This window comes from Pongo abelii, chromosome 2, assembly GCF_028885655.2.
Source record: "Pongo abelii isolate AG06213 chromosome 2, NHGRI_mPonAbe1-v2.0_pri, whole genome shotgun sequence".
Taxonomy (NCBI): domain Eukaryota; kingdom Metazoa; phylum Chordata; class Mammalia; order Primates; family Hominidae; genus Pongo; species Pongo abelii.
In genome coordinates this window covers 7,129,432-7,271,041 of record NC_085928.1, presented here as the reverse complement: position 1 = coordinate 7,271,041, position 141,610 = coordinate 7,129,432, and the positions used below count along the sequence as shown (strand labels likewise).

General features: G+C 51.1%; 1 protein-coding gene, 1 long non-coding RNA gene, 1 other non-coding gene and 1 pseudogene across 7 annotated transcripts; 3 read left to right on the top strand and 1 right to left on the bottom strand.

Annotated features, from left to right (window-relative positions):
* The first annotated feature begins 26,680 nt into the window (after nt 1-26,680).
* On the top strand, nt 26,681-140,574 carry GRIP2 (glutamate receptor interacting protein 2). Of its 5 annotated transcripts, XM_054551262.2 has the most exons (24): nt 26,681-26,805; nt 105,848-105,928; nt 106,206-106,341; nt 107,247-107,392; nt 108,075-108,161; nt 108,698-108,773; nt 109,983-110,128; nt 111,232-111,379; nt 111,490-111,659; nt 113,869-113,994; nt 114,541-114,690; nt 117,276-117,462; nt 117,940-118,085; nt 118,894-118,974; nt 120,278-120,344; nt 120,447-120,592; nt 121,814-121,958; nt 124,078-124,217; nt 124,797-124,976; nt 125,984-126,161; nt 128,108-128,213; nt 135,191-135,334; nt 136,754-136,900; nt 137,916-140,574. In XM_054551262.2, the coding sequence occupies exons 1-24, from the start codon at nt 26,751-26,753 to the stop codon at nt 138,075-138,077; spliced, it is 3,150 nt and encodes a 1,049-aa protein (XP_054407237.2). In that variant the 5' UTR covers nt 26,681-26,750; the 3' UTR covers nt 138,078-140,574. The 5 variants fall into 5 exon arrangements, with proteins under 5 accessions (XP_054407237.2, XP_054407239.2, XP_054407240.2 ...); XM_054551264.2 differs by lacking the exon at nt 108,075-108,161; XM_054551265.2 differs by lacking the exon at nt 113,869-113,994.
* On the bottom strand, nt 32,518-34,844 carry LOC129058432 (uncharacterized). The gene is made up of 3 exons (XR_008523504.1): nt 34,727-34,844; nt 33,551-33,702; nt 32,518-32,811 (listed from the first exon to the last, which is right to left on the bottom strand). It is a non-coding gene; the product is annotated as an uncharacterized LOC129058432 (long non-coding RNA).
* LOC100446046 (inactive rhomboid protein 1-like) lies at nt 44,791-59,238 on the top strand (annotated as a pseudogene).
* On the top strand, nt 100,581-100,687 carry LOC112132793 (U6 spliceosomal RNA). Its single transcript, XR_002914515.1, has one exon. It is a non-coding gene; the product is annotated as a U6 spliceosomal RNA (small nuclear RNA).
* Nucleotides 140,575-141,610: the final 1,036 nt, after the last annotated feature.

The following is a 141,610-nucleotide window of genomic DNA, read 5'->3' as shown; positions in this document are numbered from 1 at the left end:
CTCAAAGCAGTGAACTGTGCAAGGTCCACAGCTTCGAGGGGCAGAGCAGAGTCCTTAGGCTCTAGCCTCTGTGTCTCATGCTCTCTCGGGGGTTGGGGGTTCCTGAAGTGATGGAATCAGCTTGCAATGGCCTAGTTCTTTGGCTTAGGGGTTGGTGCATGGGTGTTCGTTCATTGCATTACTGTTTCTCCTCTTTGTGTGTCTGGGATATTTTATAATTTTCTTAGAAGAAATGGAAAGTAATTACCTTGTGTTGTTTACTGAACCACAGATGCTGCATTTTGAGCCCCCAGTATATTCTTTATGAGCATCTTTGTGCACTACTCATAAAAATTGAGGAAAACAGCAAGAAGGGCGAAGGGAAAAGCAAAGAGAAGAAACAATCCTGGCAAGAATGGGGCCAACCGGCCACATCTGCCAGGGGCTGCCCCAGGCTTTGCAGACCAGGTGCCTGAGATGCTTTAGCAGTAAGGGTCTGTGATGCCCTGATTTCAGTATTTGGGCCTGTTTTCTATGAAGAGTGGTTCCTAGCTTGGGAGAAAAAGGCTTCTGGCAGCCTCTGTCTGTGCTCTGTGGGAGGCCCCAGCCTCTTCAGGCCACACTGCCCTATCCATCTGGCAGTGCCTGAGGCCTTCTTCTCGCTGCTGGACAGGCCGGCAACTTCCTGCCCCTGGGAGCAGCCCTGACCAATGGCTGAAGATAGTGGGGAATAAACATGCCCGCTCCCTTTCCCCTCAGATACAACACTGTGAGCTCTGGTCCTCCCTGGCTGTCAGCACATCTCCATGGCATTCCACTCCAGTTGCCTGTGGAGGTGGCTGGCGCCTGAACTCTTCCCCTCCCTGTCTCACTAGGCCCTCTCTTAGCAGTGCACCTTGCCTCCCCTCCCAAGGAAAACACCTGCACTTGCATCCCTGCCTTAGGATCTGCCTCTGAGGAAGCCTGAACCAAGACAGAGGAATATTTTCAACAAGCCATAGAGGTGCTTTTGAGATCCTCCCCTCCCTGCCCCCACTGAATTGAGAACTCCTTCAGCAAACCACCAGAAAGTCCAGGTATGCCACCCTCTCTGCACAGGGGCAGTGGAGAGTGCACGGCTTCTGAGGCAGCGGCCTGGGATGAACCTCTAGCAATTCCGCTCACAAGCAGTGTCACCTCAGATAAGCTACTTAAGGTCTGTGGGCTTCAGTTTTGTCACTTGTCAAGGAGGAAGTCCTCCTCCCACTGTGTCATGAAGATTCAAGGAGAGACACATGGACTCACCCTGAACAACATGGACACTGAGCAAAACCTCAATTTATGGTTTTAAAGATGTCAAGAAGTATTACCTTAATATACATGTCACAAAAATCCTTGTCAGACTCTGTTCTGATTTACTTGCTATGTAGGTCACATAGCAAGTAAATGCCTAAAAAGTGCAATTTAATGATCCTTTCGTAAACTCCTCTTCCCCTGGGCTGGAATGATGTTCTGGAGTTATAAATTAGAAGAATGCTGGTACCCTACCTAGCTGGAGGAGAGACATAAATCATGGTACACTGTGAAAAGAGCACTAAGAGATGTCTCTGGTGGGCACTTGGGGCATTTGGTTGTGGGATCCCCACAGGGCCTCTGGTTTTGGAACCCTCATTTCCCTCCAGAATCCACCCCTGCCCACTCCAGACCTTCTGGACCTCCATGGGTGGCCATGTGACTCAGGCTGGGCCAATCAGAGCTGTTGATCCCCTGGCCAGAGTGATTGGTTCAAGAACCAGCCTGTGACCCATGCTGGACCATTGAGAATCAATTCTGAGACCTTGTGTGGCTACTGGGAGAGGGAAGCTGTCTGCTGAACTTAAAGCAGGCAGAGTAAAGGCAGGGGCTCCTGGGGGCTGCTTGAGAGTGAAGGAAGGTGGGATCAATAGACAGCTAGAGGCAGGGGCCCAGCAGCACGGTTTCACCCTTTGCCTCAGCTGCCTCGGAAGCCTGTGTCTAACACCTGAACTTTTCTACTACATGAGCCTGTGAATCCTCCTCTTCCTTTTTTTCCCCCTAAGCCATTTGCTACCAAAAGTTCATGCCTTCTGTAAAGTCTGTACAAGTCACAAAGAAGGCACAGGGAGGAGGTTAGCACTTCATGAAAGGGACTGGGAAGCCTTCTGAGGAAGGGAGCCTCTGATTTTAGGCTTCGAGGGATGAATAGAAGTGTTTTTTTTGGTGACCAAAGCAGGGAAGGGCATTTGAGGCAGAGGAAATTGCATACAAAGGCGTGGAGGTGGAAACTAGGAGTGCTTCTGTGTGGCTGGTATACCGAAGATGAGGCAGAGGTGTGAGCAGGGGCCAGATCATGGAGCTTGAATGCTAGGCTAGGAGGCTTTTCTCCTGTGGGAGGCCTGGGCGGGGGTTGGAGGTTTAGGGGGTGGGTGGGAGGCTGGGAGTAGGGGGAGGGCAGATGCCTGTGTGTGGTAAGCAGAAGAGAGGGTGAGTCAGACCTTGCTGGGGCCGTGGAGACTTAATGAATGTCTCCTGCAGAAAGTATCTCCCCACTGCCTGCAAGCAGACATCTTAAGGACTTAATATCCTAAGATTTCAGCTGGGAACGCGTCTGTGAACACGTGGCAAAGCTGATGTCTGAGGTAACCTGGACAAGCTAATCATCTGGCCCACCTACACAGCCAAATCTAATTAACTATGTGTTTAGCATTCATGTGGAAGAGGAGTGGTGTTGTCTAAGGAAGGGGAGAGGAGATGTGAGTGGCAGCTTCGGCCTCTGCTCCACTGCCTGAGCATTTGCACTCAGCTGCCAATCTCACACCCCACGCCCACCCCCCTAAGGCAGCCCTGCAGTTACCTCACCGCTCTCTTAGAAGTTACTAGGGCCGGCAGGGCGTGGGGGCTCATGCTTGTAATCCCAGCACTTTGGGAGGCCGAGGCAGGCAGATCATGAGGTCAGGAGATCGAGACCATCCTGGCTAACACAGTGAAACCCTGTCTCTACTAAAAACACAAAAAATTAGCTGGGCATGGTGGCACGCACCTGTAATCCCCGCTACTCGGGAGACTGAGGCAGGAGAATCGCTTGAACCCGGGAGGCGGAGGTTGCAGTGAGCCGAGATTGTGCCATTGCGCTCCAGCCTGGGTGATGAGCAAGACTCCGTCTCAATAAATAAATTAATTTAATCGAATTGAATTTAAAAAAAGAAGTTGCTGGGGCTGGCCAAATGCGCTGGCTCACGCTTGTAATCCCAGCACTTTGGGAGGCTGAGGTGGGCGGATTGCAAGGTCAAGAGATCAAGACCGGCCAGGCGCGGTGGCTCATGCCTATAATCCCAGCACTTTGGGAGGCCGAGGTGGGTGGATCACGAGGTCAGGAGATCCAGACCATCCTGGCTAACATGGTGAAACCCCGTCTCCACTAAAAATACAAAAAATTAGCTGGACGTGGTGGTGGGCGCCTGTAGTCCCAGCTACTCAAGAGGCTGAGGCAGAAGAATGGCGTGAACCCAAGAGGCAGAGCTTGCAGTGAGCCGAGATCGCGCCACTGCACTCCAGCCTGGGCGACAGAGCGAGACTCCGTCTCAAAAAAAAAAAAAAGAAAAAGAAAAAGAAAAAGAGATCAAGACCATCCTGGCCAACATGGTGAAACCCCGTCTCTACAAAAATAATAAAATTAGCTGGGTGTGGTGGCGGGCACCTGTAGTCCCAGCTACTCGGGAGGCTGAGGCAGGAGAATTGCTTGAACCCGGGAGGCGGAGGTTGCAGTGAGCCGAGATCACGCCACTGCACTCCAACCTGGCGACAGAGCAAGACTCCGTCCCCCACAAAAAAAAAAGAAAAAAAAAAGAAGGAGTTACTGGGGCCCACCTTTGTGGAGCCCCCTGTGGAACAGCCTCTTCAAGGGTGTCACCCCTACCTCAGTAGCTTCTCAAAGCTATCCTTTCAAACCCACATGTTTCTCCCAGGGACATTTTAGCAGCGCTTAGACATTGGTGCCTTAGACATCTTCTGACTCTCTGTCCCCTTCGTCCAGTTCAGGGGCCAACAGGAGACTCCTAAAAACCAGAACTCAGGGACTGGGACAAAAATGCTGAGCGAGTTACCTGAGGCCACACAGCCTGGAGTTGACCTCAGCTCCCCCTGACACAATATGTGGTCTGGGACTGGCCCTGCCACCACTGGGAAGATTATCAAAAATGCAGAATCCCGGGCCCCGGGACCTACTGAGTCAGAATCTGCATTTTAACAAATCTCCAAGTGACCCATATGCACATTGAAGCTTGAAAAGTAGTGCTGCTCTGTACGTTGCATGGAACTAGCCAAACAAAAAGAAGAAAAGTGGCAAAAACTAACTTTGGCTGGGTTGAAACAAGGAAATTAGAAAGAGTTATTGTTTCTCTTCTACACATTCCAAAATGTGATTATATTACTTTTGTAATGAAAAATAAACGCTTAAAATTTAAGAAAATCTGAGGCACAAAATTACACAATGTCATAAAACTAGTAAATTATGAAATGGTTATTTGCATTTAAAAGTAGGTCCCATTTACAGTCTGTAATTGCTTTTTGCTTTAATTGTTCTTTCTTGCTTTCTTATTTCTCCTCCCTCCCTCCCTCTCTTCCTCCCCCTGCCTTCTTCCTTTCTTTTAAAAGTACCCCAGAGCCAGAAGCAGAGGTGCTTTTGAAGGCAGGCTCAGGCCTCACCCCCTTGGGAATGGCTGGTGCAGGGAAGGGTATCTTCTGTCTGCAAAGGGAGCTCATTATAATATAGATCTTTTCAAAAGGGAATAGGGATGAAAATTTCCATGTTTATTGAAATGAAAAACAACAAATGATTTAAGGGTTAAGTGTGATTTGTGACTTGCCTTTTCTCCCAGGTGATATCCCTTCATTAATTCTTTTTCTGTCTACACAGGATGAAGTCCCCTTCCCTTTCCCAAATTTCTCAAGGTTTTTAAACCCCAAAACTGCTGACTTCAGACTTGGCCTCTTTGCCTAGTTTACTCTTACTTGTCCTTCAGCACTCAGCATGAATGTCACTTCTCAGGGAAGGTTTCCAAAATCCTTTAGTCCTGTATCAGGCAAAGCTCTCGATTGCAAGTGGTGGAAAAACAAACTTAAAGTGACTTAAGTCAAAAAGGGTGACTGCTGGTTCAGATAATGGAAAAGCCCAGCTAGCATCTGGCTTCAGGTATAGCTAGATCTAGGGTCTCAAATGACATTGCCAGAAGCTGCCTAATGAAAAATCTCTCACCTTTCCTCTGTGAGGCTCCAGGCTTAAGCAAGCTCTCCCCTGGGGCTCCTATGCAAGCTCCAGATATTTGAGCTTCCAGCTTAGAAACGCCAATTGACAAAGAGCAACCGTCTTCCAGTTGTCCCTACAAAAGTCCCAGAGTTGAATCTCATTGGCCCGACTTAGGTCACATGCATATCTTTGACCAGTCATTGGAGTGGTCAGAGAATGGAGTGTTCCCATCAGGCAGGGTCATGTGCCCACCCTAAACTCCTTCCCACCTGAGTTACATGGGCTAATGGAAGGAAAAAGTATGTCCCTGAAGGAAAATTAAGAAGATGAGGTCATGAGGCTGGATGGGCAATACAACAGCAGTTTACAACAGACCTCCTGTTACAAGGTTTCATAGCACCCTGTAATTTGCATTTGTAACATTTACTGGCTTTTAAAAACTATATAGTGATTTGAGTGGTTCCTTGATTAGTGTCTGTCTCCATTGAGATTGAAACCCTAAGAGCAGACATTATGTGTGCTCACAGCTAACAGTATCAACGATGCTTGACACAAAGTAGGTGTTCATGAAATATTTATTGAATGAGTGGACTCACTCCAACTGCTTTAACAACAGCTCTGTTTACTCACATTTACTAGGGACGATCTGGAATGCTGGCAATTGGCCTCCCCATTTTAAATCAGATTTGGCCACTGACATAGCCAGAACCTCTGTCTCAGCTGTGCCCTGGGACAATCTGTGCCAAGGAAATGCTGTTCTGCCAAACTGGGGACATCTGCCACATAGCTGATGGCAACTAGAAACTTGTCAGCTAGTACAGCCCCTGGGGTGGGTTGGCAGCAGACAGGGTGGGGGAGAGGGGGAGATTTTGGATTCTGTTGCACTGTAGTGCCTGGCTTCTGAAAGCAGATTATCTCGAGCCTCACAGCCTCCCTGTATGGTAGTGTGATTGTATTCGTTTATTTTAGGGAAGAAGTGAGGTTTGGAGCAGCACACAGGTCTCCCAGCTCATAGCTGGCAGAGCCAGTACTAGAATATAAGTCTTCCAGACCAATTCAGGTTCAAATCCAGGCTCTGCCACCAGCTTGCTGTGTGACCTTCGGCAAGTGTCTACCTCTGGGAGCCTCAGTCTCTTCATCTGTTAAATGGGCCTGGTTATTCTACCTGAAGAGAGTGCTTGGGATGGTGTGGGCTCCGTGCAGCATGCAGAAGCCCTGATCATGCAGTAGGCACTTGCCTTCCTCCCTTTTGTGGAGGTCGTTCCAGCTAATGCCTCCCTGGCAGAGACTGAAACAAAGAAGTAAGCTAATGGGGAATGCCACCAGGGGGTTTCTTTGCATTCAACTAGAAAATGAATGCTCACACCTGACCATAGGACACACTTGTCACTCAGGACACAGTTCAGAAAGCAGCCTCCCTGAGGGTGGCACCAGGCCCTTCCCATCCCAGAGTCTTCCCAGTAGTCAGGGAGCTGATCTTGTTTGGTCACCAGATGACCACTGAGGTCGCAGGAGATGAAAGCCACACTTGCACTGCAATGTGGGCCTAAAGACTCATGCCCATAGGAGCTAATGCTCCTTATAACAACAGCTCCATGTGCAAAGCCCCCAGGTGCCTGCAAGGGATATAACCATTTACAAGAGTCACTACACATGGGAAAGCCAAGCATTATGATGTCTCCATCGGACACTTGTCATTCCTTCATAGTCCTCCCAGTCCAGGTCTAATTCACCAATCAAGGGTCATTTTAATATAAACAGTGTTGCCTGGCAACACAGCTGACATTCAACCTTTATATGGTTTCTAGGATTGACAGAGCTGGTAAGTTAACCCAAGATCCAATTTGTTCTTAAGAGGAGAAAGGGTTTCTTAACTGTTTATCCACAAATATTTGCTGATGGCCTCCCTCCCCCACATGTGTGAGTGCACGTGCATGCACCTGCATGTACACACACACACACACACCTGCCCTTTTCTTGAATCCTTTGCTCTCTCCCCGTCTCCTAATGGCATTCATTGTTTCAGGGAAAGAATGAAAGGCAGAAACATCGGGGGCAGGGGGACAGAAATCTTTGAGTTTCAAAAGCCAAGATTTTTTAGTTTCAAATGCCAGAACTTTGAATTCCAAGACCAAGATTTTCCTGCGCCTGGCCTTTTGGTTTTTGGAATCCAATCCCTGAGCCAGAGCATAGGTTCACATTCTAATTAATAGATTTGGAAAGAACAAATGAACTAGGTGACCTGGACCTCAGAATATTGAACAGTTTCCCACCTGAGGAAGGGTGGGATGAGGGGCCATAATGAGCAGTGGGGTCCCGGCAAGGGGCCTGGGCCTGCGGCGCCCTGGCTGTCCTTGTCAGCCCCCAGTGAGGATCATTGCTCAGGGGCAGCAGGAGGACGCCAGCTGTGCCCTGGGTTGTTCTCAGCTGCATTGGAGTCACCTTGTGTGTTCACCCCTACTCACCTAGTCCAGCTGAGCCCAGAGCCTGGCAAGGCACTGAGGGAAGCACGAGATCCCACGCTTGGGTGCTCCTGAGCATGGCCCACCTGAGGTCTTCCCTCCTCAGTGGGGAGCCCTAGCCCCCCAACTCCTGGGCCCCTACACCTCAAGATGATGCAGGCAGATGAGGCTTGGTGGTGGTGGTATGTGTGAGGGAGGGAGACAGGAGGTCCCTGAGGGAGAACTGCTGATTTTTTCTTTTTATTTATTTTTTTGAGACGGAGTTTTGCTCTTGTTGCCCAGGCTGGAGTGCAATGGCACGATCTTGGCTCACTGCAACCTCTGCCTCCCAGGTTCAACTGATTCTCCTGCCTCAGCCTCTCAAGTAACTGGGATTACAGGTGTGTACCACCATGCCCGGCTAATTTTTGTATTTTTAGTAGAGACGGGGTTTCACCATATTGGCCAGGCTGGTCTCAAACTCCTGACCTCAGGTGATCTGCCTGCCTCTGCCTCCCAAAGTGCTGGGATTACAGGTGTGAGCCACCACACCAGGCCTGCTGATTTGATTTCAAATTGGAATTCAAAGAATATCAGCTTTGGAGTCAGCACTGTCAGGGGCTGAAACCCCATTTCCCTGTGGCATCCAGGGCAAGGTCATTAGTTCATTCAACACATGATCTTTGCGGGGTTATCTCTCTGAGTGCAGGTTCTGGGGTCAAGCTGCCTGGGATTCCCAGTTCTGTTTCTTCCTGGGGCAAGTTATTTCATCCCCTTGTGCCTTGGTTTCCTCATCTATAAAATGGGAACAAAATCAATACCCACTTCTTAGGGTCATTTTGACGTTTAAAGGCATTAATAATATCTAAAGAACTCACAAAGTGCCATGCACCTAGCAAATACTCCATAAATGTTATGTACTACTTGTACATGTCAGACTTTTTTCTATGCAACAGAGGTACAGGAGTGAACAAAACAAAATAATCAATGGCATGGAGCTTGTGTTCAAAGGAGGGAGACAGATAATATCAGACCAAATCTAGTATCTTTATTTGGAAGAAAGAAACAGGATAAGGCTCAGGCAGTTCCTTTACTCTCTGAGCACGGGCCCCTCTGGGGTTAATGAGGGAGCCCATGCACCTGTGTTGAGCACAGGCCTGGCATTTAGTTGGTGCTCACTAACGGTGTGCCCTTCCCCTCCCTGCCTACTCTCCTGCACAGCTGCCCACATGACCAGCCAGGACATACCTCCTCCCCGGCTAGAAAGCCTTGGCCATCAGGAGTGACAGGAGAATCAATAGAATCGCAGATACACAAGAAATTCCCAGAAGCAGGTTCCCGCCAACCAGATGTTCCCACGCCTTTCGCAGGCAGATTAGTGTCCTAGCAACTGGAAAAGGGGAAAATGAAGTCTGTTTTTCTCTGGGAATAGAATGGACAAAAGACATTTGTGTAAGTTCAACCTTCTGGTAAAGCCCCAGGCAGGAGACACATTCGGTGATGAGAGCATTCAGTTCAAGACCCCCTTTCATCACCGTGATGTTGACCAGGTCAATTTCCTGCTTCAAGAGCCCTCAATGGCTCCCTGTTATCCTTCAGATAAAAAAGGACTCTTGATTTTCTCCACCAAACCTGTTCCCTTGCTATCCTCCTGACCCTTCCTCATCTGATATAGGGTGCGCCCATCACCCAGAAACCTGGGAGTCCTCCTTGACTCCTCCTGGGCTCTCCCTCTCATGTGCAGACCATCCATGTGTGTCTGTTTCCTTCTCCATCAGTTATCTGGCATGACAAGTCTGCTGTGTAACAAGCAACTACAACCCTTAGTGTATGCAACAATATGGATTTGTTCATGTGTCTGGGGTCAACTAGGCAGCTCTGCTCATCTCTGTGCGGCTAACACATGTGTCTGGGGTTTGGCTGGCTGTGGGCTGATCTAGGTTGGCCTTGGCCTAGGGCAACTCTACATGTCTCTTCTTCACTAGACTAGCCCCATGGCCAGTGATGGCGGAGGCACAAGGGCCAGCATGCTCCCAAGGGCACAGGCCCATCTCAGTCTCTGCTGATGTCACACCTGCCAGCATTTTATGGATCAAGCAAATCATGAGGCCAAGCCCAGCATGGAGTGGGGATGCTACAGAGTTAAATGGCAAGGAGGAGGCTGCAGGGGGTGAAGAATGAGGACCGCTGAGTGTAATCTCCCCAACCTGCTCTGCATTCCCAAGCCACTGCCTCACTCCATGCCACCCCCAGCTCAACTCTAGACCTCACCCAACCTCTGACTTCCACCCCACTTTCATCCCCCCCTTACAGGCCGTTCCCCTCCCAGAATCCAAGGCAACTTCTAGAAATGTAAATCTGACTATGGCAGATTAAAATCCTGCTTAAAATCCTTCCACGGCTTTCTGTTGCCCTTGGAATGAAATTCAAACTTCTAACTGGGACCTAGAAGGCCCTTGGGATCGGGCCCTGTCATTTTTCCCAACTTCACATCTGACCACTGTCTAATTCCTGCTGAGTCTTCCAGCCACGGGGTCCTCACTTAGTAATGAGCTAAGGTGGCTCCTCTCTTAGGGCCCCTGTACTTGAATATTCACTAGGCCCAGACACTCTCTTCTTACCCATCTCATGATCACCTCCCAACTAATGCCACCTCTTCAGTGAAGCCTTCTCTGATGATCCTTCCTGAAGTCAATTCTACTTCATCTCTGCCACATCCCATTTTTGTTTTCTCCTCACCATCCGTTTGTTCATGTGGTCTGGGATCAGCTATCCCAGATAGTTTTAAGCTTTTCCCCTGTTTTCTTCCCTGCTTCCCACTAGAATGTAAGCCCCATGGGGGTAAGATTTTTGTGCATCTTGTTCACCCTTATGCCCCATCCTGTCACATAGAAGCTGGTCATTGTGGATGAAGAACTAAAGTACATGTTTCTCATTCCAGCACTCAAGGTGCTTAATATCCTGTTCCTGCAAAGAAACCAGGAGGAGTGGGGGAGAGGGGAAAAAACAGCATGGGTCTGGCCTGTCCAGGGAGATGGGGACCCGTGTACAGGATGGCAGCTCAGGAGTCCATAGAGACACAGTCCCCAGCGCCACCTTCCAGAGTGACTAGGAAGTACAGTCATTTCTGAGCCCCAGTCAAACCCCAGGGACATCCATTCCACACATTTTTCATGAGCATCTTACTGTATGCTGGGAACCAGGCTAGGCCTTTGGGGACCTGAAGAGCTTTAGGGAGGACATTCTTCTCCTTCATCCAGCAAACACTTAGCAGCTCTTCTGCACCAGCCCAGTGACAGGTGTTGGGAACATCCTTGGAGCATTTTCCTGCTAGTCCTGTCTCAAGTTGGCCCATCTACCTGCCTCTTCCTGACCATTGCTGGCCTCCCGCACCTTGGAAGCAGGGACTTCATCTAAGACCTTCTGGCACCTGCAGCCTGGCACACAGCATGGAGCTGGATAATAGGGCACCGTTGAAGACCGAAGTGGACCCAGGATCATTTGTTAATGATCAGGTGACTGACAGTCTGCTCATTAGCATACAGTGTGACCAGGCTGCCCCAGGGAGCAAACCACCTCAGGTCTGAGGAAAGTGCTTGGCACATAGTAGGTGCCAAATCAACTTTTAATGTCCCCATCTTGGAAGCCCCTCCCCCTACCTCTCACAAACCCAGTCATGCCCTCTCCTCTATGGAACCTGCCCTTTCTCTCCTGTTGTAGTGGATACAGTTGGTGCCCCACCCAGATCCCCATGCCAGATCCTGCACCCATCTCTCCACTGCTGGGAGTGTTGGCTGTGAACATCTCACAGCAGCACCTTTCTCCTTCAAGTGGCCCTTGGCTGACAGGAGCCTCCCAGGAGGATGTCTGGGAAGTTGCGCTTTTCCCGTGGGATGGTGGAAAAACCTCTCTGGTATGATTCTTGTTCCAGAGCTCCCAAGGGGTCAGGTGAGGCTGGACTTTTCCTTTTCTCTTCGCTTACCAGTTTCTCCCAAGAGCTTTCCCTCAATAAATACTTGAGTACAAGTCTCTGTCTAAGGCTTTGCCTCCAGGGAACCTAATCTAAGACAATGCATTTTAAATATATGTCTTTTATGTGATGTAAGGCACTTCCAGGCTTGGATCCTGAAATCCTCCCAAACCCCATCCCTGTCTCGTTTCCCCTTCCACCAGCTTCATGTGTGTGATCGTGTTGAAACAGTGGGTCACAAGATTGGGGGAGCTGGAGCCCTGAATCCCTGCATGGCGGGGGTGGGGGGGTGACTTTGGACTTGAGAAATAAACATCTATTGTATTTGAGCTATTATACATGTGGGAATCTGTTTGACCCAGCAGCTAACATTACTATGACTCATACACTTGAGGTTAAATCATTTTTGACCCTCAAGTCCTGACTGATGCTGTGAAAGAATGCGAGGCATTCCACCTTTGCCATACACACTGTGTGACCTTGTGAAAGTCATCCCACCCGAGACTCAATTTCCCCACCTCTAAAGGAAAAAGGCATAAGTCCTTCCTCTGAGGGTCGTTGTGAGCATTAAATGAGATAATACTTAGCCATGGTGCTGAGCCTGGCAAAAAACAGGGGTTTGATAAATGCTAGCTCCTTTCCCCTAAAAGTTCGTGACGCCGTCTCCTGAGTTTTGAGTCACACTTCCTGGGCCTCAGCCTCTTCGTGACCGTGCTGGGTGGAAGGGTCTATGGCTGTGGGAAGTGAAAATAAAATCCTAAGCTCCCAACCAACTGAATGGACCCCCCTCTTGGTTAAGGGGACTCCAAAAAAAATGAGTTCCTGACTGCAATGTGATGGGAGGTCAGACCCACCTCGTTCTACTCGCTCCCTGGCTAACCACTGTGAGGCTTTCTTCCCTAAGGGCTGCACAGAAACCAGCCCTTTCAAAAGACTTGCCACACCACTGATTGCAGCCAGCTGCCTAAAGCTGCCCTTCACTTTTGCAGTTTCGACACATAACCAGCCAGCATCCTTTCCTGATAAGAGACCACTAACCACAGAGTGGTTCTGGCCAAAATATGCACGCGGCTCAGGGAGGGTTTTTGTGTCCTCTGCTTCACCTTTTGACATCAGAAGGCTGAAAACCCCACCCTGGGATCGTGCTAATACCACCCTTTTTTGTACCTACGACCCACGAAGGGGCTCAACTGTGCATGTGTGTTTCTTCTTTGTAACTATTCATGGCTCTTCCTATGGCTTATTGAGTATGCATATTCAGCCACCCTATTCAGCATAAATCCCTGTCTTATTCTTCTGATCTCAAAGTGCCTGTTTCCGGCTTCTGGCCAGAAGCTATGCTTCCCAGCCTGTCAGAATGGCCACCTGCAGGCTGCAACTCTTCATGAGAAATAAAGCTCTCCTTTCCAAATTTTTGAAGTTTTTCCTTCTTCGATTGCTAGCTACCACAGGTTTTCAGCCAGTTTTTTTCACTTGAACATGGACACATCACACAATGTCACCCACATGTGCCTCCTCTTCAGCTGTCTCCATGGTCACTGCTCCAGTACAGGCCTCCTTGTCATCACAGGGATCATCACACCAGCCCCCGCCCTGGTCTTCCTGCCACTAGCCTTGCTCCCTCCCATCCATCTTCCCAAAGGCCATAGGGTGAGGTCTCTAAAGCCCAGATCAGTCTATATTATGCTAATATTAAACAATTTTCTTTTTGCTTACAAATTTCAGTTTACTCATGTGTAAAATGGGAGGGTTGAGTAGATGAACTCCACTGCTCCTTCTGTTTTCATGATTTGGAGATATGGTCCCTAATCCTTTGGCTGGCAGATAAGGTATACTCCTTATCAGGCTCAATAGGTCTTCATTACTCTCTCTCCCATGATCTGTGTGTGCAAATATCCTGCTCTATCCAAACTGTTCTCCCTCTGGTTCCCCGGGGCTCCTTCCTGTCCCTGCCCTCTGGCCCGTGTTTCACATGTCCTCCTAGCAGGCTGACTCTACCTCCTGTGAAAATCTTGCCCATCACTAAAGGCTCAGCTTAAATACCACCTTCAACATGAAGCCTTACTTGAATTTCAACAGGATGCTACCAGATTTTTCTCTCTCCTTTAAGTCTTTACTAAATCATACAGTGGAAAGGGCTGTGCCTTAATTATCGGTGTATCTCACATGGAACACAGTCCCTTGTGCTTAATAAGTGCTCTAAAAATGTTTATCTAATTGATTCTATTGTATATTCACCATCTTACTATTTGTTTTCTATCTGTCCCACCTGTTGTGTTTCTCTTTTTTCTTTCCTTATCTTGGATTAATCAAGAAGCAATTTTTATTACAGTTGACTTTTTATATCCGTGGGTTCTGCATTGTGGATTCAACCAACTGTGGATCAAAAGTATTTTTAAAAATTGCCTCTACACTGAACATGCACAGACTTTTTTCTTGTCATTATTCCCTAAACAATACAGTATAGTAACTATTTGCATAGCAGTCACATTCTGTTAGGTATTATATGTAATCTGAAATATGTAATCTGAAAGTGATTTAACATATATGGGAGGATGCGCACAGGTTATATGCAAATACTGTGGCTATTTCATATCAGGGACTTGAGCATCTGCAGATTTTGGTTATCTTTGGGGAGAACTTGGCACTAATCCCCGCCCTGCCAGATTTCTGGGTGGCTGTATTTCATTTCCCCCCATGTTGGTTTGTTAGTTATACATTATTTGACAATTTACTTAGTGGTTAACCCTCAATATTATAACATGCATCTTTGACTCGTTAAAGTCCAATGTAAATTTGTACTTTTGTCGCATTGGAGACAATGCTAAGATCTCAGACTATTTTAACTCCGTTTACACTTCTCCCATTGTTCTCACGCATTTTAATTCTACATATATTTTAAACCACAGAAGACATTATTATAGCTGTTTTTGTACAGTCAAGTTTATTTCCATTTATTCCAAATTTACCCTTCATTCCTTTCTGCATGTTCATATTTCCATCTGGGACTATTTTACCTTCCACTTGGAGAACTCCCTATAGTATTTCTTTCAGTGTGAGTCAGTTGGTAAAAATTCTTTTAATTGTCTGTGTCTTTATTTTGTCTTCATTTATAAAGAATATTTTCTCTGAGTACAGAATTTGAGGTTGGTAGTTGTTTCCTTTCAGTATTTGAGGTTGTTCTACTGTCTCCTACTTCTAGCGTTTCTATTAAGAAGTTAGCTGTCAGTGTTATTATTGATCCTTCAAAGATGATGTGTCTTTTTTCCTCTGATTGCTCTATTTTTTTGCCTTTGAATTTTAGCACCTTTACTTGTATTAGGTGTGGTTTGTCTTGTATTTATCCTGCTTAGGGCTTGTAGTGCTTATTGGAACTGTGATTTGATGTCTTTTTATCAACTTTGGAAAATTATTGATTATTTGTCAGAAATATTGATAGTGCACTTTATTTGTTCTCCCCATTGAGCCTCCAGTTATGTGTATGTTAGACCTTTTCACTGTGTATCATGTATCTCTTTCCTTTATTTTCCATTATTTTTGCTTTTTTTTTTTTTTTTTTTAAGAGACAGGATCTTGCTCTGTCACCCAGGCTGGAGTGCAGTAGCATGATCATAGCTCACTGCAGCCTTGAATTCCTGGGCTCAAGCCATCCTCTTGCCTCAGGCTCCTAAAGTGGTAAGATTACCAGGTGTGAGCCACTGTGCCCAGCTTTATTTTTGCTTTTCATTCTGGAGATATTTTTCTGCATACTGAACCATCTTTCAATCCACTAGTCCTCTTTAGGTGTGTCCAATTGTCTGTAAACCCATCTAGTGAGTTATTGGTTTCAATTATTGTATCTTTCAGTTCTTTAATATCCAACAGATTATTTCTTAAAGATCCTAGTTCTCTGAAGAAATCCCCTATTTTGACTCATTTTCTTGAGCATACCATTCACAGTTATTTAAAGTCCATGCCTGATAATACTAATATCTGGGTCACCTTTGAGCCTATTTCTACTGCCTATTTTTTTTTCATTTTGTTTCTGTTTATTGGTGTGTCTGGAAAAAAAGATTTTTAAAAAATTTAATGCCAGATATCGTGCATGAAAAATTGAAGAGGATCTTCATGATATGACCTTCCCCTAGAGAAGATTGCTCTTTCTTGTGACAGTAGATAAAGTAAGAACGTATCACCTAAATCTATCACAGACTGAGCTGATTCAAGTCTGGGTTGCAACTTTTGTAAGTCTTGTTCTACCTCTGGTTCACCCATCCAGTTATAACCATCCAGTGGTCTCAACTGAAAGCCTGGGCTATTTACTAGGGCCTCTCCTTCCTGCTGGGCTCTGAACTCCAATTTTTTCTCATAAGTGCTGTGAGACTGAAGAATACCCCACTCTGCTTTTCCATTACTTTCTCCTTAACTTCTCAGTCTCCTCTTGTACAGAGCTTAAGAAATGGTAAATGCCTAGAAGGAAAAACTGGTACTGAGGATCAGGCTTACTTCTCTGTGTCTCCCTTCTCCCCAGGATCCTTGTCCTGATGGCTTGGTGATCCCAAACTTCATATTTGATCTCTTCAGCCCCATGAAACTACCTAGAGCTTGTTTGGCTTCTCAGTCTTTCACCCTGTGCCAAGAATTGGCAAATGCCCCAAGAGAAATTCATCTCAATGAACTTCTCTCTATCTGGAATCTTGATCCCTCAAGTCCTGAATGCCTTTGCAGGCCCCTGATACACACACACACACACACACACACACACACACACTCATACAATGGTGTGTATATACGTACACTACATCTGGCTATAATAAAGTAGTCAGTAGCAGGCTGGTGGGTACCAACTACTTTATCACAGCCAGGGGCATATCCCTTTGGCTGTATCTAAAATGAGGAGCTCTCAAAGCCAATATGAACCACAAATCCTAAAACTACACTAGGGACTCATGGGGACATTACCAAAGTTGAATAAATAATACTTTATTTTATTTTATTTATGTATTTATTATTTTGAGACAGAGTCTCGCTCTCTCACCCAGGCTGGAATGCAGTGGCGCAATCTCAGCTCACTGCAACCTCTGTCTCCCAGATTCAAGTGATTCTCCTGCCTCAGCCTCCTGAGTAGCTGAGAATAGGTGCGTGCCACCACTCCCAGCTAATTTTTGTATTTTTAGTAGAGATGGGGTTTCACCATGTTGGCCAGGGTGGTCTCGGACTCCTGACCTCAACTGATCCACCTGCCTCGGCCTCCAAATAATACTTTATAATAATGATTATAGATTTGAGAGCTTATGAAGTGCCAGCCAAACTGTGTAGTCTCGAATCCTCCCAACAGTCATCTAAGGTAGGTATTATTATTTTACTCATTTTACAGATAAGCCAGCTGAGACTTTGAGAGGTGAAGTCAGTTGTACAAGGAACTGAATATTTGTTCTGTTAATCACAATATACTGCCACCATTGTGGGTTTTAATTTTGTCTTCTTGGGCTCCGTAGAACAAATATGCCACTTTTCTCCCTGGGTTACACGGTCAAGATGTTTTAGACTACAAATAACAAAAAAACTGACTGAAACTGGTTTAAACAATAATGTTAAACAGTAAAGAAAGTCTGAGATGGGTAGTTTTGATTCAGTTGTTCTGTGATACCCTTGAGAACCCAATTCTTTCCTTCTCTCTACCTTGCAATCTCCAGAAATGTCTACTTCACTCTCACAGTCTCTTACTCATTTTGACAAGGTGAATGCCACAGTTCCAGGCATCACATCTCAACATGTGGTCATGCAGGATAAGGAAACCTTTCCCTGAAGTCCCCAAATTGACATCCCCTCAAGTCTTGTTGGACAGACTTGAGCCATAAGCCCACTCCAACCAATCATGAACCATTATGGGGTTCCCATAAATGATATGGATCAATCTAATTTGATCCTTGGAGACTGAGAAAAGATCACCTATTCCTGCATCACTCAGATATGGGGTAAGCACCTGAATAAGCCATACCCTACCAGTAAGGAAAAAGGAGGAATAGAGAAAGCACTACTGAGATGTGAAGGAAATAAACAAAAAACAAGCTTGGAGAAATGCAAATTTAAACTACAATGAGATACTACTACACACCTATTCAAGTAGCTTTTTTTTTTTTTTTAGATAGAGTCTCACTCTGTCACCAGGCTGTACTGGAGTGTAGTGGCACAATCTCGGCTCACCGCAACCTCCGCCTCCCGAGTTCAAGCAATTCTCCTGCCTCAGCCTCCCGAGTAGCTGGGAGTACAGGTGCATGCCACCATGCCCGGCTAATTTTTGTATTTTTAGTAGAGACAGGGTTTTACCATGTTGGCCAGGATGGTCTCGATCTCCCGATCTCATGATCCATCCGCCTTGGCCTCCCAAAGTGCTGGGATTACAGGTGTGAGGACCGCACCTGGCCTCAAGTAGCTTTTTTAAAAAAGAAAAAGCCCCTAAAAATACCAAGTATTGGTGAAGATGTGGAACAACTAGAACTCTCATACAGTTTTGTTTGTTCGTTTGTCATAGAGACGGGGTCTCACTATGTTGCCCAGGCTGGTCTCAAACTCCTGGGCTCAAGTGATCCTCCTGCCTCAGCCTCTCAAAGTGCTGAGATTCCAGGTGCCAACCACTGGAACTCTCATACATTGCTCCTGGGAATGCAAAGTGGTACAGCTACTTTGGAAGATAGCTTGACAGTTTCTTATAAAGCTAAACTTCATTTATCATATGATCTATCCATTCCACTCTGAGTTATCTCTACAAGAGAAATGAAATCTTATGGTCATGAGGCAGCAGGCAGGACTTTACTCCAGACCAGATTGAAGATTGGCTAAAACAGGGAAAAGGTGAAAAATCACCTCTCCATAAGACACACCCAGTGCCATGTCAGTTTACCATTAACACGGCAATACCCAGAAGTTACTGCCCCTTTCCATGACAGCAACCCAGAAGTTACCACCCCTTTTCTAAGAAAATTCTGAATAATCTGCTTGCTAATTTGCATGTAATTAAAAGTGGGTAGAATTGCCCCTGAGCTGCTACTCTCACGAGCTTTAAAAATGCTGCCTCAATAAAGCTGTTTTCTTCTACCACCAGCTTGCTCTTGAATTATTTCCTGAATGAAGCCAAGAAGTTTCCTGGACTAAGCCCCAATTTGAGGCTTACCTGCCCTGCCACAGCCACACAAAAACACTGTACATGAATGTTTATAGCAGCTGAGATGGGGAGTTTTCTGGGTTTTAATTCAATTGTTCAGTGATATCCTTGAGGACCCAATTCTTTCTTTCTCTCTGCTTCCTAATCACTAAAAACGAAATAACCGAAACTGTCATTCAGTTGGTGAATGGACAAACTGTGGTACATCCATATAATGGAATATAACTTAGCAATTAGAAGGTATATTAGTCCATTTTCTGTTGCTTATAACCAAATACCTGAAACTAGGTAATTTATAAACAAAAGAAATTTATTTCTTCCAGTGCTGGAGGCTGTGAAGTCCAAGGTTGAGGGGCTGCATCTGGTGAGGGCCTTCTTGCTGGTAGGGACCCTTTGCAGAGTCCCAAGGTGGTGCAAGGCATCACATGGCAAGGGGGACGAACATGCTGGCTCAGGTCTCTCTTCCTCTTCCTATAAAGCTCCCAGTCACACCCCTGTGATAACCCACTAAGCCACTAACTCATTAATCCATGGATGGATTAATCCACTCGTGAGGACAGAGCCCTCATGACCCAATCACCTTTTAAGGACCCCATCTCTCAATACTGTCACGTTGGGGATTAATTTCAACATGAGTTTTGGAAGGGACAAATATTCAAACCACAGCAGAAGGAATAAACTACTTTCATCTACAACAACATGGATGAATCACAAATGCATTATGCTAAGTAAAATAAGCCAGACTCAAAAGGCTCTATACTGTATGATTCCATTCTGGGGAAGAGATGACTATGGAACCAGTAAACAGGTTAGTAGTTGCCAGGAGCTGGGGGTGAGAGGAGATGTTGACTACGAAGGGGCTTGGGGGAATTTTAGGAGCTGTCAAACAGTTTTATATCTAGATCGTGTGGTGACTACACCAATGTACACATTTGTCAGAACTCACAGAACTGCGCACTAAAGAGGGTGAATTTTACTTTATGTAAATTATACCTTAATTAAAAAATTACTAAGCTGAAAACTTAGATTTTAAAACATCAAACTCTTTCTAGATAAAGTCTATAAAAATCCATGTAAGACAATAGAGGTAAAACAAAGGAAGAAACAAAACAAGCTTGGTTATATGATGTAAGTCATAAAAATAATTTTTAAAAGTGGACATTTAGGCAACACTTACTGTGTGTCAGGCTTTGTGCCAAGCAGTTTGCTCACATTGGCTCATTTCATCTTCATGGCAGTCCCAGAGCTAGGGAGGTAGGTTCCTATCTTACACATGAGACCACCAAGGCATAAGGAAGTCAGGAAACTCGCTCAAAGCCGGACAACTAGAAAGTATCAGAGCCAAGCCTGGCAGCCACTCTCTCTGGCTCCTGGTGGATCACCTGAGGTCAGGAGTTTGAGACCAGCCTGGCCAATATGGCGAAACCCTGTCTCTACTAAAAATACAAAAAATCAGCCAAGCATGGTGTTGCATGCCTGTAATCCCAGCTGCTTGGGAGGCTGAGGGAGGAGAATCGCTTGAACCTGCGAGGCGGAGGTTGCAGTGAGCTGAGATCACACCACTGCACTCCAGCCTGGGTGACAAGAGTGAAACTCTGTCTAAGAAAAAAAAAACCTAAAGTATAATAATAATTAATAAATAAATAAATAAATAAATAAATAAATAAAAAGGAGAGAGAGAGATACACATCTTTCTTAACCACAGAGCCCCCAACAAGTCACTTTCCCATGTTCAGCCTCAGTTTTGCCATCTGTGAAATGGAGCTATTAGCATCCTTTCTTCTTTTATGGTTTTCGAAGAAAAGACCATGGTTGGCTTTAAAACAAACAAACAAACAAACCAACCAACAAACAAACAAACCTCACAAATGTGAGAGAGTAAACAGAGATGGTTTTAGACATTTCTGGTCTCCTCTCAAGTATGAAATCTGTTTATTTAAAAACATTTCTCTGGAGATGTTTAGCGTACCCCCATGGGCACTGAGATGGGTTAAGGTCAGGAAAGCAAGGCAGTTTTTGATGCCCCCATCTAGAGGGGCAAAAAACAGTCCCACAAATGTCCCAAGATGGAGAAAAGGAGATATTCCAGGACTCCTCGGCATAAAGTCTTCTGTAGGTTAAAAGGAATCGTGGTTGGGTGAGGCCCTGCAGCCTGAGGAAGGGTGAGATCTCTGAGAGTAGGTCCACTGCATGGACTGCCAACAAGAGGGCGAGACAGGGATCGGCCCTTGGTTTTGCTGAGTAAAATGTGCAGGTTTGCTGTCGGAGCTAAACTGCAGGGGCTGACAACAGAGAAGCTAATTCTGGCCCCCGCATCCTCCTCCTCACCCTCCCCAATCTGTGCTGGGCCTCTTCCCTGAATAACTGTGGCTGAACTGGTATTTACAGAATAATAATTTCCATCCGACTCAAAAGCTGGGCTGCCTGGGGCTCCTCCTGAGCCCTTGTTCTGGCCCAGACACTAGAGGCTGCTGTTTCCAAAAGGGAGTCAGGCTATGCTTTCCCCATGATTGCCTGGTGGTGATGTGAGAGGAGAGGAGGCAGCTCCCAGCTTCAGGAGCTGGAGGGGAGGTGAAGGGCAGCCTCTATTTCCTTTCACTTCTCAGCCCTGACTGGACCACACAGAGAGCATCAGACTCGAGGGAAGCAGGACAGGAGAGGGCACCTGGGCCCCCATTCTTGCTCTGCCCCACCTCACTGAGTGGCCTTGGATGAACCATGTTGTAGCCCCTGTCTCGTCTGCATTTGGCAACAGCTGCAGAATCATCTTGGAACGAGGTTCCTTCCAGCTCTAGGTGCCTGGGATGCCTTTCATCGAACGTCCCAGGCCCCTTACCTGCTTGTATCTCAGCAACACTGCAAGGTTGGGGGTTACAAGCCCCACTTTAAAGATGGATAAACTGAGGCTTGGAGAGGTGCAATGACTTGCCTGAGGTCAAGTAGCAAATAAAGTGTTCCCTTAGGATGTGAGCTCTGTGACAGCAAGGATTTTCATCCAAATCAATGATGTACTCAACACAAAGTACAGTGCCTCCCATGTAGCAGATGTTCAACAAATACCCAGTGAGCGAATGAATGGAACAGTGGAGCTGGGAGCTGGGATTTGGATCTGCAGCTGGGTGACTCCGAAGCTTTTGCTCTTTCTAATGCTCAACATGGTCTTCGGGTAGACCTGTTGAAAATATGTGGATGATCTTTTTTGGAAGAGGAAGGACATATAAAAATATACAATATGGGTTGCCTGATAGCAATCATCAGGGAAGGAGCAAAGTGAAAGCTCAGGGTAATGGGGAGGCCAGTCCCAGACTTACAGCTTGAAAAGGGAAGCGAGGTGTGAGGCCTTGTACAGGAGCTTAAACCAGAATGTAAAGGCTTTTCTGGAGCTCTGCTGGATCCTGCAGTAATTGCAGAGTGATTGTCAGTGCATAATTGCATGCAAATGTCCCCCAGAGAGCCCGCTGGCACAAGGGCGATTACCCTTGCACAGGGACCTCAGAACTTTTGTGATCTCTCACTCCTATTGATAAAACTATTTGGGAACATATGCCCCCAAAATGTGTATGTACTTGTAAACTGAACATATTTACCATTGTCAATCCGTATACTAAATACCAGTAAAGCTTCCTTTCTTTACAATTTTAGATAATAAAAAGAAAGATAAGTAGTAATAGTTCCTTCCTGCACCCCAGTGGTTTGGCTCAGCATCTCCTCCCTCACCAGACCAAGTTGTGCCCAGCCCCCTCCAAAGGCCGGCAGGTTCCTGGGAAGTGCACCAGCCCTCTCCCTCCTCTCCCCAGGCAGCTCTGGCTGGGGGCCTGGAGGCCAGGCTGGGGCTGAGCTCCTGCCACCTCTTGGTGAATAACCTTGGCTGAGCTTGATTCCTGCCTGTGACAGGTCTTACAGTCCTCACCTAGCCTCCTGCACAAGGTCATGCTGAGATTCACTCAGAGGCCGTGGGGTGCAGTGGGGAACACACCCTGGGCACCACCAAGACAACAGCAACCAAGGAGGCCTTCGGATCAGCTGGCACTGCTTTCCCTGCAGCTGTGGTTCCTCAGGTGCCTCTCCCATTTCCATGATATTAATACAACTAATAACAGTGGCAAACACTTACATAGCACCTCCTGTGAGTCAGGCACCAAGAGCTTTACATGTATTGACTCATTTAATCTGCACAACAACCTTATCAGGGAGGTATTTTTAGTATCACCATCCCTATTTCACAGATAAGAAAACTGAGGAATAGTTCGGGAACTCACCAGAGGCCACACAGTTTGGAGGGGATTTGAGACCAGATAGCCAGTTTCCTGTGATTTCTCCTCCTATTTGTTTTTTTTTTTTTCTTTTTTAAGTTCCAGGGTACATGTGCAGGATGTGCACGTTTGTTACATGGTAAATGTGTGCTATGGTGGTTTGCTGCACTTATCAACCCATCACCAAGGTATTAAGCCCAGCATGGATTAGCTCTTTTTCCTGATGCTCTGCCCCCAGCTTCTCCCCTATTTCTAGTCCTCTGATTACATCTTCCTGTTATGGCCCCATCACCGCTACCTTTTCCCTTTGTCCACTGCTCTTGCTGCCATTCTAGTTACTTCTTATTATATGATCCCCTCAAACACTGGGCTTCTATTTGCACCTTCTCCCTTTGCTTTCCCTACCTGATGGCTTCGTCTCCTCCTTTATTCCTCCCCTTCCTACTGCAGTTCTTCCTATTCACGTCACCATTTTTTTCTTATCACTATTCTGAATAGTACCTTTCCCAGTATCGCTCCTCTTCCTACTACTACTTCTTCTATCCCTCCTCCTGGTAACTAATTTCCTCTCTGACTTCTCCTCAGCCCTGTTGCATTTTCTCTTACTACTTCCTCTATTCATAGGACATCCTCTGTTACTCTTCCTCCTCTTCCTTCCTCTAATGCTTTCTTTCCTTTCATGGGTTTCTAGAATAGCTGCAAATTCTTTGTCACTCCTCCAATGAGAGGTGGGGTTCCCCCCCCTCCCCTGGAATCCAGGCAGCTTATGACTGCTTTGATGGATACTGGATGGTGGGAAGCGCTGGGACGCGATTTCTGAGGCTAGGTCATCCAAGGGGATGCAGCTTTCACCTTGTAGAGCTGGAACACTCGCCCTTAGAGCTCAGCCCCATGTAAGAAGTTTAACTGCCCCGAGGCCACCATGCTGTGAGAAAGCCCAGGCCACATGGAGACACTGTGGTAGGCACTGGGGCAACTGTTCCAGCTGAGTCCAGCCTTTGAGTCATTCCAGCTCAGATGCCAGGCACCAGTGAGTGAAGACCCTCCAGATGATTCCAGCCCCCAGCTACTGGGTCAGCCTCAACTCCACCCCACTCCACCCTTCCTAGCTGAGGCCCTAGCCCATGTGGAGCTCAGACATATTCTTTCTGCCTTCTGTGCCCAAATTCTTACCCCTAGAGCTCACGACCATAATAAAGTGATTGTTCTATGGCACTTATGCTTAGAGGGGCCTGTTATGCAGTGTTAACAGGACCCCCACCTCTTCTCATGAGGAGTTCCTGGGCCAGCACTCTGCCCTCCTAACTGGTCTCCTTTGCTGGGGCCTCCTTTCCTGGCACTGGTATCTTCGCTTCTCCCATCAGCAGTTCCAGCTCCGTCATCCTCAGAGCAGTGGGCATCCTAGCTGTGGAGGCCATCAATCTAAGTGCAGACAGGAGTGATTCACAATGCTGCTGCCGGGGGAGGCTCACTTCCTTGTCAGAGCTCACAGCCATTAAGACAAGCTCTGGAGTCAGCACTCCTCAGACTCAGGCCTGCCTGCTGATCTGCCCCTCCCTTACTCAACCTCCGGGCCCTGCACCCTACTTACTAAAGTGGTTAATAATTCAGGATGAATACATGGCTGCAATGTGACCCATCGAGGGTCTTAGGAACATAAGTAAGAGACAAGCATATCGACAGACTTTGTGAGCAGCACTGTCTGGGGATGCTGTGGAGCTAGGCAGATCTGGGTTCAAATGCCCATTCTGCTACTCCTGGTGGTGTGACCTTGGGCAAGACATTTAAACTGTCTGAGGCCAAGTGTCTTCATTTGTGAAATGGGGCTAATTATACCAACCTTGCAGGATTATTGGGGACCTAAGATCATTCCCTTCCTTACAAAAGTGGAACTTCTGCATGCCAAAGTTTGGATGGCTTCACTGACAGTATGAAGATGCCTGGGATTCCACCGCTGAACTCTCTTTTGGAACACAAGCAGCTGGGTCAGCTCTACTCGGCCCTGTTAGGGCATTATGATGATCCCTAGTTTGCAGATGGGGGTTCTGAGGTTCAAAGAGACAAGGTGATTTGCCCAGAGACAGTCAATTTAAACGTGGCAAACCCAGGGTTCAAGCAGAGGCTGCTTGCTTTCCTCCCAACCCTCACAGGGGTTACCATGTGCTCTGCACTGACCACCAGGGTCATATTTCACTGTGCTGTTGACCAGCAGGACCCTCTTCCTCTCTGAGCCAGAGCAGGGAGAGACAGCATCCTGGCGTATAGGCTGACTTGACTGAGTGGGAGGAGGCAGCCTTTACTAAGGTATAAACACTTTAAATATTGTAAAAATTTGTCTATTTTAAAATTTCAACTTATTTTTTATGTAGATAATGCATTTCTAGGGTTCAAAATTTCAAGAGGCACAAAGGGGGATTCAATGAAAAGTGGGCCTCTCCTACCTGCTCCTGGCCTCGTGAGTCCTCTTTTAGAGAGGGCCAGTGTTTCCACTAGAGATAGTTCCCCACAGATCTGAGCAAATATGAATGCAGCTTTCCTTCCTTTCTGCACGTTATAAATACTGTTCTTCACTTTGCCTTTCTCACTTAACAACGCACCTCAGAAATGGCTCCCCATTGGGACACAAAGAAGGCCCTCCTCCTTTTCAGGGCTGTGTAGTACTCCATTGGCTGGATTTTGTGTGTGTGTGTGTGTGTGTGTGTGCACACACACACACCTGTTCTCTACTCATTCCCTTGGAGAAAGCAAATCTGACTTCTGAAGATAGGCATTTCTGCTCCATCCCCAGGTGGTTCATCCCCACAGCCTCTGAGATCAGATGAGCTCAGCTGCCTCAGCCTAGTGGAGGGAATCATTATTATCTCCACCACTCCGGCCTTTGCTGTGTGTTCAAACACAAGCTGTGCCCTCTCTGGGGCTCTTAGACCTCATCAAAAAGATGCAACCCTGAGGCCTCCTTCCCAGGACAGAGCTGAGGGCTCCTCTGGAGGGTCCTAGATCACTGTTGCCTCTTACAAGCCTGAGGCCAAGGGGCACTCACTCAATTCATTGATTTTTTTCAGTAACTTATTTACATTTTCCTTCACCCATTTACTCACTTATTAATTTACTCATTGATAAAGGCACTAATTCATTCATTCACTCTCCCATTCACTTATTGACACATTTATTCAGGCCTTGATCCACTCACTCGTACATTCCTCCATTCATTCATTCGCCCATTCACTCACTTATGCACTCATCCATATACCTGTGTATTCACTCACTCATGCACTGATTCATTCATTCACTCACTTATTCACATATTCATTCACTAATTCCTGGTGATTAGAGTCATTTGGGTATGAGTTGGAGAGCCCTGGGGTGGGGGAGACCGAGGACGGTATGTGAGGCCGCTGGATGTCAGCGAGGGTGCGAGACGGCTGGGGCGCCTTCGGGCTCCCCTCCAGCCGTCCTCCCCGCGCCCGCCCCCGCCGCCACCCCGCCCCCCGCGCCCCGGAAAGCGCGCGCTCGAAGAGCGTCGCTGCTCAGCTGCGGGCTCGGGAGCCGGAGCGGAGCGCCTGGCGGCCGCCCCGGCACCCCCACCCTCGGCGGCCGCTCATGCCCGCGGCGCCCTGGGCCCGCGGCCCTCCCCAGCGCTGCGCTGCACCGCCCTGCCCGGCGGGGGCGGGGCCGGGGCCGGGCTGGCGAGGCCGGGCCGGGCCGCAGGGCGGGCGCGGGGATGCGGGGCTGGCGGAGGAACCTCGCGCTCTGCCTGCAGCGGCTGCCGGACGAAGGTAGGACGCGGCCGCTGCCCGGCCGGTGAGCGGGGGCGCGGCGCGGGGTACGGAGGGCGGACCCAGAGCTGAGCTGGCCCGGGGCGCACACGCCTGGGGCGCCGGGGAGGGTCCCCGCGGGAGGCGAAGACAGGCGCCGGCACCCGAGGCGCGGGAGGGGGGCGCCCCAAAGTGGGGAGCCTGGAGGATCACCGCAGGACGCGAGCTGCGGAGCGGAGCCTGGTCCCGGAAAGCCAGCAGTGGGGCCCACGGGGCGCGCGAGTGTGGGACCCGGGGCAGGGCGCCCACCGGGGGCTGGAGCGAAGGGTCTGAGCCCTCGAGGGGGCACCCACCGGCCCGCCGCCGGGTCGGGTTCCTGGAGCGAGCCCTGGCTCGGCAAGGCGGCCACGTGCCTCACCTGCTCCCTCCAGCCAGCCCGCCGGGTGTCGGGATGTGGCAGCGCTCACGGTGGGGGTCCTTTGGCCCCCGAGGCTGCGGTCCGTCGCACCCAACTTTCCTTTGAACGCCCGGCGCCATCCCCACGCCGACCCCGGAGTCCACGGTTACTCAAAGTTGCAAGGAGGCCAGGGAGGGGGCTGACTCGCCGCACTGCCCCCTGCCCGGGCCTGCCCCTGCCGCAGCGCTGCGGCTCAACCCCTGCGCGGGGCCGCCCGGGCTGCTCCCCGCGTACCTGTTGTCTGACCGCGAGGGGGCGGGAGGAGGAAGGAGGACCTGCGACTGGGTCCTGCCACTGCTGAGGAAAAGTTTGGATTTGGTGCTAATGAAGAATTTCCAGAACTGGGAGTCGGGGGCAGGATGAGGTCACAGTGGTGGCTGCCCACCCCCTGCTCACTTTGGGGGGCATAATGGCTGACTTCGAGGCCCCGCAGACTGTGCACATCGCCCCTGCCTTTGACCTTCACAATCACCCCCTTAGGAGGGCGCTATTTTTCTTTCACTTTGCAGATAAGAACACTGAGCCTCAAAGAGGTAAAGCCTCTTGCCCAAGGTCACACAGCCAGCAGGTGGTAGAGCTGCCCGGGAACCTAAATCTATGTGACCCGCAAGCTTTTGGTAGTTTCCAGGCCTCCCACCTTCTTCCAGTCTGCCCCCCAGGTTGGGCCTCTCTCAGTCTAGTGGGAAAGTTTCCATTTCCAGCCCAGGCCCAGAGCTCCTGTGTGGGACTTGGGGGAGGGTGGAGGAAGACGGAGAGAGCTGGTCCCTGCCCCTCCTGTCCTGTTCCAGGGCCAAGTAGGGTCTGTCATCTCGGCCCCACTGAGGTCCTGGGTTGTGAGGGGTTGCAGGCAGAGCCCGTGGAGGGTCTTGCTTAGACAGCCATTAAGCGTTAGCCAGTGCCTCAGACCCTGGTGGGCCTATAGGTGTGCCCAGCGAGGGAGCAGACCCTCCACTCCTCGTCTGACCTGAGTTGGTGCGGATGGAGCAGATTTAGGGTAGAGAGGATGCCTAGGTTTCCTTCCCTGAGATTGAGGGAGGAGGCAGGGGAGAAGGGCTGCCAATAAGGAGGGGGGCAGTGTCTTGAAGGAGTGCCCCTACTCAACGGAGCCGCCCCCAAGGAGCAGGGCTAATTAAGAAGGAAATCTCGCAGAGCCAGATGCCCACCACTAACTTTCGTCTGAGCATGACCTGTGATCTTGGACAAGCCTCTCTCAGGCTCACTTTCTGCCTCTTTAAAGGGGTGGGGGGCAACCTGTCCTGTTGGGGCCCTAGGAAGGATGAAATGAGGCGCCCTGGCAAAGCACGCAGTCCAGAACAGGCTTGGAAGTGGGGCCTGTAATGTCCTGAGAGGGATTATGTAGCTCTCTTGCTCCTGACACCCCCTGCCTCGTGTGTGTGTGTGTGTGTGTGTGTGTGTGCGTGTGTGTGTGAGAGAGAGAGAGAGATGGGTGAGGCAGGTGGATGGTGTGTGCAGAGTGCCTGGAGACATCTGGGTGGCGTGTTTGAGATGCATGTGGGTGTGTACAAGGCATGTGTGTGACATGTATGAGGCATGAGAGTCTTGTGACACCAACAGTGGCTTTGCCCACACTGAACACATCTCTTGAGAGAAGGCCAATGCCTTCCTCAATGCCAGGAGGTGCCCCACATTTGAATTTTCCTTGGAAAATCTGAGTTGGGATTGATCCTTGAGCTCCGCACTAAATCAGAGGGTGGCTGGTGTATCCACCAGCGCTGGCAGGAAATTACTATTTTAAAAAGGCAAAATCTCCGGCTTTCTCTGGGCCGCAGGAAAATTAGTCCCCGTGGGCTGGGTCTCAAATGAGAGGTTTGGAGATGTGAGTCCTGCTTGACAAGAGGTTGTGGGGAGAGGTCAGCCAGGCCCAGGAGTGACAGGGATAGATGCAGGGAAAGGGCCATCCACCTGGCATCTCTCAGAGAGGGGCCCCAGCCAGTGGGAAGGATGTTTTGAACAAGACCAGCTCATCTGCCTACCAGGTTGTATAATTTAAGGCCTCAACAAAGAGGAGTGGGCTTGAAGACCAGACTCATGTCCTTCTTAAGTCCCTCTGATTACTAACTATGTGACCTTGGGGAAACTACTTAATTTTTCTGAGCTTCAGTTGCTTTCATCTGTAAAGTTGGAGCGGCAGCCTCGCAGGGTGGTCAGAAAGAGTCAATGCTAATATATCCTAGCACAGGACCCAGCACATAATAGGTGCTTAAGAAATGCCAATTCTGTTCTCCCTTTCTTGATTATTATATCTGATTTAACTTCAGATTTGGAGAAATGATCTGATGATGCATTGTTGGGCTCATTGGTCAGAGGAGAACTCAGGGCTCAGGGTGGATTTCTGGGTCATGAGTGGCCAGCTTGAGATGTTCCACTGCTAGGGTTTGGGGGGATCCAGTAGGTTTGTGTCTACCATGTAGCTACTTGAATTCATGGCCTACTCTTGCCCAGTGAGATTGGACAAGACACACCACAGACTTACATAGCACATGTGTCAGAATCACTCACACAGGGTTTAGAATCTTAAACAGCAGTCATCTTCCTTGAAGAGAGACACATGTAGCTGCTGGGATTGGGATACTCTGTGATTCTTGCTTTATGATGTTTTTGAGTTGTGTGTGTATGTGTGTCTGTGTGTGTGTGACTGTGTTTGTGTGTGACTCCACACTTCCCAAGCACTGGGCACCTTGAACTTTTGTTATTTGAGGGATTAGGGGTAACTTGAAGCTAAGGACTGGCTTTTATTTTTCTGATTGTGCAGAGACCAGCTGGAGCTGACACACACACACACACACACACACAGAGAGAGAGAGAGAGAGAGAGAGAGACTTGTGCTTCAATGAACCTCCTCCTTGACATTTTCTTTCTTTTATTGCAGCAAATGCTTCCAGAGAACCCCTTTCCAACTCCCCTTCCTCAGGCTCTGGCTGGTCTCTGTGCACAGTCAGAAAAATAAAAGCCAGTCCTTAGCCTCAAGTTGCCCCCAATCCCTCAGATAACAAAAGTTCAAGGTGCCCAGTGCTTGGGGAGTGTGGAGTTGAGGGCGGCAGCAAATTCCTATCGGGGAGACTGCTCAGAGGAGGAAGGCACTGCGACCCAGTTGAGAAGGTCAGATTTCCACCGGCAGATTCTTCCTGTGATGTGGCCTGATTAATTTCCCTCCTTATGCTGGTCATTTCTGTCTCTAATAGACCCTTGGAATGTTAGCCAGAAGTGTTATAGAAGTCATCAAATCCAACCCTCTTATTAGAGAGATGGGGGAAACATAGATGCAGCAAGAAGGAAACAACTTTTCATTCATGCAACAAATATTTACTGGGCCTTGTTCTGGGTGTTGGGGGATAAAACTGTGAACAAGAAAAAGACCCTGTGAAACAGAGTTTACATTCTAGAGGGGGAGACAAAGAACAAGTGAACAAATAAATGTGAATGGAGAGTTTCAGCGAGTCATCAATGATATGAAGACAACACAGGAATACAGGGTGATGTAGAAGAGAGTCCCGGGGGAGGGGGCTTCTATAGCAGGATGGCCTAGGACGGTCAGGGAGGCATCCCTGGAAGGTGACTTTGAGCTGGCACTAAAGAGTGAGAAGGCCCAGCCACACCAAGAGCAGAAGGAAATGCAATGCAGGCGGAGGGAACAGCAAATATAAAGAAAAGCCCTGGTCTTCAGGGGGTTGTGCGGGGAGGACAGTTTGATCTGTTGGAGGAAGAGAAAGAAGAATTGAGGAAGGGAAAGAATGATAAGGTTGGAGCAATCAGATCATGAAAAGTCAGATCAGTGTAGGGCCTTGACTGTCAGGGAAAGGAGTGTGGATCTTATTGTGATGGGAGCCCTTGAAGGAGGAGCTCCAAGGGAGCTCTTGGGAGACCAAGAGCTTGGGCTAGCTCTGAAAATGACCAAAGTTTTGGGTGATAGAGATGGTAGTAGGGAGTGGCATCCCAGGCAGAAAAACAGCATGAGTAAGGGGGTGGAGGTGAGAAAGCTGTGGGAGATAAGGCTGTCAACGTAGTTAACCAAAGGCTTTGAAGTTTTTGAGGGGGGTGGGATCTGTCCAGGGTGCTGATAGGCACATCCAGCGTTTCTGCAGTTATGGACTGTTAAGGGAGCATGGTTGTGTGTGCGCGCGTGTGTGTGTGTGTGTGTGTGTGTCCCCCTGTGGTACCCAGCTAGCTGATGTGTCCCTATGCCGGTTACCTAGGAGACAACGGGAAGACGATAGGGCGGCTTTTGATTGGCTCCTCACTCCTGCTGCTCATTTCCCTGTCAGAACCGCAAGCAGAGGTTACAAATGGTCCATGCGGTCATGCCAAATGCTGGAAGGGGAGCCATGAATGTTCATTGCCCCAGGTCCTGTGTGTGTTGTGTGTGCGTGTGTTTGTGTTGTGTGTGGTTGCCAGTGCGTGGGTGCATACACACTTCCTGAACAAAGCGGCATCTGGAGCTAATGCACTTCCTGCTATGAAACATCTGCTCATTGCCTTAAATCAGGTAGTGGGGGCCCAGATAAATTTACAGAGGACCAGTTAGACTTTGGAAGGAATCTTTTGTTTGGGTTTAATAACTGCAGTGTCAACACCGGAGCTGATTTTAAATGTCTCCTTGTACCTCCAAAAAATGCAAATAAAGCTTTGAATGGTGGAAGTCATTTCCCATGCCACGGATCATGATGTCAGCATGCAGAATTGCCCCCCCACCCCCCACCCCCAGCCACGAACGGTGATATAGATTGTAGACTTGTTTTTCTTACCCTCTCCTTTAAAATCATCTCTTTTTCTTTTACTTTGTGGGTAAAAGGACAAGGAATCGACACTCTAATTTGGCTTAGAAAGGTGGTGGGGAAACACAAAACCCATCAAAGTGATTTCTTTGCAGTTGGCTTTCTAAGGCAGCAGCCTGGGTAGGCTTGGAAAATAATTTTTTTAAAAAAGACCAAAACACACAAAAAAAGCCTCAGGGCTGCAGAAGATTTAGCATTCTTGGTCTCTCTTCCACCTGCCCTGCCTCCACTTTGCAGGGGTTGGCAGATGATGCAGTTGGTGAGGAAGGAAACGAGGATTCCCCCTCTCATTCTTGGCTTCTCTGTCCTTGGCTCAGGTTTTAGCATGCCATGCATGAGCCTTCTCTGCCTCTTCCCTGCCATCCTAATGGGGAATTTTTCCCCATTGGAAAAAATTATCATATGCCTTCCACCCAGTTCCCTATTTCTCATGTCTCTTCCACCACTGATCAGAGATGTTTTATCTGAAACACATATTGGAAGGTGGTTTTCACCTGTTTACACATTGCTTATTATGCTGCATTACTTACAGTAAGGTCTCACGCTTTAATGCCTTCACCCAAAAGATGAGTGAAGGGGACCCCAGGGCCTTTGCACTTGCTGTTCCCTTTGCTGGATTGATCTTCCACTGGTTCACTAACTCACTTCATTTAGAGCTATGCAACTGGCTGGGCGCAGTGGCTGCTCCTATAATCCTAGCACTTGGGAGGCCAAGGCAGGTAGAATTGCTTGAGCTCAGGAGTTTGAGACCAGCCTGGGCAACATGTAGCCTTGTTTCTACAAAAAAATTTAAAAAATCAGCTGAGTATGGTGGCATGTGCCTGTAGTCCCAGCTGCTCAGGAGGCTGAGGGAAGAGGACTACTTGGGCCTGGGAGGTTGAGGCTGCAGTGAGTCATGATTGTGCCACTGCGCTCCAGCCTTGGGGATGGAGCAAGATCCTGTCTCAAAAAAAAAAAAAAAAAAAAAAATCTATACAACTGTCCCCTCCTCAGAGAAGCCTTCCCTAACCATCCCACATAATATAGCAGTCCTTTGGTCCTATAAGTTTCCTATTCCTCCCAGCCCTTTGCACTGCTGGGTTTTATGTTAAGTGCTCATGTGTCACCTTTCTCTCCCTCTAGTAAGTGCTGTGAGGACTGTGCTTGTGTCTATTTTGCTCTCCACTGTATTCCCGGTGACTAGTACATTGCATGGTACACAATAGCTGCTCAACAGGTATTTGTGGAGTGAGGGAGTGAGATGGGCCTGGGGACAGTGTTGAACCAGAGAATGTGGGCCTTATGGGTTCCTGGTTCAACCAATAGAGTTTCTGATTTTTCTAGAGAAGCTAAAAATCTAGAGTTTAACATACTGTCTCTGTCAATTTTAAAAATGTTAACCACCAATCTAAACAAAAAACCCTAAGGGTCAAACGCACTCCCTTTTGAGCTGGATTTATCCCAGGAGTCCCTACTTTGATGCCTCTGATACTCAAAGCCCTGTGATTGGCTGCAGTAACCTTTCTTCCCTCCTTACCTGCTAGAGGGCTTTCTACCTCAGAGCCTTTCTCAGGCAGCTGCCCCTGCCTGGAGTTCCTCTCCTATCCTCTTCTTCACCCTGTAAGTGGTGGTTTCCTCCAGTTCTGACCCCAAGGCCAGGCCTGTGGGTGCAGCTTCCTGTTGTCCCTGCTAACATGACAGAATTAGCCCCCTCACTTTGTTGGAACAAAGGCATGTGCTTGTATCTCCATCACTGGATATAGAGCCTCATGGGGGCAGGGACCCCGTCCCATTCCTCCTTGAGTCTGAAGTGCCCAGCTCAGAAGTAAGCATGCAGTAGGTGCTCACTAGGTGAGGGGTGAATGAAATAAAGAAGAGAAGGGGGAGGAAGCAACCTTTGCGAGCCAGGCCCTGGGCTGCCCCTGTTCACATCCGGCCCTCACCATGGCCCTGCCACGAGGATGCCGAAGCTCAGGGAAAATGGCTTGGCCGGAGCTGCTGGTCTGCAAGGGGCAACCTGCGGAGCCAGGCAGCCCCTCCCTGCTTGTGCACATCCCCACCCCACTTGCTCTGTGGCTGTAGCACCCATAGGGCCACACCAAGGCTGGGTGGGTGTCTCAGACAGTGCCTGAGCCGGGAGCATAAGTCTGTGGTCCTTCCCAACTCTGTGAGTGATTCCCATGGTGACTGTCTGACCTTTCGGGGCCTCAGTTTCCTACTCAGAAAAATCAGAAAATAGCTCTGTCCCAAGGGGATGCTGTGTGCATCTAATTTTTAAAAATGGAAGAGAAAGTGGTTTGAAAGTGCAGATGGCTTGTACCTGTGGAAGTCCCTGAAATGGGTGTAGGGGAGGGGCTGAAGAGTGTGCTGGAGCAGGGGCTGCACTGATGAGAGTGTGTGAGGTAAAAAATAATGACAATAATAACAGCCAGGCGCTGGGCACACACCTGTAATCCCAGCGCTTTGGGAGGCTGAGGCAGGAGGACCACCTGAGGCCAGGAGTTCTAGACCAGCCAGGGCAACATAGACATCATCTCTACAAAAGTACAAAAATTAGCTGGGTGTAGTGGCGCACACCTGTAGTCCCAGCTACTCAGGATGCTGAGGTGGGAGGATCACTTAAGCCCAGGAGCTCTAGCCCAGCCTGGACAACATAGTGAGACACCATCTCTACAAAAAAATACAAAAATTAGTCGGGTGTAGTGGCACACACCTGTAGTCCCAGCTACTCGGGAGGCTGAGGTGGGGACATCGCTTGAGCCCAGGAGTTCCAGGCTGCAGTGAACTATGATTGTGCCACTGTGCTTCGGCCTGGGTGACAGGGTGAGACTCTGTTTAATAATAATAATAACAGCTAACCATTATTAATGGTTTACTCCATGCAGGCTAAGCGCTTTATATGTTAACTATTTTAATTTTCATAACAACCCTGTAAGGTAGGTACTATACTTAATCTCACTTTTCAGATGAGGAAACTGAGGCAGAAATGTTGAGTGACTTGCCTGAGGGCACACAGCAGCTAAGGGGCAGAGCTGGGATTTGAACCCAGGCTAGAGGCTGTGCTTTTAACCACTGGGAAGTGAATGAGGGCTAAGGTTTACATGTGGCTCCTGCAGGGTCCTTTGGATGTGCTTGTCCTGGTCCTGGAGTGGCCCTGCCCTGGCCCCAAGTGGAGCTCCTCTCCCTCCCCAGGATTCACCCACGTGTTGAGTATTGATCCCAAGAGACCGAGTCTCAGTCTGGGACTCTCCAGACAGGCCTCAGGCAAGATAAGGGAGCGCCTCTTTCCCCAGGGAAGGAAGGCTGCCACTGGGAGTCACGCCTGCTCCCAGTCTCTGCCCTCAGTGTGGCAGCAGGTCACCACTTCCCTACACACCTGCCCCGAGTCTGCTCTTCCTCCTGGGGCATCTGATCCATATCCCCAGAGCCCGGGGTAGGGCTGAGGGAGGGCCAGGGGCCCCTTAGCTCCCAGCACAGACTGGGCCAGTGTTTAGCAAGACTGTGAAAGAGACACTTGTTTGCTGTACCTGCTACCCTGGGAGAGGGTTAGGGACAGACCAGAGTCAGAGGCAGAGAGACAGAGCACCTGTCCTGGGAGGGCTCAGAGCAGTACTTGAGGGCTGGGGACACCAGGCCTCTTCAGGGCCATCCCAGGCACAGAGAACAGGCAGGTCTAGGCCCCCAAAAGGCAGGGCTGCGCCTTGCCGGGAGAGGAGTCACAGGGAGACAGCAACTGCAGTGAAAGGCTTTCTGCTGGTCACAGTTGGCTAGGGATGGGCTGGGAGCTTTGAGAGGGGTGAGCCCCCCACCATCAGGGTCATGCAAATAGAGCCTGGATGAGCTTTCATTGCGGGTGTGGTTTGAAAGTTTGGACTAGAGTGTGGATCTCAACTATTTGGGCCTGGGTGGGGTGTCTTTGTGTTGTCACAATCACAGCAGGGCTGCTGGCCTTTAGTGGGAGGGTACCAGAGATGCTATGTCTCTGGCATATCCAGGACAGTCCTGCCCAAAGAACTCTCCACCCCAAATGCCAGCAGCATCCCTATCGAGGAACCTCAATGCCTTTAGCCTCCAGAGCATGGGGGATGTTGTCAACATGTAGCGCACCCGAGCTGTGAGAAGGGAGGCTGGCCTGCGCCTTGTGAACCATGGGGTGGCATCGTTGCTGGTTTGTCACACAAAACCCATGTTCAGGGTCATCTTGGGAGAACTATAGGAGCGCTGGACCCACATGGTGACTGTGTCACTGGTTTGTGTGATGCCTTCTGTCCACTGGCCAGGACTGAACGAGGCTTGGTGATGCAGACAGCAAATGGTCGTAAGTTGTCCTCGTTTGATTCTTGAGTTGCCGGAAGCGGGAGCCATGAGGATCAGTCATGTTCATGGCCCAGTGGGGAAGCCCCTAGGCCTGTGTCTGAGAAACCAGACAAGACACTGAGTCAGAGGAAAGTCGGAGTGGCTTTTGGAGCAAGTATTTATCTCAGGAATGTTTTTTTCTCCATAATACAAATAATATTCTCTCAAGATGTAAGCCAAAATACTGTGCTCCACAGGTTAGATCGAGAGGCAGACAAGGGTGTCAGGAACTTGGTACCTGAGCTGTGCTGGGCTGAGACCCCAGTGGCTGGGGAAATCCAGGCCAGGCTGGGCTGGGTTGGGGATGACATTAGTTCCCAGCAGTGTCCACATGTATGTGGTGACACCAGGCTTGTCCTGGCCTGTGAGTGTACCAGGCAGGGGTGCAACCAGTGGAGCAGGTAATACTCAAATTAGATGGCAGCAGCATTGTGGCTCCATGTCCTTGTTGGGGGAGAAGGGCACGAGTCAGATGGTGGTAGCATTGTGACTCCAAGTCCTCAGTCTGGGAAGAGGATGCTAATCAGACAGGAGCAGCATTGTGGCTCCATGTTTTTGCTCTGGGAGGAGGATCCTGGCCAAGAACCAGGATCATGGGGTTTTGGGGCCAGAATTCCAAAGAACAGGGTCAAGCAAGACACTAGACTGCAGATGGGGAAATGGAGGCAGCAGCCTATTCTTTGTGCCAGGCCACTACAAGGAGTAGGGTGAAGTGTGGCTTGTTGGGTGCCTGGAAACCCAGAGCTTCACGTCTGACATCGAACACTCCCGCTGGTGCTGGGAATTGGGGCTCCTAATATCTGGCCAGCTGGATTTAGTGAAAAGAGCCCAAACCATGAGGACAGCTAAACATGGGTTCACGTCCTGGTAGGTGAGCTTGGGCAAGTTCTCTCCTCTCTGAGCCCAGTTCCTTCAGTGGAGTGTGTGGGGTCGACTGTTTGAAGAGGCTTCCCAGGGCCTGATGGCCTCTCACCCTCTTTCTTTCCCCCTCTCCTTTACCAGCTGGAGACACAGAGCCTGTCCATGCAGGTCTGCTGGCAGGAGACTCGGCCTCGGGGCTCTTTAAACTTGGATGGCACCTCCCAGGGTGGAAGCTGTGGAGCCTCTGAGCCCTGGAAGGCCCCATGGATCATCAGCCTCTCAGGCACCTACTTCTGCATGGTCCTATCTGTCATCCTTTCTCTGAAAGTTCCCCCACCCCAACTCTGAGCTGAGCTCAGAGACCCAGCCTGGGAGCAGCTAGGACAGGCCCGAGTGTGGAGGGGGCAGAGATACCCCTCTATGTGGAGCTGCTGGATGCGTTCGCATGGCCATTTACATTTTACTGAGCAGCCTTATTCATATTACTTAAAGTCATCCATTCAATCAGCAGACTTTTGGGTACCTACTGTGTGCCAGACATGAGAATACAGAGCTGAAGTAGATCGACAAGATCCCAGATCTCACAGAGCAGAGCAGACAGATGTAGATACAGAGGCCCAAGAGGCTGCTGCTTCTTCCCTTCCTCTTGATGTGCCTCCTGGGCACCAGGTGCTCATAGCTCCTCTCTACTTTTCTTGACATCTGGTCTGCCCCAGTTTACCTACTGGGACTCACTCCTGTGTAGTCCTTGCCCTTGAATGGCTGTACCCCCAGAGGCTCCTCAGGGTGCATGGCACTGGGAGATAGAGGGCCCACAGCTTTCTCTGAAATCGGGAGGTTGGAAAAGAAGGCAAGAGGCACGGTTTGGCTAAAACCCAGGCTCCCTTACAGAAAGTTAGCTAACTTTTCCATGTGCTGAGTCTATAGAACTCTGAGGAAATACTCATTCTTTATTCCATTTGTTCTTTCATTGCATAAACCATTATTAAGCCCCTATTGCATTCTAGATACTTCTTTTATATCATCTCATTTATCTTCCCAGAAGCCCGACTGAGTATAGGTCTGATTATTTCCATCTCACAATTGAGAACCTGAAGCACAGAGAGGTTAAGTCACTTGCCCAAAGATGCGCTGCTGGGAAGTGGCAGAGCGGGGATTTCAGCCCAGGAATGTCTTTCTGCCAAGCCGAGGCTCTTTCTGTGTCCCCAGGCAGCTTCTCCTGGAAGTATGGTGCTCAAGATCATACAGGGAGTATTAATACCACAGGAGTGATAGGGCACTCAGGGAAGGAGAGTGGAATTCTGTCTGGGGCTGAGAAATTGGAGTTGACATTTGATCTGGGTTTTCAAGAGCAAGTGAGAGTTGGCCAGAAGGAAAGAGGAGGGAAAGGCATTTAAGGCAGAGGGATCAGCATGTGCAAAAGCACAGAGTGGAGAGAAGTGTGCCGTGACCGCATCTGAGTGGTGTGCTGGCCTTTCAGCTGTGTGAGGTGCACATGTGGAGGGACGACTCTGCAGAGGTGGGTTGGGGCCAGATTGTTGAGGGCAGAGATAGCCACATCTGGCTCACAGGTGGGTCTTGTTTGACTCTAATAGTGGCTTAAAAAATCAGTTACCAGTAAGTTTTCAATGGGGGAGGACGTTCACATACAAAAATATAGATTTACTGCTTTCTTTGGAAGATCGGGCAACGTGGGTTTGCATTTTTGCTTTCCCTCCCGGGGGCACATTGTCATACTCTCCACCCAGCCCCTTTATACACTTAATCATCTGCTCAGCTGGTAGAGGCCTTTGTGTTTGAGACTTTGAACTCACTTGCTAGATGAATTTGAGCTTCATCCTCATTAGGCGGTTGAAAGGTTTTCAAGCAAGAGTGACATCTTCAGAAAGCTCCTGCTGGCTATTAGAGGGAGAGAAGCAAGTCGAGGCAGGGCGACCCCTGAAATGACCGTCCTTGGTATGTTAGGAGCATTTGCTCAGCATTTCTGGGAGCCTCATTCATTCTCTCTCTACTCCTTGTAATAACCCTGCAAGGTGGGGTATCAGCCTTATCAGATGAGAGTAAAAGTCCAAATGCAGATGTGATGAAGAAAAGGATTGAAAAATTGGAAAATAAAAAGTAAAACGTTTTGTATAACAAAAGAAATCATTCAGAAGGTTCAAAGACAAGACACAGATGAGGAGGAGTGGTATTTACAACCTACATGCCAGATAAAGAATGATATTCTGAGTACACAAAGATCTGCAAATCAATAAGAAAAGTAAGCGTCCAGGAGCCTGGGAACAGGCCTGAGCAGGCAGCGATTAGAAGAGGAAACACAGGCGGCCAGAAAGGGCTGACAGAAGGCCAGCCTCACCTTCTCAGGGATTATTCTGTTAGCATTAGGAAAACACTCATAAAAGCCACGTGCAATATCAATTTTAATGGGAAATTTTAAAATTCGTGGTGTTTAGCTGGGTGTGGTGGCTCACCCCTGTAATCCCACCACTTTGGGAGGTGAGGCAGGAGGATCACTTGAACCTAGGAGTTTGAGACCAGCCTAGGTAACACAGTGAGACCTCATCTCTACAAAAAAATACAAAAAGTAGCCAGGTGTGGTGGTTCATGCCTGTAGTCCTAGCTACTCAGGAGGCTGAGATGGGAGGATTGCTTGAGCAGGGAGGTTGAGATGGGGGGTCGAGGCTGCAGTGAGCCATGGTCATACCACTACACTCCAGCCTGGGCAACAAAGCAAGACCTTGTCTCAAAAAAAAAAAAAAAAGTGTAGTCTGTAGTGTTGGTGGGATTGTGGGGGAAGTAGAGGCTGACATCTACAATAAGTGGGTAGCGCTAACGTGGAGGTTAGTTTGACAGTTAACCTGTCGATATGGCAAGTGCTGACACTTTTTGACCTGGCCATTCCTTCTCCAAGTATCTATTCTAGAGAAAAAGCTATCACAGATGCACTAGACAACATGAATAAAGACGTTTGTTGCAGTGTTCATAAAATTTTAAAAAGGAATAAACCAACTATCTATAGGCAATTGGCCTGAGAACTCAGTCACATTGTTCAGGTAAAAAACTCAAAAAACATCCTTGAAGAACCTTTCTCCAACCCCTGTCTTCCATCTGCCTAGTCCCCACCTCTCCCATGGTAGGTAACCACCATCATCCATTTCTAGACTGTCCTCCTAGAAATTTCTTCTATGCCTATAGAAGCAACTGTGAATACATATCTTCCCCCTTTTTACACAAATAGTTGTGTACTATCATGCACTTCAACACTTTGCTGTTTTATCACGAGGTATATTGTACACAACGAACAGTGATGGGTACATTTGTATTTTTTAAAGAGCAACATAAAGACGTCCCCAGTGCACCCGTCCTCCAGCTAAAGAAATAGGACATGTCCAGCGCCCAGTGTTGCATGGCTCCCCAAGAAGTCTGTTCCAGTTTATGTTCCCACTTAGGATTTGTGTGAGTTTGCAAAAAAGATAAAGACTTGAGATGATTTTGCTTGTTCCAGGTCCCGAGTGAGTAGGCGCTTTCTGTTCAGCCCCAGGCCTCTGCTCAGTGGGGTGGAGACCACAGCCCGGAGTAGAGGGATGGAGGCAGGTTTTGGGGGGCTGGGTGTGAGGGGCCCACCATGAGGCCCCTGTCTTGGAGGTCCCTGGATGGATAGCCCTGGAAGCTGGGAGCCGGCTAGAAGCTTGCTGGGGAATCCCCTGTGTGGGAGGTGTGGGGGGCCCTTCAAACAACCACTTTTCAACCAAATGAGCAAATGCTTCTCCTTTCTCATCCAGGGATGGTAATTTTTCTAGGGTGAAAAATGAATTCTCCCAGGAAGCTTTCCTGCCAGAGATCCTGGAGCCTTAAATGCTCTGGGCCGGCGGGAGTCCTGGAGGGCAGGCGGATGGGTGCAGCTGTATTTTACAGTGAGGCTGGGCCCCAGAAGGGTGCACATCCGTGGCCACCTGGGTCCCAAGAGAGGCCACCCACCTTGAGTGAGTGGGGAGGGGCTTGAGGCTGATGTCTGAGGACAGCAGAAAGGACCTGTTCTCAGAGACCACTCGGTTTGGCTCTCCTGGGTTATAGGTAGGGAGACAGTGTCCAGAGAAGGAGAGAGGGTGGCCCAGGGTTCCAGGGGAGGCCAGGGTTCCTCACACCCAAGGAGTCAGACTCTGGCTTGACTCTTTGCTGTTCTTTTGTTTCTTCTAATATAAACCAGGCTGAACCACAGAGCTCACTAAATAACTCTTGACTGAGTGCCAACAGTTTGTTGGGAATAGAGCAGTGACTAAGACCTCAGTGAACTCTGCCCTCCAGGAACTCACAGACAGAGTTAGCGGTCTCCCAGGTTGGGTGCAAGAGCCATGCCCAGGACAGTCTCTTGAGGAGGAGGTTGGGAACAAATATGAAGAGCTTCCATTTACATTTATCTTCTATCACAGTTTAATTTGTTTCTCTTTTTGGGTATGTTGTATAATGTGCATGATATGCAAATATAGTAATACATGGTTACTTTATGAATAATATGTATATGTCACTGCAGAGGAATGCACATTTTTTACAGACAGAGTGCAAGATTGAAAAGGTTTGAGGAGGAGCCCTGCCCACCTGTTGGGAGTATAGTAGTTGGAAGGACCCTGAGCTGGGGTCTTGGAGGGCAAAGTGCACCCAGCATTTAACAACCCTTTCTGTACAGGCCACAATCCTACCAAACAAGGGGAGGCAGGGACGGTTAACCTCATTTTGCAGATGAGAAGATTGAGGCCCAGAAAAGAGAAGGTTTTTGTTTGTTTGTTTTGTTTTGTTTTTCTTGGAGATGGCATCTCACTCTGTCGCCCAGGCTGGCGTGCAGTGGCATGATCTCGGCTCACTGCAACCTCTGCCTCCCAGGTTCAAGTGATTCTCCTGCCTCAGCCTCCCTAGTAGCTGGGACTACAGGTGCCCGCCACCATGCCTGGTTAATTTTTGTATTTTTAGTAGAGACAGGGTTTCACTATGTCACTGTGTTGGCCAGGCTGGTCTTGAACTCCTGACCTCAGGTGATCCACCCGCCTCAGCCTAAAAGAGAAGAGTTTTGCCTAACTTAGTACCTGAGCTAGGAGTGGACTCTTGGCCTTCCTCTTGGCCAGTTTCATGATTCCTCCTTTTTCTACATTTCTGATTTTATAAAACCACATAAGATGTTTGTTGGACATTTAAACTAGTTTTAATACTTAAGCACAGCAACATCAGTAAACAAAGACATTGCCATGCAGTGGACCTCCTTCTCCATACAGGACTGATATGGACACATTTCTCTGGCTTCTGGCTATCTTTAAGAAAATAAATCCTCTTAGGTGAAATGACTTTTTCTCAGATTAAGCATGTAATTGTTGTTAAATATAGACTATTTTGAAAATGAAGACCAAGAAGAAAATGAAAATCATCCTCCATCTGCCCCCTCCCCAGGGCCACTCTGGTATATTTCCTTTCAGTCTTTTATCTATCATTTATTTTTGTTGCTGTCATACCACACACATTATTTTATGTTTTGTTTTTTCTTCACCTGGCTTTATAGGATCGGTATTTCCCTGGATTATTAAAAGCCCTTGAGTTGCAGAATGTGTCATGGAGTGGTCATTCCAGGCATGGTTTATTTACCTGCTCCCCCATGGTTGGACATCAAGGTTGTCCCAGCACTGGACTTTTTTCATAAGGTTGCAGTAAGACTCACCCTTCCTGGGGCTGCTATCAGTCTATAATGCAATTCATGTAGGCTTTCCCCCTGCAGATGTTATTTCTTACACTTGTCATTTATTTTTATTTTTATTTTATTTTATTTTATTTTTTATGAAGTATTTATTGATGATTCTTGGGTGTTTCTCGGAGAGGGGGATATGGGAGGGTCATAGGATAATAGTGGAGAGAAGGTCAGGAGATAAACACATGAACAAAGGTCTCTGGTTTTCCTAGGCAGAGGTCCCTGCGGCCTTCTGCAGTGTGTGTGCCCCTGGGTACTTGAGATTAGGGAGTGGTGATGACTCTTAAAGAGCATGCTGCCTTCAAGCATCTGTTTAACAAAGCACATCTTGCACCGCCCTTAATCCATTTAACCCTGCGTTGACACAGCACATGTTTCAGAGAGCACAGGGCTGGGGGCAAGGCCATAGTTCAACAGCATCCCAAGGCAGAAGAATTTCTCCTAGTCAGAACAAAATGGAGTCTCCTATGCCCACCTCTTTCTACACAGACACAGCAACAATCTGATCTCTCCTTCCTTTCCCCACACTTCCCCCCCTTCTTTTCAACAAAACCGCCATCGTCCTCATGGCCCGCTCCCGATGGTCGCTGTCTCTTCGGAGCTGTTGGGTACACCTCCCAGACAGGGCGGCTGGGCAGAGACGCTCCTCACCTCCCAGACGGGGCGGCCGGGCAGAGGCGCTTCTCACTTCCCAGACGTTGGGCGACCGGGTAGAGGCGCTCCTTATCTCTCAGATGGGGCGGCCGGGCAGAGGCGCTCCTCATCTCCCAGACGGGGCGGCCGGGCAGAGGCGCTCCTCACTTCCTAGACGGGGCAGCCGGGCAGAGGCGCTCCTCACTTCCCAGACGGGGTGGCAGCCGGGCAGAGGCGCTCCTCACATCCCAGACGGGGTGGCCGGGCAGAGGCGCTCCTCACTTCCTCCCAGACGGGGTGGCGGCCAGGCAGAGGCGCTCCTCACCTCCCAGACGGGGTGGCGGCCGGGCAGAGGCGCTCCTTACTTCCCAGACGGGGTGGCAGCTGGGCAGAGGCGCTCCTCACATCCCAGATGGGGCGGCCGGGCAGAGGCGCTCCTCACTTCCCAGACGGGGTGGCCGGGCAGAGGCTCTCCTCACTTCCCAGACGGGGTGGCCGGGCAGAGGTGCTCCTCACTTCCCAAACGGGGTGGCAGCCGGGCAGAGGCGCTCCTCTCCTCCCAGACGGGGCGACCGGGCAGAGGCGCTCCTCACTTCCCAGATGGGGCAGCCGGGCAGAGGCGCTCCTCACTTTCTCCCAGACGGGGTGGCGGCCAGGCAGAGGCGATGCTCACCTCCCAGACGGGGCGGCCGGGCAGAGGTGCTCCTCACTTCCTCCCAGACGGGATGGCGGCGGGGCAGAGGCTGTAATCTTAGCACTTTGGGAGGCCAAGGCAGGTGGCTGGTAGGTAGAGGTTGTAGCGAGCCCAGATCACGCCACTGCACTCCAGCCTGAGCAACATTGAGCATTGAGTGAGCGAGACTCCGTCTGCAATCCCAGCACCTCGGGAGGCCGAGGCAGGCAGATCACTCCAGGCCAGGAGCTGGAGACCAGCCTGGTCAACAGGGCGAAACCCCGTCTCCACCAAAAATACAAAAACCATTCAGGCGTGGAGGCGCCGTGTGCAATCCCAGGCACTCAGCAGGCCGAGGCAGGAGAATCGTAGGAGCCCGAGGCAGGGAGGTTGCAGCGAGCCGAGATCACGGCAGCACAGTCCAGCTTTGGCAACAGAGGGAGACCGAAAAAAGAAGGAGAGGGAGACCCAAGAAAGGGGAGAGGTGGAGGGGGAGGGGGAGGGGAGGGGGAGGGGAGGGGGAGGGGGAGGGAGAGGATTCCACTTTAAATTTTAAAAACCTTTGGTATTATTTTCAGTGGGATCTTTTCTTATTCTGTCTTCTAACTCAATATTGTTGGTAGATGGCTGTTTCTGCATTTTCTTTTGTAATCTGTCAGTTTACTGAGTCCTTTAGTATAGGTTTGCAGTAGTTTCTTTTGAGTTTGCTTGGTAGACTTTTTTTTTTTTTTATATGGAGTCTCACTCTGTCACCCAGGCTGGAGCACAGTGGCATGATCTTGGCTCACTGCAACCTCCACCTTCCGGGTTCAAGCAATTCTCGTGCCTCAGCCCCCCGAGTAGCTGGGATTACAGGCGCCCAACACCATGCCTAATTTTTGTATTTTTGGTAGAGACGGGGTTTCATCATGAAGGCCAGGCCGGTCTCGAACTCCTGACCTCAGGCTATTTGCCCGCCTCAGCCTCCCAAAGTGCTGGAATTACAGGCATAAGTCCTACACTTGTCATTTTTAAGGGCCGCATAATCTCCTGGAGTATGGCTATTCCTCATGTTCTAGGCCATTTATCCTTCTCCACATTCCATGGGGCCTCCCCACTTCCTCTGGAAAGTGCCCCTAACCCCAGCACCTTTGATTCAGGGAACTGGCCTCCAGGGGGAGGGCAGGGCTGTTGTCACCATCGCCCGAACCTAGGCATTTGCTGCCTCTCCTGCCTGCCTCCTGGCCCTGGCACCCAGCCCTGCAGGCGGATTCCTTTTTTCTTCTTTCAGTCATTCTACAACTGTTTAACTCGCTCATGCCAGTCACTAAGTGCTGGGGTACAGTAGTGAATGAGACTGAGTCTTTGTCCTTGTGGAGCAGAGAAGATGGACCAGAAACGGGACAAATAAGTAAGAATTCACTGGGGGAAGAAGTGCTGTTTGGAGGACAGGGCAAGGGGATGAATGATAGAAGTTGATGGGGTAGTCAGGGAGGGCCTTCTAGAGGAGGTGACATTTGTGTGGGGCCTAACCAAGGGAAGACCTGGAAGAAAAGTGGTCCAGGTAGAGGGAACCGCAGGAGCAAAGACCCTGGGGCAAGAGTGTGCCTGGTGTGTTTGAAGAACGGAGGCCAGTGTGGTTGCCATGCTGTGAGAAAGCTGGAGAGTGAAATGGGGTAAGGGCAGAGAGCTCAGCCGAGGTGCCAGGCCGATGGAAGGAATTTGGGTTTCTTCTGAGCATTATGGGAAACCTTTGCTGTGCTTTAAGCTGGGGGGCTGACGTGGGACCTGATTTCTCATTCCTGAGACCTTGCACCTGCTGTCCCCTCTGACTCTGTCGTCTTTAGGCTGAAGGGACCCTCCACTTCCTCATCTGTAAAATGGAATAAAAATGGTACCTTTCTGCTGGAGAGGTGGTGAGAGTTAAATGAGCCAGTGTGACAGTCAGTGCCTGGTATGCGGTGGGTGCTTGGTTGAGCTAGCTGTGTATATTCCTCCTGAAGGAAGCTGGGGGGCTGAGGTTTACTCGCTGTGCAGAGTTCACTGGAGCTGCTCTCTGGTCTCCTTTAAGCCTAGCCTGCCTCCTTGCAGCTCACACGTGTTTCCTCTGACAGTCACCCTAGGACAAGGTGGCTCTGCCCAGCTGTAGTCCCTTTCCCCTCCAGCTGCCTCGGTCCCAGAAGTGGGGGCCTAATGGGCCTGTGTCTGCTCTGAACTGCCCTTTACGTGTAAAATGGGCCAATTCTACCTCCCAGAGCTATATGGAGGCTGTGTGGGCCCCATGGGGGCTCACTAACATCAGGTTCAACTATATTAAATCAAACACCTTTAAAAATAATATTTTATGCTGAAATCTCCATAATATGGCCGGGCGTGGTGGCTCACGCCTGTAATCCCAGCACTTTGGGAGGCCGAGGCAGGCGCATCATGAGGTCAGGAGTTCAAGATCTGCCTGGTCAATATGGTGAAACCTCATCTCTACTAAAAATACAAAAATTAGCTGGGCATGGTGGCGGGTGAGTGTAGTCCCGGCTACTCGGGAGACAGACAGGAGAATCGTTTGAACCCGGGAGGCGAAGGTTGCAGTGAGCTGAGATCGTGCCATTGCACTCCAGCCTTGGCAACAGAGCGAGACTCCACTCCAGCCTCAGCAACAGAGCGAGACTCCATCTCAAAAAACCACAACAAAAAACAACTCCATAATATTTGTTTGGGGGTGTGTGAGTGCCTTGCCTCAGTCCTGGCCCTGCAGGCATCCTGGAAAGAGGTGGCAGGTGGCCCCTTGGGGAAAATCAACAGCAGTTGCATTGGATTCTGCACTTAATTTAATGAAAAGACCCTGTAGGGAGGCACAGGCAGCGAGGCAGTGAGGCAGGGTCTATGGGCTGTGGGCAGGAGTGATTCCAGGGGAGATGTATGGGTGCTTCATAAAAGATTCAGATCTAGGCTCAGTGCTCTGGGATCCTTCTCTGCAGTCTGAGAGGCAGGTGTTTTAGGGCTCCCAACAGCTCTATTTGCTGTGTGAGCCTGGGCAAGTCATGGCCCCTCTCTGGGCCCTGCAGCACCACTGGGCATTCTGGAGCCCCTCCTCCGCCCATAGTCCGCGGTCCCAGCCTGCTGCCCACCTCCCACTGGACACGTGTTTTACAAGGATTTCCACACGGCGAAATCCTCTTCCTTGTAGCCAGCACCCCTTCCCCGCAAGTTGTTTTTCCATGTTACAGAGGAGAAAACTGAGGCTCCAAGAGGTCCACTGATATGCGCAGAGTCACGCAGCAAGCCTGGGGCAGCGATGGGGGTCGTGTGGCCCCTTCACAGAGTCAGGAGCCTCCACAGTGGGCTTGAAGGACACCCAGGACTTGGATGAATGGTGACTTGATTCTCCACACAGCCCCACGTGGAGTCTGTTCTGTTGTGTTTTATTTTCCCTTTCAATAGAGAAGGGCCAAGAGAGTTATGGGACCGGCCTGGACCCCACAGCAACTGGTGTCAGAGCAAGAATGCAGTCACCTCCTGGTCCAGCCTTTCTCTTCGGCTTGTCACAGAAGTCCCTGGGCCTCTGTGACTTGAGCTGAACTACTCCCCTCACCTACTGTGTGACCCTGTGCAAGTGACCTGACCTCTCTGAGCCACAGTGTCTTTGTCTATAAAATGCGGATGGCAATATGCCCACCTTTCAGGGTTGCTGGGAAGATCAGATATTGGCAAGTGGCCTAGGATAGCAACTGGCATCCATTTCCTCTTGGAAAAATTCTAATTCTAGGGCTGCTCAAACTATGGAGGAAATCTGACTAGAAAGGAGACCCTCCTTTTCACAAGTTTTGGGCTTTGCTGGTGTGGCCCCTCCCAAGGTGGAGGAGGAGGGAAGGAACCTGGCGTACACTGGTGGTTGCAGATGGCAGACAGCTAATTTATTTACCTCTTCCTAATAAATATGCATGACACATAAATAAAATATCTCACTTGTACCACTCCACCCGGATCCCGGCAGGCAGTGACAGTCAGCAGCATAGCTTAGAAGCAGGCCTCTGTGAGCATGTGGAGTCTGGCAAGGGGGTTAATGAGCTGATTATTCTTCCTTTAACCTAATTTCTTGCCACACATCCAGCAGTGCTCAGAATTCCCAGTTAGGAGGTGCTGGGCTTTCCCTCTCGGCCTCCCGGCCTCCCGGCCTCCCGGCCTCCCAGCCTCCCGGCCTGCCAGCTGAGCTCTGGTCAAGGAAGGCCTCAGTAGCTTTTGCTCCCCTTGGAGCTGGGCAAGACTGGACTGGACTTCCCTGGAAGGTAGTGGGCCCCCATCAAGGTTGCTGTCAAAAGGGTTCCTGTTCTGGCTGGGGGTTGGACTAGGAGGCTTTCAGGACATCTCTCAAGACATCTCGTGTGATGGTTTGACCACTGAGGTGGGCCTAGGTTTGTAAACTTGCCCTGCATCCGGTTCATGCACTGGCCTCATCACAGGGCTCCCAGACCCCAAAATCCCCCCAACTACAGTCATTCTCTCCTGCTGCTCTTAGCCAACTCATCCACGAGCCAGGAAATCCAGTCATAAGATGGGTAAGAATTCATGGAACTGCCACCCCCAGAGCTGAAAGAAAGCTAAAGAGGGTAGGGGAGCAATGACAACCTATGGAGTGAGAAACACCTGGGTTCCACTCCTGCTCAGCCACTTGCTCTGAGTCTCAGTGTCTTTATCTGGGAAATGAATACATAGGTCAGTGTCTACCTAACAGGGTTGTTGTTAAGACTTGTTCACTCATTCACTCAACACATGTTTACTGAGCAGCTACTATGTGCCAGGCACTGCCTTAGGCCCTCAGGACCAGCGGTGAACATGACAGAGACTAAGACCTTGCCCTAATGGATCTTAAATTCTAATGGGCAAGCCAGCCAAGCACATGTCAACAAATAGATGTGCATGCTAATTAGGTCATGGAGTGAAAATAAATGAAGCAGAATCAGGGGATAGAGAGGGAGGGAGACTCCCTCCTAGCTGAGATGCTCGGGGAAGACTTCCTGAATGATGAGAAGGAGCCAGCCCTGCAAGGAACTGCATGCACAAATACAAACGTCCTGAGGCGCAAACAAGCTTGGCATGTTCAGGGAAGACAAGGGTGGCTGCAGCACAATAAGGTGAAGCGGCTCTGGACACGAAGCAGATATCTGTTGGCCCTCCCTTCCTTTCTTCTCCAGACCTCCTGCTTTAATCCTTTCTGTAATCTAGGAATGAGGGTCAAAGATTCCTAAAACATCCAAGCTAGAAAGACATGGTGATTCGTGCAAAGACCCCCTTTAGATCCATCCAGATGTCCCTAAATCTTGTGGGTGGCCTCCGGTCTCACCCTGTGCCTACCTTGCAGCTGTATTTTACACCTATAGAAGAAGACAGACAACTCAATAGAAAACTGGGCTAGTGACTTGAGCAGTGATCCAAGCGGCCAATAAATGCTTGAAAAGGTGCTGAACAGCTTCTCACGTGAGGAAAATGGAAATTAAAACCACAGTGGGATACCTGCCAGGAGGGCTGACATTAGAAACTTTGACAATACCAAGTGTTTGCACATTAGCGTGGAAGTGGAGCTGTGAGACTCTTATACCCTGCAGTGGGAGTATAACTGGCTTTCCTGAGGAGTCCCTGAGATACGAGGAGCAACACGTCACGCTCCCTGACCGGTATCTCTCTCTCGTCTCCCCTACCGTGTCTCTCTGGTAGCCCTGCTGCTGGATTCCTTTTCCCACTACTTCTCCCCTCTCTCAAGTGTTTCCTCTGTTGCCCCACTCCTCAGCTCTGCTTCCAAGCTTGCAAACACCAACATCCAAAACAGAGGCCAGGCCAAACTCTATCAGCTGAGCCACGACCACCTGTTCCTTTTCATGCCTTTCCAAGAAGGCAGTAGCAGGCAGGCAGTGTTAGGTTATAAGTGGTAGAAACCCAACCCCAACTCGCCCAAGTAAGAAAGAGACCTTCAATGCTCATATTGGTGTCAGGAAGGGCTGCATCCAGGGGCTCAAGGGACAACATCAGAGCTTGGTCTTCCCATCCTTCACTTCTCTCTTTCTCTGGGCTGTTGGCTTTGCTTTGGGCAGGCTCTGCAGACTTATATCATTCTACCTTCCAGTGGACAAAGAACATGCAGTTGGCTCCAGCAAAAGTCCTGGGGCTGTCTCCCATTGGACAGTGTGGGGTCACGTGCTTGTCCCTCAGCCAGTCACTGTGGCCTGGAGAAAGGACTGCTCTGATTGGATAAACCTGGCTTATGCCCATCTTGGAAGCAGTGTCAGCCCTGTGAACCACATGGACAAGGGTCAGGGAGGGAGACCCCCTCTGCAGTCAGTCTCTCATGCTGCTCTCACCCAACTCATCCATAAGCCAGGAAATCACATGGACAGGGGGTGGGGGAGAGGGTCTCCCCAGAGCAAAATCAGAGTGCTGTTACCAAAAGGAGGTCTGAATGCTGAATGGGCAGAAACAGCTGATGTCCACTGTGGGAGCCTCAGTTCATTTGGATGAAGAGGGTAGGGCTCCAAGAGTATATTAGTCAGAGTTCTCCACAGAAAGAGAACCAATAGATCCATCCATCCATCTGAACATCTATCTATCCACCCATCCACCCATCCGCCCATCCATCTATCTATCATCTATCTATCCATCCATCTATCATGTCTATCCAGAGAGACAGAGAGAGAGAGGTTGATTTAAAGGAATTGGCTCATGCAATTGTGGAGCTGGTAGTCAGTAATCTGTAGGGCAGCCCAGGCAGGCTCAAGCAGGGTCTCTATGTTGCAGCCTTGAAGACAATTCCTTCCTCTTCAGAGAATCTCAATCTTTGCTCTTAATTTCACTACTGATTGCATCAGGCCCACCCACATTGTGGAGGGTAAAATGCTTTACTCAAAAGTCTGTTGATTTAAATGTAATCACATCTAAAAAATACCTTCACAGCCACATCCAGACTATGTTTGACCAAAGAACTGGGCAGTAAAGCCTGGTCAAGTTGTGGGTTTTTGGGTTTTTTGTTTGTTTTTTTTGTTTTTGAGACAGGGTCTCATTTTGTGGCCCAGGCTGGAGTGCATGAAGTACAGTGGTGCGATCTCAGCTCACTGCAGCCTCAAACTCCTGGGCTCAAGTGATCCTCCTGCCTCAGTCTCTTAAGTTGGAACCTCAGGCATGGGCCACCACACCGGCTAATTTTTTTTTTTTTTTTTTTTTGTAGAGACAAGGTCTCACTATGTTGCCCAGGCTGGTCTGGAACTCCTGAGTTCAAGTTATCCTCCCACCTCGGCTTCCTAAAGTGCTGGGATTACAGGGGTGCACCATCGAGTCCAGCCCAGCCTGGCCAAGTTGATGCATAAACGAACCATTACAGGGAAGCAAAGGTGTTTATCTAACACCATGAGGCAATTTAAAGATGTGTGGTCACCTTCCCACCTGAGCCTGGGAGAAACCACTCAGGGAAGGGCAGGAGAGGCCATGGGGCCTTAGCAGAGGGAGAGGGAGGAGAACCTTCTGGGGCCACCAGGAATTGGCACAATGTGGTCTCCATGGACCACTTGTAAATGAGTGTTGGCTTAGCACCTGCTCTGGGTGCTGGGGTATGGAGGTGACCAGACCCAGCCCCTGCCCCACAGGGACCAACATGAAGTCCTGTGTTGGACACAGTAGTTCTCTGAGTGCCATGGCATGCGGTGACTTAGCCATCAGCCTCTGTGCTGAAAGGAGAGGCTGCCATACACTGCCACGAAAGCCACAGAGGGGACCTGTTACCCGTGTGATGGACAGCCTCACCCCATCACCCCACCCCATATGGCACCGAGTACAGCCCAAAGGCCAGTCCAGGAATGGCATGGAAGGATGTGGGGTTCTGGCTGCTTCCGCTGCTGCAGAGCTGTGAGCCCCGGGGAGGCTGCTCCTCTCGGCCCTGGTCTCATGGTCAATGGGATACTGGAGAAATCAACATTTGATAAGGGTTGATGGCACATCTTGTGTTCAGCCCAGAGCCAAGCTGAGAGGAATATTCTAGAAACAGAGGCTTGGGGAGGAAGGCCACTTTTCCCCAGGCAGGTGGCAGAGCGGGTTGTGAAGGCGGGAGACTGAACGCCAGCCTGGGTGGGCCTGACTCCAGGGCTGTGCCATTCTCACCTTGGTGGGAGACTCTCAGTAGAACTGGCGTTGTTGGGCTGTGGTTGCTGTTTTCAGTACCAACCATAGAAGTTACCACAATGCCTCCCACCTGTGAAGGGCTTTCCTGCCTGACAAACTTCCTACATGCCATCATGTCATGTAGGACATGATGGCATGTCCTCCCATCCGATCACACACGAGCCCTGGAAAATTTGCAGGAAGGTTGTCTCAGGGACATTTTAAAAAAATAACTTTGTTGAAGTCTAATGTATATACAATAAAACACACTCATTTTTAGTGTACGGTTTAGTACGTTTTGACAAGTGTATACATTTTTGTGTAGCCACCAACCCAATCAAGGTACAATTAGAACATTCCCACCAGACCCAGGCCACCACTGATCTTCCTGTTGGTATATATTCAATTTGTCTTTAAGGGTTTCATATAAACTGAATCACAGCGTGGATATCTTTTGTCTCTGGCCTCTTTGGCTCAGCCTGTTTTGAGACCCACCCATGTAGTCGCACGTGTCAGTGCCTTGTTCTTCTAGAGAGTGGATGTACCTCAGAGCATTCATCCATCCACTTGTTGGTGGGCATTTGTGTGGGTTCTAGTTTGGGGTGCTGTGGATAAAACCGCCCTAAACACTGATATGCAAGTGTCATGTGAATATGTGTTTCCTTTCTCTTGGCTAAATACCTAGGAGTGGGATTGCTGGGTTGCATGCTAAGTGTGTGTTTAGCTTTTTATAAGAAACTCTTAGGTCCACTTTATTGGAGAGGAAATTGAGGGCCAGAGAGAGAGAAAACGAACAAACAAAAAAGCTGGCCTGGGTCACCACGTGTGAAAATAATCCAGCTCAGACCACAGCTCTTCTACCTCGCTGCTGACTCACCTGACAAATAAGGGAGACAAAACCCATTCCTTCATAAATTTTTTTTTTTTTTTTTTTTCCTGAGATGGAGCCTTGCTCTGTTGCCCAGGCTGGAATGCAGTGGCACGATCTCAGCTCACTGCAACCTTGGCCTCCCAGGCTCAAGTGATTCTCCTGTTTCAGCTTCCTGAGTAGCTGGGATTACAGGTGCCTGCCACCACGCCTGGCTAATTTTTGTATTTTTAGTAGAGACGGGATTTCACCATGTTGGCCAGGCTGGTCTTGAGCTCCTGACCTCAAGTGATCCTTCCGCCTCGGCCTCCCAACATGCTAGGATTACAGACATGAGCCATGGTGCCCAGCCCCTTCATAAATTCTTATTAGCATCCACATATTCACCACTTCCCTTAGTCCTCATGACAACCCTATGAGATAAATCATGATATTATCCCTATTTCCCAGATGAAGAACTGAGGCTCAGAGAGGTGACAAGACTTGCCCAAAGTCACTAGCTGGTGGTGGTGTAGCTAAGGCTCAGACCCAGGTCTCTGTGCTCTTGGTCTTTGCAGTGCAGCAACTGCAAAGATTCAGGAAACACAAGACAAGCTCCCCTTGCCCTCGTCGATGACAGTGCTCATCGATCACCACAGTTCTTCCCAAAGGCTCAGCCTCAGAGGCTTTTTTAACATGGAGCTCCACACAGAGGAGATGGCAGGAAGAGAAGGGCAACGAGAGTCTGCCTCTGCTCAATCTCAGAGTCTAGGTCTGTCCTGCAAAGGAGGACCCCTCACCAGCCTGAAGGCTGAGCCAGGGAGACCTTAAGCTCCCGTCCTCTTCACCCCACAGGCCCTGGGTGAGGATGAGGCCACTGTTCTGTTGCAAGTAAAGCCAGAGCTGAGAGCATTTGCACCATCCTTAGCCAGCCCATTGAGGTGGGGACCATGATTACATCAGGGCAGAGGGACACTATTTAAGCATCCAACGTGTGTCAGTGCCCTGCTAGATACTTCACAAGTGGGACCCCCAGCCTCACATGCACCTAGGGTGCATATGAGCAACTTGGCTTAGGCCAAGGGATGAGTTGGTTTTACTTGGGCCTGGGGTGTTGTTGTCCGTTGGTCAGTATCTTCCCAGAGGCCATGTCTGCTGGGACACCATCTGGGTGACCTTTTATCTTATTTTGATAAAGCTGTCCTGAGCAATTGAATGAGCAACCTTGAGCTGAGTCCAGAAGGAAAGGATCTTCCAGGTTAAGGCAACTTCCTGGAAGTGGGAGTGTCCAGCTTTTGATTGGAGAGGAAGCAGGGCAATGGGGCACACTAGGATGGACACTGTCATTTGACTCCACTGAGTGGCCAGGAGCCAAACCATCACCGTATGTGTCTCTCTCTGCTTTGTCTCTGTATCTTCCTGTCTGTGCCTCTCTATCAGCCTCTGTCTCTTTCTGGATCTCTTTCTCTTGGTTGTCTGTCTTCTTTTCTTTTTCTAACTCACAAACATTTTTCTATTTCTGATTGGTTTCCTAAGAAAGAAACATGCACCATTTGTCTCTTATCCAATTCATCATGAACATGACTAGTAGAAATAATCAACACAAAATAAAACTGGCATCAACTAAAACTGTGCACAGTAAAAATAGTTATTGATCTAAAAATTGACAGACGAATCCAATCTCCATGCCAACATTAAATTCTGCAAAAATTTGACGGGAGAGAATTGGAGCTGAAGGAAATAATGTGCAAAAAAGGAACTCCACAGTGGTAGAAGTTGTCTACAACTGGTATAGGAGCTACGAGCAAAGAAATGTGTTGATGAATCAAATCCTCATTACAAACTTTAATTAGGAAAGACTTCATGAAACCTATCTCAACAAAGCAAGACTGAAAGTAGAAAAACTTGAAAGTGGCCTAACTGTGCTTTTTAGAGGATGAATCAATGGTTCAAGTGGTTGATGGGGTTCATGCAGGGCAGGGCTTCCTTACAGTCATCAAAGTCGGTAAAATTCATACATTGGTATTTGAGATGTCCTTGCTGTCTAGCAGTGGGGTCAAAATGGAACCTACGGCTTGAAGAGAAGATGGTGCCTGCGAGGTGCTCGGCAAATGTTGCACCAGTGAGGCCATGTTTGTTGACTGGCCGGTGTTGCCCGACAGTCAGGCTGTACGTGGCAGGAGAGCACATGTAAAATGCGTATCTGATATCATTACTTCCTCTCTATGGTCAGTGGCTCCCCACTGCTGTGAGGATCAAGTTCAAAGTCTTCCCATGGCACTCTGGCCCAGCGTGGCCCAGCACCAGGCCTCTCTCACCCTCGCCTCTCCCTGCCCTCCTTGCTCACTGGCCTTTCAATTATTGGGGAAAAACAAGCCAAATGTGAGGCCGCGTAATGAAGTGGGTTCCAATCCAGCCTCAGCTGCTGATGAGCTGCGTGACCTTGTGCAGGTTACTTAACCTCTCTGCGGCCCAGTTCTCCATCTGTAGAATGGGACTCACAGCACCCGCGTCGCAGTGCCGTCCTGAGGATGGACAGAGTGAATGCAGGAAAGCTTTGAGAACCACGCCCGTTGCATGGAAGGCTCAGCCTGTGCTCACTGTCAGCCCACCCCACGTCCTGCCCAGGCTCTTCTATCTGCCTGGGGTCCCACGGATCTCCAGACCTTGCCCCCAGCCTCCTGGAGCTGCTGCCTGCTACACCCTCTGACCACACCCCGGATCCACTCACTGCCTTTTATAACACAACAGTCCTGAGCCCTGCGGGGCGGGGGGACCTCCCATTTCCAGCACTGGCCATGGCTGCCTGCACTTAGCAGGTGATTAATAAATCACCACCTTAGGTGGTGATGGGGTGGGGTCAAGACTCACCTTCCCAAGCCTGTCCTGGCTGATAAGGGGGCACAGCCTCCATGCAGCTGCCATCTTCTATGAATTCTCACACAGAGGATGGGCCTAAAGCTCCCCTTTTCTCCTGCCCGCCTGCCAGCCCGCCCCTCAGCTCTGGGGAGACAGGGCGGGCCTCAGAAGATGCCCCCTAAGATGCCAGCTGCCTCCCTGATGACAGCCCCTCAAGTTGCTTCCTATCCACCCTTTTGTTAAAGGGCCTGACCTTTAGGGTGGGTTCTCTAGGTTGCCAGCTTCGGCTATGGGATTCCAGTGACTGGCGACGAACTCCCACCCTCCCGTCCAGAGTCCCTCTATAAGCCCAGCATGTGCCTATTAAAGTGAATATCCCACAGGACAATTCTGTAGAAGACTGGCATCAACCGAGGGTGGGCTGTGGGCCGGCTGCTATGCTGGGGGCTTGCTGGGCCCCCACCTCAGTTACCACACACCACTCAAAACCAGCAATGGGTAGACAGGTGGGATCCACCCATTTGAGGCTGGCTTCTGGATTCCTCACCCCACGTGTGCTCAGCAGACGTCTTAGACCCCAGTGTGGCCCCAGAACCTTGTGAATTGGAATCACCTGGGGGTGGTGCGGGCATATTCAGAATGCTTATCCCAGGCCTGAGCCCAAACATAAAGAATCAGCATTGTGGGCAGTGGCACAGATGCGTCTTTTTTCTCCTCTTTTACTTAAAATGATAAAATGTACATGTGAGTTTAACATAGAGGTGCAGCGTAGAGAGTAATGAAAAGTAAACACCCTTATAACCACCCTGGTTGAGAAACAGAGCATTGCCATCCCCTTAGAAGATCCCCCCACCCTGCCACATGGGCTCATCTCCAATCACATCCCCCTCCTGCTCCCCCAGAGGTACCCACCCTCCTGACCTTTTTTGAAAATCATTCCCTGGCTGTTCTTTATGGTGTTATCACCTTATGTGTATCGCTGCACAGGGAAGTCTGTTTTCACCTGTTCTTGAATTTCCTATCAAGGGAATAATACAGTGTATATTCTTCACTGTCCAGCCCTTTTCATTCAGCATGATGTTTTTGATATTCATCCGTTTTGTTGTATGTTACGCATTCTTTTTCATTGTTATGTAAACTTCCATTGCGGGAAGCGGGAGTTGGTGGCCAAGATGAGCTTCCATGCAGCCGCAGCACTGATGAAAGGCTGCCCGGTTAGGGATGGCACCTTGCGCCAGGCACAGCGTCGAAGCTTCACTCCAGCCAGCTTTCTGGCAGAGGACACGAATTTCCCTGATGAGCTGGACACATCCTTCTTTGCCCAGGAAGGTATCCTCCATGAAGAGCTGTCCATATACCCGGACGAAGTTTTTGAGTCCCCATCAGAGGCAGCACTCAAGGACTGGGAGAAGGCGCGGGAGCAGGAGTACCTCACTGGAGGGGCCCTGGACCGCAGTGAGCTTGAGCGCAGCCACCCGATGCTGCCTTTGGAGCGAGGCTGGCGGAAGCAGAAGGAAGACACCGTAGCCTCGCAGCCCAAGGTGCGGCTGCGACAGGAGATGGTGAGCACCGCGGGGCCGCCGCGGAACCAGCGCATCGCGATGCCTGTGCGCAAGCTCTTCGCCCGGGAGAAGTGGTTGTATGGGCTGAGCAAGGTAGGACCGCTCACCATCCACACCTACCACAAGCACATCGACAGCTTCGTCAAGCGACAGATTGAGGACATGGACAGCCACAGGCCCTTCTTCACCTACTGGCTCACCTTCGTGCACTCGCTCGTCACCATTCTAGCCTTGTGCATCTATGGCATCATGCCCGTGGGCTTCTCACAGCATGAAACGGTGGACTCGGTGCTGTGGAACCACTGGGTCTACGAGAACGTCAAGTACGTGCAGCAGGAGAACTTCTGGATCGGGCCCAGCTCGGAGGCCCTCATCCACCTGGACGACAAGTTTTCGCCCTGCATATGCCAGGATCCGCAGGTGCACAGCTTCATTTGCGCAGGGCGCGAGCGGGAGAAGCACTCGGCCTGCTGCATGCACAACAACAGGTTGGGCTGCCTGCAGACCTCGGAGGAGGAGTGCTCGTTCATGCTGGCAATGTGGGTGAAGTGGCCCATCCATTCCAGCGCCCCAGAGCTTGCCAGCCACAAGAGTCAGTTTGGCTCTGTCTGCCACTAGGATCCCAGGGTATGTGATGAGCCCTCCTGGGAAGACCCCCATGAGTGGCCAGAAGACATCACCAAGTGGCCGATCTGCACCAAAAAAACAGTCTGGGAACCATACCAACCTTCCCCACAAGGACTGTGACATCACAGGACGGCCCTGCTGCATTGGCACCAAGGGCAAGTGTGAGATCACCTCCCGGGAGCACTGTGACTTCATGAGGGGCTATTTCCATGAGGAGGCCACGCTCTGCTCTCAGGTGCACTGCATGGATGATGTATGTGGGCTCCCGCCTTTCCTCAACCCTGAGGTGCCTGACCAGTTCTACTGCCTGTGGCTGTCCCTCTTCCTGCACACTAGGATCCTGCACTGCCTGGTGTCCATCTGCTTCCAGATGACCGTCCTGCGGGTCCTGGAGAAGCTGGCAGGGTGGCACCGCATAGCCATCATCTACCTGCTGAGTGGTGTCACTGGCAACCGGGCCAGTGTCATCTTCCTGCTGTACCGAGCAGAGGTGGTTCCGTCTGGCTCTTAGTTTGGCATCCTGGCCTGCCTCTTCGTGGAGCTCTTCCAGAGCTGGCAGATCCTGGAGCGGCCCTGGCATGCCTTCTTCAAGCTGCTGGCTGTGGTGCTCTTCCTCTTCACCTTTGGGCTGCTGCCCTGGATCGACAACTTTACACACATTTCGGGGTTCATCAGTGGCCTCTTCCTCTCCTTCACCTTCTAGCCCTACATCAGCTTCGGCAAGTTCAGTCTGTACCAGAAATGCTGCCAGATCATCATCTTTCAGATGGTCTTTCTGGGCCTCCTGGCTGGCCTGGTGGTCCTCTTCTCCTTCTATCCTGTCTGCTGTGAGTGGTGTGAGTTCCTCACCTGCATCCCCTTCACTGACAAGTTCTGCGAGAAGTACAAACTGGACGCTTAGCTCCACCGAGCTGGCTGCTGGCTCCAGGGACCATGCGCTCCAGCAGGCCAGAGCCAGACATGACAACCCTGAGCCTCACAGGCTTACAGGAGTCACCTGCTCCATGTGGGGACTGGCCTGTTTCCTGAAGACAGAACTCTTGTGCCTTGTTCACTTCTGTTGAACCCCTCACACTGCTGGGCATTTATTATACTACTTCCTGTGATAATCTTCTACCTTGTCTCTTGACGACCACCTCATGTGGCCAATAAATGGACTGGGAGTATTTTAGAAAAAAAAAAGTTCCATTGCGTGAATTCTCTTCTACTGTGGTTGGACTTTCAGTTTGTTTCCATTTTTGACTCTTATGGAAAATGCTGCTGTGAATACTCTGGTGCCTAAACATGTCTCTGGTACCTAAATGCATACATTTCTGTTGAGTATATACCATCGGGGGAATCACCAGCCCATAGGATGTGCATATTTTTAACAGCTTTATTGAGATATGTTTTAGAATATACATGTCTTGAAATGTTAATGGATACTGTCAAACACTTTTCCAAAGTAGCTGTACCACTTTACATCACCACCAGCAGTGTCTGAGAGTTCCAGTTGCTCTACATCCTCAGCAATGCTTGGTACTGTCAGACTCCTTACTTTTGTTTTGCCAAGAATTTATATTTCTATCAAACTTCCCAGGGGATTCTCAACTCTTGCTGTGTATCAACACCACCTGGTGAGCTTTAAAAATACAGACCCTGGGACCCTGCCCAGGTAATTCTGAGTCAGAGTCCCCTGAATCAGGGTTGGGGCACAGATGTGTGCAGATTGAACAAGCTGTACTCCCTCATGTTCCCTACAGTGAGCTTCTGTTCCTCCAGCTCCCCTGCCAGGTGACGGTTCAGCTTCTTCTTTATCCCTGGTTCTCGATGACCACTTTACTTAACCTCAAGCTGTCATTCTTCAGGCCTGAGGCCCTTCTCTGGCGGGAGCATTGGTTTCTGTCCAACTGCTGAGATCTTGTCTGTGCCCCAGTGTCTTGGGAGGTGTGGTGTGGGTAGGGATCTGAGGTGGGGGGGGTGGGAGGCATTGGAGGGCAGCTTCATCCAGTGCAGACACTGGCTCTGAGGGTCCCCTGGTTTCCACTGCGACCTTCATAGACTGTGCCTCAGTGACAGCCGTGCCTGGAGGGAGGGGAGATCTGATGGGCACTACTTGAGAGTAATGGGTGACACAAGGGTTGCAAACAGAGATGCCTCTGAGGCCAGGCAATGTGAGTGAGGAAGGTGGGCCTGGAATAAAGCACACACATGCCCAGGCACACACAGACACACACCTGCACGTACAGACACTCTCCTAGACACATTCTTTCACCCACACAGAAAAGCAGAACATCCAAACCAGCCATTCTCAACAGGGGGTGGTTTTTTTTCCCCAGGGGACATTTGGCAATCTCTGGAGACATTTTGGGTCATCACAAGTGGGGAGAGGGTGTGTGCCACTGGTATCCAGTGGTAGGGGACAGGGATGCTGCCAACACCCTACAGTGCACAGGACAGCTTCCCGCCACCAAAAAGAATTTTCTGGTCCAAAATGTCAATACTGCCTGAGGTTGAGAAACCCTGACCTAAAAAAAGTTACATCTGTTTCAGCTCACATAAAAGTTTCCTTCATTTCAAAAGCAGAACTTTTACCTTATAGCTTTATTTTAGGTTGAATTGCACATCAGGTCGAGCGCCAGCTTCTCACCACTGGGTAGCTCCGGTAAAAGCAGTGCCTCTTGGGCTATCTGGGGAAGGCCAGGATTTTCTTTTTACTTTCTATCCACTGGAGACTGATACATTTGAGAAAAATTCACTAACAATGAGTTATTGAAAAATGAAATTAAAAACAAAAACATGAAAAATATAAGCCACTGATCAGGCACTTGGATATTGTGGCTATGTGTGAAATTGCTGTAATAGTTTCTAACCATTGGTTCTCAAATGTTTGTTTCCAAACGAAACAATCACTGTCCAGCAACAAATAGTTCAAAGACAGGACGGGACCTGCAGCTGCACTTTGCATAGCTCTGCTTTTAATCTGACTGAGGCTCTGATGGCCTCAGCACCCCTGGTCCTGGCCCCAGCTGGCCCAGACACCCTCCATTGTGCCCGGGGCAGCTCCCCTCCCGGCCCCCTGGCTCTGACTTCCTGCTGCTACTTCAGTGTAAGGGTCACGACGCCATCCCAGGTGGGCTGTCTCTGTCGGCAAGATGCTGATCTGGGGTCAGGCTGGGACACACATGCTCTGAAGACCAAAGAGGAATAGCTCTGTGATGCTGGCAGGAAGGAGATGACAAAGGGGATTTCATCACACACACAAGTGAACGTTAGACACCCCTGTTCTCAAAAGTCCTTCCTCCTCTGGGGCATGTTTCCCCCATCCTTCCTCTCACCTTCACCCCATTGCTACAAACCCCTCTTCCTTTGCTTGGGCTCTGGGGCCAGACAGCCTGGGTTCAAATCCCAGCTCTGCCACTAGCCAAGTAGGTGACCTTGAGCAAGCCATGTCACCTCTCCGAGCCTCAGTTTCCTCCACTGTAAAATTGGGATAATTATAGTCCTCGTGCAAAGGTTTTTGTGAGTTAAATGAGTTCATATACATAAAGTGCTTAGAACAGGACCTGGCTCGACTTCTGCCTCTGCCACAAACTAGCTGTGGGACCATGGCAGGTCACTTCCCCTTGGCAAGTGGTGGTCCTTGAAGTTAAAAATGCATCCTCACAGGGTGCTTGTGAGGCTCTGGAGGAAAACGCATATAAAGGGTGCAGCACAGAGGCTGAGGCTGGAAGGAGCTGCACCAGTTGCAGCAAGAGGGGGGTGGTGGAGGAAGCGGCGCTGGCATGTGTGTGGCTGGTGTTAAAATACTGCAGCACCCCCACACTGGCTTGGAAACAACTGGTTCCCCAAGGTCTCCTCACCCAATGTCTCCAGGTCTCTCCCCCAGGACCCCTGGATCTCCCACGATCCGGCAACCAGAACTTTAATGCGTGGCCCAGCAGGGCCCTGGCAATCCTGATTGGCCAAGCCCATTGCCCTGCCTGTATCCCCTAGGCCTCCCTGGGGCTCCCCCAAGGCAGCGGACTAGGCACCAGGCCCTAAGGATCCAGTGGCTTAGAAAATGTGCCCTCTCTCCTGGCCTCAGTTTCCCCATCTGTAAAATGGGTGGGGTGCAGTTTGGACCAGAAGCTTTCTCTGACACAGCCCGATTCTAAGAATCCAGCCTTCTGCAACCATGTTAATCATTTTCTTCCCCAGAAGTCGTAATTCCAGGCAAGCAGGCACAACTCAGTCTTGGCTGTCACTCCTGAATCGGGGACAGGAAGGAGGCCCCGAGTCCACTGCAGAAGATGGAAAGTGGGTGGGAGGCAAAGCCCCACAAGGTGGGGGCGTCTGGGCAGAGTGGGGAAGGCTGTCACTGCAGCCCCTCCCCATAATCCTGATGGCTCAGCTGCTGCCTGTCAGCTGGATTGATTACTCTGCTAGCTGCCCGGCCAGCATTTTCCCCAGCATTTTCCCTGCATTACCCCTACAACAGCCACAGTGAGCAGGTGAGGAAGCCAGGACATGGAGAGGGTAAGTGATGCTCTGGAGGCCACACAGCTGGTGAAAGGCAGAGCTGAGGTTGGCGCCTCAGTTGTCTGACTGCACGGCCTGCCCATGGGGGTTGTTTGCTGAGTGCTCATGGTGTGCTGACCTCACGCTCCACATCCAGGTCCAGAAAGCTGGAATACATCCCTAGCTACTTCTTCCCTCGCTCTCACCTGTCCCAACCTATGCAGGGGCCCCATCCCATCTCTCTCTCCCTGCCACACAGGCATACTTCTGGACCCCTTCCCAGTTTTGCTCTGTAGCTGATCCTGGCACTAGTGTTGGGGGTGGGGATGGTCCACTTCCAATCTCAGACCCCAGACCTGTGCCGCATGAGTCAGGTATGAGTCCCAAGGAGACGCTCATGACAGAATGAGAGAGCACAGGCCTCAGAACCAGACGGCCTGGATTTTAATCCCAGCTCTGACACTCCCTTGCTGTGTGACACTGGGCAGGTGACTTAACCTCTCTGAGCCTCAGGTTCCTCCTCTGTAAAGTGAACATACTTCTCCTGGCCTCACAGGGCTGTGTGTGTCTATAATGAGTCACTACTTTTCTTTAAAACATGTCCACGCATGGCTGCCTCTTACGGACCTGGTCTGCGTCCCAGCATCTATTAGTTGCATGGTTGCAGTGGCCTCTTCACTGGTCTTCCCACCTCCACCCTCACTCCCTCCTCAGTCTGTCCCTCCCCTGCAGCCACAGGGATACTGTTAAAACCTAGGTCAGATCACTTCCTCCTCTCTTCAACACCCTCCCGTGGCTCCCGCCTCCCTCTGAGGAAGACCAAAGTCCTCACTGCAGCCAACCTGGCCCTTGGTGGTCTGCCCCTGGGACCCCCCTGACGTCCTTTCTGCTACTCCCTCCATCACTCAGCTCCAGCCCTGGCCTCCTTGCTGGGCCTCAAACCAGGGCCTTTGCATGGGCTGTGTTCTTTGCCTGGCTCAGCAGTCTGCATGGTTGGGCATGGTTGGGTCCCCTATTCCCTTCATTTGTGTGAAGACTTGATCACAGAGACCTCCCCCTACCTCATAACCATCTCACACCACTTCATTTTTCTTCAAAGCACTTATTTCAACCTGTGTTGTGTTACATATTTATCACGTCTTTGTTTGTCTCTCTGTGTAGAATGTAAGTGCTGGAAGCCTTATTCACTGCTGGAGCATGAGAGCTGCCCAGCACATGAGCAAGTGAATGAATGATGGGTACTATGGAATGCTTTGGGCCTGGGAATAAATGCTACTGGATTATACCGCTCTCATCATCATTACTGTTTCTCTCAGTGCTCCCACTGCCAGGGCCTCATGAATGTCCTTGTTTGAGGAATGGAAGAGTACCCAGTATGTGTTGTGACCTTGTTATCACCCCTGGTTTTCCTTGTCCCTGGAGTGGTGGCATCATCCTGAACCTCGTGCTGTCTCTCCTGACTCCTGGGATGCCATATCTCCTGGGATGCCATGTTTCCTGGGATGCCATGTGACACTGCAGCCGAGAGGCATGCAGGGTCCCCAGGGAGGGCATGAGGGGTGGTTGGCCTCACTGAGTGGGAATCCCATGCTGCAGAGGCAGGGGGCTTAGAATGACTTGTAGCCAAGATTCCTCTTAGGGGCCTGCTCTCCTTCCTTGTAGGTATTTTTTCCAGTGCTCAGGAACAGATTGGAAGGGTGTTTGGAACCAAGGGTCCTGGGTTTGAGTCCTAGCCTTGCCCTCACTACTGAGTGAGTTGCATAAGAATCTGCCCCAAACTGAAAGGGAAATCGAGGGGAAGCATTGAATGCTCCAGCTGGCCTCGAGTGGCAGGACTGAGGGCAAAGAGCAAAAAGATACCTCAAGGCTGGGCAGTTGACATTCATTCATTCATTCAAGTGAGTCCTTTGGGAGCCACAGAAGATTGTAGAGAGGGAGAGAAGTGATGTGATCATTTCACAGATTATTGGAGGTGAGGTTGACCCTACCTTTGATTATTGGACCCCACCTCCAATAATCAGAAAGGACCTCAGAGAGGGCCAACTTCCTAATTTTACAGTGGGGAAACTGAGGCCCAGATTAGGCAGAGAATCATCCCAGGTCACTCAGTGGCCATGTGACTACATCTCTCACTGGAAGCCATGGAAACGGGAGTTTTCCAGGGTTAAGGGCAAGATTGGAGCTCTCTGGAGCTAAGGGCAAGATTGGTGGGGTCAGGGGCTGTGAAAAGGAGCTTTTAGGGGGTCATGGCTTGCTTGGTGAGCAACGCGGATGGCTTACACTGTCCCTTTGAACACTGAATGGTCTGAGGTCCAACGATGTTGATTGCCTTGCTCTGTCCCCACCCTGACTCTGATAACCTGTGGTTTGGCTCCACTCACTGCTGTGGCTTCTGTCTGTAGTTCTGGCATTCTCTGCTGCGGTTCTAATGGCCTGTGGCCAGACCACAGTGTGGTGGGTATGGATCCATGAGCGTAATGCCCTGCAGTTCTTCAGCCACCATCTGGGGCTTCCTGAAGCTAACATTCTGTGGCTCCAGGGTTTCAATTTTGTGTGCCCTTGTGGGCTGTCGCCCAGTCCTGTGGTGTGTGGCTCTGCACCCCCATCCCTGGGAGCTCTGTGGCCTTGTGGGCTATCACTCAGTCCCCTGTGGTCATGTGGCTCTGTGATCTTGTCTAAGGGCCCTGTGGCTCTCGTGGTCTGTCACCTAGTTTCCTGCTGGACTCCGATTCCCACATTATGGTGGCTCGTTTGAATGGCCAGTCACGGGACTTTCTCCAGATCATTGACCCTGCTGACCTGGAGAAAGATCACACAGATATTGGCCATCCTGCAGCAAGGCTGGGCTGTCTGAGAGCCTCAGGGCACCTCTGGGATGCGCTCCTCCCTTTCTTCATCTGAGGCTAGAAGACTCTGTGCCGTGACCCACAGGAAGCAGCACCCAGAGATGGCCCTGCCACTAGCAAGCTATGAGTGAGCTGCGTCACCTCGGGCACCCTCCTTTCTCTGTGCTTGAGCTTGGCAGTTTTGGGGGTGAGACGCATGGCAGGATGGGGGCTGTGCTGGTGACGAGGTGGCCAGGACAGGCTCCAGGGCCCCTCTGTGTGGGCTTCCAGTTTTCTATGGGCCAGGTGGGAGGTACAGACCTGCAGACTACCCGCAGGAAGGGCGATGCTGGGACGTAGCTCCCTGCAAGGGTCTGTCACAGCCACTTTCCCTTTCCCAAGGCAGTGCTGTGCTGCTGGCCACTTACACTGAGGATGCCAAGGCCCAGAGTGGGTAAATTATACACAGCCCCTTCTCATCCTGTGGCACAACCCTGCTCTCCCACCTCTCCGGGCCTTCGGGACTTGGGGTGTGGGATCTGTTGGGGAGGTAGGGAGAGAGGAGGCAGAGTCCTGCCCAGCTGTGCGGGTCGGTTCTTGTTGCCATGTGGAGGCTGGAGGCCTTTTCCTGTGTTTGTGAGGGCCTGAGAAGCCCTGTTAGGGCGGGGGTTCACCTCCACTCCAGCCACCGGCCTGACAGGCACATCTACTAAGTGAGAATAGCAGCCCCGACTGGGAGCCCAGCACTTGGGTTCAAGCCCTGACTCTGCTTTCAATGGACTCTGTGACCTTGAGCTAGTTTTTTCCCTTCTCAATTAACCCACCTGCCAGAGGGGACAAGAACCCCTCATGTAACACTGTCTCCCCAAGGGTAGACCCAGCCTTTGCCCCTTTCCCTTAATTCTTGCCTCATTTCCCAGATGAGGGTCTCACTGGCTGGTACCCAGAGAAGAGCAGGAGCCTGATCCCACCTCCCACTTCTGACCTGGAAAAGCCCTCTCAACCCCCAGAAATGCTGGGCAGACCCCCTGGCACAGAGACCCAGGGTCACTGGAGCTCGGGTGCCCGGCTGTGGGCTGTGCTGTGCCCCTTGTGCTCGGTGTGCCGTGTTTGCTGTATTGAATCACACCACCCACATGCTCGCACGGAGCTGAGCAAGAGGCGCGTCTATGTTTAGAATAGCAGGGTGGGTCCCAGGGTGGGCTTGGCCAGCACCTGATTCAGACTCCCACTCGGCTTCAAGCTGCATGACCTTGGCCTCCTGCCTGATCGCCCCATTCATGAGCATAATCAGGCTCCATGTGGTGGGGTGTTGGAGAAGGTTCATGTGCATCCAGGGCTGGGAACAGTGTCTGCCTTTGTCACAGAGTCATCATTAACGTGATTCATCTTTCTCCCCTTTCCCCATTTTTCAGATGAGGAAACTGAAGCTCTGCAAGAGAAATGTCTGGTACATAATTTTAAGTCAGGTCCCACGCACGGAGCCCTTGCAGGCCCCAGACTTGTGTCATTTTCATGAAATGTCACACCACCGGGTGCCTGTGTGATGCTATGCTTACTGACTTTAGGGATGGCTAAGCAGCATGGGATTTGAATCCAGCACTGTTTGACTCTGAACCCCCTCAGTAGGCCGTCCCCTCCCTGAGACATGGCAGGTGTGGGGAGGGAGCCTGGGGTCAGAGTGGAGGAGGTGGCTGGCACTGCTGTGGCCTGGCTTGAGGAGGAGCCCCAGTGGAGCTGCTGCCCCGTGGCACACGAGGACCGTAGCGGCATTTCTGACACCTCCACCCACGTGGCCCACGATTTAATCTGTGTACTTGCGAATGGTGCCTGCCCAGGCTTTTGCTCCTAATTATTGCTCTTTAAAGGCAGTGCCAGGAATATTAACAGGCATGCCACCTGTTTCTTGGCAGGTTGCCCTGTGGGTGCACCTGTCGGCCAGCCGCCCTAGCCCATACTGAAAACGCTTGGTGGCATTTTCTTTCTTGGCCATCAGATGGATGAGCTGCTTCCCCTGGCAGGGTTTTAGCCTCCCTTGGGGCTGCTTCGTCTGCTTCCTGAGCCTCAGAGCGGGTCTGGTGAGGGTGGAGAGCAGGAGATGGGTAAGGGTGGAGGGGTTGATTGGAAATCCTTCCTCTGCCACTCGGTCGCCATGGGAAGCAGAAACAGCCGCTTTCTTTCTCCGAATGACAGTGCTCCCACCTTCATTATAGGGCAGCAAGGTGACAGTGACTCTCCACCCCAGTGTTCCGTAGAATCACTGGGGAAGCTTAAAAAGTGGCCACTGCCTGGATGCCACCCCCCAAGTTTCTGATTCAGCACTAGTTCTTTTAAGCTCCCCTGTAATTCTAGCATCCAGGTGACATAACCTTATGATAATGTGAGGCCTGATGACTGTGGAGCCCCGAGTTCTGTGCCCTTCCCCTACACCCCTCCTCCCTGCCTTCTCCCTCCAGCAGCCAGAGGGATGGTGTTAAAGCCCCAGGCAAAGCTCCCACATCCTCAGAGGAAAAGTCAGATCCTCAGGAGACCCTGCATTGCCTGCCCTTCCTCGGACCCTCCAGGCCCACGCTGCTCCTCCTCCCTCAGGAGCACACTCTTCCCCCAGCCCCTGCCCACCAAGGCACCCTCCCTCTTTTAACCCTTTCTCTAAATGTCACCTTTTTAGTGAGGTCTTTTATGAGTCCCTCTTTTAATTTTTATTTTATATTTTAAATTTTCATTTACTTCCAAATAGCACATATAACACAGGAATACCCTTGAGGCATTTTAAGGGCAAATCACAGACCTTTTTTTTTGTTTCATCTGTATCTCCACAGATAAAGACTTTTTCTCAACTCTAATTACAACAACAGCAGCAACCCAACAGAATTAACCATAATTTCTTCATATCATCTTGTACCCAGTCTTCGTGCAATTTTCCCTGGTTGTCTCCAAAATGTCTTTTCATGATCGGTTTATTCAAATCAGGATTCAAGTAAGGTCCCTTGCCGCATTTGGTTGATCAGTCTCTTGTGTCTCTTTTAATCTCTAACAGTCCCTTTTCCTTCTTTTTTTTCCCCCCCACTCTCATTATTTGTTGGAGAACCCAGGCCATTTTTCCTGTGGAATGTTCTCGTGGTATCATTTAATTCATTCTTCTGACCCATTGTACTTTCTCCCAACTGATATTTGGGGCTAAAGCTGGATTTGATTCAGGTCCAATTTTGCAGGAAAGAATCCATCTCAGGGAATGCTGTGGGCTTCCTTCCATGTCCCATCTGGGGCCCATAATGCCACGTAGTTTCTGGATGATGCGGAGACGTGTCTGGGAGTCCGAGGACCGTCCACCTCGTCCCTCTGTCACAGAGTCAGTGCCGGATCCTTTATTTCACTAGGATTGCAAAAAGGTGGTTTTCCAATTCCATCATTTCTTCAGCACTTATCTGCTGTGGTTCTTCTCTGAAGGATGCCTTTCCCTTATTAGGGCCTCCTAAAACACTGCATGTACAGGAAACACAGGAAATGTGCTTCATTCTTTACCTTCATGTATCTGTTCACAGAAAAATGATGTGGTGTCTTAACCACCCCCTAAGGAACCAGCCAGGTTTTATTTTTTTCTTTTCAGAATCAATAGGAACACATGGATCTCTACAGTTTTGTAGTCATGATTCTTTTCTGATGTTCAAGTTGTCCCAAATTTGGCCAGTGGGAGACCTCTCCAGCTGGCTTCCGTGTCTTCGCAACTTTCCCCACTCAGACCCTGAGCACTTCCTTACTTTCTGAGACTACAAGAAAGGCTCATCTTGTATTTTCCCTGCCTCAGCCCTGCAATCATCCATTGCTTTCAGGAGTCCTGGGGGTCCTTTTTCTGGGCAAAGGAATTTAGAGTCTAGAGTCTGGGTTCTGGGGGGACCAGCCCCTTTGTAATTGGCAACATCAACTTCTGTACTCCAGTACTCCTCACTTGCTCTGTTTATTTCTTGCAGCTTTCACCTCGCAACATGTTGCATCCTTTACTTATCTGTTACATCTGTCATTTACCCTGTCTTCCTCACTAGAATATTAGCACCTTGAAGCCTTGGTGGCTGTACCTCCATGCTTGGCACACAGACGGTGCTGAACAAAGATCTGCTGGATGAGCAAATGGATGGAGAGATGGATGGATGACCTGCATCTGCCCGCATCCTCTCCCTCCCCCAGCCTGGATAAGCGGTCAAGAGGGTCTGCCCCCAGCCTCCTCTCTTCCACCCACAGAGCCAGCCTTGGCGGCCTTGGTCTTATTTAGATCAGTAGAGCTGGGCAGCAGAAATGTCACTGCTTGGCCCGTGGGGAAGAAAAGGCCGAGAAGATTAAAGGCATCTCTGATGAGATGCTAATTTGTTTCGGGAAGCAGGCGGGGGTGGCAGCAACCTGGGGCCTCTGGAGCTTTGTGAAGCTGAGGCAGGAATGGAAAAAGCAGCACTGGTGAAGGCTGGCCTGGATCCCTCTGTGATCTTTTCCCTTCTTTAACCTATCTCCTGGGCTCTGCGCAGCCTCAGTTTTGAGGAGAGCCAGATAGTCCTGTGTTTGAATCTTGGCTTGGCCACCTTAGTGGCTGTGTGACCTTTGATAACAGGGGGAACCTCTCTGGGCCTTGGGACTGAGAAAGTGAGAATGCTATAGGGAGGATGAACTTAGAGAAGACCATGGAGTACAGCCCATGGGGGCCAGACAATAGCGGAGACTTGCTCGAGGCCACACAGTAGTGCACACTGGCTGGGGCCCGAACTCAGACCTCCTGGCTCCCAGCTGGGCTGATCTGCCCTTGCTGTTTTCTTGATGCCTCAGCCTGACACATCCGTGGGTTCATCTCCTTTAAGGGGGCCTCTGTTCCCTCACAATTCCCTGGGGCTGCTGTCTGCAGAAGGATCCTGCAAAAATCTGGGGAGCACAGGGGAGCCTGGCAGGTGTGGCTCAGGTAATGAGCGAGCTTCAGATGGCTGGAACCTAGGACCCCAAGCCTCCGTCTGCTGTGTCTTCCTGATCTTCCAGTGGAACTGCTCAGCTGGGGCCCCTGCACCCAAAGGAATTCATATCCAGCTGTGGCCTCCTTTGACTAAAGTTGAGGGCCCAGGGGTCCTCTGCTGAAGGTAGAGTTTGGGGGGCATATTATTCCGTGTTCCATTTCTCATTCACTGAGCCCTTGCTGCGCCCCTGCTGTGTGCTGGAATCTGGGACTCTGAGATGAGGAAGACACTGGATTAGTCAGGATACTTTTGGGCCCAAGTTACCAAAAACCAAACCCAAACTGGCTTAAGCAAAGAAGGGAATGTATTGGCTTAAGTTCAAAAGGGATACCCAACTTCAGGCATGGTGGGTTCCAGGTGCTGAGATGCCATCATCATCAGGATTGGATTTGTCTTTCTCTTCTCTTTTGGTGCCGCAGTGGCTGCCAGCAGCCTCAGACTGACACAGCTTCTCCACAACCTCCAGAAGATTCCCTTTCCTAGTGGCTTCATCCAAAGCCCCAGAATAGCATCTCACTGGGTTGACTTGGGTCATGTGCCCATCCCTGAGCTGCTTGCCATGGCTGGGGGTTGGGATAGGCTACTTGGTCTGCTTTGGGTCAAGCCCTTCCTGGAGCTGAAAGACAAAGCTCCTCCCCTGGATGCAGGGAAGGAGCAGCTCCCCAAGGGAAATGGGGGTGACATTGCTGGAAGAAAAGAGGATAGCAGTCTGGAGAAGCTGGACTGCACATGGGCAGAGAAGCGTATTGACTGTATACTGTATACATACAGGTGCTTTTTGTTTTTGTTTTGTTGTTGCTGGGTTTTTTTAGACAGGATCTCCCTCTGTCACTCAGGCTGGAATGCAGTGCTACGATCAGAGATCACTGCAGCCTCAAACTCCTGGGCTCAAGTGATCCTCCTGCCTCAGCCTCGTGAGTAGCTGGGACTATAGACATGCACCACCATGCCAGGCTAATTAAAAAAATATATATATACAGACAGAGTCTCACTATGTTGCCCAGGCTGGTCTTGAACTCCTGGCCTGAAGTGATTGTCCCACCTTGGCCTCCCAAAGGGCTGGAATTACAGGTCTGAGCCACCAAGCCCATCCTCAGATGCCTAGCATAAATCATCAAATCATAACTGTCCTCAAGTTCTCCCCAGCCTCTGCTGACACAGGGCTGGGGCTGGAGTTATGTGGACTCATTATTTCTTTTCCTGCAGCACTGTGAAGTGCAGATTCTTGACCCCAGTGTTCAGACGGGGAAACTGAGGCTCAGGGAGAAGCACAGTGTCTGTCTCTGCCAGGAGTTTTTAGAGGACAGGGACCATGTCTTCCTCAGTTCCGCTTCTTGTGTTGCACCTACTGTAGCCAGGCAGCTCCTCAGTGGGACCTGGATCTTCTGGGATCTATGGAGCCACCTCCCAAATTAGCTCTGAACAGGCTGAGCGCTAGTAACTTCTGGTGGATCCTGCACCCCCAAGACAGAGGTGACACATCTTGCCCTCAGCTTGGGACAAGACAGAGGGATATACTGACCACTCCCTCCCACAGTTGTCTTCTCTTGGGCCCAACATAATGCTGGGATGCTACCATTAGAAACTACTGGATCATAGCATCTCTCTTGGCTCCCTTTTTTTTTTTTTTTTTTTTTTTTTGGTAAATTCTTTCTCAGCACACATCTTGGCTCACCTGCACTGCTAATTTACCAGACCCACCAGGGTCTACCTGAATTCTGCTTAAACCAAGGAATTGGCCCTTGGTCCACTTGACTCCCCAAGGTCTACTTGAATTCCAAGTTCACTTGGAACTCTGCAACACCAATCTTAAGATAATGCTCTGTGTTTTTAATGAATGTGTGTGAGGAGCTTCATGTTCATTTGATCCTGTTTCACTCTCACAGCATACAGGAAGGCACATCCTATTATCATCTCCACTTTATAGGTGAGGAAACTGAGGCTCAGTCAGGTAAGTAACACAGTCTTGTTGCACAGCTAGAAGGTGGTGGAGCTGGGATTTGAACCCAGGCAGGCTGGCTCCACAGCCCACACCATTAAACACTCCTGAGATTGTACCTATCAAGTATTTTGTCCCCTCCAAGTCAGTGCCAGGCGTAATGGACAGATCCACCCTGCCCTCGGAGCTCCCCTTCTTCATTTGACCCAGGACAGCCATAGGTGGCGGGTAGGGCGAGGTTATACCTCTTGCAGCTGAAGAGCTAAGGGGCCCCAGGGAAGGGAAGTGGCCTAAGGCCACATAGTCAGGGAGTTTTCAGGCTGGGCTCCGTAGTCAGTTTTGCACATACTGTAGGCTCCTGCAGTGGGCCCTGAGGCCTATGGGGTCTCTGGGGTGGGTGTGTAGGGGACAGAGACCCACAGCTGGGCCTGGAGCTGGCAGACTCACCTCCCTATGCAGGTCTGGATGTGGTCCTGGGAGTGTCCTCACCTGTAAGGCCTGGGACATTTACAGGTCACCCTCCAGGGTTAACTGGTGACAGGAAACCCCACCAGGTCGGAACTCTGCCTCTCCCGCACCCTGGGAGCCTCGGCCTCCTTATTTATTTATTACTTATTTATTGCTGTGCTCTCTACACGTCAATTTCAGCTGGCACTGCAGACCACCTGGGCCATTTCTCTTCCTACCAAAGGCACTGATGGAGGTAGGAAGTGGCCTCATCCACGGCCAGAGCTCCCAGCCGTGCTCTGCCACTGAACAGTCTGCACAACCCCAGGCAACGCAGCCTCCCCTCCCTGGGCTAAGCCAGAGGCGGGGCTCGGCCCACAGCCTGGCCCACAATAGGGGTTTTATAAGGGGTGCTCCCTGGGCCTGGATGTGGCAGCAGCCTAGTCTGGTGGCTGAGACCTGAGACCTGTTTTGCCGCATGCATGCTGTGTGACTCTGGTGGAGTACCGCACCTCTCTGAGCTTCAGTTTCCTTGCTTGTAAAATAGGGATGTTCCTAGGACCACCCTCATGCGCTCTAAGGATTTGATGTGATAGCTCATGGAACGCATCAGATTTCCTGACTTTCCTGCCTTCACCTCACTGGGCCTCCCATCCCCATTCACACACAAGGGGTTGGGCTCCATGCAGAATAACCACAACACTAATAATGGTTACATATTATTTATCTAGCACCTACTGTGCGCCGGGCTCCGCTAAGTGCTCTATGCTTGTGATCTCGTGTAGCCCTGCCATACTGGAGGCAGGAACTGTTAGCCTCATCTGTCAGATGAGGAAACTAAGGCACACTGAGTTGGGATTTGACCTCAGATCTGCCCATCCCTAAAGGCATGTGTTCTCTGCTCCCTTCCCTTCCTCTCTGTTTGCACAGCTAAGCCACAGCTTTGCTGCTTCTCTAGAGGCTCACGCCTCTCATCTGCAGAGAAGAGGCTTACAGTGGGGATGGGACAGGGGCTATGGCAGTGGGGCAGCCCTCACGCTGTCCTCAGGTCTCGAGAAGGAGCTGGGTGATGCTGTTCAAGTGCCCACTTCCTGCTTCCTCGGCTAGCCCTGAGAGGCCTCTGCCACCCACACCTTTAGGATGAAGACAGAATCCCTCAGCAGAGTCTGTGTAAAGGAGCCCAGAACCTCCAGCCTAGCTGAGTTGCCCCAGCAGAGCCTCCCTGAGCCTCACCTTCTGCCAGTAGTGCCTCCTGACGCTTTGGGCTGGAATCCATGTGCTGTGGGGGCTCTGAGCCTGGGGCCTGCTCTCTCTTTGTTTAAAATTATTTGTCTGCAAGTTTCAGGCAGGTAGCGTGGTAGAGCCAAAAGGAGACTCCTGCATGGAATCAGAAGGGCTGGGAGATTACTGAGAAGGGAATCACTTCCTCGCTGTGTAATTCATTTTTATTACTGGTCAGATCTGTGTATCCAGAACCACCCTGTGTTCCATCCGTCCTAGGAATCCTGTGTGCTGGTGAATGCTAGGTCAAAGGATTCCAGAGATAGGATTGCTGTGAAGTGATGGGGATTGGCAGGAGTTCTGTATGTGGGGGAACCCTCCGACTTTCTCAAGGGAGGCTCTCACTGCTGGTTCACAGGCGAAGCCTGATTTCTGTGGCAGCCATGATTCCCAAGCGGGTGTCTTGCCCTTCCTATGAGTGTGGTCTGTAGCCTGATTCATCAGAGGGGTTTTCATGGTTTGGGAAAAGGATGGAGGAAGCATGAACACCTGCCTTGGTAGAGAGAGGGCAGGAACCTGGGGTTCTAGAGCCACCTCTGCAACGTATGTGCTCTGTGACCATGAGCAAGTCACTGCCCACCTGCCTCAGTCTCCCCTAGGGCAACACTGCCCTGCCAAACTCAGGGGTCAGGATGTGGGATGAGAGAGGAAGCTAGCCATGTGTGCAACAAGAAGGGATGCTGGATGTGTTTTCTGAGCATTTACATATAGTCCCCAAAACTCCACCCAGCCAGCAGTTTGAGCAACTTCTCCGGGTATCCCCATGTTACGTGTTATAGTTGTAGGGGTTAGGAGTTAAGAGGTGGGGCCTGGGTCTCCTCGTTCTACTCTGGTGGCCCTATCACATGCCCAGTGCGGCATTGCCTGCTGGGGACACAGGACAAGTGGACTCTTGTCCTTGCCTCAGAGCTCCTTAGTCTTGGGGGCAGGTAGATAATCTCAACCTGTATGAAATGTGTTGAGATCCAGCAGGCGGGGTGCCCTGAAGGGAGCAAACATTCCCAGGCAGAGAGGATGCATGGAGTCCCACTAGAGGGGAAGGACATTCTAGTGGGAGGGCCTTGCAGGTGCAAAGGCCTGGAGGTATCGAACAGCCAGCCCAGGGAAGAGGGGAGGAGGGGATTGGTAGATTTCAGGAAAGGTGGGGTGGGCCAGGTGAGCACTTTGGTGGGAAGAGGACTTGAGGGTGGGGCCCGATGGAGGTTTGCTGCAGAGGCTAGAACATCCGGCACTGCACTCCCCAGGCCCGGCTGCTTTGGAGGAAGGGCCTTGCCGCCACCAATGCCACCGCTGGCTCCGGGGAGGATTATCTATTTTAGCAACTCCGGGAGGGCGGAGGAAGGGAGCGCCCAGCCTGTGCCAGTTAGCGCAAGCAGCTCTGGAGCGGGCACAGGAGCGCCGGCTCCAGGCGTGGGAGGCTGGGGCAGGCTGCACAGGGCTCTGCCGGAGGGCAGGAGGGCACAATGCTGGCGGTGTCACTCAAGTGGCGGCTGGGCGTGGTGAGGCGGCGGCTCAAAGGTGCCGGTGAGTCTGGGTGGAGGGCGAGGGGCCCAGAGGGACTTCCTGGGCTCCCTGCCTATCCTCAGTCACCCCTGCTCTCCCTCCCCCTCTCTCTCGCAGAGCCTTTTGGGTTTCTTTGCTGCATCTCTCTCTCTCCCTCTGTATCTCTGTCCCAGACCGCTCCAGTTCCCTTCCCGGTCTCTCCACCGCTCTGCTTCCTTCTGTCTCTCCTCCATCTCTCTGTCTCTGTCTCTCCGCTCTCTCTGGGTCTCTTCCTCTCTCTTCCACTGTCTGTCTCTCTCTCCTCTCTCTCCTGTTGTCTGTCTGGCCTCTGGGTCTCTCTGTGTCTCTCTCTCCTGCTGTCTGCCCTCCCTCACCCGGTTCTCTGCCCCCGCCTCTGCTCTGCCTTCTCTCTCCCACTCTGTCTGTCTCTGTCTTGCTCTTCTCTGTTCCTCTTCCACTGTCACTGTCTCTTTGTCCGGACTTTCCTGTGTGTCTCCTTCATCGCCCCCACCCCTTCCCAGGGCATGTCCCCAGCAGCCTTTTCTCTCCTTCCTGTTGAGGCCGTGGGGCTGTCCAGATGGGCTGGGGTCGCCTGACAGGGGCGCTGTGTGTGGGGGAGGAGGGGTGGGAGGGAGCGAGGGGCTGTACGTGGGGAGTTGGGACAGGGGGACATAGGTGAAGGCTGCCTGGCTCTGGGCAAGACTCTCTGTGCTGAGCCCCAGCCTGTGCCGGGTGCCATCCCTGGACACATACTCAGCCTCTCAGAGTGCTAGGAGGGGGCTTAGGGTGGGACCAAGATTGGAGTGGGGGTGGGGAGGAGCTGGAGTTAAGCCCCCCAGGCTGTGTGACCCCAGGCTTCACCTGTGCTGCCATGTCTCCATCTACAGCATGGGGAGGAGGGAGGTGGTGGATTCACAATCTCTATGCTTCAGGCTGAGGACCAAGAATCATCTTACTGTCAACAGGAACAGCAGCGACAGACATGCACTCAGTACCACTATGTGCCACGCAGTGCATTCACTCATTCATTCCTCACAGTAGCCCTGCAGGCTGGTCCTATCCTCATTCTGATTGTGCAGAGGAGGAAAGTGAGGCACAGAGCGGTTAAGTAACTTGCCTAAGGCCAAACAGCTGACATATGGAGGCTCTCTCCAGCCAGTGAGCTTGTAACTGAGCATTTTCCAGACTCTGAGGTGCCTACCCAGGGAGTCTTCCTCAGGGAGGTGGCGGGGATGGGGGTGGGTGTCTGTGGGGCAGCAGAGGGCTCTAGGTCCTGCCCTGGCCTCAGGGCAGCTGGTGGCCTGACATCCTAGAGGTCCCTGGAAGCCTGGTCCACAGAGACAGATCAGCTGGTGCCTGGAGAACATCAGGAGCAGGCCTCTCCTTGGGTCTGACCAGAGACTCCTCTGCTGAGACCACCCCCGCAGGAGACACTCCCTCCCCCATTGAGGCTGCTGTCCTCTGTTGAGGTCCACAGACCCTAAGAACCCAGTGGGATCCTCCCAGGCTGGAGGGACAGATGAAATCCTGGGTTGGCTCCAGATTTGAGCTTCCCCAGGATTTGGAGAGCAGCCTACTAAATGCTGTGGATCAGGCTCTGCATCTTGGAGATGCAGGAAATGCTTGTATTGGCCCAGACAGACCAGGGTTCAAATCTTGTTCTGGCTCTTACTCCTTGTGTGGCCTTGGACGGCTACTCAACCTCAGTTTCCTCCCCGTTGAAGTGAGCCCAAGAAAAACTGCCCTTCTGAGATGGCAGTGCCGATTGAGGAAGTTTGGGACACACAGTAGACTCCTGGAATTTTAAATTCCATCTTCCCTTTAGTGACCCAACCACTTACTTCTTCTCCCCATGCACACACCACTGTCCCCAGGGCAGTCACATCTGGGGCCAGCATAGCTCTTAATAGAAAATAAGCAAAAGAAAAAGGAGGGCTCAGCCTGGTTGATTGAGGACACACTGTGCGCAGACTTGAGCCAGGCTCCTGCCCGACCCCTCTCCACTCCTTCACGGAGGGCACTGAGGGAGGCACAAGGAACTTGCTTTGCCCATTAAATGAGCCTGCACATTCACGAAAATGAAACCTCAGGGAGAAGAATCCAAGAGATGTGGGAGAAGGCACGGTGTTTCTTCTGTCTTCTTCTTCCAAATCTTTTTTTCAAAAAATGCCTGGGTAACATTTCTCCATTTCCATCCTATATTATTTTAATGGGCTGTCCTGTTGCTCATCTTTTCTGGGTAAGGCCCCCAGGTTTCTCAGTCTATGAATACTTGGGCGGAGGTCCCTGAGCCACATGGCCATGTGAGACCCCTCCGATGTCCTCCAAACTGAGACTCGAGGGTGTAGTTATTGCCTCTGGAAGGAAGTAATGACTTTGCTTGAGAGAGGTCAAAAGAGACTCCCAGAGCTGGGTATTTAAGGATGAGTAGGAGTTTGCCAGGTAGATAAGGTGGGGAGCAGCTCATGAAAATGCCTGGAGGTGGCCAGGCATGGTGGCTCATGCCTGTAATCCCAGCACTTTGGGAGACCTAGGTGGGCGGATCACTTGAGGTCAGGAGTTCAAGACCAGCCTGGCCAACATATAGGGAAACCCCATCTGTACTAAAAAATACAAAAATTAGCTGAATGTGGTAGCACGTGCCTGTAATCCCAGCTACTTGGGAAGCTGAGGCAGGAGAATAGCTTGGACTCGGGAGGCAGAGGTTGTAGTGAGTCAAGATCGTGCCACTGCACTCCAGCCTGGGTGATAGAGCGAGACTCCGTCTCTAAAAAAAAAAAAAAAAAAAAAAGAAAATGCCTGGAGGCTTGAAAGATCTGCCTCAAGACCCCAGGAGAGCCTTGGTCAGCAAGAAAGGTGTGGGGAGAGGAGGGAGGCAGGGTGGAGGAAGTGAAAGGCTGTAGAGCTTGGACTCTGTCTTGGGGGCAGTGGGAGCCATGGATGGTCCTTGAGCAGGAGAGACTGGAGGACTGCTTCGAGTGTTAGAATAGGATCTGGACCAGGTATAGTAGCTCACGCCTATAATCCCAGAACTTTGGGAGTCTGAGGTGGGCAGATCACTTGAGGCCAGGAGTTCAAGACCAGCCTGCCTAACATGGTGAAACCCCATCACTACTAAAAATACAAAAATTAGCCATGTGTGGTGGAGCATGCCTGTAATTCCAGCTACCTGGGAGGCTGAGGCAAGAGAATCGCTTGAACCTGGGGGGCGGTGGTTGCAGTGAGCCAAGACTGTGCCAAAAAAAAAAAAAAAAAAAAAAGAGAGAGAGAAAGAAAAGAATAAGCTCTGGCTGTGTTCTACAGACCATAGGTGGGGTTGGAGGAAGGAGGCTTGGGTGGGGCCCAGACAGGAGGTGAGGAGCTAGGACTGTAGGGTGGGCAGAATCGACAGACGTCGAGGCAGGAGAATAGCCTGTGTCATTTACTCATTCAACAAATATTTATTGAGCACCTATTATGTCATAGGTATTGTTCTAGGCCCTTGGGGTACAACAGGGAACAAGACAGACACAAACCCCTGTCCTTGCCCTCCTGAGCTTTGTCTGCCTGTGCCCACTCCGTGGTGCGCGTCTGTGATGAATTATTCACTCCCTCCTTCTGCTCCTTAATGAGACTCCCCTTGGCCTCCCACATGCCACCACATCCAGCTCCTGGCATTTCTCCTGGCAGCCACATCAGGGCCTCAAATCTGACTCCCCGCGTGGAAATGAGCCCTCTCTCTCCAGTGGCCCACTCCTGAGCCTCTGCCCTCCTCCATGCCTGGGGGCACCAGAATTTCAGATCAGCTATGGTGGCTCGGAGACCAGGTAATTTTTTTTTTTTTTAATCAAGAAGACAAGGATAAACTCTTGTCCTGGAATTGCAGAATCCCGGCAGCCTGGAGTGAACCTCTAGATCTGTTCTTTGTTTCCCAAGCATTTATTGAGCACTTGCTGTGTGCCAGGCACTTCCCATATACTTTCTCACCCTTGCAACAGGCCTGTGGGTTATGAACTAAATCGCCCCATTTGCAGTTGAGGAAACTGAGGCTTAAAGACAAAGTTACTTTCCAAGGTCACACACCTAGGAAAGAAGTAGTGGAGCATGAGCCTACCCAGGCCGCCTGACTTCCCAGTCCAAACATTTCACCCCGGGGGCGTTCCTTCACGGTCAGCTTATTCAGCCACCCCTGCTGGGTGCAAGGGACCCCTCGGTTGTATTCCCAACATGTGGTCACTGCTCTGCTTTCCCCAGGCTCCCCCAAGTCCTCTGCCAAGTCTCTCTGCTTCTCCTGTCCCGGGACAGCCCTGCAGAAACAGCGATGCCTCTCCACAAGTCTCCCTGCTCCAGGCTGAGTGAGCCCCGCTCCCCACAGGACAGTCTCCTCCCGCTCTCCGCCTGGCTGTCACCTCCATCCACACCCCATCCTCTGTATGTCCCTGTTGCAGAGCAGAGCCCAGAGTGGAGCCCAGGGCCTGGGGAGGTCTGAGCCAGGCAGAGCAGACAGACGTGCCAGGCCCCTCCCTGAATGCCCCAACTGCACATTGGCCTTGCTTGTGCGTGTCTCCCTCTGGAATGCATGCTGATCTCTTCAGCTCAGGTCCCGGCATTGTCTCTGTCTGTCGGCTTGAATGTTCAGTCCAGCAGGACCATCTGCCTGTCTTAATTGTCCAGATCGTTGTGAAGGCTCCCAGCCCTGTCTCCCCACCCACTGGGGAGATGGTCAGATGGAGCGGAAAGCACCTCCATCAGCCAAGGGACTGAGGCTGACTGCGACTCTTCATGGGTCCTTGGCAGGTCCGTGTTCCTCCTGGCCTCAGTGTCCCTTCTGGACCCCTGGCCCTGCCCTCCCGGGCCTGGAAGCCTTGCAGCCTCCCCCCTCCCACCCACTCACTCCCCTTGGGCCAACCTTGGCTCTCTGGTTCCCACATTTTGCTATCTTGGCCGAGGTGATGGTGACTCATAAGCAGATGTGGTGGGCAGGTGGGCGGGCGAAGCGGGGCACATGGCCAGCAGCCACTAACAGCCACATAATTGGGGCTGCTGGGGTCCCTGTAGGATGACCTTGGGCAAGATCCTTGCTCCTCGCTGTGTCTCAGTGCCCACGTGCAGAGTGGGTTTGTTGAGGAAGGTTTGTTTGGGGTTTGTAAGCAGCCGAGGGTCATTTGGAATTCAAGCTGGGGATGGAGGTGAAGGGGTTCCAGGCTGGCTGAGGCCAGAGCTGAAGCAGCCCCCAAAGACTGCAAGCCCTACTCTTCCCACAGCTGCACATATACTCCCATTTTATACATGAGGAGATTGAGGCCGGTTTTGCCCAAGGTCATCCAGCCAGTCAGAGGTGGAGGTAGATCTAGGACTTGAACTCAGGGCCCCTCTGAGGCCCCAGCGGTGCTGCTGCGGGGAGGGTGGCATACTAGAATGTTCTTCATGCTTCATCACCACGCTGGTGTCTTCTTCTAGGGGTAGATGGGCAAGGAAGAGTGTGGGACGGCCAGCAGTGAGTTGACACACAGTGGGACTGAGAGGTGCTGAGGGCTTGGAGCCCTAGATGAGGCCCCAGCCAGCGGGAGGGCTTCCTGGGGGCAGCAGTCTTGGAGGGCTTGTAGGACTTGGCCTGGCAGACAGGGATTAGGAAGAGGGCATTCCTGGAGGATGGTGATAAAAAGGCTCAGAGGTGGGCATTGGCTCTGCTACTTGGTGCTGGGAATGGGAGGCGGGGAGGCTGGAGAGGGCTGGTCAGTTTGGGGCGCAGGGGGCTCAGCTGCCAGGCAGCAGGCACTGGCCTGGAAATCCCAGGGTCAAGCCCTGTCTTCAAACACGTGGTCTCTGCCAGGGCCCACCCCCAAACCCTGTGGGACTCCCACCCCCATACCTCTGCTGATCTCTCTGGCATATTCTCAGCTGGGTGGCCTGGAGTCGTTGGATGGTCCTTCCCATGTTCTCACCCTGCCTGAGGGTCCACCATGGGTCCACAGCTCCAGGGTTCTCTTTCAATATTCAAGTCTACCATGAGGACACAGAATCTGGTGATCACCACATCCACCAAGCTCTTTTGAGAATGTGTGTGAATTGAACTGTGATTTAAGGCTTTGGAGCCAGAGAACTGAGCTGTCTCTGGGCTCCAGTTTCCTTGTCTGTAAAATGAAATGATTGATGATCCCAGCCTCATGAAACTGAAGTAAATGCCCCTAGAGGTGAGAAGTAGTATGAAATCCGTAGAGTGTCAGGTGGGGGCCAGCCGGGATTGTCATTATTAGAGGCTTATGTTCCCATTTTCTCTGAGCCTCAGTTTCCCCACTTGGGCATAGAGGATGTCTGTCCAGCATGGTCAGATGTTGTGGCATCTGGGAAGATGGTTTGTTATTCCTGGTTGGGGGAGCCCCCCAGGAGGTGGCCCCAGAATAACGGGGTGAATGGCCACCACCGTGTTCAGCCACACACTGGGTCCCCACTGAAGCCACATCCAGACTGAACAGTGGCCTCTCCTGCCAGGGCTCAGAGGCCATGGTGTGGGACCGGGGGAGCCATAGGGAGGCAGGCTGCAGCTGGGATAACAGACTGACTGTCACCCCTTACAACTGTTCAGGAATAGGGTGGGCTGCTCAGAGGTGGTGAGCTCCCATTTATGGGGATATACAAGCTGTACTAGACAGCAGAGAGGATTCCTGCACTGAACTACAGTGTTAAAAGGGATGAATTGTTGGTTTCTTTCCAATAAGGCAATTCAGATATTATGCACATTCTTCATATATTTCTCATTCATTCATTCTGCAAACACTTGTGTGGCACTTACTGTGTGCATAATGCTGCCCTGGGCATGGGGTTGAAATCAGTGAGCAAGACAGTTGTGGATCTCCCATTTAGTGGAAAAGAACAGGTGAAGGAAGGGCTGAGAGGAAAGGCATTGGAGGAAAGGCTGAGGGAGGTAAAGGAGACACACCCCACATGGCCAGGGTGGGCCTCTGGGTGGATGGTATTAGACCGGACTCTAAGGATGAAAATGAGGAAGAACATTCCAGGCAAAGGGAAGAGTCTGTGCACAGGGCTCGAGGAGGGAGCACCTGGTTCTCACGGTCTGGCCCTCTGCCCATCCTAGTTGGGCCACCTTACCAAAGCCCCTTCTCCTCTCTCGACCTCAGTTTCGCACTGTAGCATGAGAACAGCAATGTCTATCCCATAGAACTCTTGAAAGAGTCCATGAGACAGTGTACATAAAGTGCTGCGTACCCAGTAGGTGCTCAGCAAATGCTGGCCCTTTCCTTCTCTCTAAGGCATTTGCGTTTGGATGGAGGGTCATGCTTGATCCATGGGTGGGTGGTGGGGCTCCGGGCACAGTGTTAGCCACAGGCTGACCCTGGGACCAAAGCCGGTCACAGGCACAGGATGACAGCTGTGCCCACTCCTCCCAAAGCCTGATCCACTATGCTCATGCCTTGATTACCAGCCACAAGGGGGAGTCGCTGCATCAACTCCAGGGCGCGGAGGTCTGTGCACTGCTCCTGACTGCTTGGCCTGTGTACAGCTACACAAGCTCTCTGTGTCTTCACCGGAGGGGCCTCCGGAGAGCCTGCTCCTTCCTAAATGTCATCCACATGGCCGGTCAACACTGCCAGGAATGGCCCGGTTCAGTGCCCTCTCTTCTCTGCAGAACTGTGTCTGCAGAACCCGGCCCTGCGTGCCTAGCCAGCCCACCTGCTCTTTAGGGCCCCTTTTGGTGTTGCCTTTCCTTCCCACTTCCCACCCTCTGCCCAGGCTGTGCCCTCTCCCTGGAAGTCCTTGCCTACCTCACCTTTGAGTGTTGAGTTTTTTTGTCCCTCAAGGCGTGGCTCAGACACCGCCTCCACCCGGCAGCTTTTCTGGACTCCTCCTCTGACCATCCCTGACTCTGTGGCCACCTTTGTTCTGGGTGGGTTTGTCGCAGATCCTCTTTGGATGTAGTCGCTTTTATAAGAGATGCTGACATTTCAACATGTGTGATGTTCTTGGCCCACAGTAGGCCCTGTGTGAGCAGTGGCTGGACTTTGAACTTGGGTTTCTTGACAACATTCTCTAGGACAGGACAGGGAGGGGCCTCTGCATCCTGAGATTGGATGCTTAATGCTGCTTTTTCCTGGAGCTGAGCCCCAATAGCTCTGTCCATTTATTTCCATGTTTTGCTTTTTTATTAGGAAGGCAGAGAGAGGGCTGGTGGACAGTCAGAGCAGCCCCTGAGGGGAGGAAGATGGGGAGGGTGGACAGACAGCGAGGCCCGACCCCTCACCCAGGAGAGCTCTGAGCACCCATTCAAGTCAGTTTTCTAAGACACTTCACTGACCCTATCCCTCTCTCCCTCCAAACTCTTCCAGCAGCATCCTCAGGAGAGAATTCCAACTTCTAACATGCCATTTGAGGCACCTATTTATTTTTAATTTTTTAACTCCAAGTTCCAAAGGTTGAGCTAAATTTCTCAGTTCAAAGCACACATGGTTCTGGGCCACCCCAGCACCGGATCTGGCTCTGTATTATCTTATTTCTTCTCCTTCATGCCCTATCCCCACCCCAAATTCCTTCCCTCTAAACTTGCACTTGAAATAGGTGAAACAGGTCTTTCCGTCTGTGTGTGCCCTTGGAGCATAGATAGTGCTTTATGTGTCTGCTTTCGATACATAATGACACCACATTTCAATACATAAATGATACCACAGAGTAGATCTCATTCTGTCTCTCTTCTTTCCTTCCTTTCCACCTTTCCTCCCTCCCTTTCTCCCCTCCTTTCTTTCTTTAATGTGACACTAGGTTTTCTAAGATCCGTTCATGTGGCTGCACTTTCTCTAACTGCTGTGTCACACAACACGGTGTGCAGTCAGCACGTTACCTGTCCCCTACCCTAGGATGGAGTCCCAGGTCACCTTTACCAACATTCTCAAGAGTTCATGCCCCTTAGGGACCTGGGTAGGGGGTGGAATTACTCTGCAATAACTTCCAGGAGTGAGGGTGCTGGGACACAGGTGGCCAGACATGGAATTTCTCCTAACACCACCAGGTGCTGCCACTGTGGCTGCCTCAGTTTACCCCCCACCAGCTGTGCTGTGACTTTCCATCTCCATCTCCCCACATCTTCACCAGCTCTTGGTTTTGTCTGCATTTCTAGCATTTGCCATTTTGAGGAGAGTCAAGTGGGAGCTCGCTGTTTCTGTTTTCACTTCTCTGGTGACAGTTAGTTGGGACGCCTCTGCATGAACTTGGGGCCATTTGCCCTCCACGCTCTGTGCCTCACCTGTTTATAGCTGGTGCCCATTTTTCTTTTTCTTCCTGTTTTGCATCAAGATACATCCTGACTCCATGCTTTCTGACCTCTCCCACTGGCAATTCCTCAAACGTGCCCTGTTGGCTGTCATTAGAGGAGCTTTGATGCTCAACTGAAGGGGAAAATGAGGCTCAGAGCAGAAGGGACCTGGATTCCAGATCTCCCGCCTCTGAAGTGCCTGGCCTGTTTCCTCCCTCAGACCCCTCACCCCCGTGCCATCCTGACCCTTGCAGCCCACTCCTGGTAGTTGCCATTGCAAAACAGAAGTTAGGTCACACCATGACCCTGCTAAAAACCCTCCCCTCACACTCAACAGAATCCCAGCTCATCTCCCTGGCCCCAGCCCACCTTGTCTCTGTGCCTCAGCTGCACCTGCCCCTCAGCTGCTCCTGGTACCCCGACCAGCTTGGTCGGCCTACCTGGAACCTCCTCCTCCCTTTGTGCCTTCTCATCCAGCTCCAGGCAGTTATTGCAGAGCAGTCCCCTCCCTCTACCCCACCCACAGGTCCCTACGGGGTGTGAAGATGCTGGTGAAGGAGACCTGGGGCTCAGGTTAAAAGTCGCCTACTCTGAGAGGCTCTCCCTGACCACCTGCCTTGTATTCTCTGTGTCAACATCGTGACTGTGTCTGTCACAGCCCTCAGGACCATCTCAAATGCCTTCTGTCTGTCTGTCTGTTTTTCTTGCTAGATCTCTGGTCCTCCCTAGACCAGAAGCTCTAAGAAAGGAGGGTCTGCCTGCTCTGTTCACTGCTGAAACCTCTGGCCCAGCTGACCTCTGGAAGGTAGTAGGTGCTTAGTAAATATTCTCTGAGTGAATGAGTGACCAGAGAGACAGGGCAGGGCCATGATTAGGCTGGCCATCTCCCTGTGCCCACATGCTATAGTTTTTTAGGTGTTTTGCTCATTCACTGAACTTCTCAACAAAGACCTTGTTAGTACAGACAACTTCATCATCCACATTTTAGAGGAGGAACCTGAGGCTCAGAGAGGCCCACTGTACAGTTGTGCTCCCATGTCCTGTCCTCTGGGAGGGAAGCTATTGTGGATGTCAAGGGAAGCATGGAGCCCAAGAGGGAGCCCCTGGGAGCTGCCCCATCCGTGGCCAGGCCCCTGGTCTGCTGGTGACTTGACCCTGCCCAGTCAGGGGTTCCCAGCCCCTCTGAACATGTGTTTGTCTCTGGCTGGCTGCGTTGGCCCTCCTGACTCTTGTGTTCAGATGCCTGGGCTGTGGAAAGTGGTTCGGTGTGTGCCTTTCTCAGGGCCACTGGGTGGGGATGCTGTCAGGCAGGCCTGGGTTCAAACCCTGGCTCCCCCTGACATTCTGCCTAAGGGCAAGTGACTTCACCTTTCTGGGCCCTGGCTTCCTCATCTCTGAAGTGGAGATGTTCCTGGGATGAAATGAGAAAATGTGTGCAAAATGCTGGTCACAAGGCCTAGTACGTGGAGTCTCTGCCCCGATTATGTTAATGGTGGCTCTTCCCAACATTCTGGAAACCCCCTCTCCTGGGCCTGTCCACAAGGCTGCCATGCTTTGCTCTTGCGGCTGCCGGAGCCTCCTTGGCCTGTGGCCTTGCGTGTTTTCCTGTAGGCTGGCAGGCTCTGTGGGTCCGAGGCCCACAGCTTGGGGCAACCCACTGGGTGGCACTAACCCTGAAGCTCCTCCCAGCCTTCCCTGAAGTCAGGTGAGGGGCCACGAGGGCTGGGGAGATGTGGGATACCTTGGACAGAGTGGGGACAAGATCAAACAGCGCCCCCTAAGAGGGGGCCACCTAGTGCCCCTCCCCTGTGGCTGGTGGAATCCCAGACTGAGCCTCAGTTTCCCCATCTATAAAATGGGTGCGATAATGCCTACCTGGCTGAAATGTTTAACAACAAGATGCAGGTTCTGAGAGGACCAGGCAGGGAGGGAGCAATTGTCCTGGCCCGGCCCCTGGGTTGGAGGGAGGAGGGTTGGAGGAGGAAGCAACTGACAGCCCAGAGCAATAAAGGTTTATCTCTCTTGTCCTTGAATTGCCATCGCTGCCTCCCTCTCACCCAGACTTCATTTCCGGCTGTCACTCAGGGCCCCTGGTGGGCTCAGGACAAAGCTCGCCTGTGTTATGACGGCCTCAGCCCTGGAGTCTGAGATGAAGGACGGAGGCCTGGGTCCAGGCCCTCGCTGTGCTGGTGGGGCACCCCCGACAAGGCCCTCTGTGGGTCTCAGTTTTCCCATCTGCGCAGCATGGGCTTGGTTCTCAACCACAGTGGCCACTAGCCTCTGGGTGGGAGGGGCTAGGGGTGCTAGGAACCCTGCAGTGTGAGAGGCAGCTCTGCACAAGCAGAATGCCCCAACTCTAGTGCCAGTGGTGCCCCACTGAGAGACAATGTGAGGGCCCTGCAGGCCTGGCCCTGCGTTGGGAAGAGCATGTGGTGACTGTGAGTTTGCAAAACCCTTCCAAGGTCTCTGACCCTCACTCCTCACAAGGGGCAAAATGAATCTCAGACAGATGTGACTTGCCCAGAGTCACACAGCTTGTGGGTGGTGGAGCTGGGATTCGAACCTGGGCATGTCTGACCCATGTGCTTAGCTCCCTTGAAATTCTGTTTCTGGCCTGTTTGGCGGCGTTAGTTTGAGACTTTTGGCAGGCAAGTGGGTGGATGAACGCTTTCTCTTTCATTAATACGTGGTCTTCCCAACCCTAGGGGTAGGTGTTTTTATTATTCTCATTCTACAGCCGAGGAAGCTGAGGTCCGGAGAGATTTGGACAAGTGCCCCGATCACACAGGAATCCATCTTCCAATTGTCTCACAAACCTGGGGACATGGAAGTGTCACAGCCCCTCTTGACCAAAGAGGGGCTGCCTGCCAGCTCAGTGGCCCTGCCATCTCCCCTGGGCTGCTCAGCCCCCTCGCGTGTCACCCACAGCATTTGAAACATGGAGCAGTCAGATGCTGTCCTCAGGAGCCCCTGGTGGCCTGGGTGCTTGGCAGGCCTGGCTTCCAGCCACCTTGCCTGCCCAGGCAATCTGTTCCCCTTTTCTTCTGCTTCCCTGAAGTTGGCAGCATTGGACAAGAAGGATCGTCTTTGGAGGGTGATCAAGCAGCAGCTTTGCCTCCTCTCATGTCCTAGAAGGAGCCCTTGCTGCTCATTCCTAGGCCGCCTCCCAGATGGAAATCCTTCTCTGACCTACTGTCAGCCTGCACTCTATGTGTGAGGTGCTTGCAAAGCTGTCTCACCCCGCTGCACTACAGCCATCCTTAGCTCTCCATTTCCTGCAGGATGAAAGACAAACTCTTTAATACAGCGCTCCTCAAACTTCATATGCATCACCTGAGGACCCTCTTAACATGCAGCTTTTGATTTGGCAGGCCTGCATGGGGCCCGAGCATCTGCGTGTCTGACAAGCTCCGGGTGTGGGGCCCGAGCATCTGCGTGTCTGACGAGCTCCGGGTGATGCAGATGCTGCTGGTCCTCAGACTGCACTTGGAGGAGCGAGACCCTAGTAGACCACCCCGGGCCTGACTGTATCTCTGTTTCCTTCTTTGTCTCCTCACTTAGTCATGTGAGATTTCAGCCATGGACTCACACACATGCAATGGCTTTTTCCTTTGTGGACAAACTCCTTCCCATCCTTCAAAGTCAGTCTAAAAAACCGTTCTCAGTGGACTCCCAGACAGAGCTAATTCCTCTTCCTCTGCACACCCAGAAGCTTTACAAATCCCTGAAATCCTGAGACCCATAGCAGTGCCATTAAGAATAGCGGTGCTGGTGCCAGGCCTCCTGAGTGTGAAACTTGGCTCCATCCTTACCAGCTGTGTGACCTTGGGCAAGTTGCTTAACCTCTCTGTGCCAAGTTATTTATTTAAATTCTGTCTTGTTCCAAAATGGACCAATAATTGCTTCTGAACATGCACTTGGATAAAATCAAATGAAAACGTGCTCAGTAGGATGTCGAGGACAGAGGGCAAAGGGGAGATGCTGTTTCCCATCTGCCTCTTTGTGTCTTGGTCCTACATTGCATAGCATGGCAGGCACTCAGAGAAACGCCACACGAAAGCTCTCCCATAATCCACGGCATGACCTTTCCAGGAGCTTGGGGGTCCACAAAAGTAAACTCCAAAGGAGCAGTGAGAGAGACAGAAACGTGGCAAGGCTTCCAATTGCCAATCTTAATCACTCATTTTAATGCATCTGTATGGAGAGCAAATTTTTTTTAAGAGAAGGAGCAGAGAAACGAGGCAAGGCTTCCAGTCGCCAATCTTAATCACTTATTTAAATGCACCTGTATGGAGAGCAAATTTTGTTTCGAGAAGGAGCAGATACAGGAGTTTGAGACCTGCCTGGGCAACATGGCGAAAACCTCATCACTACAAAAAATGTAAAACCTAGCCAGGCATGGTGGCACCTGCCTGTAGTCCCAGATACCAGAGAGGCTGAGGTGGGAGGACCATCTGAGCCCAGACAGTGTGTTGCAGTGAGTGGAGACTGCGCCACTGCACTCCAGCCCAGGTGACAGAGTGAGACGCTGTGTCACACACACACACACACACACACACAAAAAAAAAAAAAAAGAGAGAGAGAAAGAGAAAGAGGGAGAAAGAAGGGGCAGATATAACTCCAGCTGCCTGGGTGCCATGTGCCTGTCCTCCCTGACTGAAGAGGCTGTAGATGGAGGGAATGGAGGCGAGTGGGGTGAGGGTCTGTTAGAGTAGTTCACATGCATTCCTTCCTGCATGGTTGAAGCTAAGACTGCTCCAAAGTGGCCTCTGTGCCCTGGTGAAGGCCAGGTTCTTCATGGCGAGCCTCTCCCTGACCACTGCCAGGGTACCGGTGGCCAAATTGAGTGCGTGTACCCCCGTCCCTGCATGATTTGAGTTGTCCAGGAAATGTCCACTAAATTCAGGTCTTCCCTCTGCAATCTGACCCTCACCACCCACCCTGTGGCTGAGACCTTGGCATCACTGCTGGTCAAGGGAAACTTGCCTGGCACCTGGACCCTTCCCCCAGAAACAGATCTCAAGTCGCCCAAAGAGGAAGGCACCATGGGAAGTGGGCGACAGGGCAGGGTCTTCAGTTTGCAGATACAAAAGCACAAGTAGTCCTGCCCCAGATTTAGAACCTGGATTATTCTAAAGGTGCCACTAGTGTTGGGCTGGCAGGAGCCAGTGTGGGGCGGCCCAGGAATTGTGGCTAAATTCCATGCTGGGGTCACTGTTCTGGAGGGAACCCACAAGAAGCCTCGGGTCCCTAACTACCGGGCAGCCCTTTCCCACTAACTGCAGGACACGTGAAAGAAATATGAGGCTCGTGTGTTCCCACGTGGCCAGGAACTCCATGGGAGCCAGGCCTTGTCTGTCTGGTTCTCTGTTGCCAGATGCACTCTGCAGCTGCACAGGTTGTTGACACCCACCATTTAGTGCCCTGCCACCATCACCCCACCCTTCTTGGTGTCTGACCCTCAGTTGGTGCCAGCACACACTGGTGGGTTGGAGGGCAGGGGAAATTGGGTGTAGCCTGCCACCCCTTCTCACGGACAGGTAGAGGAGGAGTCTCGGGTGTCCATTAAGATCAGCCTGGTCAGTCCTGAGCCAATGTGGAGGAATCCCAGGAGTGTGCAAGGCTAAGGCCCAGCTGGGTCTGGGACGGGGCAGAGCCTGCCAGGTGTGGCTGGAGCCTGTGACCAACTGGCCCTGCCTATCAAGCCCAGAGGCGGGCAGATCCTCCACCCAGCTCACTCGGTCTTCACAAAAAGCTAGGTGGCCACTCCATGTGGCAGGCTGCTGGGTTCATCTTCCCTAAGTCCCATCTTACCGAGAGAAAACTGATACCTAGGAGAGGTAGTTGGAACATTGGTGGGAGGGCCCTGGAGGGTCTCCAAGCTCAAGGGTTTCTAAGCTGAGACCTGCAGAGACGCCCTGGCACTGTTCACGCAGTCAAAGAGTCTGTGCTTTATCTGGCTTATGTCCTGGGGTTCTGTGCAAATTCTCTTGGAATCTGCCATTTAGAAAAAAAAAGTTTGGAAAGCACTGTTCCCTGTCTCCAGATGAAAAAACTGATGCCTAGTGAGGGAAGAGTCGTTTGCCAAAGTCCCAGGGCAAGTTAGGAACAGGCTCTCTCTCTCTGCCTGAGAGCCCTGGAGGAAGCCCCAGGCATGCCACCTTCAAAGAACCCCTGTCCAGACCCAGGCTGCAGGGGTGGGGCATGTTGGACCCTGTCCTGGAGCCAGCCTTGACAATAGCCATGTCCCCTTTAAGCAGAGAGCCGCCCGCTGCAGTGGGTGGACTCGGTGCCCAGCCAGTGGGAGCTGTGAGCTTCCCTCCCACAGCCCCTCCCTGGGGAGGGGAGGGAGGGCCAAGCAGCGTGGCTCCCGAGGGAGTTGGTGGGCAGCAGGGGAGACAATAGCGAACATGCTGTGTGGGCTCAGCCGGGAGACCCCTGGAGAGGCGGGTACGTAATGGGGGGTCTGTGAGCAGAGTGATGGGGCTGAACACATAGATCCCTCTGGAGCTGCTGCCCAGAGAGAGGGGACTGGATGGCTGAGACCTGGGACTGCCACTCCCTGGAGACCCAGGGCTTGGGGAGGGTGGGGCAGGATACTTGCTGGGGCCGTCTGTCTGACCCTGGCCACTGTCCTGCAGCAGGATGGCTGAGCCTCCCCCAGGGCTATCCAGCACAGGGAGGCAGAACAGGCAGGTCTGGAGGTTCCGAGGGCAGTGCTCAGCCTTGTAGGAGGAAGGCTGGTCCCATCTGGGTGTGAGCGAAGCCTTTTGCCCAATCTCAGGATCTGCACAGCTGCCTGGTGGGAGTGAGTGTCCGACCCAGAGGGGTGAGAGCCCATGACCCATGGGCAAGGTGGTGGTGAGGAGTTCCTGTGCCGGCACAGGTGGGCAGGAGACGGGATCTCAGCAGGAGGAGAAACTCTGGTTTGGGGGTCTGACTGGTGAGCCCCTGGGGCTCTGGGAATGTGTGGGATAGGGGATCACAGCTGCCACATTCCTGGGTGTGCTGAGGCTGGGACCCAGGGGAGGGGCAGACAACGATTGTTCCATCTGTCTCTCCAGCCTCAGCCTGGGCTCACCCTATTCCTCCAAAGAGGGAGCTTGGGGCCTGGACCAGAACATACTGCATTCACTGCCCTGGGGTTGCCTCACTGGTTTCTTCCCACGCTCTTGACATATCTTTGCACAACAGCTCCAAGGGCAAGGACTGTGGTCCCAGTGGACAGAGGAGGAAACCAAGGCTCAGGGAGGGCAGTGGCCGAGCTGGGATTGACACCCAGATGACTTTTACAGCAGAGCCCCCAGCCCTGCTTCTGAGGGCCCAGTGGAGTTTGAGTCCCACCTCCCTCCCCATGGCAAGGAGCAGAGCCAGGTCACCTCTGGACCCAGCCTTAGTGACCCAGAAAAAATAACACTAATGATCATAATAGCTGGCTGTTGTCAAGAGCTTCCTCTGGGCCAGGCTCTGTTCTAAGCTTTCTGTGCATTTTCTCATTTAATCCTCATAACTACACTGCCACTTGGGTACTGTTATTCTCTCCATTTTGCAGTTGGGAAAACTGAGGCAGAGAGATGCTAAGCGACTTGTTCAAGGTTATATAACCAGAAGTGACAAAGCTGGGATTTGACCCGATGGGCCCACCCATCCTTGGCAACTGCACTGTAAACGGAGGCTCTGCCTTCTTGGCCTGGGCACATCTGTTCTTTCAACCCAAGGCCCAGGTGAGTGGGGTCACCTTGGTTGGCTGTGGTCAGGGCCACAAAGGCAGCAGTGCCCTGGAGACCTTACCTGGGGCACTGCCCGGGAGGTGTCTCCCCCTCCTCATGGGCCTATGACCTCCACCTCGGCCCAGGCTCAGCATCAACTGCCTGGGCCTTTGCCCAGTCTCCTCCCTGGCCTCCTGGCCTCCACCCCTTTGCTGCCATGGGAGGAAGCTTGCCAAAACACAAATCTGCTCAGCTCCTGAGCCTGGCATTCAAGGCCCTTCCTGACCTGTCTGACATTTTCTCTCTCTGATGACTTACTTGACCTCTACCCTCACCACTGTGGCCTGCACCCTAGGTCTCCTCCCCAGATCACAGAACCTCATGATCACACTTGCTTCAGTTTGCATCAGCACCGAGGCTCTTCTTCCAAAAAGTGTAAAGATGGAGCTTCAGGCACAGTGGGATCCAGATGCTCAATTAACATCATTAGGACTCTAGGTCTCTTCGTAGCTTGCTCTGCTTCACTTTAGTGAGCTTCATTTCCAGGCAGACTCTCTCCTCTCCTTGACAGTTCCTGGCACCTTCAAACTTAAGGTCAACCAGCTCAGTCATCCCTAAGGAAAGAGAGCCTATTTCCAGTAGTTCCAGCAAATGTCCCAGAAACAGCTGTCATTGGTCCAACTTGTATCACATGCCCACCTCTGACTGATCACTGAGCCTCTGATTGGCCAGGCCTGGTCATGTGACCTCCCCTGGAGCTGGTAAGGGCAGCCATATACCTCCACATTTGGCACAGAAGACTGCAGCCCTGAGAAGTCAGCCCACTGGCAGTGTGCCTCAGTGAGTGCCAGGATTGGAGCTGGGCTCTGTGGACCAGGCAGCCCTGTGCCCTTTCTGTGCTCCTGATGGACTCTGGGTGGGTCCCTTCTCAGGCCCCACACCCTGGGCATATCCAGTCTCACTCCAGGGAGTCTTGTTTTCCTGTCACTAACCCCAGAGCTCTGGCAGGAAGGGATCGTGACCTATCTGAGTTGGCCAGGGCTGGGGCACACAGTAGGCCTGAACACAGATTTTGGCAGGAAGTCCCTCTCCATGTTCACTCTCCTGCCTTGAGGACGGGAGGCCTGCTCTGACTCCACAGCCACAAAGACATCTTTGTTCCAGGCCTGCTAGGTCTGAGCAGGCACTTGCTGCCATGCTCGGGGCAGGGAAGTCTCTGTGGGTGTGAGTGTACATGTGTGAAGGTCCCCCTGCTGTGCCCTGGGCTGCCCACTCCTCCGAGGGGCCCTCACCAGACCTACCCCTTGGCTCTGAGACTCCTTGAGCAGGCCTGGCCTCCTACTCCACAGCAGGGGCTGTGGCCATGGGGGATCATTCGCCTGAGTTTGCGTCCTGGCTCTGTCTCTTCCTAGTCTCTGACCTTGAGAAACTCATTCCACCTCTTTGATTCTCATTCTCCTAATCTGTAAATGGGAATTGAATTAAAAAAATATTTGCTGAGCATGTACTACATGCCAGACAATGTTGTCTGCGCTGCACGCAGCAGTGAGCAGACAGACAGAAGCCCGGCCCCCTGGAGCTGACATCCCAGTAAGAATAGTCGTGAATAGTTAGATGGTGTTGATTGCCCAGAGGAACATGAAGCAGGGAGGGAGCGGAGAGGAGGTGTGGAGGTACAGGGTGCGTGTGTAAGTTCAAACAGGCAGATGGGGAAGGCCTCCCTGAGGAGGTGACATTTCTACAAGTTCCTGAAGGAGTTGAGAGGGGAGTTTTGATGATGTCTGGGGAAGAGTTTTGTGGGCAGAGGGAACAGCTGATGCAAAGGCCCTAGGGGGGTGTAAGTCTGGTGGGCCTTGGGTCGAAAGGACAGATGTGCCCAGGCCAGGAAGGCTTCACCTCCATTTAGAGTGCAGTTGCCAAGGTGGGGTGGGCCCATAGGGTCAAATCTCCGCTTTGTCACTTCTGGCTGTGTCACCAGGAACAAGTCACTTAGCATCTCCGTGCCTCAGTTTTCCCAGCTGTAAAATGGGGAGAATAACAGTGCCCAAGTGGCAGTGTGGTTATGAGGATTAAGTGAGAAAATGCACAGTGTGCTGGAGTGGAGCCAGCCAGGGCGAGCATCAGGAGGTGAAGTCAGGGGACCGGGGACTGACAGTTGTGAGGACTTCTGCTTCTACTCTCCCTGAGCTGGACGCAGTCTTCTTATGACTACAGGCAGCCACCACTGGGAAACTGAATGGTTCTGTGGGTGACCCTGATTTTGAGGTCACGTTCCTTGAGATTGCTGGTTTTAGAGTGGGGCAGGAGAGCAGGACCCAGAACGCAGAAGGCCCCCAACTTGAGACTGCACCCCCACTCTCCCATGGTGGGATGTTGGCCTGCGTGTGGCTCAGGCCTGCTGGGCAGGAGCCCCTCTCCCTGTGTGGAGGAGGATTGTGGGAGTGGCGGCCTCTCCAGGTGATGCCATGGGTCCTGCTAGCCCTGATGCACCCAGTCTGTGAGTGCCTGAGCCCTAACTCAGGGGTTCTTGGGGTATTGGAGCTGTCACCTTCCCAGTGCCCTGATGCTTCTCATTTGGGGTCTGTTGCCCTCCTGTTTGGAGGGAAAGAGCAGAGCCAAGGGTTCAGGGCATGGTCTGTTGTGAGGTCAGGGAGCCCTGGGTTCCAGGTGTCTCTGCAGCTCACCAGCTCAGTGGCTTCTCTGGGCCTCAGGCTCCCTATCTGTAAACTGAGGACAATCGGTGAGCCTCCCTCCATGGTTCTTAGGACAATTAACTGACTTAGCATCCATAAAATGCTTAGAGCAGGCCTGGCCCAGGGGAGGGCCCAACACTGGGTGCTACTTATTAAGGTGCTTTATTTTTTTCTTTGCAATCCTTGGCAACAAATGAATGAGGCTTCAAATTTTTAAATCTATTGATACATTTCTTTTTGTCTCCCTGAAAAATGTGCTTCTGCCGAGCTTATCTGATCTTTCTATGCTGCTCTCCCCATGGAAGCTGGGCTTCCTGGGAGGCTTGTCACCCCGTGGGGATTGGAACTGTCATTCAGAGGTCAGCCTGTAACTGGCTTTGAGGCATCTCCATCAAGCCCTTGGCCTGTTGCAGCCCTCAGTGGCCAGGGAGGAATGCCCAAAGGAGCTGCGGCTCTGCCTGGAGCTGAACAGCCCCGGGGCTGCAGGCATTACAACAACTTCCAGGCTTGCATGGATGGGGGAGTAGGCAGAAAGGTGCCCAGAGGGTAGGGCCAGACCCCTTAGGGAGCCAGAAGGCCTGGGCTTCAATCCTGGCTCTGCCACTTAGAAGCTCTGTGCCCTTGGGCAGTTCCCTTGACCTCTCTGTGCCTCAGTAGGCCTGGGTTCAAATCCCGGCCCTGCCCTTTATCATGGGATATTACTTAACCTCTCTGTGCCTCAGTTGCCTCATCTGTAAAATGAGAATCATGATTATACCGCCTCAAAAGTGGTGAGGATTAAATGAGATCATGCTTAGGAAGCACAGAAACCAGCACTTAATCACTAGGAGCTGTCATCATGATTGATCTAGGAAAACCTTTCAACAAGGTGAGGGAAGCAGGCAGGAAGGGAACCGTCATGTTTTATGGTTTCTGTGCACACTTCCCCACAGTTCCTCCCAGCAACCCACGAGGTGGGCACCAGTACCCCCATTTTGCAGAGGAGAAGTCTGAGGCTCAGAGAGAAGTGACTTGTCCCAGGTCCCTTAGCCAGTTGGCAGCCGATTTAGAATCGAAGTCCCAAGTTGGACTGACTCCAAAGCCTATCCCTCCCTTCCCACCATATCAACAATCCCTTCCACGGTGGGGCGAAGCTGGCCGGGGCTGGACCGTCACTTGGTGGAGTGCTTAGCGCCCATGTCCTCTTCAGCACGCAGGGTCCCGGTGAGCTGGCATGGTCCTGGCTGACAGCTCACCGTCCCTGCAAATCACGTCCTGTTTGCCCCAAGTGGAGCCTCTGGGCATTTGTTTTCTCAGTGGTCCCTTTTGAGATGCTGAGTCCTCCCTCCAGCAGGCTCACAGAACAGGGCAGCAGTCAAAGCCGGCTGACTTTATAGTCCCGCCCACTCCCCCACACTTCTTTCCAGCCACCCCGCTTAGGCAGGACCCTGGCGAAGGCAGCCTGGCAAGGAGTTGACTTCCTTTTCCCTTTGTCAAAGCTCAGTAGCCCCCTGGGGCTCCAGAGAGTGGGAGATAATGAAGGCAAATTAGCCATGATTTCAAGAGAAATAAAATAAAAAAGAAGCCCACCCACCTCGGCTGCAGCGTGGGCCTGAGTACCAGGTGTACAGGTCTGAGCTCCAAGCACGTTTCTCCCTCTGTCCCTCCTCCCCTGACTTGCACACCCCACATTTGCCGGGACTGGCTGGCACCACTGCGGAAATGAATTTTCCTCTGAAGCGAGTTCCTACAGGACGATTGACTGAAGGCAAAAGCTCATAATTGCCCATTGCTGGAAGGAGGAGACAGGGAAAAAAAAAACATGGATAAAAATATCTCTGTTTTTTATGCACGTTTCCAGCTGAAAATTGGTGGGAAAGATGTTTTTGAAAAGCCTTCATCTCTAAGCATATAATTACCAGGTCCTGGAACAAAAAAGAGAGAGTGGGAGAGAGCAAGCATGTTCTCTGAGGAGGGGGCCTAGGGTCTGAACCCCCAAGGGGGTTTTCTATAAATAAAGTAATCCCCTCAACTTCTCAAGCTCTGGCCAGCTGGAGTCAGCCATGGGAGAGACACCCTCATTTTACAGAGGGGGAAATGGAGGCTCGAGTCACACAGCCAATTGGTAATTCTAACCCTATTTTGATTCTTGGTTTGGATGCTGCCTCAGTTCCCCCCATCTGAGGATGTTTGTGAAAGAGAGGCCCTATGTCCCCTCTGAATAGGCATCAGCAAACACTGCAGCATTCCTTCTGGGCACCTTTCTGACTATGCCGGGGGTCTTGGGTGCTCAGAAGCCTCTCATCTGGCAACTCGCCTATCAAGAATGGCTTCTTGACTTCCACAAGAGGCCATCAAGGGCACACCCTGAGATGCACATGCATTCCCTAGGGAAGTCTCTCCAGGCCTCGCCTGCTGCCCACTGACTCTTTGCGCACAGTAGTATGACTTGTTTTGCAGCACACAGTCAAGTCTCTGACAGCTGGGAAAAGAGATGGCTCACAGCCTGAACCCCAAACCGGCCAAAAATTGTAGCAGGAAGGGAGTTGCGGCCACTCGGTGTTGAGACCAGCAGACTCTTGCACCTCCGCTGTCCCTAAGGTGTCACTGTAACCCAGTTTAGCACCTGGTAGTGCACTGGAGCAAAATCTGAATATTGGGATGAGGAAAGGGAAGAGAGGCAGTGTCAGAGACAAACTTGGAGGGCACCGCAGAGACCCAGGGCATGGGTCCTCCCCTTCGCCAGCCAACATCAGGCACCCTGTGCTTCAGCATCCAGCTTTTGGGGGTGCCATTGTTCCTCCATCTGAATTTCTGACTTGTTTTTACAATTAGGGCTCACAGCTCCACATCCACTCTGGGATTCCACTGCTCTGAATTTGGTGAACTTGGGCTTTGGTTTCCTTATCCTTTCCTTAAGAGATAATCCTTCTCCCTCCCCCACTTTCCTCTTAGGATTCATAAACCTGGAGCTAGCAAGCTTATCTCTGGTCTTCCCAAGACAGCTGGAGATAGAGAGGGATTTTCCAGGGACAGAATCTAATCTGCACAGGATAAGACGTATTTTAATTCCAGAATTGCCCTCATGAAATACCAGAGACGTTCACTGTCACAGTTGATAGAACCCAGTCTTTTTGATTTTATTAGCTCAGAAACACCTTGTTGAATCTAAATGAAGTGCGTATTAGGAAACCGTAATGGGAGGCATTATACTTAATGGGGTGTTGCCTGAATCCGTGGCGGCTGATGTGAACTGGAGGTGGAAGGGGGATGAGCGGAGCTGCTGAGGACCCAACCCCAGGGGACCTGGAAATGATTCCTGGCTTAACTGCTATTTGATTTGTTATTTATCAGCTGCTGGCAAGCAAAGAGAGCCCAGCCCTGGTCTGGCGGAGCACGGTAGTTGGCGACTGGGACCTTTCTCAGTGGTTACAGCTGCAGGTGGGAACGCTCTCAGGCTTCCGTAGGCCCAAGTTGAGCAGCAATACTGACTCAGGCTGAGCCCCGCCCTCAACTCAGCAGGATCCGGCCCGGAACCAGGTTGAGCCCCACCTCCGACTCAGGCTGAGCCCCGCCCTTAACTCAGTCTGAGCCCCGCCCTTAACTCAGGCTGAGCCTGGCCCAGACCCAGATTGAGCCCCTCCCCTAACTCAGGTTGAGCCCCGCCCCTGACCCAGGTTGAGTCCCCTCCTGACTATAGAGCAATCGTTCTCAATTGGGGGCGATAAGGTTCCCCTAGGGCACATTTGGCAATGTTTGGAGTCATTTTTGTTTGCCACAGATGCTCCTGGCGTCTGGTGGTTAGATGCCAGAGATGCTGCTCAGCTTCTTACAATGCAGAAGAGAAGCCTCCACCACAAGGAATCATCTGGCAAAAAATACCCATAGTGCGAAGGCTGAGAAACTTCCCGTAGACTGAGCCCTGTTTCCGGTTCTGGCTGAGCCCCGACCCTGGCCCAGATTGAGTCTTGACCTTGACTCAGGCCACTCATACCCTGACTGACCCAGCCCTGGCTGAACCCTCGTGAAAAAGACCTGGCTGGAGCAGAGTGGGGGAAGTGGCCTCTGCCACGTGCGGGGACCGAACCTTCTCCCGTCCTTTCTCCCGCTGCCCCTGAGAATGGGAGGGCGCGTGGGCCGCTGGGTCAGGTCTCACTTTCCATGGGTGTGAGGTAGGGGAGGAGAGTGAAGTTCCCACAGCTGGCGAATGGCAGAGCCAGGATCTCTACTCAGGCCTGGCTGACCCCTGAGCCTCTTCTGCTAACACTAGGCTAAGCTGGAGCCGCAGAGGTTGGAGTGGTAGGAGAGCCCTTCTTCAAGGGCAGGCGGGGGCATGTGCGGGCTCAGATGAGGCCTGAGGAAGGAGCAGAAGGTGCCCAGGAGGGCTGAGCTCTGAGGCAGCGCAGGGAGCCCACCAGCTTGATGGTGCGTCCCTTCTCACTTTGGCACCTGTTCTTGCCCGTGTCAGCCCAGTACTGAGAAAGGAGACTTAGATGAGGAATGTGAAAAAAAATAACCCGGTCGATGGGGCCTCGAGCACACGGTAGAATACGCAAAGGGGCCTGGGGTCTGCTTCCAGCTCTTGGTAGACGCTGCTTTGGCCAAAGACCTTCCTTTTCTGAGCCTGTTTCCTCGTCTGTCAAATGGGTGTGATCGCAGCACCTACCTCCTCCCAAGGCCACCGTGAGAAGTGAATGAGGTGGAATGAGACAATGTGGTGGTGTGCACAAGGCATGGCTGCTGCAGGATCTGTGAGTTTCCTTCCCCTCTCTGTCAGCACAGAGGAGAAACCAGAATATGCCCCATCAGGCTGAACACTGCCCTTAACTCAGGCAGAGCCCCACAAAATGAGGCATGTGCAAAAGGAGGGATGCTGCAGGGAGGCTGGGGCCCAGCAGGTGACCAGACAACCTTCCAGCTTCAAACTCCTTTGAAATGCTCAGGTGCATCACAGGAAAGTAAGGAAAACCTCGGGCATCAGAAATGAAGCGAGTGAGAGTATCAAGGAGATAAGGATGTCTATGTAATCACCCCATCAACTTTGTAAGGGAGGTCTGGCCAGTCCAATAAAGCAAATAAGAGAAATGAAAGGTATAAAGTTTAGAAAGTAAGAAATAAAACTGTCATTTTCACAGGTGATATGATTATGTATATAGAAAATCCAAAAGAATCTATGGCTAAACTTAGAATTAATACGTGAATTTAAAAGTTCAGAATATGTGCTCGCTTAGGCAGCACAGATACTAAAATTGGAATGATACAGAGAAGATTAGCATGGCCTCTGTGCAAGAATGACACACAAATTTGTGAAGTCTTCTGTATTTTTGCAAAAAAAAATAGAAAGAATGAATAAGACCTAGTATTTGATAGCACACTAGGGTGACTATAGTCAATAATGATGTGATTGTACATTTAAAAATAACTAAAAGGATTTAATTGGATTGTTTGTAACACAAAGGATAAATGCTTGAGGTGATGGATATACCCCATTTACTTTGACGTGATTATTATGCAGTACATACCTGTATCAAAATACCTCATCTACCCCATAGATATATACACCTACTACATACCCACAAGAATTAAAAATAAATTTTTTAAGCTCAGAATATAAAACGAACTGTATATTTTTACACCAGGAACAAATAATTAGAAAATGAAATTTGAAAAACAATCCAAATTCTGTAGCTTTAACACACTTTAAATGCCTAGGAATACATTTAATGAAAGTGGTATAAGACTTTTTCTCATACAGGTACACAGTGTTCTTAGGAGAAATTAAAGATAAAAATGAATGGAGGAATATACTGTGATCATTGACTAGAAGATTCAATATTGTCTCCCAAAGAAAAAGACATCAATTCTCCACAAATGGGCCTATAAATGCATTTCCACTCAAAAAATGAAGAGAAATGGAAAACAAGCAGGATTAGTGCAGGTGATGCTGGGGCTTCCCTGCTGGGGTGGCAGCAGGAATGGGGGGGATGTTTGTGCGTCTGGTAGCTGAAGGCTTGGGTTTTAATGGCTCAGAGATACAGGAAAAAGTACCTTGTACTTTCCCAAGTTGGTACTGAGACCCCAGCGTAAAGCCAGGACTTTTGAAGAGATCTACCCTCAGTGAAAGAGGAGACTTGGAAAATATTCACCTGTCTATCAGGGAGCTAAAACAAAGCTTATTTGTCTCAACTCAGCCTCCAGTGGTCTCTTTTGAGGATTTGTGATCTAAGGTGTGCCTCTTGTTTCTGGTGAACGTTAGAATTTATAATACCACCATGATTCTGGAATCTTTGAGCCAAGATTGGTATTTACAATACAATGGGGGTATTGTAAATTCTAATGAGTGTTGTAAATACTCATAATCATTGGTATCAGGGTAATGATACTTTGACAAGCACCCAGGGGAAGGAATGGAAAATTCTCTCTGGACCCTGGAGCCCTACAACCAGGCTGAATAGAATTCCCACAGTTGAAGCCCCACTAAAGATGAGCTCACAATCCAACAATTACCAACCACACGAGGAAACAGTCTACTCTAAGGGAGAGTCATCAGACACCTAGACAGAAGAAATACCTCCCAAGAGTTTGAGATAATGGAAAAATAGAATAATAGATGAATGTTCAAAAGATTTAAAATTATTAGAAACATAAGGAGCAACAGAAAAAGGAAGAGCAAAATATAAAAACAGAACAAAGAAAAAAGCAAAATAATCAAACAAAGCTTTCAAGAGCCATAAATGTACTGTTGGAATTAAAATTTGGAATGGGTATTAGACTAATAATTATGGTATTACTTTGTAAGGTGGGATATAATACTTTTGTTATATAAGAAATATGTTCCTATTTAGAAATGCATATTGAAATATTTAAAGGTGAAATTGCATTATGCCCAGGATTTGTTTTAAAATATTTCAGCGTAGATAAAAAATAAATGGACTAAATATGGCAAAGTGTTAATGATTGTTAAAACTACCTGTTAGGTAAATCCAATTCATTATACAAGTGTTTTTCCTTTTTTTTTTTTTTTTTTGAGACAGAGTCTCACTCTGTCACCCAGGCTGGAATGCAGTGGCACGGTCTCGGCTCACTGCCAGCTCCACCTCCCGGGTTCACGCCATTCACCTGCCTCAGCCTCCCAGGTAGCTGGGACTACAGGCACCTGCCACCACGCCCAGCTAATTTTTTTTTTTTTTTTTTTGTATTTTTAGTAGAGATGGGGTTTCACTGTGTTAGCCAGGATAGTTTTGATCTCCTGACCTCATGATCCACCCCCATCAGCCTCCCAAAGTGCTGGGATTACAGGCGTGAGCCACCGCGCCCAGCCACAGTTGTTTTTCAAACTTTAGTGTGACACAGAGTCACCTAGAAGGCTTTTCAAAGCGCACATTATTACATCTGACAATGGATTTGTATCCAGAATATATGAAAACTCAATAACAAGGAAACAAATAATCCAACTTAAAAATGAGCAAAAGCTTTGGCACTTCCCCAAAGAAGATATAGATGAATGGCAAGTTAAAAAAAAGTGCCCAACCTCATTAGTCATTAGACAAATGCAAATTAAAATCACAGTAAGATACCTCTGCACATGTATTAGCATGACTGATTTTTTTTTTAACTGGGGAGACAGAGTTTTGCCGTGTTGCCCAGGCTGGTCTTGAATTCCTGGGCTCAAGCAATCCTACCCTAGCCTCCCAAAGTGTTGGGGTTACAGGTATGAGCCAATGTGCCCAGCCTAAATTTTTTGTTTAAACCCTAACTGATATTACCAAGTGCTGATGAGGATACACAGCGATTGAAACTTTTTTACATTGTTGGTTGAGTGCAAAATGGCACAGCCACTTTGAAACCATTTGGCAGTTTCTTATAAAGTTAACCATATTCTTGCCATACCACCTAGCAATGCCATTCCTGGATGAAGCAGAAACTTATGTTCAAATGAAAACCTGTATGCAAATGTTTATTATGGCTTTATTCAAAATCACCAAAAACTGGAAACACAAGTCAATAGCTAAACAAACTTGTACATCCATTGGATGCAACCCAAGTGATCCATAAAAAGATGCAAACTACAGATACACACGACACTGTGACTGAATCTCAAATGATTATGCTAAACGTAAGAAACTAGACTCAAAAGCGTACATACTGAGTGACTCCACTTACATGACATTCTGGAGAAGACAAATGATAGAGACTGAAAACAGATAAGTGCTTGTGGGGAACAGAGGATGGGGGAGGGACTGACTACAGTGGAACAGCAAGGGAGAATTTTGGGGGCCAATAGAAATGTTCTAAAACTTGGTTGTGGTGGTGGTCAGTAGACATTTTCCAAAGCTCATCGACATGTTTACCACCAAGGTAAATTTTACTATATTTAAATTTTTATTTATTTTTATTTTTTATTTTTTGAGATGGAGTCTCACTCTGTCACCCAGACTGGAGTGATGTGGTGCGGTCTCGACTCACTGCAACCTCCATCTCCTGGGTTCAATCGATTCTCCTGCCTCAGCCTCCCAAGTAGCTGGGATTATAGGCGCCTGCCACCACGCCCCACTGATTTTTGTCTTTTCAGTAGAGATGGGGTTTTGCCATGTTGGCCAGGTTGGTCTCGAACTCCTGACCTCAGGTGATCCACCCACCTTGACCTCCCAAAGTGCTGGGATTACAGGTGTGAGCCACCATCCCCTGGTCTAAATGTTAAAAAGTGGAGAAAAATATAACTTAGACTAATATACTAATATACACACACATACAGATTCCTGGAGCTCACCCCCGGAGTGTTTCCTTTTTCAGGTCCTAGTTGGGGCCAAGAATTTTCCTTTCTTACCTCTCTTTCCTTCCTCCTTCCCTCCCTCTTCCCTCCCCTCCCCTCCCCTCACTTTCCTTCTTCCTTTCCTTCTTCCTTTCCTTTCTTTCCTTTCCTTTCTTTTCCTTTCCTTTCCTTTCCTTTCCCTTTCCAAGTAATTAGAAAATGAAATTTGAAAAACAATCCAATTTCTGTGGCTTTAACACACTTTAAATGCCTAGGAAAGGCAATGGCTTGGAAAGGAAATCCCTTCCCTTCCCTTCCCTTCCCTTCCCTTCCCTTCCCTTCCCTTCCCTTCCCTTCCCTTCCCTTCCCTTCCCTTCCCTTCCCTTCCCTTCCCGTCCCGTCCCTTCCCTTCCCTTCCCTTTCCTTCCCTTCCCTTTCTTCCTTCTTTCTCTCCCTCTCTCTCTCTCTTCTGTCTCTGTCTTTCTCTCTTTTTGAGACAGAGTGAGGGTCTCAGAGTCTGTCACTGGAATGCAGTGGCACGATCACAGCTCACTGTAGTCTCGACCTCCCAAACTCAAGTGATCCCCCTACCTCAGCCTCCCAAGTAGCTGGGACTACAGGCACACACCACCATGCCCAGCCAATTTTTGCATTTTTTGTAGAGATGGGGTTTCACTATGTTGCCAAGGCTGGTCTTGAACCCCTGAGTTCAAGTGATCCGCCTGCCTCGGCCTCCCAAAGTTTTGAGATTACAGGCATGAGCCACTGTGCCCAGCCAAGAATGTACATTTCTGACAAGTTCCCAGGTGCTGTGGGCCTGGGGACCACATTTTGAGAATCTCTGCATCATACTGTTCTACCTTCTTTATGTTTGAAATGTATGAAAGATTTTCTACTAACTTAAAAGAAGCAAAAAAGACAGATTTCATTGCAGATTAGACATATCTTAGAGAGATAAAGAAGACATGGAAAATATGAGAGAATGGTGGATGTGGGTCATGGAGAATAAAATAGAAAGTCCTAAAGTACATCTATTAAGCTTTTCAAAAGAGAGAGAGCTGATGGAAACAATATTTGAAGAAACACAAGGGAGCGCTTTCTCAAATTAGAGTGAAGGAAGACAGACTTATCTCAGGCTGCCTAGAACGCCTGAGAATGTGATTCGTAAACTGTAAAGTGCAGTCCTCATGAGGAAGCATTAATCAGGTCCACCCAAGATTGAGTTTCCTCTTGGTCAGAGCTGTCTCACATGAGCTGCGCTGCCTGTGTGTGAGAGAGCTCCCCATCCCAGCAGGTATGTAAGCACAGCCCTGGGTAGTAGAGTCAGCAGAACTGGGTTCTAATGCAGATTGCACAACTCTCCAGCTGTGTGACAATGGGCATGAGTTGGCCTTCTCTGAGCCTCAGCTTCCTTATCTGTACAGTGGAATAATCTGATCCATGGTAAGAACATTCAGGGGGTTGTTGAGACAGTGAACCACAGAACGGCTGTGAAGCTCCCAATGTATAGTGTAGTGCTCAAAGAATGTTATTCAGCCCCAAGAGCAGGGGCCAGGCTTTCTTTGGGAGGAGGAGCCGTGAGGATTCTCCAGCAGAGAATCGGGTGGAGCTGGTGGCAGGAGGGAACCCATCTTACAGGCCACGTCCACGGAGTGGAAAATTACCGAAGCAGAGGAGGTCTGCAGGAATGGAAACGAAAGTGGAACTCGGCCTTTCCCTCTTTCTCCCCTGCAGACGATGGGCCCTACTCCAAAGGAGGCAAGGACGCAGGAGGGGCCGACGTTTCCCTGGCATGCCGCAGACAGAGCATTCCAGGTAATGAGGCTTCCCTCATTCCCTCTTTTTCTGCCCTGGAGGCACAGAGAGCCCTAGTGGGGGTCAGATGGCAACAGCTCTGCCACTAACTTGCTATGTGACCTTAGACCAGCCACTTAATTTCTCTGATTCTCCTCTGTAAAAAGGAGGTGATCATCACCCAGGGCAATGCAGCAGAGTGCCCTACTAACCAGGTGCTCGCCTCACTTATCTTAGAGCTGGGGGCCTGGGGTGGCCCCAGCTGCCCACTCAAGCCCCCATCCCCATCTGTTGGCAGAGGAGTTCCGAGGGATCACTGTGGTGGAGCTGATCAAGAAAGAAGGCAGCACGCTGGGCCTGACTATCTCAGGTGGCACCGACAAGGATGGAAAGCCCAGGGTCTCCAACCTGAGACCTGGGGGACTTGCAGCCAGGTGAGAAGTGGGCTTGGTGCGGCGGCAGGAGGCGGGTGCAGAGGAAATGATGGGAGCCCAGGGCCAGTGGAAAATGTACTGAAGATCTTAGGCAAAGCAATCAGGCAGCTGTTTCCAGGAGCAGCCATCAACTTGGTGTCTGCAGAGGGAAGGCCTCCAATGGAGGCTGTAATTCTAGGCCCTGGCTTCTCTTTTCTTTTACACCAGGGGCTTGGCCATAGCACCCCACAGTCACCAGGCCATATCTGCCCTCCAGACCTTTGCATATGCAGTCCCCTATGTCCAAAAGCCTGTTCCCCACAGCATCCTCCTGGCACACTCCTCTTTACCCCTCCACACTCAACACAGAGATCACTGCCTCCAGGAAGCCCTCCCTGACCCCAGGCCAAGGCAGCTGCACTGCTCTGTTCCTGAAGCCCCACATGCACATTTCTGCACACATTTTCTGATTTCCCTTGTCATTTGCCCCTGTGGCTCCCCTGGACTGTGAGGCCTGGGAGTTACCCTCTCAGTCACTGCCTCCCTGGGCCTCACACAATGCAGGTGCAGATAAATGTCCAATTGAACAGCAGGAAGGCTGGTGGTGAGAAGTCAGGAAGAGCATTAGGGAATAGCAAAGGATGTGATGATCTGGTCACTCTGCAGGCTTGTCTGAGACACCCCTGCACAAGGAAAAGCAGGCAGACCAGTGTAGGGGGAAAGCCTGGGACCTGGGTGTCAGTCTCTGCACTCTCTTACGCGCTGTGTGACCCTGGACAAGTGTCTGACCTCTCTAAGCCTCAGCTTCCCCGTTTGTGAAATGAGGATCCAGTGATCATAGGGATTCCAGAGGAGGGTGGTTGTGAATGCTAGGACTGCATGGGCCAGCACCTGTTACCATGTGTGCCCTGGCCTTCCTGCTCTAGGAGTGATCTGCTGAACATTGGTGACTATATTCGGTCTGTGAACGGGATCCACCTGACCAGGCTCCGCCACGATGAGATCATCACCCTGCTCAAGAATGTGGGCGAGCGCGTGGTGCTGGAGGTGGAGTATGAGCTGCCCCCGCCCGGTGGGTGCCCTTGGACGGGGAACTTTCTCCACTGCCTTGGTCGCGGGTGGACATGGCTACCTCCCCACCAGGGCCTGGGTGGTAGGGATCATGCAAGATGGAGTGGGTGGAACCTGGAGACTGGCCACAAGCATCCATACCTCGCCTAGGGGCTGTGCCTACAACCGCAGTATGCTGTCACCAGGAGGTGGTGGGACTCTATAGCCAATGTCATTTCACATATTTAGTTTCCAGATGCTTTTCCTTTAGCGGGGAAGGTTTTGGAAGCATTAGCTGAATAAGTTGTTCCCTGGTCTACCACACCCACACTCCACTGCCCTGCACTAAGTAACGGTGGTGTAGGGTTTCACCTAGCTTGGGATTTTCAAAGTTGGTCTAAAGTCATGAAGTTTGAGTAACTGTCTGGAATTCAACCCTGGCCTGAGCTTACCATCCATGGACTCAAGCCTGAGTTCTGCTGTCGTCTCTGTGAGCATGGGCAGGCCCTTTCCTCTCTCTCAGTGGGATTAGGGGAGAGGATCCCGCTAAGCCTCACTTGTTTGACCTGTAAAATGGGCAAGGGTTTACCCTCCCTGTAATCTCTGTGACTGATCACCCAGTCCTCCTGGAATGAGCTTTGGGCACGTCTACTGGCCTGGAGATGTGACTGAGGGACTCAAAGGAGTCCTCCATTTCTCCCCAGCTCCTGAGAATAACCCCAGGATCATTTCAAAGACAGTGGACGTCTCCCTCTACAAGGAGGGCAATAGCTTTGGCTTTGTCCTTAGAGGTCAGTGAAAGAATTGCCCTTGGTATTGGGGCAGCAAGAAAGAGGCTAATACTAATTCCATGTGTGCACTGTTTTGCTTTGAATGTAATTTATGTATATCTCAGTTCTGACTTTAAGGAACACAGGACTGTTAAGGTAAGTATTCAATGGGAAAATCTGCCAAGCAATGAAGTGTGCTTGGTTGGGGAGAGTGAGAGGAGAAAGTTGTACCGGAAAATGATGGTGAAAGCTGCTACCGAGACTGAGAACAAAGTTTGGAGCTTCCTAGAGATCAGGGAAAAGGGGAAATAAGGTGAGGTCACAGAAGGGAGGCAAGCCATTTAACAGAGAGAGGACTTTGGTCATGTTACCCACTCCTTGCACCATCTCTTGGGAGGGTGTATTTATTGTTGGTGTCTCATAAGAGGGTCCATGAATAGCAAGGACAAGGTCCTCAAACAGGTTTTATTGAAGGAGCCTGCTCAGGGGCTGTGTGGGAACCTCTGGATGGGAAGGGGTGGGTAGATGATTCCTGCTTCTTGTCAAATCCTCTCCAGGAGGTGCCCATGAAGATGGGCACAAGTCCCGCCCGCTTGTCCTGACCTACGTGCGGCCCGGTGGCCCTGCTGACAGGTGAGCCGAGGCAGAAGAAATCCATACACTGCACTGACCTGCCCCCAGCTCCCCTGCGAAGAAGGTGGAGTGGGGTCACCATGCCCGTTCCCCAGATGAAGAGATCGAGACCCTGAGGGAACGCTCCCTGCCCAGTGTCATTCAGGGAGTTGTTGGTGGAGCCGGGATGTAACTCCAAATGAGGGAAACCTCGAGCCCTTTCTTCGCCAACATGCTGCTGTCTCAGGGGTTGGGGTGTTTGCAGAGGGGCAGCCTTGGTGTCGTTCTTCCCTTTCCTGCTCCTTGGTTTTCCTGTCTGTAGAATGGTCCCTAAGAGTTGCTATGAGAGATTTGGGGGCACGCTGATTGTCCACTGCTGTAGCTGTCTGTGACTCAGTCTCCTCGGTCCTGGCTGATTGACCCAGCTCGGCCCCGCCTGGGCCCAGCCCAGAAGGGCCAGGAGAGAATGTGGGGAAAGAACATGTCCAGTTCCCAGCCCCTGATCCCCTGGCCTCCCCAGTGGGAGATTCCTGGCCATTTTAAGAGAAGCCTGGAACAGGCCTTGTCAGAAATCTAAATCTGTCCTTGGGACAGGGCCCTGTGATGAGCTATTCATAGAACCCCCGAGAATAGCTTTGGCCACCTGTTGGGAGAGGCATTCCAGGCTGGGGATGTGACCCAAACCGAGGTGAACCCTGCTAGGGCCCCTCCCCTGGCCCTTGCTGAGTTCTTTCCCAGGCGCGGGTTGTCATCAGGCCAGAATCACTGCTGAGAAACCAGGGTGAGGGTGGAGCAATGGGAAGGGACCAGGACAGTTCAGACCAGCCTGCAATGCTGTGTGGCATGGGCACAGCTCGCACCCTCTCTGAGCCCTGGTGCTCTCCTTTGTCCCTGAGGCAGGAGTTGGGGGCGACGCTTGAAGAGCACCCCCGGCTCAGTCATTTCAGGGTTCTGCACTGAGTCTGTGAATTACTGCGCACCCAGAGGAGTGGCAGGCGGCAGAGCCACCCCATCCTGTCTTCATCCCCCCTTGCTTTATGCAGCTCCCCACTCCTGGGGTGGCCATTCCTTCACTCACTCACGTGCCCCTTCACCCGTCCCCTCCTCCCCTTCCTCCCCCACCCACTCCCTGCTTCTTCGTCCTCCACGCGCCGCTCCCCAGCGCCCTCCCAGACAGGCTGTGCCCAGTGCTGCTGCTGGGGCAGGCTGGTGACCGGCCCTTCCCTGCAGGGAGGGCTCCCTGAAGGTGGGCGACAGGCTGCTCAGCGTCGATGGAATCCCGCTGCATGGGGCCAGCCATGCCACCGCCCTGGCCACCCTGCGGCAGTGCAGCCACAAGGCACTCTTTCAGGTGGAGTATGATGTGGCCACCCCTGGTGAGTTGGGGGCCTGAGTGTGTGGGTTGGGGCAGGAGGAGGCCTGGGATGGGGGGAGGTGGCAGTGGCCATGGATCTTTACCACTGCAAAGGCTGCATGACCTTATGACCTTGGGCCAGTCACAGCCTCTCTGTGCAGTAAATAGTATGTGCTAGGCGTTGTTTGATACGCTGGGGATCCAGCCTAGAATAACAGAATTGAGGTGTCTGTTCTCATGGAGCTGGCATTCTGGTGGAGAGAGGACAGTATCCAGAATAGATAAGATATGGTCTATGTCAGTTGGCAATAAGTGCTGTGGAAAAAAGAAAAGAGGCAGGGGAGAGAGATGGGACAGGCTGGGGGATGCTCTCTCACTAGGGGAGTGAGGGAATGAGCGAGGCATGGAATGTCCAGGGACAGCATTCCAGGAGGGCGGAAGAGTAAGTGCAAAGGCCCTGAGGCAGGAGCATGGCCAGCATGGTTGGTCACAGTGAGGAGGCTGCCGTGGTTGGCACAGGTGAGTGAAAGGAGGTGAGGGCAGAGCGGGGTGAGGTGGAAGCCGGGAGGCCATAGGAAGCGGCAGCAGCTGTCCAAGCAAGAGCTAAGGGACTGAACCAGGCTGGTGGCTAAGGAGGGGAGAAGGCACGGGATTCAGGGAATATGATGACAGTCCAGCTGGCCTGATCTGCTGAGATTTGGACATGGGTGGGTGAGGGCAGGAGCTAAGGGTGCGGCCAAAGTTTTAATTTCCAGCCACTGGGTGTGTTAATGGAGGTGCCATTTTCTGAGATGGGGATGGGTTGTAGTGAACATTACAGTTTAGTGCTGGTATACCACAGGCTCTTAATAAACTCAAGCAAATTCATATCACCCAGCAAAGCCCTGGGATCACAGCCCCTCAGACCTGAGCTCCTGCCCCTCCTCCACTGCTATCTTAATCTGTCAAATTGATACAACATTTGGTAGAAGATAAAAAAAGAAAGAAAAAAATAAAATTTATGTTAATCAAATGGGTATAACAGTTTCTTCCAGGCAGCAAGGTTTAAATCAGGATAGCAGGGTAAGGCTGCGGAGGAAAGTGCTCGGTATTTGCGTTTCAAACTTTTTTTCTCCGTCATGCCAGACACGGTGGCTAATGCTTCGGGACCCTTGATGGTGGAAATAGTCAAGACACCAGGGTCTGCCCTGGGGATCTCGCTCACCACCACCTCCCTCCGGAACAAGTCAGTCATTACCATCGACCGCATCAAGCCAGCCAGCGTGGTGGACAGGTAAGGCACACCCTGGGTGCTGCCACCATGGAGGTGTGTGCAGGGGAGAGGCGGCCCAGAGCTTTGTCTGGCCTGGACCAGCCTCCACCTTCGCTCCCCTGCCTGGCCAGGAGCGGAGCCCTGCACCCTGGAGACCACATCCTGTCCATCGATGGCACCAGCACGGAACACTGCTCGCTGCTCGAGGCCACCAAGCTCCTGGCCAGCGTGTCAGAGAAGGTGCGGCTGGAGATCCTGCCTGTGCCCCAGAGTCAGCGGCCACTGAGGCCCTCAGAGGCAGGTGGGTCCCCTCAGTAGATCTCAGGGCCCAAACCTGGGCAGTCATGAGGCCTGAGAGGCCCGGGACCAGAGCCCTGGGCAGGCTGGGAGGAGCAGGCTAAAATGTACTAGGACAAATCTTCATTTGCACAGGGAAGCTCAAACTATTAAGAGCAGCAACTGAGGGTGGGGAGGTGGGGCAGAGAAACAACTTGAGGGTTTGAATTGAGTCTGCTGGCATAGATGCCCCCAAAGCCGGTTTCATCACTGGTTGCATTAATAGGAGTATAAGGGCTAGAATGAGGGAGGGAACAGTCCTGTGCTCTCTGCTACTCGGAGCTTAGATCCTGGGCTCTTTTCAGTGACTCTCAGCAGATCCAGAGGAGGCAGCTGGGAAGCTAGAGGGCCTGGAGTTTCTCCTTTGAAGAGTCAGGTTCTCCCAGCTATGAGCAGGGAGCTGGGTGCTGGGCATTTCCAAGAGCAGAGGAAGTGGGTGGTCTGGGGGTCCAGAGGGCACAGCTGGGGCCAGGGGCAGGGTGGAGGGTGGCCACAGAGGGTCAGCTTTCAGCTCAGGGCAGGAAACCACCTCCAGCAGCCCAAACCTTGGGCCTTGAGTGAAAGTCCCATCTTTGCTCCCAGCAGCTGGACAAGTGCCTTTCCCTCTCTGAGTCCCAGTCACCTCATCTGTAAAAAGGAGGGAGGACCTCTAATGCACAGACATGGGGGAGGCTGAAGGAGGTATAGGACAAGGCACAGCCCAGGCCTATAAATCCTAGCCCTAAGGGCAGAGCTGGAGGGTGAGGAAGGAGTCTGTCCACCCCAACCTTTGCAAACCCCATCTTCTGGAAGAGAACAGAATCCCCTGCATCTGATTGGGAGGACAGTTCTTGGGGAGAGTCCATCTCTATGGTCTCTGCCAGCTTCTGAAAAGGCCGCACTGAACCACAGTCCAGGGACTGATCTGGGCAACATTAGGGCTTGGAGCAGTGTCATTCATTCTCATACCATTTATCGAGCATCTGCCGTGTGCCAGATTCGGTGCTGTGGCCTGCACGCCTCATTACTTCCTCAGGACGCCTCTCTGAGGTTAGTCTTACTGTCCTCCCACTTTACAGGGAAAGCTGAGGTAGCATTGCAAGGCTACACATCTGCTTACAACCCCTTGGCTCTCATTAACTGAGCTTCTACTAAGTTCCAGGCACTGCTCTAAGCATGTTATATTATTAACTCATTCTAATCCTCCCCGTTACCCTAGGAGGTGGCCACTCTCTTGGTCCCAATTTACAGATAATAACACTGAGGCACAGACAGGCCAAGTGACTCCTCCAGGTCCCGCAGTTGGTCAGGGACAGAGCTGGGATTTGACCCAGGCAACTGGCTCCAGAGGGGGCCAAGCCCTGGGGAGGGGGGCTGTGGAGATGTGGCTCAAGGAGACAGCATCAACAGGCTGAGAGTTGAGTCCTCACCTGTCCATCCACGCAAGAGGAGAGCTGGCCTGGGGCAGTCTGGGAAGAGGTGTTGTATGGTGGCCAGTTTGGAGGATCAGGTGGAGGAAGCAGGGTCTCCTAGGGGGTCGGGGCGGTGGGGGTTCCCTGGGAACTTGGAGCAGGAGTGCAAAGAATTCACTGTGGATAAGGCTGGGAAGGGTTGCAGCCTGGGAAGGGGGAGCAGCCTCAGCCCGTGGGGCACTTCAGCCTTGGCCAACCCAGCAGGAAGCCCTGGAGCAAAGGCTGTCCTGGAGAGTCCAGCGTAGGGCAGAAATAGCCAGGCCCTAGTGCCCCGGTGCTCAGCCACTGGCCGAGGCTGCCTGGGCTGCAGAGCCACTGCATATCCCCAAAGTGCTGCAGCTGACACCGTCTGCCAGCTGCACTCCTCACCAGTTCTTTCTTGGAGAAACTTCATGGGCAGCACTCATAGCCGTAAACCTCTCCGGCTCCAGGGCAGGATGCCTGTGTTCAAATCCCTGCTCCACAACCTCCCAGCAGTGGGCCTCGGCCTGGCTTCCTTTCTCTCTCCTGTCCCTGCCTCTCAGGCTGCCATGTGGCAGCAGCTGCACTCTGAACACAGTGTCCGGCACATTGTAGGCATCCGGGACATGTGAGCAGAATACTAAATGCCTTGCCTGGCTCAGGGGAAGCGCGAGGATCTTCTGGTTCTTGCTTTCCTGGCTTCATAGTGCCCTCAGCCACTAACGCCTGCACCTCTCTTTCCTCTTTCTCCGCTGGCTACAGTGAAAGTGCAGAGGAGTGAGCAGCTGCACCGCTGGGACCCCTGCGTGCCCTCCTGCCACAGCCCCTGGCCCGGCCACTGCAGGATGCCCACCTGGGCCACACCTGCTGGCCAGGACCAAAGCCGATGTAATGTGCCTGCCCTGCTGTAGCTCAGCCAGTCTTGTAGACTTTCCTAGGGAGGGGGCGATGCCTGTTGTCTAAGGGAAGGAAACTCAGACTCAGAGATTAGTGAGCTGGATGTGGTGGTGCACGCCTGTGGTCCCAGCCACTCAGAAGGCTGAGGCGGGAGGATCGCTTCAGCCTGGGAGGTTGAGGCTGCAGTGAGTCAAGATCACACCGCTGCACTTCAGCCTGGGTGACAGAGCGAGACCTCAACTGAAAAAAAAAAAAAGAGAGAGAGATTAGGTGGCCTGCCTCATTGTCATCTAGCATGCCAGTGGCAAGATTGGCCCCTTCCCTAGTAGCTGAGTTTCACAGGGTCTATGGAAACCCTGCAGTCTTTGAGACCCAGAGAGGAAAGGGACTTGCCTGAGGTCACACAATAAGTAACTGATGTGAAGGGGGAAGGCATCCCCATCTCTCCCTGTGTTTGGGTGGCTTCCCAGCACCCACTGTGTGGCGGGGTGGAGAGCCTCGGCTGGGGTTCACGGGGCTGTGCTCTCATCTCCCCAGCCTTGTCTTCAACTCCCTTTTCCTCGCCGACCTTGAACCACGCCTTTTCCTGCAACAACCCCAGCACCCTTCCCCGTGGATCCCAGCCCATGAGTCCTCGAACTACAATGGGGCGGAGGAGGCAGCGAAGAAGGGAACACAAGAGCTCGTGTAAGCTGTGGTCTCTTCCCTCCTCCTTGGGCTGCCTGTATGTCTGAGAGGGAGGCTTGCCAAAGGGTGTATGTCGGGGCGACGGGAGGTATTTTGGGCAGAGCTCCAGGTGTATGCGTGGGAATGTTAAATAACATGAGTGGAACACCAGGCTATCATGGATGGTTGGGCAGGTTGTGCACTGCTCAAGAGGACCACTGAGGGGTGCCAGTTACTTTGTATACTTTTATTCTTGTATTTTTATTATGAAAAATTCCTAGGACTTGGTGATAAAGTCCTTGAGGAAAGGAAGTCTTTTCAGATTTGCATGAAGATTTCACATTTTTTGCCATTCAATCCTGATTCATCCATGGATAAAGTCTCAGTGCTGTGTTACTATATCCTTACCACCTCTCTGCCGTTTGTTAATTTCCCCTAAGACAAAGACATGGCCTGAGACTCTAGCTGTCCAGAATGTAATAATTTCCCGTCTTACTTCTCTGCTTATTTATTATTCAAGATTTCCCTTTTGAAATAAAGGTATTTACATGGTAAGGAAAGTAAATCAACAGAAGACAAATAGTGGTGAAGGATAAGGCGGGGGCCATGTGGAAGTGGCAAAACACAATAATGCCTAAAATTTTGAAACCCTTCTTGGGAAGTGTCTTTCCTTTGTTGGTGCAGAAAGGGTTCTCAGCCTCCTGCCACATGAGCTGCAGAGGCCTCCAGGAAGGATAGAAGATCAAACCGGGCCATTTGAGATAGAACCAGGTGAAAGAAGAGAGAAGTACAGGTCACCTGTTGTCTGAAAAAAGCTAAATATGGTTCTACACTTTCTGGCAGTCAAAGGGAAATGGGAAACAGTTTTCAGAGTCAGATGAGAGATAAAATATACCTCTACTAACCATCTTTCCTGGCCCCCAAAGTGGGGAATATGTAGATGAAAAGATGCAGAAATGTTGTTCATAGGTGGGGGATGTGGAGACTGGAGGCTCTTGCGACTCCTCTGCCTGTCTCCTTCCTAGGATGTGTAACTAAGAAAGTACTATCATTATTGCTGTTGATAATAATTTATTAATTAATTCAACCAAAAAATTTGACGTCTTATGTACCCTTTTTATCGTTGGGGACATAGTAGTGAAAAGAAAAAAATAGGCCAGGCATGGTGGCTCATGCCTGTAATCCCCACACTTTGGGAGGCCGAGGCGGGCAGATCACTTGAGGCCAGGAGTTCGAGACCAGCCTGACCAACATGGCGAAACTCCATCTCTACCAAAAATACAACAAATTAGCCTTGTATGGTGGCACACACCTGTAATCCTAGCTATTCTGGAGGTGGGAAAATCGCTTGAATCCGGGAGGCGGAGGTTGCAGTGAGCCGAGATGGCGCTTCTGCGCTTCACCCTGGGCGACACAGTGAGACCTTGTCTCAAAATAAATAAATAAATACATATAAAAACACATACCTAAAAACATAACATATTACACATTTTGTAATGTATAATATACAATATAATTTAATAATATAATATGACACAATAATATAATTAGTAATAAAATGAAATACCAAATAAATTTTGCTTGATAAATAATAAATGACTTCCAAGATTCATATTAATGATGCAAATATATTTCACATGTGGAATGTAAAACAATATTTATTAAATAACATTATGTATCAAACAGTTAAACATAGAGTTGCCATATCACCCAGCAATTCCACTCCTAGGTATATGCCCAAGAGAAGTGAAAACATGTGTCATCTCCACCTAAAAACTTATACGTGAATGTTCATAGTAGCATTATTCACTGTAGCCAAATGGTGGAAGGAACGCAGTATCCACCAATGGATGAATAGATAAACAAAATGTGGTGTATCCATAAAATGGAATATTATTCAGCCACAAAAAGGAATGCAATTCTGACACCTCAAAACATGGATGAACTTGAAAACATTATGCCAAGTGAAAGCAGCCAGTCACAAAGACCACATGGTGCATGATTCTGTTTATATAAAGTGCCCAGAACAGGCAAATCCAGAGATGAAAGTAGATTAGTGATTGCCTAGAGCTGAGGGACATAGGAAGATCTTCGGGGATGGCCGAACGGAACAGGGTTTCTTCTGGAGGTGATGAAATGTTCTCAAATGCATTGTGGTGATGTTTGCATAACCGTGAATACACTAAAAACCATTGAATTGTACACATTAAATAGGTGACTACTGTGGTATGTAAATTATATCTCAATAAAGCTCTTACCGAAAAGCAAAGTGACATAATATAATAGATACTACAGTAGATCACAGCACAATAATATAATAAAATGACACTGCTCCCCAGAACCTGTTTTACAGCATGACAGTCAGTCCCAGCCACTGTCTTCCCTAGTCCTTGCCGCACCCCACGAGGTGGGAATCACGATCCCATTGTTCAGATGAGGAAGCCAAGGCTCAGAGTGAGCTGTGATCTGCCTGGTCCCAGATTGAGTCAGGGCTCCCACTTCCTTGCACTCTGGCTCCAGTGCCTTGGGCCCCGGGATGGGCAGGCCCTGGCAGGAAGAACTCCGCAGGGCAGCTCACCTGAATGCTGGGCCCTCCTGTCCTACAGTGTCGCTAGCCTCCAGCACGGTGGGGCCGGGTGGGCAGATTGTGCACACGGAGATCACGGAGGTCGTGCTCTGTGGAGACCCCCTCAGCGGCTTTGGCCTCCAGCTCCAGGGCGGCATCTTCGCCACCGAGACCCTGTCCTCCCCACCCCTTGTGTGCTTCATCGAGCCTGACAGCCCGGCTGAGAGGTGAGCCTCCTGCCCCCTCCTTACTGAGCCTGCTACTCTCTGAGGGAAACTGAGTCACAGCACCAAGCCCTAGCTTCACAAGCATATCTCACTTAACCATTGCATCAGCCCCAGCACCAGCCCCATTTTATAGATGAGGAAACCGAGGCTCAGAGAAACTGACTCACTTGCCCAGGATTACACAGCTCACCCATGGAATCCCAGGACTTGAACCCCTGTCTGCCTTAAGGCAGAGTCCTCTGTATACACATCTTGTAAGGCCCATGCCATCATCCCCATTGGACAGAGAAACTGAGGTCCAGTAAGGTCCAGCCCTTAGCCAGATTCCTGAGGATACACAGGTGGGCCAGGGCAGAGCTGAGAGTCACCCCAGACCAGGAGGTGGGGCCCAGGTTCAGTCCTGTCCTGCATGGCGTTCTTGTCTCCCAGTGGACCTGTCACAGAGCCTCTTCTCTCTGCCGGGCCCCCTGGGTTCAGGTGTGGGCTGCTACAGGTGGGGGACCGTGTCCTGTCCATCAATGGCATTGCCACCGAGGACGGGACTATGGAGGAAGCCAACCAGCTCCTGCGGGATGCCGCGCTGGCCCACAAGGTCGTGCTGGAGGTGGAGTTCGATGTGGCGGGTGAGTGAGCGGCCCACGCTTCCTCCTCATATTTCAGGGCCCTCCACCCCTCCTCTCTTTATCCTGCCTCGCCTGTGCAAACGCTCTGCCCCATCCCCCTCTGTGCCCAGTGCCCTTCTCCCAGGGGCTTTGCAGCTTACGGTGGGAAGGGAGGCTTTGGCACGGGAGGGAGGAGTTTCCACACCAGGCGACTTTTGCAGAGGGGCAGGACCAAGCGGGGATGGGGATGGGGAGCTGAAAATACTCCAAGCTCCTTCTCGGCGTGGGTTAGGCAAAGAACCTCGAACAACATTTTGGGTCAGAATTCTGCTTCTGTGACCGCAACCCTGTGTGGCTTTGGACGGGATGCTCCCTCCACTCTGTTTCCACATCTGTAAATAGTCGACAGGATCTTTTCACTGTAGGGGCGGTACTCGGGTTAGGTGAGACACATGTCCCAGAGAAATGAAAATGTGAAGATACCCAGCCATGGCCTGACACATAGTAGGTGCTCAGGGAATACGTGCTAGATTCACACTGGGTTATTAGGCTGTGGGGAGCTCCCTTCCTTCCCACCACACCAGCTGACAGGCATCAGGCCTGATTCCAGCCCCGACTCTGGTCTGACTAGAGCAGGTCAGTTGTTTTGAGCAAACCTGTCAGCTCACTCTGCCTCAGTTTCCTCCTCTGTTGAGAGGAAGCAGGGGGATGGGATTAGGACTGTGACTTTTGGGGTCACTCCCAGCACAGCCAGAATGGGCATGGGGCTGGGGTTCGCTGAGGCTCTTCCTCTGGGTCCTCACGTCAGTTTATGTCCATCTACCCCCAGAGTCCGTCATCCCAAGCAGTGGCACCTTCCACGTGAAGCTGCCCAAGAAGCGCGGCGTGGAGCTTGGCATCACCATCAGCTGTGAGTCTCCTCCCGCTGCTGTCTGCCCCTGGGAGCGAGCTCAACTGCTGGGGAAAAAGAGCTTGCCAAGCTCGGACCAGCATTTCCATGGCGTGACACCCTGCAGGGCCCGAGGAAAAGGCTTGGGGGTGTGGGGAGGCTGGCTTCCGTGGACCCAGCTGCGTGTTCTCAGCGAGACCCCAGCTTCCCAAAGCCTCAGCTTCCCGTTCTGCACCATGGGAGTCCCCTGGCCTCCTGGGTCTCCCAGGGGGCTTGTGAGGTGCCCATGGTGAGAGAGCTTTGGAAGGTGACAAATATGCAGGCTGGGTTTGGTTTTCTGCCTACTTCTGTGTTCCCAGAGCCCAGCAAAGGCCTGGACCACAGTAGGTGCTTAATTCATGTTTGTCAAGGGAATGAAAATGAGGAATGCAGAAGAAAAATGTAGAATGGGTGAGCATGGGAAAGGTGAAAGCCCTCCTGTGGCTCCCATCTTATTCTGCGTAGAAGCTGAGGGCCTCGGGCCCCAGTGAGGCCCTCTGTGCTCTGGACCCCATGACCTCTGACCTCATCTCCTGACTCTCCCCAACTCAAGCCCTCCAGCCGCAGCCGTCCTGGCTGCTCCTTGCCGTGCCTGCCCCTTCCTGCCTCTGGGCCTTTGCATCTGAGACTGTTCCTCTGGCCTCTTCCCTACCTCCTTCAGGTCTTTGCCCAAATGTCACTTGACAAAGCCTTCCCCAACCACCTGACTAAACATTTACTGCCCTCGGCACAAACACAAGCCCGTTTCTCAGGTTTCTCTGCAGCTCACTTCATCAGTGTTTAAATGTTGTTGATTGTGACCAGCACTGGAGTGCCAGCTCCAGGAGGGCAGGGAGAGATTGCTCTCTGTTTAGTTCAGTTCTGTGTCCCCCACCCCCAAGCACACAATAGAGCCTGGGTGCTGGCCCTGAGCCCGGTGCTGGGGACACAGACACCAAGCAGACAGCCCCCTTCCACAAAGAGCTCGCAGTTTGCTGGGGGATGGGCTGAGCGGGAGGAAAGAAGAGCTGGCATTGGAAGGGCCATGCTGGATCTTGTGCCTGTGTTATCTGGTTTACTCTCACCACATCCCCATGAGGTCTGCGGTGCCACCCCCATTTTACAGGGGGAAAACTGAGGCACAGGGAGGTGAGCTGATTTGCTCACGGTCGCCCAGCCAGGAAGCAGTGGGACCAGGATGTGAGTAGGACCAGTGGCTCCGAGTCCACACTCAGACCCCTGGGCCTCGCCACCCCACCCCAGGCTGAGGCCACCAAGGTCAGATTCACGGCCTCTTTTCCTCCAGCGGCCAGCAGGAAACGAGGGGAGCCCTTGATCATCTCCGACATCAAGAAAGGCAGCGTGGCACACAGGTAGGGGCACTGGGGCACAGGAGGGGAAGTGGCCAACAGCAGTGAGTATGGCACTTGCATGCACCAGGCTCCTTCCACCCCCTCTGCCCCCGACTCATGCAGGACGGGCACCCTGGAGCCAGGTGACAAGCTACTGGCCATTGACAATATCCGCCTGGACAACTGCCCCATGGAGGACGCCGTGCAAATCCTGCGGCAGTGCGAGGACCTGGTGAAGCTGAAGATCCGGAAGGACGAGGACAACTCTGGTATGGCCCTCACGCTGGCCTCCTACCTCCAGAGGCCCACCCTTTGACTAGCGGGTTCCCAGCTTGCAATTCAGGGCTCCCTCCAGTCGAGGAAGGGAGGGTGGTGGGTGCTGCTGAAGGCTAGCTGGAATGAACAAATGAAGGAGGGGGCAACACCACAGACTTCTCACTGTCCCCAGCATGTGGGGCCCTCCAGAGCCTCTGTGAGGTGGACAGGAGTTTGAGACACTCCTGTAGCCTCCACGTCTAGCACCAAGCCTGGCAGAGACCTACTGGGTGCAGCTGGTGCAGCTGGTGCAGCTGCTGGAGAGATGAGTGGGTAGGGCAGGGGAAGAGCGAGGCTGCCCTTTTGAGTGGCAGGCTATGAGTGGATAAGCAAAGACTGCAGACTCAGGCCCCACTGATGCCAGATAGTGATATAAATGAGTGAGAAAAGCTGTATGGATTGGAGAGGCAAAAGGGACGGGTGAGGACTGCGCCAACTGGAAAGCGAATCCCTGATTCAAAGGGGCAGTCTCCAAATCACCAACTCCGACCCTGTGAAAGAAGGTTACTGTGGGAGGTAGATTTCTTTTCTTTTCTTTTTTTTAAGAAAAGTTGAGCCAGGTGCAATGGCTCATACCTGTATACCCCTCACTTTGGGAGGCCAAGGTGGGTGGATCACTTAAGCCCAGCAGTTCGAGACCAGCCTGGGCAACATGGCAAAACCCCATCTCTACAAAAAATACAAAAATTAGCTGGTTCTGGTGGTGCATGCCTGTAGTCCCAGATACTTGGGAGGCTGAGGTGGGAGGATCACTTGAACCCTGGAAGCAGAGGTATGGCAGTGAACTGAGATCGTGCCATTGCACTCCAGCCTGGGCAGCAGAGCAAGACTCTGTCTCAAAAAAAAAAACAAAAAAACAAAAAAACAGATGATCAGGGGTTCCCTTCGCTTCCTGCTGGCTGCTGGAGGAAAAGAGGCCACTGTTTCTTGTCATCAATGTTGTCATTATTGTGGGTGAGGTGTGATGTTTCCTTTCTTTACTGGTATTTGGGCCGAAGATGGCCTCAGGGTCCCCAGGTTGTGCTACATGAAATCAGAGCATGAGTGACTGGGTGAATGAATGAATAAATAAGTATGAGTGAGTGAGTGAGGCCAAGGCTTTAGGGAGCTGGGGGTACCCAGCTCCTGGTCCTGCCCCTCGGGGGCCTCCTCCTCATGGGTCCCCATGCTTGCAGACGAGCTGGAGACCACGGGTGCTGTCAGCTACACCGTGGAGCTGAAGCGCTACGGAGGCCCCCTGGGCATCACCATTTCGGGCACCGAGGAACCTTTTGACCCCATTGTCATCTCAGGCCTCACCAAGCGTGGCCTGGCTGAGAGGTGAGCTGGGGCTCTGTGGGGACCCATGGTGGGCTCAGGGAACACAGGAAGCAAGAGCTGGGGCTATGGCAAAGCCAAGCAAGATTCTGACCTCTGTTCCAACATTGACACTATGGGTGACATCGGGCCAGTCACTTCCCCTCTCTGAGACTCAGGTCTGCATTTGTAAAATGAGTGTCAGCTCCTGCCTGTCAGGGCAGAGGCCCACGCCCCAGCAGACCTCCTGGCTCCAGGTAAGCACTGGGCCAAGGTGTGTGCATCTTCCTGCTCCTACCTGTGTCTGGAAGGTCAGCCCTGCAAGGCTATTTGGAGCGCCTGCTGTGTGTGGAATAGGACAGGGCAGTGTCCCAGTACCCTGGTCCCAGCACTGCCTAGGGCTTTCCTGAGGCATTGGGGCACTGTCCCTGCTGCCCCTAGACTCTGAAACTGTGGCAGCTGAGGGAGCTGTAAGAATGGAGCCCTGTCCCAGGGTGAGGTGGAGGTCAGAGATGGAACCGGACCCCAGTGTGGGTGAGACCGAGCCTTCACCCCCCAGCTGGGCAGGGATGAATCCGGCAGGCAAGGAAGCGGTGAGCTCCCAGCACAGCGACGAGCGGGCTGTAAAAGGAGAGCCTGGTGGGGGCTGCAGGGGCAGGACGCGTCCCGGAGGAGGGCACCGCGCAGGAGGGGCGGTGGCTGGGTGGGTGGGGAGAGGATGGGAGGGATTCCGGGGCGTGGACCCTGCTCCTGGAGCGCCCCCTGCTGGACACCTGGCAGACTGCAGAGGTCGGTGTGGGACCCTTCTGACCCCAATGTCTTCATCAATTCGAGCATGTACTGGGCACCTACTGTGTGCCTGGCCCCTCTGTCCTGGATGCTGGGGCTGTACAGACAACCCTCCTGCCTTCGCCGGGCTGATGTAGCTCAGTGCTGTCCAACTGAAATATAATTTGAACCACAAATTTAATCAGACGCTTTCTAGTAGCCACAATTGCAAAGCAAAAAGATGAAATTCACCTTAAATATATATTTAGTTCAACATGTAATCAATATAAAAACCATTAAGAACATGTCTTATATTCTTTTTCATGTTACACCTTCCGTATCTGATGTGAGTCTTCTGCTTTCAGCACATCTCAATTTGGGCAGTCACATTTGAGGGGCTCAGCAGCCACCTGTGGCTGGTGGCTGCCGTATTGGACACCACAGCTCTGGTCCCCTCCCTGAACCCACCATTCCCTGCCTCGCTCACTACCCTCATCCCCGGGGAAGTGCAGGGCAATGCCCAAGCATGACTCTCCAGGAGCTCCCATATGGGGTGACATCTACAGCCCCAGAGGTTAAGGACCCCTGACCCTAGTCCCCTGCCTCCTTTTCCTCCACCTGCCTCAGGTCACTCTAAGCACCTGCTACAGCTTCTCCCCTGCTCAGCCCTGGCTGCTCCTCAGAACCACCTTCCTGCCCCATCCCCACAGGTACTATTTAATTGGTCAGATGTGGGGCCCAGGCACCTGCATTTTCAAAAAGCTCCTCAGGTCATTGTAATGGGTGTCCAGGTAGAAGACCACTGGGCCACAGCAGTGCTGCCGCCTGGCCTCACCAGCCCTTCACGCCCTACTGTGAGGTCTGCTGGGCACTAGTGATTATGCCCATTCTCCAGGTGGGAAAACTGAGGCCCAGGAAGGGGCAATGGCTACCAAGGGTGTCTGCTGGAGGGAAGTAGGAATCCATTCCATTCATTCACTCCTCAATTATGATTTGATAATAAAATTAGTATTACCACCCCCATTTTACAGATGAAGAAACTGAAACTCAAGAGTTTAAGAAACTGGCCCAAAATCACATAGCAAGTATTTGGCAGCTGGTATGTGGGATTCTCAAAATCTGTGTTGGACACTGGTTCCAGAACCTAATTTTGCAGTCAGGTGGGACAATCCCCTCCCAGGTTCTAGACTTCATGTCTCTATTAATGTGATCCAGGGTCATACTTGAGAGCTTTTGTTTTGTTTTTGACAGCTGGGTTTAACTGGGGTCAGCCAGACTTCTGCCTTGTGGCTCTCCTGGATTCCCTGAGGGCAGACTGCCACTCTGAGGCCCTGAGTGTCTAACTCCCATTCTCTGCCCTGCATCCACTCCTCAGGACTGGTGCCATCCACGTGGGGGACCGCATTCTGGCCATCAACAGCGTTAGCCTCAAGGGTCGGCCACTGAGCGAGGCCATCCACCTCCTGCAGGTGGCTGGAGAGACCGTCACACTGAAGATCAAGAAGCAACTAGACCGTGAGATTCGCTTCATCCCCTGGGAGCCACCCAGCAGGTTTAGGAAGGGCAATCCCTCTGTGCCAGGCTTTGCCTGCACACCCTCACAGAGTCCTCACTGCAGCCCTGTGGAGGCGGGCCTGCGATGGCAAAGGAGATAAGACTCAGAGAGGGGAGTGATGAGCCCAAGGCCACACAGCTGGCATGGGACAGAATCTGGGTCCGAGTCCTGTTCTTCATTACTTCCTGCCTCTTAAGGTGCTCACATGTGTATGCTTCATGGCCATAACCATGCATTCCTCAGTTGCCCCTGAATATGTCCCCATGCCTTGGTAGAAAGGCCACCATAGGCAGTGGAAGGGGCCTGAGCTAATCCAGGCTCCACTGGTGCTCACTGTGTAATCTCGGGCATGGTGCTCAGCTTCCCTGAGCCTCAGTTTCCCCATCTGTGAAACAGGTTTGCTTATTAGTGTGCCACAGCCATATGTCAGCTCAGAAGGGCTTACTGCCTGTGAGTTTCCAGACCAGGCTGAAATGCAGAAACTGCGGCTCACTGTGAGTGTCTCTGAAGTCAGAAGTGACACCCCTCTCTCCTCCCAGGCCCCCTCCTACCCCACAAGTCGGGCAGCCTCAGTGAGACCAGCGATGCTGATGAGGACCCAGCAGATGCCCTGAAAGTAGGCCTGCCAGCAGCCCGCTTCTCACCGGCTGTGCCCAGTGTGGACAGTGCTGTGGAGTCTTGGGACAGCTCGGCCACCGAGGGTGGCTTTGGGGGCCCAGGTAATACCTTGGGGCCCTTGGACAAGTGACACGCTCTCTCTAGGCCGCCCCAGCTGCTGGGCCTGTGCAGGACTGTTCTTGTGCCTGTTCCTCCCTCCTGTGCTCCTCTCCTGGCCCCTTTAGGGGCCCTTCCTGAAGGAAGACCTGATTAGGCTCCGTAAGCCGCTCTCAGGGCCCCTTGCTCCTGGGAGCATGGACTGCAGCCATATCTCTTGATTTAGAACCATGGGTCCCATGCTGGCTGCTAAGCTTTCCCCACTGTGAAGTTATGGACAAAGTTAGTCTTTCTTCTACTGTATCCTTCCTTCCTAGCCCAATGTCTGACATACAGTAGGTGCTCAACAATGTTCATTCCATCCAGTTGAAAATAGGGAGGCCAAAAGCCCCCTCCCACCCCAGCCTACAAGACCCAATGTGGGGCAGACACCTCGGGCTCCCTCCTAGGCCAATGCATGTTGAGACCTGGAGGTGGCCTCAGGGAGGCGTCTGAGTCTGGTGGCTAGCCGGCTGGCCTCAATGACCCAGAGCCACTGGAACTCCCCATGGTCCAACTCAGAGGACTGGGTAGGGGGGCGAGGCCTCTACGGGCCGTAGGTGGCTGCCAGCCCATTCTTGCCTGCGGACACCTGCCCTCCCTGGGCCTCAGCTTCCCCATCTCCAGCTCTCTGTCAGCAACTCTCAGCTCACTCCCTGGGGCTGGACCTTCAGAGCTCCCAAAGGCAGGACGTGGAGGGTGGGCCACATGTTCAGCCTCCTTCCCTGGCAGGGTGATGGCCAGGCCCAGGCCGATGGAGTTGAGACAGAGTCACAGAGCCCCAGGCATTCACTTCTGGATGACCAGGAGCTCCAGGGAGATTCTGAGAGGCAGAGGCCCTCAGAGGGCTGTGTAGATGCAGGCCCAGAGAGGAACAAAGACCTCCCCAGGGTCACTCAGCACAGCTGGAAATGGGGCAGGCAGGAGGGCAGGGTGAGGCCACAGAGAACACAGGCCCTCTCTCCACCACCAGGGTCCTATACACCACAGGCAGCAGCCCTGGGCATGACCCCCCAGGAGTGGAGGCCTGGCCGGCTGAGGGGCAGCCCCCCACCCACCGAGCCCCGGAGGACGAGCTATACCCCGACCCCAGCTGACGAGAGCTTTCCAGAGGAGGAGGAGGAGGAGGATGATTGGGAGCCACCAACGAGGTCTGTGGTGGGAGCACCGTGAAGGAGGAGGGAGTCATAGCGTCTTGGCTGGGGTGGGCGAGGGTGCCTGTGCCAAAATGGTGGGGGAATGGAGAGTCTTGGTGGGCTCCTGAGGAGGGGTGCCTCCTGGGAGAGAAGCACTGAGCAGAGCCACCTCAGCCGGGCTGAGATGGAGAGAAGGGCAGACGGGTGGAGGGCACAGCAGGGACGAAGGTATAGAGGTGGAGAGCAGCCTGGTTTGCCCTTCCCGACTTTGGTCATCTCCTGTTCTCAGAAGAGCAGCAGCAGACTCAGAACTTGAACCCAGGCCCACCTGACTTAACCCGGATGGCCTGATGGCCTGATGGCCTCCTGCGAAGGCCCTCAGCCCACCGGCACCATCCCTGGGCTGTGCTGAGTGGCTCAGCTGCTGGAGAAGGCTCCTGCAGAGAGCAGGCTGTGGAGAAATGCTGTTCCTCATCCGGCCTAGGCCACCCTCCCATCGTGGTGCTTTTGATCAGGCGGTTCCTTCTGCCTCGATGCCTTTCCCCTGGTCTCTCCTGGCAGATCCCTACTCATCCCTCAAAACTCAGCTCAAATTCCCCTGCCTCTGGGAAGCTTCCCTGTCTTTCTCAGGCAGAAGGGATTCCTCCCTCCCTCCTGGTACCCACAGCTGCTCCTACAAATCTCCTGGTAGCCTAACCACCTTGTGTCTATCTGGCTAATTACTTGGCTGTCATCTCTACTGCGTGGCACCCCAGCTCCATGCATGGCCCCTAGTAGGTGCTCAGACATATTTTGCGAACGAATCTCCAGCTCCGTAAGAACAGGGGCCACACTTTATTCTCCTCCATATCCCTGTGCCCAGCAGAGGACTTAGCTCAGGAAATGTTTGTGGAATTGACTTGAATGGAGCAAGTGTCCTTCAGCCTCTGTCTTTTCATCTGTAACATGGAAAGGGAAGGAGGCAACACATCCTCGTTCCTAAGCTCCCTAAGAGAGCAAAGCTTGTGTGCCTTTGTAAAAGAGCAAGTGCTGGCAGGGCGCGGTGGCTCACACCTGTAATCCCAGCACTTTGGGAGGCTGAAGTGGGCAGATCACGAGGTCGGGAGATTGAGACCATCCTGGCTGACACGGTGGAATCCGTCTCTAGTAAAAATACAAAAAGTTGGCCAGGCGTGGTGGCGCATGCCTGTGGTCCTAGCTTCTCGGGAGGCTGAGGCAGGAGAATGGCGTGAACCCAGGAGGCGGAGCTTGCAGTGAGTCGAGATTGTGCCACTGCACTCCAGCTTGGGAGACATAGTGAGACTCTTGTCTCAAAAAAAAAAAAGAGCAAGTTCTTTGTAAATCACAGCATGCCTTGTAACCGTTGCGGCCTTTGTAATCAGCAAGTGGCTTTGCGAAGTGTGAAAATGTGAACTGTGAACTTTCTGAGACTCAGTGTTAGAACTGATGATAACAGGCCCATACAACCTGTGATGGGAGTTATGGGTGGTCTCGACCCCTTCCCCAGCACAGATATTTCATCCTCTCCATCCATCTGTGTCCTTGCTGGCTCCAGCTCTGTCCCTGTCACTGTCCCACGGTGCTGTATGTCTGGGTGGGGCCAGGGGCCGTCCTCTGGGACTACACCATGGATCTCCTCTCTGTCTGTTCGTCTGTTTTTCCTCTGTCTCTCTTCCTAGGCATCCTGTGTCACCGCTCTCCACCCCGTCTCATCTGCCCCTGTTCTAACTGGCCACCGACAGTCCTGGTCGCCCCTAACTGCGTCTTTCCCCTATTCCGTGTCACCAACCACTGCCCCGGGGCCCCAGAACTGCCACCGAGGACGCCCGCCTGCCTGCCCGCCCACCCACCCTATGGCCCCTCGAGCCCAACGTTGGGCCCTGGGGCCCCGAAGACTCCTCAGGCCCCAGCCCACCCACCCGCCTGCCAGGAGTTGACGCTCTCTGGTTCCTACGTTACAGCCCAGCCCCTGGCCCTGCCCGAGAGGAGGGCTTCTGGCGCGTGTTTGGAGAAGCTCTCGAAGACCTGGAGTCATGTGGTCAGTCAGAGCTGCTGAGGGAACTGGAGGTACGGCTGCCTGCCCTGCAGGCCTGCATGGGGCACCCGGGGCTGTTCACTCTGGTGTGTGTGCAATGGGAGGAAGGCATGTTGATGGTATCATGCTCATGTGTAATGTGTACGTATGCACTCACCTGGGCACCCTGTGGGAAAAGGTGTCTTCACATATGTACAGACTGTGCATGGATTCATGTGCAAGTGTGATTGAGAGCACCGTGGTACTACACATTATCTGTGTGGACGTGGAATATGTGTGACATCATCATGTGTGCATTGGGAGCATATGTATATGCATGCATGTGAACATGCTCATGCATGCACACTTGCAGAGTGTATTTCAGAACACGTGTGTCCGAGTGTGCACATGTAGGTGCACATGGGCAGTTTTAGTATCTTTGTATGTGTGTGTGATATATGAATGTGGTTGTGGGTATGCCCTGTGGAAGCGTGTGAGTGTTGACATCAGTGATGACACAGGAGATAAGGGGCTGTGGGAAACCGGAGGTGAATGTGGCTTTGTGTAAGGTCATTATTGCTCAGTGAATAGAACAAGCTGCCCAGGAGGATCCAGAGAAGATCTCGCTAAGTCACATCCCAAGCTTCCACTCTGAGAGCAATTTTATTTTATTTAAATCTCTATTTTATCTGTGCTTTTGCCCCCTTTTTATTCCTAATATTGTTGATTGGGGTCATTTTTTTTCTCTCCATTAGTCTTGCCAATTACTAGGTTGCTCAAAGAACAAGTTTTTGGCTTTATTATTTTCTATTTTATTCATTTGTTTGTTTAGCTTTGACAGTCTCTTCCTTCTACTTTATTTTTGCTTAAGTCATGATCCTTTTCATGGTTTCTTAGGGCCTTAATTTTCAGTCTTTCTTGTTTTTGAATAATGTATCCTTTAAAGCTATGGATTTACCTGTAAGCATTGCTTTGGCTGCATCCCAGATTTTGCAAATGCGCTTTCCACCTTAAATTAAGTTCTGTTTTGTCTCATAATAATATTATTTCATTAAATTTATTTTAGTGATTATTTGCCTGTCTTTTTTTCCAATTTGCTTATTTTCTCTCTCTCTCTCTTTTTTTTTTCTTTTTTGAGACAGAGTCTCACTCTGTCACCCAGGCTGGAGTACAGTGGTGCAATCTCAGCTCACTGCAGCCTCCACCTCCTGGGTTCAAGTGATTCTCATGCCTCAGCCTCCCGAGTAACTGGGGTTAAAGGTATGTGCCACCATGCCTAGCTAATTTTTTCTATTTTTAATAGAGATGGGTTTTCACTGTGTTGGCCAGACTGGTCTCGAACTTCTGGCCTCAAGTGATCCACCTGCCTCAGCTTCCCAAAGTGCTGGGATTACAGGGTTGAGCCACTGTCCCTGGCCAATTTGCTTGTTTTCAAATTTACTGTATCATTATTTCAAATGCGTCTCTGTTGTATACTATACATAGCGGGTTCTCTTTTTATTAAGGATGAATTTAGTCTATTTATATTTGTTGTGACTACTAATATAATTAAACTTTTCAATCAGAGGTATACCTGAAAAAATATATAATTAAACTTAATTCTAATATATAATTTATACTTCCTATTTATCCCATTTTCTTTATATTTCTTCTGATCATCCATCTTTCCTTTTTTCTATTGATCCATTTTTCATTACTGCTCACTCTCTCCACAATCTCCAATTTGGAGATTTTAAATTTTGTTTGTATTCTTGTAGCAATTATCTTTAATTCATCTGTTTTACTTTCAACATTCAGTTTTTATATTGAAACCTTTTATTATTACCTAAGTAATACGTGTGTATGGTGCAAAATTGGATAAGCAAAGTAGAATCAAAATAAGTAATAAAAAAATAAGTAAATCAAAAAATAAGTAAAAATAAAACTTAAGGACACAACATTCCCACCACCCATAGATCACCACTGTTACTGCTTTAATGAGTTTATGTGTATTCTTAAGATAATGAAATCATGATGTATGTACTGTTGTGTAGACTGCTTTTTTAGCTAGCTACTTCATTTTTCCATTTCAATATATTTTAATCTTTCCTAATACCAAGACCATATTCAAGATTTCCTCAGCTGGACCCAAATTGTCCTTTACAGCTGGTTTGTCCAAACCAATGTCTAATCTGTGCTTGGAGCTTGGTTATTATGTCTCTTAAGTCTCTCTTAATTTTAGTCCAGTGCCTTTTAAATGATACTAATGTAAACTTTCTGTTTATCAAGATAAAATTCATATACAAAATTTATAATTTTAACCAGTTTAAAGTGTACAGTTTAGTGGCTTTTGTTATATTCACAATGTTGTGCAATCATCAGCACTATCTAATTCCAGAGCATTTCTAACACCCCAAAATGAAAACCTGTACCTTCCAATTCCTCCCTCTTCCCATCCCCTGGCAATCGCTATCTACTCTGTCTCTATGGATTAGCCTATTCTGGATATTTCATAAAAGTGGAGTGTGTATTTGACTTTTTGTGTCTGGCTTTTTTCACTTAGCTTCATGTTGTGGCATGTGTCAGTACTTCATCCCTTTTTATGGCTAAATAATTATTAGGATAGACCACTGAAGGGAAGGCCATGGCCTTACCTTACATTTTCAATATATTTTCTGAACTTGGTTTTTCTAACAAGTGTAAACAATACCTTTGTCCTCCTCTTGAATAAGACAGGCACTATAGAATTCTTTCACTTCTCTCCAAACTACCTCCTCTCATATCCCAACTTGCTTATAAATTGCTCAAAATTCATGAACGTGGGGTTTTATCAGAATATTTGACCAATTTCTGTTATTACCTTTGCTTCTTGCATACCCCTTTTTTTCTGAGCTCATCCTTTAAGATAGTCTTTCACTGAGGGCCTTTAGGTGGTAAACTGCTTTAGGCTCTGTGCTCTGAAAATGTCTTTATTTTTTTCCAATCAATTTAGAAGTTTATAAATGTCTTTATGTCACCCCTGCTCTTAAATGATAGTTTAGTTGACTATGAAATTAAACATTTACTCAGGGCTTTGAAGATATTATCCTGTTGTCTTCTGGCAGTGATCGTTGCTGCTGTTAGGTTCATTGTTGTTCCTTTGAAAGTCTGTGTCTTTTCTTTCCAGGAGATTTGAGGATTTCTTTCTCTGTGATGGCTGGCTCTCTTGCTCTGATGTGTCTCAGTAAGAGTTTATTTGTCTTACTATAGACTCAGTCTGTTTTTTCAGTCCGAGGACTCATATTTGCCTTCTATGCTGGAAAATTCCTAGTCATGGTATTTACAATATTGCCTCCTTCTTATTGTCTCCTTCTGTTAAGGTATGTTGGACACTTGTCCTCCATGCATTCTACCCTCCATGTCTCTTAACTTTTCTTTCATATTTTCTCTGCACTGTGTGTTAGCTGCTTTCCTTAATCTGTCTTCCAATTCACTAGTTCTCTCCTTGGCCGTATTTATTCTACTGTGTAACTCATTTCTCAGATACTGTGTTTCAACTTCTACATCTTTTATTCCTACAATTTTTTTGTTTGTTTTTTTAAATCTTCATAGTCTTTTTTTTAATGGCTTTTGCTTTTTATTTTCTTATTTTTCTACACATCTTAAACCAAGCTTATCCAACCTGTGGCCCACGGGCTGCATGTAGCCCAGGATAGCTTTGAATTTTACACAAATTCATAAACTTTCTTAAAACATTATGAGATTTTTGTTTGCGATTTTTTTTCTCATCAGCTATTGTTAATGTTAGTGTATTTTATGTGTGGCCCAAGGCAATTATCCCACATGGCCCAGGGAAACCAATAGTTTGGACACCCCTGTAAACAGACTTATTTCAAGTTTCTTTTTCTTTTTTTTGAGATGGAGTTTCACTCTGTTGCTCAGGCTGGAGTGCAGTCAGTGGCATGATCTTGGCTTGGCTCGCTTGGCTCACTACAACCTCCATCTCCTGGGTTCAAGCAATTCTCCTGCCTCTGCCACCCGAGTAGCTAGGGACTACAGGCATGCGCCACCACGCTTGGTTAATTTTTTTTTTTTTTTTTAGTAGAGACAGGGTTTCACCATGTTGCCCAGGTTGGTCTTGAACTCCTGATCTCAGGTGATCCGCCCGCCTTGGCCTCCCAAAGTTCTGGGATTACAGGTGTGAGCCACCATGCCAGTTCTCAAGTTTCTTTTGATTTCACTATTATTTTTAGTTCCCTGGTTATGGATTCGCCTACTTGTTTTGTTTGTGGGCAGGTGGGCTTTTTCATCTCATCACTGCACTTCTTCCAGCTGCGGTCCCTTCCCCGGCACCCGCCGTGCTGCGCTCCGCGTTGTTGATGCATCAGTGAGATTGCTCCTCACTTTGTCTCAGCTGTGGCCTTTGAACTTCACCAGCTCCAGACTGGTTTTGACAGTAATTCCTCAGCTCAGTGTTTCTGCACTATTGTGGAAGGCAGATTCTGGCCCCACCCTCATGCGGAGGTCACGCTAAGGGTTCTAGTTTGTCACAAGTGATCCTCCCCCTCCCCGCCTGTTCAAGTCCTGGTGGTTCCTTTCTTGTACCCTTGTGGGCAGACATTTTCCAGTCTCTATCCAGCAATGAGACGGCACTCGCTTTCTGGAATGGTACCCAGTTTCCTGCTTTGAGACAGCACTGTCTTTTCCCTGAACAGTACCCCAGCTCCAAACGTGTATGTCTCGTTGTTACCTTCCATGGGCCACTAACTTCCATGAGCCAGACGGTTCCACTCCTGCTCATGCCTGTCTCTGAATTTTTCTTTCTTGCTTTGAAAGTGTTTATTTAACAAATTGAAATCTATCATCTCTATGTGTTTGAAGGGAGGTGTGAACTTCCTGTATCAGCTCAGTCTGCATTTTAACTGAAAGTCCTTGAATTCTACAATTTTAGGGGTCCAAGACCCTGTGATGCCTGGACTCCCTGATTCTGTGTTTTAATAACTCTTATTATCCTAAAATGAGGAGTCTTGGATCTTTCCTTTCGGATGCTGGCTCCCAGGCAGGTGAAGATCACTTCTAAGATGTGAAAAAGGTGCTTCTCTGCCTCCTCATTCAATATCCTCCCTCGGTTTCCTATCTTCCTCCCCACTCCAACCCAACAGTTTGGCCCTAAAACAGTTTTTATTTTTTAGCGATAGGATCTTGCTCTGTTGCCCAGGCTGGAGTGCAGTGGCATGGTCTCAGCTCACTGCAACCTTCACCTCCTAGGCTCAGCTGATCCTCCCACCTCAGCCTCCCTAGTAGCTGGGACCACAGACATGCATCACCACACCTGGCTAATAATTGTATTTTTTGTAGAGAGATTGTCTGGCTATGTTTGCCCAGGTTGGTCTCGAACTCCTAGGCTCAAACAGTCCTCCTGCCTCCGCCTCCCAAAGTGCTGGGATTACAAGCATAAGCCACTACAACCAACGTAAAACATTTTAATCATAATCTGCTTTCCCTTAGGGGATCCCTAAAAGGCCAACCCCCCACACCCCAAATGGTCAGATAGAACTGTGCACTAATAGTGGGAATTCAGATACTGTGATGGGTAGAAGGAGAGATGTTTATAGGCTGGGGAGACAATTGTGTGCCTGTGAGATTGTACGATGTCAGAGTAAGAAGTCCATCCTCCCCTCCCAGCAGCTCCAGCACCCCCACCTCCATCTCTGGATTTCCCAGCCTGAGTGTGAAGCTGTTTTCCTCAGGGCCACACACTCCTGGCTGGCAGCTTAGAGCTCGGCATTTCCAACTGCTCAGCCCTCCCTCCCTGAGCCCGTTCTAACTCCACTCCTTCTCTCCTTCCCCACTGGCACCATCCTTGTCCAGAACACCACTGTCTTTTCTTTGGACCACTACATGGCCCCTAACAGATCTCCCTCCCAGCCTCCACTCCTGCTCCTGCAGCCCAGTCTTCATGTGGCAGTCGGAAGATGCTTCTAGATCCACACATTGGTTATGTCACCTTCTCTGCCTGGCTTCAGTCCTCCAGGGGCTCCCTGCTGCTCCTGGGATGAAGTTCACATTTCTTACTGTGGTCTAGAGGGCGCCGCAGGACTGGGCCCTCAGCCACCACCAGCCGCTGAGTTTGCTTCCAGATCCCCCCACCACAGGGCTTTGCACATGCTGTTTCCTCTGCCAGGGACTCTTCCCTGGGCCTCTTTGTCCTTGTCCTTTCAATTGCAGCTCTGGATGCTTCCCCACCCCTCACAGGACGAGGGCCACCTGTCCCAGGCTCTCACTTCCCGAGTGCCTCACCTCTGTAACACTTACTGCAGTGCATGATTTTATCTTATTTATGTTGGCGATTAGCAATGTAGCAGAGTGGTTAAGAGTCCTGACTTTGGGGCTGGGCATGGTGGCTTACGCCTGTACTCCCAGCACTTTGGGAGGCCGAGGTGGGTGGATCACCTGAGGTCAGGAGTTCGAGACCAGCCTGATCAACACGGAGAAACCTCGTCTGTACTAAAAAAGAAAATACAAAATTAGCTGGGCATGGTGGCACATGCCTGCAATTCCAGCTATTCAGAAGGATGAGGCAGGAGAATCGCTTGAACCTGTGAGGCGGAGGTTGCGGTAAGCCAAGATTGTGCCATTGCATTCCAGCCTGGGCAACAAGAGCAAAACTTTGTCTCAAAAAAAAAAGAGTCTTGACTTTGGAACTAGACTCTGGGTTCAAATCTTTTTTATATCTCTAAGGAGACAGTTTCCCCATCTGTAAAGTGGAAAAAAGTGCATCATTGTACTGTAGAGAATAAAAGGAGTTATAGGTGTAAAGTGCTAAGAACTGACTTAGCCCTGGGTACACACGAATGATTAAGTGCCAGTGATTATTATTCTCATTGTTAGTGTGATTGGTTCATGACTTCCCACTCCACCACCATTGGACCCCGCCCCAATGGGCAGGGACCATGTCTGTCCTGTTCACCATTGTCCCCTTTGTGGCTGGCACATAGTAGGTGTCAGTGGATGCTGACTGCCTGATGGGGCAAGCCAACAAGCATCTGAAAGAAGGGCCGTGTTCCTGCAGGCATCCATCATGACGGGCACCGTGCAGAGGGTGGCCCTCGAGGGCAGGCCTGGCCACCGGCCTTGGCAGAGGGGCCGGGAGGTAAGAGCCTCTCCTGCAGAGATGGAGGAGCTGTTGCTGCCTACACCCTTGGAGATGCACAAGGTAGGCACAGGGGGTGAGCACAGGAGACCTGGACCTGTGTTCTGGTGCCATGGGCACTGTCGTGGGACTCCAGAGGGGCCCTGCCCCTCTCGGGGCTTTATTCTCCTCTACCACAAAATCGGGTTGAGTTTTCCAAAATGCTCATCATTTGGGTGACGTGCACACTCACACACATGCACACCTGTGATTCACACTGGGCTATTATTAATATTTTCCTTTAAGTAGATGTGCTTTTTTTTCCCCACTTAAGTTATTTTATCTATGTATTTATTTTTTTGAAACTGGGTCTGGCTCTGTTGCCCAGGCTGGAGTGCAGTTGCTCGATCATGGCTCACTGCGGCCTTGACATCCTGGGTTCAAGCGATTCTCCCACCTCAGCCCCACAAGAAGCTGGGACCACAGGCATGCACCACTACAATTGGCTAATTTTTGTATTTTTTTAGAGACAGGGTTTCAACATGTTGCCCAGGCTGGTCTCAAACTCCTGGGTTCAAATGATCTGCCCAACTTAGCCTGTCAAAGTGCTGAGATTACATGTGTGAGCCACTGAGCCTGGCCTTAAGTTATTTTATGTCACACACACACATATTTACATATAACATATAAACCCTTCTACCTGTGTGTGTGTGACGTCTATGTATTTCACACCTTTACATCACTACCTTCAATGAGAAGCCAGTGTCTTGTGCCATCTATAGGTCATTATATAAAAATAAGATACGAGCTGGGCGCGGTGGCTCATGCCTGTAATCCCAGCTCTTTCGGAGGCCGAGGCAGGTGGATCACGAGGTCAAGAGATCAAAACTATCCTGACCAACATGGTGAAACCCTGTCTCTACTAAAAATACAAAAATTAGCTGGGCATGGTGGCACGCGTCTATAGTCCCAGCTATTCTGGAGGCTGAGGCAGAAGAATCGCTTGAACCCAGTAGGCGGAGGTTGCAGTGAGCTGAGATCGCGCCATTGCACTCCAGCCCGGGCGACAGAGCAAGACTCCATCCCAAAAGCAAAAACAAAAACAACAAAAAAGATACGGAGGAGGACAACCCCTAGCCAATGGCCCTCAGAAGCTCTGAGCAGCTCTTTGGTAAATGGGAATGAGTGAGGGTCAGGGGAGGTAACAGTGCCCTGGCCAGGCCTCCTCCCTGATGGAGCCAGAGGACAGAGAAAGGGCTGAAAGGAACTCACTCCTAAGGGCTCCCTTGTGCTTGAGTGTTGTGGCCTGGAGCATCTGCTGAGGGAGAGAGGAGGAGGGGGCGGGGGTGGCTGAAGGCCCAGGAGCAGGAGGCTGGGGCACTGCAGCCTGGGGGATGTGGCTGGCCAGAGGCGCTGAATGCCAGACCAAAGGACCTGGGCTACTGTGAGAGGCTGGGGGCAAAGGTCAGAGTTCCAGGAACCTCCTCCTCCTTCTGCGTTCAGGTGACCCTGCACAAGGACCCCATGCGGCATGACTTTGGTTTCAGCGTCTCAGATGGCCTCCTGGAAAAAGGTGTCTATGTCCACACTGTGCGCCCTGATGGGCCAGCCCACCGTGGGGGCCTCCGGCCCTTCGACAGGGTCCTGCAGGTAATGCTGGGGCAGGGGCTCCATAGTGGGGGTGACATTGTTTCCTAGCCTGAGGGTGGGGAAAGAGCCTGCATCTGTCGCCTGTGAAGAGGGCAGGACAATGCAAGTCTGAGTCAGGTTAGCCTAAGTTGCATTGCAGGCCCCAGCACCCTGAGCCTCAGAGGCCGAGCACACACAGACCTTTTTTCTTACACCCCATGCCCACTGTGGGCTGGTGGGGGCCTTCCTCTCCCGGGGCTGATGGAGCATCCGCCCATCTTGGAATTGACCCTCTGAGACACGTGGCCTCCTCAGACTCCACAGCAGAGGAAACAGACTGGAAAGTCACATGTGGATTTTTTTCTGCCTTCACCCAGAAGCAACACTCATCATCTTGCTTTACAGCTGATGGACCAAACCCCTCATGTGAACTTCCTAACCATGAAGGAGCCTAGGAAGCCTGGGGCATCTTGTGCTGGGCACTCCGTTCCGCCCCTTCTCATGCCCTGGCTATTTTTGCTCCCTCAGTGTGTTTTTCGCCATATTTATATGAAATTTACTCAATTCATGTTTTCTCTAAATTGATGGCACTTTTTCAATTTACATTGACTTTGAAAGGAAACTTTTTGTCTCCATTAGGAGTGAAAATCTTGCACCCCTTGCTTTGAAATAGAAAGTGGGTGTAAAATGCAAATAAAATAGAAAGAAGACAATGTCGCACCACACAGTTCTAGGCAGGAGGCTCTCTGAGTGTGTGGTTTGCTCTTTCACATGAGAAAGGGAGAAAAGCAAGAGTTAGAGGGGTATGAAAGGTATACCTGCCCCTTCCTAGGACTTTCTCTTTGATGAAACCTAATAGAAGGACTGAGAGAGAGTTAGAGGAAGAATGTTCCTCTGTGTGTGGTGCTGGAGATGTCAGGGCTTGCGTCAAGGCTGAGGCAGGGCCCATCTTTAGGACATCTCTTCTCCCTCTTGCTCCCTTCAGTGCAGCAGGGCTGACACCTCAGTTCTGTTCCCTTGCTTGTGCCCTATGCAGGTCAACCACGTCCGTACACGGGACTTCGACTGCTGCCTTGCGGTGCCACTCCTGGCCGAGGCGGGTGATGTCTTGGAGCTGGTCATCAGTCGCAACCTGCACACAGCACACAGCAGCCGGGCCCCCCGAGCACCAGGCCCCAGCAGTCCCCGGATGCTCTGAAGTTAGCATGTGGGCCGAACTCCTAAGGGGCCACCCAGGCAGATCCTGGCTCCCAGACACGTAGCCGGGCTGGAGAAGTGGCCACCCACTCATCCATCTGTTGGTCTGGCAGACTCTGAGCCTGGGATGATGCTTGGTCTCTGTTCCCCAGGTCTGTGGTGACTGGGGTGCCAGGCAGGGAGGTCGTGCCCTAGTTGGAGTGACAGCTGGGGTCTCTCACCAACTTGGGTCTCCAAGATGCCCAGAGGAGCCTCCCTTAAGAAGGGTTGGCACAGGCTGCTCAGCCGAGAGGAGAGAGGCCTGGGGGCTGTCCCAGGTCTCTGTGGGGCCTCCTTGGAGAGGTCGAAAATGTAGGGAGCACTTCCTCCCAGCAAAGCCATGGAGCTGGAATGAGCTGCAAGGAGGAGTGAGTTCTCGGTCACAGGAGGTGAGCAGGCAGGAGCTGGATACCCCAGCGCAGTCATGCATTGGGGCATGAGGCATTCCCATGATGTGTGCACACGCGCTCGGGGGTTGGCTTCCTGATGGGGAGCCACTTCATCTAGAGAGTCGGCCACCAGGAAGGATGCTGCTTCGGACAGGAGCCCAGCTCCTTCGCTTCTCCAGAATGGGGGTTTGGGGCTTGCTAGTCCTGAGATTCTGAGATTCCCAGAATCTGGTCCCCACTTATGAGACTCTTAAGTTGAGGCCTCTGGGATCCCAGGAAGTGCTGGCCCTTTGATTCTGAAAGTGGGTGATTCTTTCATTTCAGCATCTCAGTCTGAAGCTTCTGGGACTTGAGACTGTGGTTCTGGGCCCATTGGGCAGGCTCTATGGGCCTTGGGCTCTCAGCCCTCCTGCTTCTTCTGTAGGCTGTGTGGCCACTGACCCATCTGCACGCCCGCTCAGCCCAAGCCCCTCCATGTGGGAGGGGTCATTTTGGGGCAAAAGACCCTGGAGCTTCCATTCGCCTGCCATCCAATGAAGATTGAAAAGCAATGGACGCAGGACCTGTGAGGCGGTAGCGCTCCTCTTTACAGCCAGATCAGTGGAGGAAGAAGAGAAAGAGGGAGGGAGATGGGAGAGAAATGGGCCAGAGAAAAAGATGGGACACTCTCGCCCAGTGGAGGGTGTCCAAAGTGCTTATTCAAAGAAGTCTATTCCCACTTGAAATCTGGAAGCACCAGCATCCCTTAAAATCATTGTCCTCAACGTCCACAAGTCAGAGACCCTCTTCATTTTGAGAAGGGTGCGGGCCTCCCCCGGTGGTCTACTGAGTGGTGCCTGGGATGGAGTGGGCAGGCGGGTGTAGCCAGGGCTGGAGATGTGCTTTGCCTGGCCCAGTTCTCACAGGGGTCTCAGGAAAACGGGGCACCCACTCCCACCTCCATCTGTCTCCAACCTGAGGTCCCTGGAGGCCAGAAAAGTGCTCTTCCATTTGAGGGAACAGATGAGGAGTCAAGAGGTCTGTTCTTTTCACCCTGGGTCTGTTACCTGTTTGCTGTGTGACCCTGTCTGGGTTGGACCCCCAGCCCCTCTGGACGATCATGGGTGGACAGTCTGAGCAGACACAGGCCTCCTGGTCAGGGCCAGAACCATCTCTGCCGACCCACCAAGGCCCCCTTGGGGACCTGCCCATGCTGTCTCCTGGCGGCCTGCCTCCCTTACCCCTCCCCTCCACTTCCCCGGGCCCTGCCCCTCGGTGCCCTCCCTGAGGGCCCTGCATGCTTGTGCCTGGGGTGCTCAGTGCCTCTGCTATCTTGGATTCCTGTGTGCTCAGCCTAGGGTGAAAGGGCACTGTCTACCTGTCACAGGGCACCAAGTGAAAGCCAAGAGCCCTCACTTTTCGGGGTGAGGGACAGCACAGCAGAGGTGTGGCTTCTGGGTGCAAGCAGCCATAGCTGTGTGACCTTGGACAGGTGGCTCAGCCTCTCTGGACCTCTGCTAAGCAACAGGGCTGGACAGGACACACTCTCAGGGCCTCTTGGCTTGGGAAAACTGCATTGACTCCAGGACTCCAGGCGAGGGAAGATGCACCCAACTCTAACCAATACCCTCTCTCCCTCCTCGGGCTGAGGCCTCTGCCATTCTCCCAAACGTATGCAATCAGGCCCGCGGTGGGCCTCCCAGCCACGCCGGCCTCCTCATATGCAATATTTCTTCTGGCTTCTCATGGGGATGGTTCATCCCCGACTTGACATTTCCTGACACCTTTCCCCAGTGAGCGCCCTGCCTGCCTATGCATTTTGGGAACAGCCCCTGTGACATGTCCCCTTCCACCTGCCCCCTCCCCCAAAGCTGTATTTTTCTCTGGCTGAGATTAGAACATATTCCTTGTAAAGTATTTTTCTACATCGGGTTTTCTTAGGGCTCTCGGGAAGCACAAGGGGCTGTATTGCAAAGGCCGCTTATGGTCTGTTTGGGGCCCTCGTCTAAGTCTTTGTCCCACCAGGGGTTGCAGTGGCTTGGGGGTAAGTGCGATGGGGATGATTTTTTGAAATAAAATTATTTAAATCCACCTAGAGTAGAAGTTTGCTTTTTAAAAAAAATCATGGGTTGGGAAGAGTCAGCTTCTGTATGGGTCTGGTGACATCTCACCTGCTTTTGATGATTCATTAATTTAAAAAGTTTGCCATTTGCTTCCATCATCCAGCCCCTGGGAAACATGAATCAGACAGATTTAGGTCATGTCTGCGCATTCTGGTGGCAGGCAGACAATCAACAAGTAAACAAATAAATAATTATTTCAAAAGGCATCAAGTGCAACAAAGAAAACGAGGGAGTAATGGGATAGAGGGACCAGGGTGAGGGGCTTTAGCTCACAATGTTAGGAGGGGTTTCTCTCAAGAGGCGACATTTGCAATGAGACCTGAAGACAGGAGCCAGCCTCCATGGAGACCTGGAGGAAGAGTGTCTCAGGCAGCGGACACAGCCAGTGCAAAGGCCCTAAGATAGGAACGAGTTTGACGGTTTCAAGGAAGAGAAAGAAGGCCTAGGAGGGGAATGGGGCTGGAGACTAGGTTGGAGGTAGCAGGGATCATTCGTGAAGGCTTAGGTAGGGGGAATGAATTTGATTCTCTGTGCAGCGGAAAGCCAGAGGCAGGCAGTGGTGCCTGCAAGTCTCTTTAGCCCAGGTTGGGAAGGTAGTGGCAGGAGGGCAGCCTGGAGTCTGGCTGCTGGCCTGGAGTGTCCAGAGAGTGTCTAGGGCAGGTGAGCTGCAGGGTCTGGGACCCAGAGGCCAGGGCCAGGCCCCACTGGGGAGGCCACAGTTCTGTGAGCAGAGGAAGAGCTTCTTTCCAGGAAGCGAGTATTCTGTCTTGGGAATGGTGTAGACAGGGTAAAGGCCAAGGCAGGCAGCAGGCCCTGTTCTAAGCGCTTTGCAAGAGCTTGCTGGATCCTCCCAATAGCCTTCGGAGGTGGGCTCTATTCTTGTCCCATCATTACAGATGAGGAAACAGGCACAGAGAGGTTGAGTAACTTGCCCAAGGCCACGCAGGTAGTAAGGGATGGAACCAGGGCTTGAACACAAGCCACATGGCCAGGACACATAGAGA

Coding starts and splice junctions, on each gene's coding strand:
- GRIP2 (XM_054551262.2), top strand. CDS start 26,751: ATGCGGGGCTGGCGGAGGAACCTCGCGCTCTGCCTGCAGCGGCTGCCG. Junction 108,162..108,697: donor CTTTGGCTTTGTCCTTAGAG/GTCAGTGAAAGA, acceptor AATCCTCTCCAG/GAGGTGCCCATGAAGATGGG. Junction 117,463..117,939: donor CCTGACAGCCCGGCTGAGAG/GTGAGCCTCCTG, acceptor CCCTGGGTTCAG/GTGTGGGCTGCTACAGGTGG.